This window comes from Macaca mulatta, chromosome 2 (genome assembly GCF_049350105.2).
Source record: "Macaca mulatta isolate MMU2019108-1 chromosome 2, T2T-MMU8v2.0, whole genome shotgun sequence".
NCBI classification, from domain to species: Eukaryota; Metazoa; Chordata; class Mammalia; order Primates; family Cercopithecidae; genus Macaca; species Macaca mulatta.
In genome coordinates this window covers 116,846,568-116,990,746 of record NC_133407.1, presented here as the reverse complement: position 1 = coordinate 116,990,746, position 144,179 = coordinate 116,846,568, and the positions used below count along the sequence as shown (strand labels likewise).

General features: G+C 42.8%; 1 protein-coding gene, 1 long non-coding RNA gene and 3 other non-coding genes across 13 annotated transcripts; all 5 read left to right on the top strand.

Moving 5' to 3' along the window:
* Nucleotides 1-24,374: 24,374 nt before the first annotated feature.
* Nucleotides 24,375-24,498, top strand: LOC114676598 (small nucleolar RNA SNORA26). The gene has a single exon (XR_003727650.2). It is a non-coding gene; the product is annotated as a small nucleolar RNA SNORA26 (small nucleolar RNA).
* A 34,872-nt stretch (nucleotides 24,499-59,370) lies between these two features.
* On the top strand, nucleotides 59,371-120,904 carry DCP1A (decapping mRNA 1A). 9 transcript variants are annotated; one of them, XM_077993158.1, is made up of 11 exons: nucleotides 59,371-59,531; nucleotides 62,005-62,045; nucleotides 64,665-64,792; nucleotides 68,795-68,849; nucleotides 88,222-88,288; nucleotides 95,171-95,309; nucleotides 97,228-97,341; nucleotides 111,089-111,847; nucleotides 113,051-113,116; nucleotides 116,085-116,303; nucleotides 116,702-120,904. In XM_077993158.1, the coding sequence occupies exons 3-11, from the start codon at nucleotides 64,760-64,762 to the stop codon at nucleotides 116,780-116,782; spliced, it is 1,533 nt and encodes a 510-aa protein (XP_077849284.1). In that variant the 5' UTR covers nucleotides 59,371-59,531; nucleotides 62,005-62,045; nucleotides 64,665-64,759; the 3' UTR covers nucleotides 116,783-120,904. The 9 variants fall into 9 exon arrangements, with proteins under 9 accessions (XP_077849284.1, XP_001083504.2, XP_077849288.1 ...); XM_001083504.5 differs by lacking the exon at nucleotides 68,795-68,849; XM_077993162.1 differs by lacking the exons at nucleotides 64,665-64,792; nucleotides 68,795-68,849.
* Nucleotides 74,428-74,496, top strand: LOC114676582 (small nucleolar RNA SNORD38). The gene has a single exon (XR_003727633.1). It is a non-coding gene; the product is annotated as a small nucleolar RNA SNORD38 (small nucleolar RNA).
* Nucleotides 76,722-83,408, top strand: LOC144339245 (uncharacterized). Its single transcript, XR_013414070.1, has 2 exons — nucleotides 76,722-76,989; nucleotides 82,503-83,408. It is a non-coding gene; the product is annotated as an uncharacterized LOC144339245 (long non-coding RNA).
* Nucleotides 120,905-121,025: 121 nt separating the features above from the next.
* LOC114676623 (small nucleolar RNA U13) lies at nucleotides 121,026-121,129 on the top strand. Its single transcript, XR_003727672.2, has one exon. It is a non-coding gene; the product is annotated as a small nucleolar RNA U13 (small nucleolar RNA).
* Nucleotides 121,130-144,179: the final 23,050 nt, after the last annotated feature.

The window sequence follows — 144,179 nt, the reverse complement described above, 5'->3', positions numbered from 1 at the left end:
AGATTGTCAGGGAACAAGAAGGAGAAAGAATCGTATATCAGGGACAAGAAATCTGAGTCTATAACTTATGGGAGTGGACACAAAGTATATAGACAGTTGTGTTGCATGTTCATGCCCACCACAGAGCATCCACCAGGAAAAGGAACTAAGTCTCAGGGTATAGTTCAGCTGACAGCCAGTTGACATCAGTCACCCCAGTGCTGGCACATGGGTACACATGAACGGAGTACTATAATGACAACAATGTTCGGTACACCTGGGTCCAACAACATAGGGTCCCATTTACTGAGGCTGATCTAGCTGCTGCCACTGCCAGTGACAAAGACCAACTTTGAGTGCAGAATATAGCTTTATCCCTTAAGTAGACCCACTGGCCACTTGGTGGCAAGTCACATTGGCTACCTTCCACCTAACATAGGTAACAATTCATTTAGACAAAAATGACCCCGCTTACCATCACTTCCACGGACCCACTAGGAGAATTTGTACTTCCCATCCCCACAATTCTGGGCTCTGTCAGTTAGAGGTACTGATTCCAAAAGCGGGATGCTCACTCTAGGGGATGCAGTGAGAGTCCCACTGAACTGTAAGCTACAGTGGCAGGGGAGGTGGTGGGGTGGGGAACTTTGGACACCCAGGAGATTCACTTGGGCACCTCTTGGTATTGCCTTGTTCTATTTTGGTGGTGAATGCAGAGGTGTGGCAGCCATAGCCTGAGAAGGGCATGGTTGACAGAAGCTCAGACTCCTCAAAGACTGTGGGCATGGCTAGGTCATCCCCCTGGCAAAGATGTTGGCTGAAGGTAAGGGGAGTCTGGATGGGGAAGAGTAGGGGAAGACAATGAGTGTCACTTAAAACCCCAGAACTAGCTGCAGCAGCAAAGGCTGTGGTTCATCCCACTAACCTTCATCTTTTTTGTTGTTGTTTGTTTGTTTGTTTGTTTGTTTTTTGAGATGCAGTCTCACTCCGTCGTCCAGGCTGGAGTGCAGTGGTGCAATCTCCACTCACTGTAACCTCTGCCTCCCGGGTTCAAGTGATTCTCCTGCCTCAGCCTCCTGAGTAGCTGGGACTACAGGTGCGCACCTCCACGCCCAGCTAATTTTTTTTATTTTTAATAGAGACAGGATTTCACCATATTGCCCAGGCTGGTCTTGAACTCCTGACCTCAGGTTTTCCACCCGCCTCTTCCTCCCAAAGTGCTGGGATTACAGGCATGAGCCACCGAGCCAGGGCTTTTGAATGAAGATACTCCTGAAAGATATCAGAATAACTTATCACACATCAGTTTCCCGTGGCATGATCATTTGACATTCAATCTTGGACGGCGCTGTTACTTAGAAATGAGGGAGAATCATCACTGGGGCACTGGACACTAGATGGAACTCAGCATTTAACAGATTGGGGATAGATGAATAAAAGTGAACTTGCTGGAAATGCATTTAAATGTTACCAACTTCCACTATTTTGCACTATTAGAAGACCAGCTCTATGCCCAAAACAATGTTGTGCCAAATAAAAGTTCCCAGCAAATGATAGTAACCCCAAATTTTTTGCCTGATAGAAATACATAATTTGTGATATTATTTTTAAGGAAAAACAACAAGCCCACTATAACAGAGCCACCATATTAACATAACTGATTCTATATTAAATTTAATTTCCTAAGAAGTGTGCAAGATCTTTTTGAGGCCATGTGATTGTTATCTGCCACTCTTATTTTATTTGTTCCCAATGATCTCCTCTTCAGGGCCCCTAGCTGAATGGGCCTGGATACTAAAAGCATTACTCAGTGTCTCTGGTCAGGGGGCCTCTCCTAATTCCTGGCATGCTCTGCCTAAGGAAGAAGGCACATGCATCACACACACCTCAGTTCCAGGACTCGTAGCTTCCTTCAGCACCTATTCCCATATATGGAGAGAAAAGGGGATGCAATGTAAAGAATTCTGAACCAGAAGTAGATCGGCTTTGAAGTCTCAGCCTAACATTTACAAACTGGATTCTCAGGCAAACCACTTTACCTACACTTCCCCTAAAGTGCAACTACTACCTGTCTTACCCAGTTATATTCTTTGAGGACCAAGTGAGATAATATATGTGAAAGTACTTTGTAAACTGGGATGCATTCATACTCAGGTAAGTTTTATTTTAATCACCTCTGAGCGTACCTCTCCTTCCCCTCTTCATCTCACCTTTCAAGGCTTACCACCCTCTTTGAGATTTCTCTAATCCCTTTATCCCTTAAAGTCCTCTTTCTCCAGCGTCCCTGTGGCTTTCTCCTACATGTCTAATATATTCCACGCATTTCTGCACTTTACAAAACATCTTATTCTATTCCCTGTTTCACATATATTAGTCTTCTCTGCAATTTGAATACAGGCGCATTATAAACAAAGACCACGTTATATTCTAAAACTTCTCTTCTTTCACTGGATACATGATAGGTTCCCAGTAAATAGGAACTTGACAAGCTGATTCTAAAATATATAAGAAAAGGGCCAGGCACAGCGGCTCACACCTGTAATCCCAGCGCTTTCGGGGGCCGAGGCGGGCAGATCACTTAAGGTCAGGAGTTCAAGGCCAGTCTGGCCAACATGGTGAGACCCGTCTCTACTAAAAATATAAAAATTAGCCGGTGTGGTGGCATGCGCCTGTAATCCCAGCTACTCAGAAGGTGGTGGCAGGAGAATCACTGGAACCCGGGAGGCGGACGTTGCAGTGAGCCAAGATTGCACCACTGCACTCCAGCCTGGGTGACTGAGCAAGATTCTGTCTCAAAAAATAAATTAATAAAATAAAATAAAATATATATGGAAGAGCAAAGGCCAAAGGCTAGCCAAGATACTCCTGAAAGATAATAATAATAAGGCGAGGAGACTTGCTCACCAGATACCAAGACTTAAAAAGTTGTAGTAATTAAGGTAATGTTTGTTGACACACAGATAGACAAAGTGACCAGTGGAAGAGAATAAAGACAATCTGAAGCAGTTGCATGCATATATAGAAATATAAGATATCTCTGCCTGGCGTGGTGGCTCATGCCTGTAATCCCAGCACTTTGGGAGGCCAAGACGGGCAGATCACTTGAGTCTAGGAGTTTGAGACCAGCCTGGGCAACATGGCGAAATCCTGTACCTAGAAAAAATATAAAAATTAGCCAGGTGTGGTGGTGGGTGCCTGTAATCCCAGATACTCGGGAGGCTGAGGTGGGAGGATTGCTTGAGCTCAGGAAGTCAAGGCTGAAGTGAGTGATGATCATGCCCCTGCACTTCAGCCTGGGTAACAGAGCCAGACCCTGCCAGAAAAGAAGAGAAGAGAAAGAGAGGGAAAAAAAAGAAAAGAAAAAGAAAAAGAAATGTAAGGTATCTCAAAAATAACATTATATAGGGGAAAGATGAACTAGAAATGGCACTGAGACAACTGGTTACCTATATGGAAAAAATTAAAATGGATTTCTACCCCAAACCATGTATAAAAATCAATTCCAGATGGACTAAAAATTTAACTGGGAAAGGCACACTTAAATATTTAGAAGAGATTATCTTTATGACTTTAGAGTACAGAAAAGTTTCCTAAAAAAGATGGAATAAACACTAACATTAAAAAAAGAAAGAAAGAAGGCTGAATGCAGTGGCACATGCCGGTAGTCCCAAAGCTTTGGGAGGCCAAGGCAGGAGAATTATTTGATCCCAGAAGTTCAAGATCAGCCTGGGCAACACAGTGAGGCCCCCAGCTCTACAAAAAAAAAAAAAAAAAATTTAAATTAGCTAGGCACAGTGGGGCATACCTGTAGACCCAATTACTTGGGAGGCTGAGGTGGGAGGATTGCTTGAGCCCAGAAGGTCAAGGCTGCAGTGAACCATGATCGCACCACTGCACTCCAGTCTGGGTTACAAAGCAAGATCCTGTCTCAAAAAAAAAAATTTAAAAGCCTGAAAATTTTTACTACGTTAAAATAAATAACCTCTGTTCATCAAGATATCATAAAGAAAGTGAAAAGGCAAGCCATAAACTGAAAGTATTTTCAACGCATCTAAGTAACAAAGAATTTGTATCCAGGACATATAAACAATAATAAGAAAAAGACTGCTCAACGGCCTTGACAAGATCTTCAGAGGAGAGAGAGTTTTGGAATTTTGAGTCCTGCCAATTTACAGGGGTTGTTGGGAGGGGCTTGCCACAAATATGGGCCTTCCCCAGATCTAGCCTAACAAAGCCTAAAAGTAATTCTACACAAATTAAAAGCGATCAGTCAGTAATTGAACTGCCTGCTAGAACAAAAATCATCACTCTTTGGAGGAAGAAAATAAAACTCAAGGTCTCTACAATGTATTAAATATCAACACCAATTTCCAGCATGCAATTTAAAACTATTATACATTAAAAAAAAAAAAAAGAAAAATGTGACCTTGAGATGGCACAGGTATATATGATTTAGCAAACAACTTTAAGCAGCTATAAGTATGGTCAGGACTTAAAGAAGCATATGGCATTAATAAGCAAAAAGATAGGGATGATCAGCAGTGAAAAGAACATTTATTTTATTTTATGTTTTATTTTTTGAGACAGGGTCTCACTCTGTCACCCAGGCTGGAGGTAGTGGTATGATCACAGCCCACTGCAACCTCAAACTCCTAGGCTCAAGCAATCCTCCCACATCAGTCTCCCTAATAGCTGGGACTACATGCTCATGTCATCATGCCTAGCTAGTTCTTTTTTTTTTTTTGAGACGGAGTCTCGCTCTGTCTCCCAGGCTGGAGTGCAGTGGCCGGATCTCAGCTCACTGCAAGCTCCGCCTCCTGGGTTTACACCATTCTCCTGCCTCAGCCTCCCAAGTAGCTGGGACTACAGGTGCCCAACACCTCGCCCGGCTAGTTTTTTTGTATTTTTTAGTAGAGATAGGGTTTCACCGGGTTAGCCAGGATGGTCTCGATCTCCTGACCTGGTGATCCACCCGTCTCAGCCTCCCAAAGTGCTGGGATTACAGGCTTGAGCCACCACGCCCGGCCTAGCTAGTTTTTTTTAATTTTTTGTAGACATGTGTCTTGCTATGTTTCCTAGGCTGCTCCCAAACTCCTAGCCTCTAGTGATCCTCCTGCCTCAGCCTCCCAAAGTGCTGGAATTACAAGCATAAGCCACCATGCTCAGCAACCCTCAAAAAAATTTTTAAACATTCAAGTGGAAATTGTAGAATTGAAAAGAACAATAACTGAAATGAAAACTTTACAGTATGGGCTTGACAGAAGAAAGGGTTAGCAAATTTGAGACAGGGCAATAAAAAGTATCCAATCTTAAAAAGAGAAAGAACAAAATTCAAGAAAAGTTTGAGACCTCCTGGGCAACAGAATGAGACTGCATCTCAAAAAAAGAAAGAGAGAGGGAAGGAAGGAAGGATGGAAGGAAAGAAGGAAGGAAGGAAGGAAGGAAGGAAGGAAGGAAGGAAGGAAGGAAGGAAGGAAGGAAGGAAGGAAGGAAGGAAAAAGAAAGTGAACTGGGCCTCAGGAATTTATAAAAATTACCAGTCTCACATACACTAAAAGGAGTCCCAGAAGGAGGATGAAAGTGCAACAGATAGTTATACGAGTAAGGAATGGCCAAAAGTTTTCCAAATTTAAATGTGAAACTTGACTTACAGATAAATAAAGATAGGCCAAATTAAAAAGAAAAAAAAAAAAAACTCACACACACTTGGGCACACCATTGGTACATCTTTACCTAAAGACAAAGAGAAAAATTTTGAAAGCCCACAGTTAAAAAAGAAAGAGAGAGAGAGAGAGATTACATACAGGAAACAATGAAATGAATAACAGCTGACTTCTCCTTACAAACAATGAGGGCTATAAGACATTGGAATGATATATTTAGAGTGCTGAAAGAAAAAAAACAAGCTGACATCCCATAATTCTGTATCTAACAAAAGTATCCTTCCAAAACAGGGATGAATGAAGACATTTCAGATAAACAAAAGCCAAGAGAATCTGGCACCAGCAGACCTGCTTTACAAGAAATGCGAAAGGATATTATATTCTTCAGGATAAAGAAAAATAATACCAGATGGAAATCTGGAACTACAGAAAAAAAAAAAAATGAAGAGTGCCAGAATTGGTAAATAAGAGGGTAAATTTTTAAAACTTTTTTATCTTCTAATTCCTTTCAATGACAACTGACTGCTTAAAGAAAAAAATAATATTGTAAGGTGGCATTTATCATGTATATAGAAATAAAAGATGTTACTGTAACAGCACAACGAATGGGGTGGCAGGTTAATGGAATTGTACCATTTTAAGGTTATTGGACGTGGAAAGTATCAGGTGGCACACCTGAAGTGTGAAGTGGTACAATATTCACTATAAATACTTTGATAGGCTAAGAATGTATAGTATTAGTACTGGAACAACCATTAAAATAAATAATAGAAAGAATTATAACTGAAAGGGGAGAAAGAAGACAACCAAATGAACAAAGAATGGAATAGATGGGGTTGAGACTCATCCAGTAGCACAACTTTGAAATACTGAGTGTGAAAAATCTGCCATATTGTTTAACATGTTTTAAAAATATTTTGAGTTTTATCCCTGGGAACAGAGATTTCACAGAAAAAGAAACATGAACAGTGAATAAATATAGCAAGTGAGTGAATGATTTTTTTTTGAGACAGGGTCTGACTCTGTTGCTCAGGATGTAGTGCAGTGATAAGAACACGGTTCAGTGCAGCCTTGATCTCCCCAGCTCAAGCAAGCCTCCCACCTCAGCCTCCTAGGAGTAGCTGAGACCACAGGCACATGCCACCATGCCCAGCTAATTTTTTAATTTTCTGTAGAGATGGGATCTCACTATGATGTTGCCTAGGCTGGTCTCAAGAAATCCTCTTGCCTCAGCCTCCCAAAGTGCTGACATTACAAAGCTGTTGGATATTATACTCACTACCTGGGTGACAGGCTTGAGCCACCACACCCGGCCAGTAAATGAAATTTAATACCATGATAATATGCCAATGGTTTGATATACCGTTTTAAACCCACCAAGTTAGCCAAAATTAAGAGGTCTGATAACACCAAGTGTTAGCAGAGATATGAATCAAAGAGAACTCTTTCATGTATCTGGAAGAACTGGAAATTGGTACAATGAATTTTAGAAAATAATTAGACATTATCTTGTTAGGGCTGAAAATGTACATAACTTACAATGCAGCCAGAGTCCTACCAGAAAATCTGCAAACACCTAAGTATTTGTGACATAGGGTAATGAGTGAAGGAAATTGTGATGTGATGAAACACCTGAAAAACCAAGCAGGTTAATGAAGCAATGGAAACATTAGCAGCAGCAGGCTGCTAACTACAGCCCTTAGGCTAGGCAAGAGGCAGCCAACACTAGCCTACTACCAAATCCAGCTCACTGCTAGTTTTTGGAAATAAAGTTTTATTGGAACACAGATACACCCACTCACAGAGCTGAGTGCGACAGAGGCTGTATGACCTGTAAAGACTAAATATTTTACTCTCTGCTCCTTTACAAGAAAAGCTTGATGACCCCTAGGCTAGCAAGACAAAGGAAGCAATGGTATAGAAATGCATGGACAATAATCACCTGGCAGAAGCTAGAACCACAGTGGACCTATCCAGAACCGAGAGCCAGGAAGACACTCAGCCACTGCTACTTCCAAAAAGACTGTTCAAGACACAGAGGGGAACAAATACCTGGATTCTTTCACTCCACTCTCCCTTTCTGGTGCCTCCCACACACCAACCCGGCGGACACAAAACCCTGAAACACGCAGCCTACGGGGATCCACCTCCTGTAATATAAAGCAGAGCAGCAGAAGGGCAAGAACTGGATCTGAGAGTAAATCAAACCAAGAACTGCCAAATACCTTAGAAAAACCCTCACATGTCTGGACTAGGAGACATAGAAAGAATCTTCTAGCAGCATTGTTACTAACAGAAAAAAAAAAACGGAAGCAACCGGCCAGGTGTGGTGGCTCACGCCTATAATCCCAGCACTGTGGGAGGCCAAGGGGGGAGGAATGCCCGAGTCCAGGAGTTCAAGACCAGCCTGGGCAACATAATGAGACCCTGTCTCTATAAAAAAATTTAAAAAGTAACCAGGCATGGTGGCATGTACCTGTAGTCCCAGCTACCAGGGAGGCTAAGATGAAAGGATCACCTGAGCCCAGGAGGTTGAGGCTGCAGTGAACAAAGATCGCACTACTGTACTCCAGCCTGAGTGACACAATGAGACCCTGTCGCAAAAAAAAACCACACACACACACACACACACACACACACACACACAGAAACAACCAAAGTTTCCAGTAACTGGAGAATGATTAAAAATACTGTGGAATGGCAGGGTATGGTGGTTCACACCTGTAATCTCAGCACTTTGGGAGGCCCAGGCAGGTGGATCACCTGAGGTCGGGAGTTCAAGACCAGCCTGACCGACATGGAGAAAAAAACCCCGTCTCTACTAAAAATACAAAATTAGCCAGACATGGTGGTGCATGCCTGTAATCCCAGCTACCCAGGAGGCTGAGGCAGGAGAATCACCTGAACCTGGGAGGTGAAGGTTACAGTGAGCCAAGATCACGCCATTGTACTCCAGCCAGGGCAACAAGAGCAAAACTCCCTCTCAAAAAAATAAATAAATAAATAAATAAATAAATAAATAAATAAATAAAATATATATATATATATAGTGGAATAGTCACATAATGGAGTACTGCATAACAGTGAGAATAGATGGACTATAACTCTACATAAAATAACATTTGACTCTAATATAATGCTAAGCTTAAAAAATCAAAATACCGGCCGGGCGCGGTGGCTCAAGCCTGTAATCCCAGCACTTTGGGAGGCCGAGACGGGTGGAGGTCAGGAGATCGAGACCATCCTGGTGAACACAGTGAAACCCCGTCTCTACTAAAACTACAAAAAACTAGCCGGGCGACGTGGCGGGCGCCTGTAGTCCCAGCTACTCGGGAGGCTGAGGCAGGAGAATGGCATGAACCCGGGAGGCGGAGCTTGCAGTGAGCTGAGATCAGGCCACTGCACTCCAGCCTGGGCGACAGAGCGAGACTCCGTCTCAAAAAAAAATAAAATAAAATAAAATAAAATAAAAAATAAAAAAATCAAAATACCAAAAATGTACTGTATTATATTTATCTGAAGTTCAAAAATGCAAAACTAAATAATACATTGTTTTGTGATCAATACTTATGTATTAAATCTATAAAGAAAATTTATCCCTGAGAGGTCTGAAAAAAAAGAAAAAAAGAAAAAAAAACAAATCTATTTAAAAAGTAAGGAAATGACAAATACAAAATTCACGACAGTGTCTCAATGGAGTGGGTAGAGAGAACGCAGAGAGATGAAATTAAGGAGAAATGTAAAGGTAGCTTTGACAGTATTGGTGATGTTTTATTTTTAAGTTGGATATTTGCTTCTCTGGTATTCATTTTATTATTAACCTTTATAACTTACATATGTTTATATATTTATACATAAATATATATGTGTTATAAGAGTTAATTATATATATGTATGTATCAAATATTTTATAATAATTATTTTATTTATTTTTCTCTTTTTAAAAAATTGAGACAGGGTCTTGCTCTGTCACTCAGGCTGGAGTGTGCAGTAGCTTGAACACGGCTCACTGCAGCCTCGAACTCCTGGACTCAAGCAATCCTCTCACCTCAGCTCCTGAGTAGCTGGGACTACAGGCACATGCCACCATGCCCAGCTAATTTTTTTTAATTTTTTTGGTAGAGCTGGGGTCTCACTATGTTGCCCAGGCTGGTCCCAAACTCCTGGGCTCAAGCCATCCTCCTGCCTTGGCCTCCCAAAGTGTTAGGATTACAGGTATGAGCCACCCCACCCGGCCAATAATTATTTTAAAAGAAAAGAAAACCATATTTCCTAACTAGACCTTTAGTTCTAGTTCTAGAACTACCTATCTTTCCCTTAGGTATATCAAGGTCCCTGAAAAGGAGAATTGCTCCTTTAGATTGGAAAACACAAAAAGAAAACTTTATCCCAAGAAGACCCTCATTACTACAACCACCTCAGGCTGGTCCCAATCATAATTATAATATAGACAAAATCTGTTTTGAGAAAATCACTCTCTCCCTTAGGAGATGATACATAGAAAGGCATAGATACACTATGGAAGCAGAAGAGAAGACAGAAAGACACAAAAGATAAAAAGATACAGAAGTATTGCCAGGGAAGGCCACCATGTACTATCCTCTGCTAGAGAGACTCAAAAGAGCCTGCAATCTAGCTGTGGAAATGACAAGGTACAAAACTATGTGCCATGAGAGCTTAGAGAGTGAGTTCTGTAAGACAGAGGTGATGGGAGAGATCAAGACTGACTGGGAAGGTGAAGGAAGGTGTCATAAAAGGAGAGGCAATTCCTTTCTTGACTGGCGCTTGACATCCCCGAATCCGTCAATAACTCACTAGATGATCCTGAGCAGACCAATATGTATCTATACTTCAGGTTCCACTCTGTAGAGAGAGATAAAGTCCATCCGCTTGCAAGTGATGTTTGGGAGGAAGTGATTGGTGACATGGAAAATTAAGAAAACCCTTTATTGATATGATTTTTTTAAAGAGATACACAAAACACCAACACCTTGTCACCTTGTTCTCTAAATTCCTGGGAATTAGCAAAGCAATCCTAGGCTTTGCTAGAGCACAGCAGCTTTTGTGCAGTGTGAGGCATCCTGCCAAGGCTCCCAGGTTGGTCCCTGCCCCTGGCATATTGATGGCAGTAGGGGTGACAGGGAGAGTGTGCTTTTAGATCGGGATTCAAGGTATAACAGAGTACCTTGCACATACCTACTGATTAAATGCTTAACGAATGAATGAATGATCTCCAGCCAGCAATACAGTGTTCGGTGCATCCTTTAATACAAATTGTATGGGAGTGCAACACACCCAGATATATTAAAACCATAAGTAATATCTAAGAACTTAATTGATATATTTAATAGCTCAACATAAACATATGCAAAATGTACAGCAAATGTTTATATGAAGTATCTTGGGCCAGGCACGGTGGCTCACACCTGTAATCCCAACACTTTGGGAGGCCGACGCGAGTGGATCACTTGAGGTCAAGAGTTTGAGACCAGCATGGCCAATACGGTGAAAACCCGTCTCTACTAAAAATACAAAAAATTAGCCGAGCATGGTGGCACGCACCTGTAATCCCAGCTACTTGGGAGGCTGAGGCAGGAGAATCGCTTGAGCTCAGGAAGCAGAGGTTGCAGTGAGCCGAGACTGCACCACTGCACTCCAGCCTGGGTGTCAGAGTGAGACTCGGTCTCAAAAATAGAAAAAAAAAAGTGTCTTCTTCTTGAAAACAGTGTATTTAATGTCTCATGAGTAATATTAATGTTCTCTTTCTGTTTTTTTTTTAATTAGGTGAAGGTCAAATTAATCTTTCAATGCCAAATTTCAGAGATAACTCAGCAAAAAGTTCATCAAAACAGCCTTCTTTGTGTGACTTAAGGGACCTCGGAAACCTGGGTCATAGTGAAGGAATGCACCTCATGCACTGGGCCTCTTCTCTGATGTTACCAGTTGCTTAGGATGTGACACTCTGACCCCATTGTGAAGTCAAACCTGAGCATTTCACTTTCCTGAGATGGCAGATAGCTCAAGGACTTAGATTTAACAAATGCAAGAGCACAAGGGATTGGAGTCTGATATAATGTCACATGAGGATTTCCAGTAGCCCTGGGGAAACATTGAGCTCTTTCTTCTCCAGATCAGCACATCTACTTTGTCACTCCACAGCTGACAATACAATTTGTATTTGAAAAACACGGGAGGGAAAATAAGTGACACAAATTTCTCCTCATTCACCTGTTACATAAAGTTCAGATTTCATGGCTGAGAATTGAAGTTCTACTTAAAGATCCTCAAATCTGACAGTTGAGAAAGTAGCTCTCCTTTACATGACTTGTCTTGATCACTAAGGTACCGCAAACACAGGCTGCTCAAGAGACCTGCCTGGTGCACACATCCTCTACTCCCAGTAGAGACCCGAAGAAGACTCTAGTCGATTATGTTTCTTCCCCCTTACCAGTCCCCGCCAGTGGGCTATAGGGGCTGCACATTTCAAATACATTGTTTTCATTGTGGTAAAATATATATAACACAAAATTTACCATTTTATCATATTAAATCACTTAGTGGCATCAATTGCAGTCACAATGTTATATAATCATCACCACCATTTCCAAAATTTTTCATCATCTCAAACTGAAACTCTGTAACCATTAAGCAGTAACAGCCCATACTCCCTTCTCTGTGTTCAAACCACTGCTCCACTGTCTGTGGATCTGACTACTTTAGGGACTCATATAAGTGGAATCAAGGCCGGGCACAGTGGCTCAAGCCTGTAATCCCAGCACTTTGGAAAGCCAAGGTGGGCAGATCACCTGAGCTCAGGAGTTCAAGATCAGCCTAGGCAACATGGTGAGACACCATCTCTATTTTTAGAGGTGTGTATGGTGGCGCACACCTGTAGTCCCAGCTACTCAGGAGGCTGAAGTGGGAGAATCACTTGAGCCCGGGAGGTCAAAGCTGCAGTGAGCCATGATTGCACCACTGCACTCCAACCTGGATGACAGAGTGACACCCTGCCTCAAAAAACAAACAAACAAACAAAAAAAGCAGAATCACAATATATGTCCTTTTGTGTATCGCTTATTTCACTTAGCATATCTTCAAGGTTCATCCACGTTGTAGCATATGTCAGCATTTCCCTCCTTTTTAAGGCTCAATGATATTCTATGGTATGTATGTAACAGATTTTATTTATCCATTCATCCATTACTAGTGACAGGTTTTCTACCTTTTGGCTATTATGAATAATGCTGTGAGCATTAGTGTAAAAATATCTATTCAAGTCCCTAGTCTTAATTCTTTTGGATATATACCCAGAAGTGGAATTGCTGGATCATTTGGTAATTCTATGTTTAATTTATTGAGAAATTGCCATACTATTTTCCCTCATTAGGTTTTGATTTGCATTTCCCAAATGACTATGATGTTGAGCATGTTTTCATGAGTTTATTGGGCATTTGTATAACTTCTTTGGAGAAATGTCTATTCAAGTACTTCGCCTATTTTTAACTGGGCTTTTCAATGTGTTGTAGGAGTTCCTTATATATTCTGGATATTAACCCCTTATCAATCAGAGATATGATTTGCAAACATTTTATTCCGTTTTGTAGGTCATGTCACTCTCTTGATGGTATCCTTCATCCTTTGTCATTTTTTAGTTTGTTTGTTTGTTTGTTTGTTTGTTTGTTTGTTTTAGATATGGGCACTATATTTCTCAGGTTGGATTTGAAGCCCTGGGTTCAAGCAATCCTCCTGCCTCAGCCTCCTGACTAGTTGGGACTACAAGTGCACACCACCATGCCCAGCTTGTCCTTGGTCCTTTGAAGGACAAAAGTTTTTAAATTTAATAAAGTCCAAGTTATCTTTTTTCTTTTGTCACCTGTGCTTTTAATATCATATTTAAGAAACTGTTGCCTAATCTAAGGTCATGAAGATTTATCCCTATGTTTTCTTCTAAGAGTTTTATAGTTTATTTCTGAAATTTAGGTCTTTGATCCATCTCGAGTTATTTTTGGTATATGGTGTTTAGTAAGGGTCCAACTTCACTTTCTTGCGTTTGGCCCATTTGGCCTAGTAAAGTAAAACTATCAAGTTTTACTTTATGTGTTTTGAAGCTAAGTTGTTTGTTTCATGCACATTTAGAATTGCTATGTATAGTTGGGGATAGAGGCTTTTATCATTATGTGATGTCCCTCTTTGTCCCTAGTAACTTTCTTTGCTCTGAAGGTTATGTTATCTAATACTGATATAGCCATTCTTGCTTTTTGTTGTAGTTGTTATTAATCCTTTTACTTTAAACCTACGTTGTTGTGTTTGAAGTTAGTTTCTTGTACACAGAATATGGTTAGATCATTTATAAACTACACTCTGTCAATCTCTGCCTTTTAATTGTTGTACTTGGACCACTTACATTTAAAATAATTATTGATATTTTGAGGCTTAAGTCTGTCATTTTATTACTTGTTTTCTGTTTGTTCCCTCTCTTTGTTTTCTTTCTTTCTTTCTTTCTTTCTTTCTTTCTTTCTTTCTTTCTTTCTTTCTTTCTTTCTTTCCTTTCTTTCCTTTCTTTCCTTCTTGTTTTTTGAGACAGTGTTTCATTCTGTCATCCAGGTTGGAGCACAATGGTGCAATCATAGCTCACCGCAGTCTTGACCTCCTGGGCTCAAGCAATCCTCCCTCCTCCCACCTCAGCCTTCTGAGTAGCTGGGATTACAGGTGTGTGCCACTGTGCCCAGCTAACTTTCAAATTATTTGTAGAGACAGGGTCTCACTATGTTGCCCAGGCTGGTCTCAAACTTCTGGACTCAAGTGGTCCTCCTGCCTCGGCCTCCCAAAGTACAGGCATGAGCCACTGTGCCTAGCTTCCTCTGTTTCCTGTTACTCTGTTTCTTTGCTCTTGCTTCTTATGGGTCACATGAACAATTTTTAGAGTTTCATTTTTATTTATTTATAATGTTTTTAGTACATTGCTTTGTAAACCTTCTTATTGGTGGGTGTGTCATTTATCACAGTCTTCTGGTGTTGACATTTTTGAATCAAGTGAAATATAGAAAACTTACTTTCATTTAGGTCTCCTTCCCCTCACTGTTTTAAAATATAAATATTTCCTCTAGATACACTGAGTGCCATATCATATGATGTTAAACTTGCTCTATTATGTTTACATCTATTTTCACTCATTTTGTTGTTCTTCTGTCCTTTCTGATGTCTGAGCCTTCTGTTATTATTTTTATTGTAGAGCTTCCTTTAGCCACTCTTTAAGGGTAGATCCGCTAGCAACAAATTATCTTAGTTTTCCCTTGTTTGAGAATGTCTTTATTCCTGAAGGATAATCTCTTCAAATATGGAATTTGGGGTTCATGATTCTTTTCTTTCAGCACTTGAAAACTGTTGTGCCACTTCCCCATAATCCCCATGGTTTCAGGTGAGAAAACTGCTGTCATTTAAATCAGTGTTCTCACACACACTGGGGCCTGTCGGGGGCTGGAGGGCAAGGAGAGGGAGAGCATTAGGACAAATACCCAATGCATGAGGGGCTTAAAACCTAGATTACAGGTTGATAGGTGCAGCAAACCACCATAGCACATGTACACCTATTAACAAACCTGCACGTTCTGCACGTGTATCCTGGAACTTAAAGTAAAATTTAAAAAATTAAATAAATAAATCCGTGTTCTCCGTTGGAAATGTGTCATTTCTTTTTGGCTGTTAATTTAACGTGTTTTTTATTTTTTAGTTTTTAGAAGTTTAATTATGTGTCTTGGTGTAGGTTTCTTTGTGCTTATCTTATTGGGGTTTATTCATCAAATTTTGGACATTTGCAGCCATTATTCCTCCCAAATACTCTTTCAGCACTATTCTCTTTCTCCTCTCCTTATGGAACTCTGGTGATACACATGTTTCTTCTTTTGTTATTGTCTCACAGATCTCTAAGGCTCTGTTTTTATTTGTTTGCTTGTTTGTTTTGGAGATGGAGTCTTGCTCTGTCGCCCAGTCTGGAGTGCAGTGGCGCCATCTCAACTCACTACAACCTCTACCTCCCGGGTTCAAGCAATTCTCCTGCCTCAGCCTCCCAAGTAGCTAGGATTACAGGCACCCGCCACCACGCCCAGCTAATTTTTGTACTTTAGTAGAGATGGGATTTCACCATGTTGGCCAGACTGGTCTCGAACTCCTGACTTCAGGTGATCTTCCCACTTCGGCCTCCCAAAGTGCTGGGATTACAGGTGTGAGTCATTGCACCTGGCCCATTTTTTTTTCAGCTATTTTCTTTCTGCTGCTCAGACACAGTAAATTCTATTGATCCATCTTCAAATTTACTGATTCTGTCCTCAGTTTTCTCCACTCCACTACTGAGGCTATCCAGTAAGTTTTTTGTTTCAATTATTGGATTTTCAATTTCATAATTTCCATTTGTCTCTTTTTATAACTTTTATTTCTTTACTGATATTTTCTATCTTGCACTTGTTTCAAGAGAATTTGTAATTGATTGTTGAAGCATTTTTTTTGATGGCTACTTTAAAATCCTTGTCAAATAATTCCAACATCTGATTCATCTTGTCATCGGCATCAGTTGTCTTTCCTCATTCAAACTGTGGTTTTCCTGGTTCCTGGTAGAATTAATGATTTGTTTTTATCACTGGACATTATGATTATTATGCTAGAAGACTCTAGATTATATTTAAATATTCTATTTTAGCAGACTGTCACTCTGCTTAGATTTAGCCTATAAGTTCCGGCCTACTTTGTGGGCTTGTTGTTCCAATGACAGTTGAGTTTTGAGAGCCCTTGCAATGTTATTCTGGTGTGTTTTGTTCTTCTGGTGCTGATAGGGTTCCTGCTCATTCCTGCTGATGCCATCTGCAGGGGCTGAAGGTGCTTCTTTTAGCCACCTGCTAGTGCTTGGTGGTTTTCTGGCAGTAGGGGTTGTAGCAAAAGCCACTAGGCTTGGGTCGCCTTATGCCAGTGGGTAGAGAGCAGGGTGACACGAAGATTCACCGTCTCTGCCACTGTGGACAGATCGGACTGCCTGCCAATGCCCTGGTTGTGGAGCAGTGTCTTGGATGGCTTGGAATTTTGCTGCCACCACTGTTGCCAACAGATTGTACTGTCTACTGGCCTGTGGTGTGAAACAGGGGTTTTAGTTCCCCACTAGGTCTCTGTTGGGCTTCCCCTCTCCTGGTTCTTTGGCCAGAGAGGGCAGGCTTTCCTTAGGTTCTTATGCCTATGCCTGTGGGTAGTTTCAGACTACAGGCCTCTCCGGCATCCAGGCCAGGGGCATATGCAAGACAAAAAGAAAACCCAGAAAACTCAGCATGTTGTCGTTCCTCATATCCTGGGGTTTCCTACTACTCTGTCATCTTTCTAGCTTTCAGAGACCTTTTATAATTGTCTGTTCCAATATTTTCAAGAGATTTCGTTGTATTTAGAGGGGAAAAGTAGTCAAAAGTAAGTCTATTCCACCTTGTTTCAGAACCAGCAGCACAAATCAATTTTAATAAATTAGTATTATCAAGATATCACCTCTCAATTATGTAAAGAACTTATAGGGCCAAGTGTGGTGACTCACACCTGTAATCCCAGCACTTGGGGAGACCCAAACAGGAAGATCACTTGAGCCCAGGAGTTCAAGACCAGCCTGGGCAACATGTCTGGCTTAAAATTTTAATGTAACCATATATAGAAGAGTCTAGTAAATCTTTGAAATTTTCACATGATTTTGACAGGGTTTTATCACATATGTAGACAATATATAAAATGTAAAATAAAACTTAAAATTCAGTCTTATTCATTAATAAGACAATAGATATTGACAGATTTTATGTGTTTTTTAACTTTAAAGGTAGGTTCTCTTGTCTGAGAGAAAGGAGACATTAGGAGAGCCTCAAAAGACAGAAAACAGAAACAAGTTAGTTTAACATATTAAAAAATTCATCTTTACGAAATAAAGTATCTGCTGTACCTTCTGCCAGTAAACCCCAGAGGTCTGACTACATAGGAGTAAAGATACACAAGGTAAAAATCAAACTGAATTCCAAATGACTGCCCTAAATTCCAAAGCTGCAAGGCTATTTCAAAGAAATGGTAGAAGTCTTCCTGCTTTCTCACAGAGAAAGTGTATATCCAACCCCTAAGAAGTCCTGGATGGCCTGGAGCTGTCATAATGACTGCTGACCATGTTATACAAAAGATATGGCTGGGAAATGGTGGTGGAGATTGGGGGGGATCCTTGGGGAAGATGACAAGGAAGAAGAAATAAGGAGACCAGTAATTGATCTTCTGCAGGCTGACCCCATCTACTAAAGTTAGTATGCCTGAGTGATGAAAAGGACTGACTCACCAGGAGAATGATAAATAGCAACAATCACAGGCATTTGCAGAGTATTGATTTCCTTGAGACTTCCACAGGTTCTTGTATGAATAATTTCATTTATAACCAAGTAGTTCCTATGATGAGTGTGAGGAATCTCCTGTATGAGTCTGTGGTATCCCTTATATTTCATAGAAGAAGAAACTGAAGAGAGAAGGGATATGGCTTCCTAATGACCACATGGGACTTACACCAAACAGGTGGGCTCTGGAGGATGCTAGAACCATGGTTCCAGACTACATGGATGATCCATAGTTAAGTCACTGGGTGCTTCCAATCGACATGCAAATCTAATTAAGTCTAAATAATTATGGTTAATATAATTTTTGCTAATACAATTTTATATCTGAAGGCAAATGTCAAAATAGTTTTGAAAGAAATAATATGTAATATAAAATGGTAATCTAATAATGATAAAAAATTGAGCATATCTATATTGTTCACTAAATGCCAGACACTATTCTAAGTGCTTTACATATATTTCCTCACTTAATCCTCACAACCACCCTTTGATGAAGGTATTAACTCCATCCTTCAAAGGACAAAACTGAGGCAGAGAAGTTAATTACCAAGGTCACACCATTGATAAGGGAAGGAGCTGAGATTCAAACCTGGGCAGTCTGCCACCAGAATCTTAACCACCATTCTACACTGCCTCTCAGTACTATTACTAATAATAATCCAAAGTGAGATTCCTGGAGTATATCTACAAAATTGAGAATGCCAGGGCTCAGGTGTGGTGGCTCACACCTGTAATCCTAGCACTTTGGGAGGCCGAAGCAGGAGGATCACTTGAGGCCAAGAGTGTGAGACCAGCCTGGGCAACATAGCAAGACCTCATCTCTACAAAAAATATAAAAAATTAGCTGGTGTTGTGGCACATGCCTGTAGTCCTAGTGTTTGGGAGGCTGAAGTAGAAGGATTGCTTGAGCCCAAGATTCGAGGTTGCAGTGAGCTGTGATCAGGCCATATTGCACTCCACCCTGCGCAACAGAGTTAGACTCTGTCAAGAAAGAAAGAGAGTAAGAGAGAGAGGGAGAGAGAGAAAGAAAGAGAGAGAGGGAGAGAGAGAAAGAAAGAAAGAGAGAGGAGCAAGAGAAGTAAAACATGTAATTTTTTTTATTTTACTTGAAAGAAAATTAATTTCATGTTTGAATTTGAAGAAAAATACATTCAGATTTTAGAGACTTAAAAAAATGAGTGAAGGCCAGGTGCGGTGGCCCACATCTGTAATCCCAGCACTTTGGGAGGCCAAGACAGGTAGATCACGAGGTCAAGAGATCAAGACCATCCTGGCCAACATGGTGAAACCCCGTCTCTACTAAAAATACAAAAATTAGCTGGGCGTGGTGGTGCATGCCTGTAGTCCCAGCTTACTCAGAAGGCTTAGGCAGGAGAATAGTTTGAACCCGGGAGGCGGAGGTTGACGTGAACTGAGATCCCGCCACTACACTCCAGCCTGGCAACACAGTAAGATTCCATCTCAAAAAAAAAAAAAAAAAGAGGAAATTTTGGGGGCGATCAATGGTGATGTATATCTTAATAGGAGTTTGAGTTATGTGGGTGTATGCATTGTCAAAACTCAGTGAGTATACATTTCAAATAAGTTTATTTCATTTTATGTAAGTTTTACATCAAAAGAAAACAACAGGCCAGACAGGGTGGCTCATACCTGTAATCCTAGCACTTTGGGAGGCCAAGGCAGGAGGATCGCTTGAGCTCAGGAGTTTGAGACTAGCCTGGGCAACATAGCAAAACTGCATCTCTACAAAATATACAAAAATTAGCCAGGTATGGTGGTGCACACCAGTGGTCCCAGCTACTTGGGAGGCTGAGGTGGGCAGATTACTTGAGCCCAGGAGGTAGATGCTGCAGTTAGCCATGATAGCTCCACTGCACTTCAGCCTGGGCGAAAGCAAAACCCTGTCTCAAAAAAAACAAAGAAAAGAAAAACTCAATATTGAACTCTAGTTAATGGTATTAGAGTACAGAAGTAATGAGGGGGAGGTATACAAATATCTGTCATTTACTTTTAAACGCATCCAGAAATAAGATGGATTAATAGGTGGATGGAGGGATTGATAGATGGCCACATATGGCATATGGAGAAAAGCAAATATAGTAATATATTAATGATAAAAGTATTGGTAAGCATTTTTGTAATCACTACCCAGGTCAAGAAATAGAGTTTAGCCAGCCACCCAAGAAACTCCACCATATACACCATACTAACCACAGCCTTTCCCAGCCCTCCAACAGCACATTAATCACTTTTCTTATGCTACTTTATTGTTTTATCACCTAAGTGTGCATTTCATTTGCTCCCTTTTTTTAACTTGGTATATCCCCCTCAGTCTCTTTCTTTCTCTCACAATGTATGTATTGAAGGACAGAGGCTGTATTATATGCAGAGTTTCCTGCAATCTGGGCTTCGATGACTGCATACGCATGGTGCAGTTCAGCATGTTCCTCTATCCTCTGTATTTCCTGAAAATTGGCAGCTAAATCCAAAGGATTGATGAGTCTTAGATTCCATTCCTCTGGCAAAATTAAGTGGTAGTGTTTCGATAGAGGGGGGAGGGGGGAGGGATTGCATTGGGAGTTATACCTGATGTAAATGACGAGTTGATGGATGCTGACGAGTTGATGGGTGCAGCACAGCAACATGGCACAAGTATACATATGTAACAAACCTGCACGTTATGCACATGTACCCCAGAACTTAAAGTATAATAATAATAATAAATTAATTTAAAAAAAACTAAATAATTCACAAATAAATGAAAAGATACCCTAAAAAAAAAAAAAAAAGAGGTACATCATGCCTGCTTTTCACTTTTTTTTTTTTTAATGTCAGCTCAATGCCTAGGTTCACTGATCCATTTGGGATAGTTAGGATGGTGTCATTCTAATTCTATCCTACTGTTTTTATTTTTTAGCTGGAATAATTTTACAAAGAGATGCTTCCCCTCATCTACTATTTGATTACCCAGTTGTACAGTTCATAAAGAAAAGGCAAGGTAAATCGTTGGTTCTCTGTTTTTATTTACACTATTTCCACAATGATGAATTGTTTATCTGTCATCTTCAGAATGCAATCAATTCATTTTCTTTTTAAAGATTATTATGGTCCAGACAAGGTGGCTCATGTCTGTAATCCCAGCACTTTGGGAGGACAAGACGGGCAGATCACTTGAGGCCAGGAGTTCAAGACCAGCCTGGCCAATATGGTGAAAATCAGTCTCTACTAATAATACAAAAATTAGCCGAGCATTGTGGTATACGCCTGTAATCCCAGCTACTTGGGTGGCTGAGGCAGGAGAATCGCTTGGACCCAGGAGGCGGAGGTTGCAGTGAGCCAAAATGGTGCCACTGCACTACAGCCTGGGCAATAGAAAAATAAAAAACAGGCCAGGTGCAGTGGTTCACACCTATAATCCCAGCACTTTGGGAGGCCAAGGTGGGTGGATCACCTGAGGTCAGGAGTTTGAGACCAGCCTGGCCAGCATAGCGAAACCCCATCTCTACTAAAAATACAAAATTAGCTGGGTGTGGTGGCTCATGCCTGTAATCCCAGCTACTCGGGAGGCTGAGGCAGGAGAAGCGCTTGAACCCAGGAGGCAGAAGTTGCAATGAGCCAAGGTCGTGCTATTGCACTCCAGTTGGGGAAACAAGAGCAAAACTCCATCTCAAAAATAAATAAATAAATAAATAAATAAATAAATAAATAAATAAATAAGAAAAATTTTAAAAATAAAATAAAGATTATTATGAACTCATGGATTTTAAAATATTTAAACACTATCCTTATTAAGGCAGAAATTGTTTCCTTTTTAACCTGTGAGAGGTTCTTCAAAATGGCCCCTGAAATGCCAGGTGCAGAGCTTACACCAGTAGGCCCAGCACTTTGGGAGGCCAAGGTGGGAACATCACTTGAGCCCAAGAGTTTGAGACCAGCCTGGGCAACATAGTGAGACCCTCTCTCTTCAAAAAAATTTTAAGAACCTTCTGCCCACAACTCTAGTAGTCTTTGGCAACTTCTCTACTGTGTGGTAGGTCAAGATATTCCCATTCATCTTGTACATTTCCTATTCCAGATTTGGAATCAGCCATTTCTCCAAGCAGCCCAGGTTTGCTTTAGCGGAACATGGTATTTCAAGACCATAATCTAGGCATTATGGCTGCTTACCCATTGTTACTAGGCACTTCCATACCAAGAATCCTGGTTCTCAAGGACCCAGAGGATGACAGGATTGGAATATCCCATCATTTGTGCTAACCTATAAGGATCATGCGGCAATTTCAGAATAACAATAACAATAATGCCACCACATATTTTGACTAAACGGTTTAAAATATTTTTCTCAGGCTAACTTCATTCTCTCCCCCTTTTTAATGGTCATGCTAGATCTATCTGGACAGTCTATAAAACCTTTATATACAATAATTTCCTCTTTAAACTCTCATTTAGTCTTAGTTCTATAAGCAACCATGTATTTCATGCTCATCACTTCTTGTGTCAATGTTTCTCCAATTGTTTTGGTGGACTTGATCTCGAGTAGATGCTTTAATAAAAGCCCGTGAGAACAAGAGGTCCGTAGTTCTTGCATGTTGATCACAGTTTGTGTCAATCTTACTGGATAGAAGGTCTTTCCCTCACACTTGATATCCTTGGGTATCTTAAGTATGTTATCCCATTTTATTTTGGCATAAATCTATTCTGTCAAAAAGTCTGATAATAATCTAATTTTCTTTTCTTCATAAGTCACATGCCATTTGTGTGTAAATGCTTACAGAAATTTTTTGAAAGCCAAATATATTGCTAAAAAAGAGAAATGTTTATTTTCCTTTCAAGTCCAATAATTTTTCTAGAATATGTCCTAAAATACTTTCTAGAATAGCGCTGGGTCAATATGTTTAGGTACATGGTGTGCTTTTTCAATCTGTATTTCAAAATACTTCAGGAAATATTTCAGGAAAGTATTTTTTATTTTTCTTTCTTTTTTTTTTTTTTTCTTTTTGAGACAGGGTCTGGCTCTGTTACTCAGGCTGGAATGCAGTGGTGCAATCTCAGCTCACTGCAGCCTCGACCTCCCAGGCTCAAGCCATCCTCCCACCTCAGCCTCCTGAGTAGCTGGGACTACAGGCACACACCACAACACCCAGGTAATTTTTTTTTAATGTTTAAATATTTTGTAGAGACAGGGTCTCACTATGTTGCCCAAGCTGGTCTCAAACTCCTGGGCTCAAGTGATGCACTCACCTCGTGCCTCAGCCTCCCACAGTGCTGGGATTACAGGTGTGAGCCATTGCCCTGGCCAGGCAAGTTTTCTTGACTTTCAGTTGTAGTACTCATTCTGTTCCCTTTCTTTGGTCTTTCGCTTCAGGGACTCTATCCATATTCCAGATCTTTCTGATCTGTATTTGTCACTCTTCTTCAATGTTTTTTGTCATTTCTTTGAACTTATACTTCTTTTTGCCTTCTCTTGTGTCTATTTGCTCTAGAGTTTCTTCTGGTTTGGTTCTACTTATTTCTTGAATTCTGTCGCCCTATTTGTAAGTTTTTCTAATTCTGATGAATAATGCTCTTTCATGTCTTTTACCAGTTTCTTAACGTCTTTTAGTTCTTTTCAGATAGTATGTCACTGTATTTAACTTTCTTTTTCAATGTGTCTTTCTGGGTTGCTTTCATTGTCTATACTCCCTTAATTTTTGCATAAAAATACTGAGACCCAGTGTTACTCCTCCAAGTTCACTTTTCAAAGTATGAAAAACAATGTAATTTTAAACATAAATTTTCATTTTAATGTTTCCTTTGTTGAAAGGTGGCAGAAGCAATTCCCAAAACCAACCAGCCAACATTAGACTAGGAACTTCCAAAGGTAGGCCACCTTGCTGCAGAGACTGGAAGTTTCTTTCAGGTAACTGCTTTCCCTTTTATATCTCAAAAGCAAATGAACTATCAATTTAGTCAGAAGACACTGCACCAAACACTCTCTCAAAAAGTCGTAATGAGTCTTATTTCGTTTCTTCTGTAGTGTCAGTTCGGCTTCTGCCTTTGAGATTCTCCCTACAGAAAAGAAACATCTCTGACTCCTTTGTGTAAATCAAAGACAGACATCAATGACATATTGAATTAATATGAAAGAGCATTTTAAATGCAGACACCATCCAACACTATCACTGAGCATAAAACTTTGTCTTCATTGAAATATGTGATCAATTGTTTGATGTCAAGCAGAATTTTTTTAATTAGATATTTGTCCCTCCTCACATAAAAGGACTGATTACTCTCTTTTACAGAAGAATGAATTTAACAGTTTCCTACCAATAAAACAGAACTTTGCCCTCAAAATGTTTTAACCATTTGAACTTTAAAATGCAAGTTCACAGTTCTTTAAGAGACTAACACAGAAAGCTAAAGTAATTATCCATAGAACCCAGAGATGAGATTGTAAAACTCCTCTGTAGATCCTATCTGGAGTCACAGCTTAACCAGAAAAAAAATTTATCACAGTTTAAGCACCTTTGTGATACTTGTATATAGTTCATAGAACAAGTGAGACATTTAAGTTTTCTCTGCTTAAAAGGTCATTTAAGCTGAGCATGATGGTGCACGCCTGTAGTCTGAGCTACTTGGGAGGCTAAGGTGGGAGAATCACTTGAGCCTTAGGAGTTCAAGACTTTAGTGAGCTATGATTGCACCACTGCACTCCAGACTGGGTGACAGAGCAAGACGCTGTCTCTAAAATAATTAATTAATTAAATCAAAGTCTTAGTGTACCATGAAGACCACTACCCTGCCTGAAACCCTTCCATGGCCCCCTTTGTCTTACAGGATGAAAGTCAAGTTGCTTGAATGTCCCATCCCTTGGTGACCTGGCACTTAGCCTCATCTCTGTCAAACATTCATTTAACAAAGATGACTTGCCCTCAGCCCAAAAAGATGAGATCAGAGGGCTGGAGATCCCTTACATGTGCCACAATCTCTCACACATCCATGCCTTTGTACACTGTTCCCTCCATGGACCTGCCCTTCCACCACTCCTCCTAATTGTAAATGCCCAGGCCAAAGGCAGTTCATCTGGTGGCCTCTGAGGAGGTGGCTGGGGGTGGGATACTGGCTGGAAAGAAGTACAAAGGAACTTTCTGTGTTGATGAAAATGACTATGATTTATATCTCTATTGAGGTGGTGTCAATACGGATGTATACAATTGTCAAAATTGATTGAGCTACATCACAATCTGTGCGTTTTATTTAAATTTTTTTAAATGTTAGGCAATAAAAGTCAATTCAAAAGCATCATTTTCGCTGGGTGCAGTGACTCACAACTGTAATCCCAGCAATTTGGGAGGCCAAGGCAGCGGATCAACTGAGGTCAGGAGTTCAAGACCAGCCTAGCCAACATGGCAAAACCCCATGTCTAGTAAAAATACAAAAATCAAATGGGCATAGTGGCAGGTGCCTATAATCCCAGTCACTCAGGAGGTTGAGGCAGGAGAAGTGCTTGAACCCAGGAAGCAGAGGTTGCAGTGAGCCAAAATCATACCACTGCCCTCCAGTCTGGGCAACAGAGCGAGGCTCCATCTCAAAAAAAAAAAAAATTATTTTTCATTAGAAACTCTCCCTACCTCTAACTCGGGCTGATTTGGATATCCCCTCTGTGCTCCCATAACACTTTATGAATACTTCTATATCAAGACTTAGAAATTTATCTTACTGTACATACATAACTATTAAATTTATTTGTCTACCTCATCAGACTATAAACTTTAGAGAGGAAATGGTTTGGATGAGTGTCCCTGCCCAAATCTCATGTCAATTTTAATTCCCAGTGTTGGAGGTGATTGGATCAGGTGGATTTTCCTCTTGGTGCTGTTCTCGTGGTAGTGAGTTCCCATGAGATCTGGTCATTTAAAAGTGTGCAGCGTCTCCCCTTCCTGCTTTCTCTTTCTCTGTTCTAGCCATGTTAAGTGTTGACTTCCCCTTTGCCTTCTACCATGATTGTAAGTTTCCTGAGAGCTCCCCAAAAGCCAAGCATCATGCTTCCTATACAGCCTGCAGAACCATGAGCCAAGTAAACCTCTTTTCTTTACAAATTACGCAGTCTCAGGTATTTCCTTATAGTAGTGCAAGAACGGACTGATACAAAGAGCAAAGACCAGGTCTTAGTTTCATTTCTCCAACACCTACCATTTTTGTAGCATCTTCAATGAAAATCATGCAGTAAACATCTATTAAACTAATCAAAATGAAATTTAATGATAGGAAAAAGATGATGGTGGTGACAAGGGGAAGGCAGGAAGGTTTCTGAGGTTGTCACAACCCATAAAAATGACAACATAGGCTGGGCGCGGTGGCTCATGCCCGTAATCCCAGCACTTTGGGAGGCTGAGGCAGGCAGATCACTTGAGGTTAGGATTTCAAGACCAGCATGGCCAACATGGTGAAACTCCATCCCCACTAAAAATACAAAAATTAGTCAGGTGTGGTGGCGAGTGCCTGTACTCCCAGCTACTCAGCAGGCTGAAGCAGGAGAATAGCTTGAACCCGGGAGGCAGACGTTGCAGTGAGCTGAGATCGTGCCACTGCACTCCAGCCTGGGCGACAGAGCGAGACTCTGTCTCAAAAACCAAAAAAAAAAAAAAAATGACAACACAGTAAAATGTAATTATCAGCTACAACTGGAATCAGCTTACAAACTACTCCCTCCCTTTGGCTACCATCTTTCATCCCTAGACACACATATATGAGCTCTTACCATCACCTTCTTTACTGCTCCTTTTAAAGAGTTTACACCAAGATTTACGTTTGGGACTGCAGGAGAACACTCTCCCAGTGTGAAGTGAGAACTGTCTCTTTATTCTCCTCTCACTCCAATAGAGGGTTCTGAACAGAGGCATTTAGAAGCCATTCCCACAGTGAACTTATGTCCCATAAATGATCAGCATGAAGGATGGCAAATCGATTTTCTAGGAAAGGTTTCCCTTGCTTCTTGTTTAGGAAATTCAACTCTAATCTCTTCAAAACACATGTCTAAGTGAGCTTTATCATCCCTATAATTAACTTAATTTAGATAAATATTAGTCTCCAGAAATTTTACATTATAAACTTGGCTATAGTTGAATACTCCAGGAAGGCCCTAATGTGCTACAGAAATCAATGAAATGTTAACAAGCATTGACAGCTTAGCAGGTGCTACAGAGGAGAGTAGAATCCAAAAAAGGATTGTGCTACCCAGGCATCTCTGTCCCTTCAAGGTTATCATCTTGCCACTCATCCACCTACATTAACCGACCTAGAGGCACAGCTGGAGCCTGAGTTAATTGTGAAATTCCTCCCCATAGTAAACCTTTCCCCAGAGGTGCCACTCAGCACCTCTGCCCATGAACCTCTGTCGAGAAAGAACTAAAACTCATTTATTTAGTGGTGAAACTGACTGAGACAGACTCATGTTCTACCTCATGAGCAATTCCAAAATCCCCAAACTGAATACCAAAAAAACGGTTTTTTTGTTTTTTTGGTTTTTTTTTAGCACGTTTTCGCCCTGTCACTCAGGCTGGGGTGCAGTGGTACAATCACAGCTCACTGCAGACTTGACCTCCTGGGCTCAGGTGATCCTCCCACCTCAGCCTACCGAGTAGCTAGGACTATGAGAACATGCCAACACATCTGGTTAATTTTTTTTTTTCTTTTTGTAGAGATGGGGTTTCACTATGTTGCCCAGGCTGGTCTTGAACTCCTGGACTCAAGTGATCCTCCCACCTCCACTTCCCAAAGTGCTGGGATTACAGGCATGACCCACTGCGCCCAGCCTAGAAAACTTTTTGAAGTTTGACACAGACTCATTTGGTAGCACACTTTGGACTGAATTGACATGAGACTATTTGTAGTCTTTATTCCATTTAGTGGAAAAATTCATCACTGTCTGATTACAGAAAGCTACCCCAGACCATGTTGCCAGTATGGTATAATATATACTAAATGCTATGTATCACCTTTCTAAAATTCAAAAATATCTTAATGCTGAAATACATTTAGCATGGAATATTTTAGATCTAGTATTGTGAGCCTGAGCCCACTAGAATGTCAGTTGGGTCAGTTTGTCATGGGTACCCACCATGGCATCTCTGGGTCCAGGTGGAAAGGGCAAGCACTGTGATAGTTTCTGGGGGTCTGGCACCAGTGGCAGAGCAGGGAGTGGAGTACGCCTGCCTGGTAGTGCTACTCCTGACTCAAAGCATCACCTCCTCCAGGGGTTTATATTCCAGCAGCCCCAATACATAGGAGGCACTGCTGAGACACGGCCTTGCTGTTGAAATCCATTGTTAGGAGATGGTGAGGATAACAGGGCCCTGATGCAGAGCTCTGACCTATGCAGCTGTCCATGGAAACAAAACCTTTTCGAATCCATGGCCATGGCCGGGTGTCATCTCAAAGGCAGCAGGCCAAGTCAGTGAACTCTGGTACCCAGTTAATTACACCAATTTGTTGATATCATACATCTATCTGGAGGTTGAACTGAATTATGAACTTGGTATTGAAGTATAACAAACATGCAGAACAGTGCACATTGTGTAAGTGTACCACAAGACGAATTTTCACAAATCAAACACACCCCTGTAACCAGCATCCAGATCCAAAAACAGAATATCCTTAGCACTGCAGAAACCTCCCTCATGTTTCCTTACAAATTATTGTCATCTGCATCCCCCAACCAAGGGCAACCACAATCTTGACTTCTAAGAGTCTAGTTTTTGCAGCTTGATTTTTTTAATGAAATTCACCAGCGTTTTGCCATTCGGTAGACATGATTTTAGTGAAGGCCAGATTTCCTTACTACCTTCTGAAAGTGAGACTATGAACTAGCTGGGCAGGAGGTGAGGTATAACAACCACATAAAATTCAACAAGCATATTCCCAAACCCCAACCTGGAGATGCCTCAAAATCAAACCCTGACAGAATATAAAAGAGAAACAAAGCTTGCTTGCAATAAAGAACTCGGAAGCCTGTGTGTGGTGGCTTGTGCCTATAATCCGAACACTTTGGGAGGCCAAGGCAGGAGGATGACTTGAGCCCAGGATTTCGAGACAAGCCTAGGGAACATAGTGAGACCCCACCACTAGAAACAGTTTTCAAAATTAGTCAGGTGTGGTGGCACATGCCTGTAGTCTCAGCTACTTGGGAGGCTGAGGCAGGAGGATCGCTTAAGTCCAGGCGTTTGAGGCTGAAGTAAGCTAAGATTGTGCCACTGCACTGCAGCCTGGGCAACAGAGCAAGACCCCATCTCTTTAAAAAAAAAAACAGAACACAGAAACTTAATTTAAATTAGATGATTCAAATATATGTATCACTTAAAGCTTGTAAAATACCATTTTTTATTGAGATAAAATTTTCACAATTCTAACCATTTTGAAATGTATAATTCAGTGGCAAATTCATGGAGTTATGCAACCATCACCACTGTCTAACTGCAGAACATTTCCATCACACCAAGAATGAACCCTATACCTGTTAGCACTTGCTCCCAATTCCTCCCTCCATCCATCTCCCGGCAATCACTAATCTACTTTGTGTCTCTGGATTTGCCTATTCTGGATATTTCCTATAAATGTAATCATATAGTATGTGGCCCTTTCTGTCTGGCTTCTCTAGCTTAGCATAATGTTTTCAAGGTTCATTCATGTTCTAGCATGCATCAGTACTTCGTTTCTTTTTATGGCTAAATAATATTCCACTGTGTGCCACATTTTGTTTATCCATTCATCGGCTGGTGGCCATTTGGGCTGTTTCCTTCTTTTGACTATTGTGAGTAATGCTGTTATGAGCATTCATGAGTAATGCTGTTATGAGCAATGCTGCTATGAGCATTCATGCACAAGTTCTTGTGTGAATGTATGTTTTCGGTTGTCTTGAGTATTTACTCAGGAATGGAATTTCTGGGTTATAAGGTAACTTTAACCTTTTAAGGAACTGCCAGACTGTTTCCTAAAGTGGCTGAGGATTTTGTCTTCCCACCAGCAATGTTATGAGTGTTCTAATTTCTCGACATCCTTGCTAACACTTATTTTCTGGTGTTTCTTTTTTTTTTTTTAATTATAGCCATCCCAGTGGGTGTGAAGTGGTATCTCACTGTGGTTTTGATTTATTTCCCTAATGACTAATGATGTTGAGCATCCTTTTATGTTCTTATTGGTCATTTGTATATCTGCTTTGGAGAAATGTCTGTTCAGATTCTTTGCCCATTTTTAAATGCAATTGTCTTTTTATTCTTTTATGAGTTGTTTAAATATATTTTTGATACCAGATCCTGATCAGAGATAAGATTTACAAATATTTTATTTACAAATGTTTTCTCCCATTCTGTGAGTTATCTTCTCTATTTTCTTTTTTTTTCTTTTTTTTCTTTTTTTTTGAGACAGGGTCCCCAGGCTGCAGTGCAGTGGTGGTACGATCATGACTCACTGCAGCCTCGACCTCCCAGGCTCAAGTGATCCTCCCACCTCAGCCTTCTGAGTAACTGGGACTACAGGCACACCACCATGCCCAGCTAATTTTTAAATTTAAAAAAAAATTTTTGCAGAGATGAGGTCTCACTAAGTTACCCCTATTGGTTTCAGACTCCTGGCCTCACGTGATCCTCCCACCTCAGGATCCCAAAGTGCTGGGATTACATGGATGAGCCACCATGCCCAGGTTTCCTGCTTTCTTGATAGTCCTTTTATGCACAGAAGTTTTTTATTTTGATAAAGTTTAATTGACCTATTTTTTCTTTTGTTGCTTATGCCTTTGGCGTCATATTTAAGGAACTGTTGCCTACTCCAATGTCATGAAGATTTACACCTATGTTTCCTGCTAAGAGTTTTACAGTTTTGTAAAATGGCATTTTTATTAAATCATGTTTTGATTTATTTAAGATGACTATCATGCCAAAGCTCCCTTGTTACAAAGGTCACAAAACTATAAAGAAAATACAAAAAATATATTTTAGTCTTATCTTCTATCACATGATGGTGTAGAATGTAGTCACTGGAGTTAAATCATGGATTTGACTTCCAGGACTTCCAGGCACCATGTCTAAGTAGCTTCTTTGGAGAATCTGTGTATCCTGAGAATGAGTATTCCAAATTTTATGTGCATTCTATATATGTATCTATTACAAAGATACATGTAAATATAGATATATTGTTACACCATTAAAAACTTTTTTTTTTTTTTTGAGACAGGGTCTGGCTCTGTTGCCCAGGCTGGAATGCAGTGGCGCGATCTCAGCTCCCTGTAACCTCCGCCTCCCAGGCTCAAGTCATCCTTCCAACTCAGCCTCCCAAGTAGCTGGGACTATAAGCATATGCCACCACACCCGGCTAATTTTTGTAATTTTTGTAGATAATTTTTGTATTTTTTGTAGAGACAGGATTTCACCATGTTGCCCAAGCTGGTCTTGAGCTCCTGAGCTCAAGTGATCCACCCACCTCAGCCTCCCAAAGTGCTGGGATTACAGGTATGAGCCACTGCGCCCAGCTGGAAATGTCCATTTTTCCGTCTCTTGGGTGACACTCTGGCTAGTTGTTCACCAGCACTGAGCTTTTTGAGAACTAAGCAATTAACTTCTCTAGTATATTTAATTGAAATTTTTTCTTACTATTCCCTTGCTTACTGGGAAGGCACCACAATAGTATATTGTAAAGAGTAAGAATTAGGAAACCTGAGTTTTGGCTCTGACTCTGCCACTAACTGTGTGACCCTGGAGATTTGTCTCATTTCACTGGCCCTTCGTGTCCTCTTTGAAGGAGGAAGAAAGGAAGGAAGGGAGGGGAAAAGGAGGGAAGGAAATGAATGCCCTTCCAATTCTGGCAGTATGGTTGTTTGGGACTACATTTAGAAATGTCTTTTCATCTCTATTTGTAGCAAGCAGAATTGTTCCAGCCAGTTTTCGGGCTATTTGTGTGTGCTAACCTTTGTGGTAGCACTTCTCTCACATTTGGCTTTTGGAAGTAATTCCTAGCCCCAATAACAATCTTCTTTTCCTTGTTTGGCATCTCTACCCAAAAGCCAAACATTGATACATCTGAAGGCAAAGCAGGCTGTGGGCCAGGCTCACAGATAGACATAAATGTTGGCTCCCCAAGTATGCTGTGGGAGATCAAAGGGGAAGATGTGCTGACTAAATGTCCCATGAGAATCCCTGTGAGCCCATAACTTGGAGGAACTATGTGGTCCCTGACCAGGCTCAGTTTTGGAAAGGAATAAGAAGGCTCCTCCCATTTCACAGGGTAACCAGCTGGCCAGCTCACATCAAGCAGAAGGCAACCAAAATAATGCTTTAAAATTTCTGCTCCTGCCACTTGCCTTGGGGGTGGGGAAAATTTAGACAGTTCATTCACTCATTCAGTGAATATATATTGACAGACTATAATGTGCCACTATTCTAGGCACCAGGAATACAGCAGGGAACAAAATAAAGCTCCCATATTAATGAAGCTGATACTCTCATGGGAAAGACAGACAACAGACAAGCAAGTAGCTATACATACATGTGTGTATACATGTGTGCATACATGTATGCATATGTGCATGTATATATCTATGTATGCATGTGTTAGATGGTAAGCACTTTAGGAAAAGGTAAAACAGAGAAAGTGGCATAGGGAATGTGGGTGGAAGAAGTCAGGTGTGCATTGCTATTGTAAATGGGGTTGTCAGAGTAGGCTTCATGGATTAGGTGGCATATAAACACAAAACTGGAAGACGAGAGGTGAGACCTGGAGGAAGAACATTCTAGGCAGAAAGAACAGTAAGTGCAATGGTCTTGGGCTGAGAACACGTGTGTCATCTATAAGGAATAGCAAGGAGTCCAGCGTGGCTGAATCCGTGACATCAAGGCAGAGAGCAGAGGAGGTAAGTGTGACAGAGTGAGAGGAGGGTACATCATGTAGGGCTTTAGGATTTGGGCTTTTATTCTCAGCAACAAGGGGATCCATTGAAGGATTTCAAGCAGAAGAGAGACATGATCTGACTTATGTTTCAAAATGATCTCTTTGAAGGGAGTGCTCACACACGGTTAGGGGGAATGTAAATTAATTCAGCCCCTGTGGAAAGCAGTTTGGAGATTTCTCAAAGAACTAACAACAGAACTACCATTTGACCTTGCAATCCCATTACTGGATATATATCCAAAGGAAAATAGATTGTTCTACCACAAAGACACATGTTCTGCTTAGTTCTGGGGAATATTTTTTAAAAGACATGCACTTGTATGTTCACTGCCGTGCTATTCACTTTAGCAAAAACATGGAATCAACCCAGGTGCCTATCAACAATGGATTGGATAAAGAAAATGTGGTGCATATACTCTATAGAATACTATGCAGCCATTAAAAAGAATAAAAGCATGTCCTTTCCATCAATGTGGATGCAGCTGGAGACCATTTTTCTATGCAAACCAACCCAGAAACACAAAACCAAATATTACATGTTCTCACATATAAGTGGGAGCTAAGCCCTGGGTACATGCAGACATAAAGACAAGAACCATAGACACTGGGGACTTCAAAAGGGGGGAGGGAGGGAGAGAGGGGGACAAGGGCTGAAAATATATGGGTGACAGGATCAGTAGAAGCCCAAACCTCAGCATCACACAATACACGCTTGTAAGAAACCTGCATATGGGCCGGGTGCGGTGGCTCAAGCCTATAATCTCAGCACTTTGGGAGGCCAAGGCAGGTGGATCACGACGTCCAGAGATTGACACCATCCTGGCTAAGCCAGTGAAACTCCGTCTCTACTAAAAATACAAAAAAATTAGCCGTGCATGGTGGCGGGTGCCTGTAGTCCCAGCTACTCGGGAGGCTAAGGCAGGAGGATGGTGTGAACCTGGGAGGCAGAGCTTGCGTTGAGCTGAGATCGCGTGACTGTACTCCAGCCTGGGCGACAGAGCAAGACTCTATCTCAAAAAAAAAAAAAGAAAAGAAAAGAAAAGAAACCTGCATATGTACCCTCAAATCTAAAATAAAAATTACACAGTGGCTCACGCCTGTAATCCCAGCACTTTGGGAGGCCAAGGCAGGAAGATCACTTGAGGCCAGCAGTTCCAGCCCCGCCTGGGCAACAAGTGAGACCTCATATCTAAAAAAAAATTAAAAATTAAAGTTAAATGGAATGACTACAAATCAAAAAACAAAAATAAACAAAGTGATCTCTTGAGCTGCTCAGAATACTCTGTTACGGGATGGTAACATGGATACCAATGAGCAGTTTATTGCAATTACCCAAACAAGAGCTAAAGGGGCTTAGACAAGTGGGTAGCTGTGACAACGGGAAGGGGTCAGATTCTGGATATATTTTGAAGGGAGAGCCAACAGGATTTGCTGATATATGCAACATAGGGGGTGGGAAAAACTGAGAAGTAAAGCATGACTACAAAACGTTTAGTCTGAGCAACAGAGGGAAGCCTATGGGATGAGCAAGTTGAAGGACAGGAAGGTGTGGTGACTCAGGAGTCCAGCTTTGGTCGTGTTGATTTTTTATTGCATATTAGACATCCAAGAGGAGATGAATAGATAGCTCTGGAATTCAGAAAAAAAGGTCCAAATTTAGGAGTTGAGGCCATATATGTGTATGGAGTTTAAGCCCCTGAGACTGGAAGAGGGCCCCTGGAGAGTGAGTGTGAAGAGGAGCAGAGATGCCCCAGCCCTGGGGCATTAGGATAGCAGGAAGGGCGAGGCGCAGTGTCCCTTGCCTGTAATCCCAGCACTTGGGAGGCTGAGGTGGGTGGATCACTTGAGGCCAGGAGTTCAAGACCAACCTGGCCAATGTGGCAATACCCCATCTCTACTAAAAATACAAAAAAATTAGCCAGGCGTGGTGGCACGCACCTGCGATCCCAGCTACTCGGGAGGCTGAGGCAGGAGAATCACTTGAACTCAGGAGCTGGAGGTTGCAGTGAGCTGAGATTGCACCAATCACTCCAGCCTGGGTGACAGAACGAGATTCTGTCTCAATAAAAAAACAAAGCTGACAGAGAGAATGGGAGGAGAGGACCTGGAGAGAGACAGTACAGTACAGAATCCTCTTTAGAGAACCCAGTGAATGAAAGAAAGCAAAGAGACAAAGAAGTTAGGGTCAAGAGAGGATTTTCTGAAAATGCAAATGAGAAAGGCAAGAGTTAGGGAAGGCCTTCATGTGAGGAGAGAATGGTCCAGTGGAAAGGGGAGAAAACTGGGAGGGGGGCAGTTGCTGGGGCAATGCTCTCCAGCGGTGCCAGCATGAAGCAGTTACCTGCAAATAAATCCAGCAGCACAGTTTCACAGGATGGCATGCCAGGGACACAGATTTCTTAGGAGAGGAAAACCGTCACTTGGTTTGCTCTATTTAAGGGACCAGAGAATGAATCCGGGATGCTTCCTCATCCTTGGGCAGCATCTTCCTGTAAACACTATCCTATGATCAGGCCTTAAATCAGCTACGATTATTCTTCATTAATAACAGTCCCCCCTAACAACTACACAGCACCCTCTTCCCAAGAGTCTTTCAATTTTTTAAATTATTTTTAGTTTTTCAAGAGGAAATAACAGAGAAAACAAAACAGCCCATAATCCCGCTATACAGATATATAAATATATAAACAATATATATTAATATATATTTCAATGTATATTATACGTTACATAAATATATGTTTTTATATTTATATTTTTATATAGTATATATTTATATACATTTCATTTTTTTTTTTATTTTTTGTGTGTGTTTGTGGTAGGGTCTCACTCTGTCGCCCAGGCTGGAGTGCAGTGACACACTCTTGGCTCACTGCAACCTCCACCTCCCAGGCTCAAGCAATTCTCGTGCCTCAGCCTCCTGAGTAGCTGGAATTACAGGTTCACACCACCATGCCCCGCTAATTTTTCTTTTTTCGTAGAGACAGGGTTTCACCATGTTGGCCAGGCTGGTCTCCAACTCCTGGACTCAGGAGATCTGCCTGTCTCAGCCTCTCAAAGTGCTGAGATTACAGGCGTGAGCCACCACACCCAGCTTAAATATTTTTTCAAGACATGATCTTACTGTGTTGCCCAGGTTGGAGTGCAGTGTCACCATCACAGCTCACTGCAGCCTCAAACTCCTGGGCTCCTCCCACCTCAGCCTCCCAAGTAGCTGGGACTACAGGCAGAAACCACAGCACTGGCCCCCTGTTAATATTTTTAATAGAAATAATAAAATGAAGAGTAAAGCCTCCCTCCCCCCTCCTAGTCTATTCCATAAAGATAACCACAGCTCTTATTTTTCTAGAAAAAAATGCATATATCACCTATATGTTTGAGTAAAAATTCATACACAAACTCCATCATGCTATAAATTACTACTCTGCACCTTAGTCTTAATATATCTTGGCAAACTTTATCTACATATTTATTTTAATGACCATGGTGCACGTTTTAAAAACTGCTTTGCCAGGCCATGCAGGTGGCTCACACCTGTAATCCTAGCAGTTTGGGAGGCTGAGGCAGGCAGATTACCTGAGGTCAGGAGTTTGAAACCAGCCTGACCAACACAGTGAAATCCCGTCTCTACTAAAAATACAAAAATTAGCCAGCATGGTGGTGCGCATGCCTGTAATCCCAGCTACTCGGGAGGCTGAGGCAGGAGAATCACTTGAACCCGGGAAGCAGAGGTTGCGGTGAGCCAAGACCACGCCACTGCACTCCAACCTGGGCGACAGAGCGAAATTCCGTCTCAAAAAAAAAAAAAGCGCTTTGCCATTTATCACATCTTAGTCTCATCGAAACACATTGAGAAAAGAATTCTTTATTTTGCAGATAACAAAATTGACCCAGAGTGACATTAAGTGACCTGTCCAAGGTCTCCCAGGAGTTGGAAGCTGAGGCAATGGTAGAGGCTGGGTTCCTGTCACTCCCTGTACCACAGCGCCTCCCAGTGGCGTCCAGGTGACATTTTTTGCCCACAGCACTACTGGGGCCATCCAACACACCCTCTTCCTCCACATAGTCCACCAGGTCTGAGGAAAATTTTCATCTGCATTATTAAGACCATCCCATAGTCAAAGACAATATGTCTCTCTTTTTTTTTTTTTTTTAAAGATGGAGTCTCACTCTGTCGCCTAGGCTGGAGTGCAGTGGCGTGATCCCAGCTCACTGCAACCTCTGCCTCCTGGGTTCAAGCAATTCTCCTGCCTCAGACTCCCGAGTAGCTGGGACTACAGGTGCGTGCCACCATTCCAGTTAATTTTTGCATTTTTAGTAGAGACAGGGTTTCACCATGTTGGTCAGGATGGTCTCAAACACCTGACCTCAAGTGGTCGACCTGCATCGGCCTCCCAAAGTGTTGGGATTACAGGCATGAGTCACTGCGCCAGGCCCCAGTGTGTCTCTTTTTTATAGACTTTCTTTATTCGTGAAATAATTTTTATAGCCATTGCATTGGAATTTAAAATTCTAAATAGAAAGTTGGCCGGGCGCGGTGGCTCACGCCTGTAATCCCAGCACTTTGGGAGGCCGAGGCGGGCGGATCACAAGGTCAGGAGATCGAGACCACAGTGAAACCCCGTCTCTACTAAAAATACAAAAAATTAGCCGGGCGCGGTTGTGGGCGCCTGTAGTCCCAGCTACTCGGGAGGCTGAGGCAGGAGAATGGCGTGAACCCGGGAGGCGGAGCTTGCAGTGAGCCGAGATCGCGCCACTGCACTCCAGCCTGGGCGACAGAGCAAGACTCCGTCTCAAAAAAAAAAAAAAAAAAAGAAAGTTAAGTTGTATATCTTATAATATCTAATATTCTAAGCCTTTCAGAGTGGAAAGAGAAGATATGGATGCCAGGGTAAGTTACTTTTGATCAATTTTTTTTTTTAGTCCAATGTACAGAGTATGTTCAAATGTCTGTGGTTCTTAACTTTTTGGTGAGACACGGATCCTTTTGTTGAGCATCTGATGAAAGCTACCAATCCTCTCCAGTGACAAAAGCATAGACACCCAAAATCTTACCTTCAATACCAAGGCGTTCATTAGAACTTCTAAGGACCATCCACAGGCCCCAGGTTAAAAAGCATTGCAATAATGATTTAGTCCCCTGATTTTGCTGTACCAAGTATATCTACATTACCAGCAGTGTCACAACATGCTTTTAATTCATTCTTACTTTTAACATATATGCCAAATTTCAGCTAAGTTGACTATTTGTGGATATATCATTATAAGTTCAATTAGCACAGACTATCTGAAAACCCTGAAATATTTTCTTTCAGTTATTTTTAAAGAATTAACTTTTCCATTGAAAAGGCTGATCAACAAAAAGACATTTAAATTAAGATTTGGCTTATATGGCCGGGCGCGGGGGCTCAAGCCTGTAATCCCAGCACTTTGGGAGGCCGAGACGGGCGGATCACGAGGTCAGGAGATCGAGACCATCCTGGCTAACACGGTGAAACCCCGTCTCTACTAAAAATTACAAAAAACTAGCCGGGTGAGGTGGTGGGTGCCTGTAGTCCCAGCTACTCGGGAGGCTGAGGCAGGAGAATGGCGTGAACCCGGGAGGCGGAGCTTGCAGTGAGCCGAGATCTGGCCACTGCACTCCAGCCTGGGTGACAGACAAGACTCCGTCTCAAAAAAAAAAAAAAAAAAAAAAAGATTTGGCTTATATTATACAATGACACTTGACACTCATCTTATTTACACTGAAAACAAAACCAAACAAAAGGGAAGTCCAGACTTGGATATGGTGGAGAGTGGTGGAGGGGATACAGGATTCATCTCATCAACTAATCACTTCTTTCAGAAATATAATCAATCTCAGGAGCAGATAAAATTTACCCTGTGGCTTTGGGGTGGGCAAAAAAACACTCCCTATAGAAAATCTTTTACTCTACCGTCTTTCAAATCCTCCATTCTAATTAGGGTATCCTTTTCCGAGGTGCCTTAAGATTCATCTTCTGGCCAGATACAGTGGCTCACGGCTATAATCCCAGCACTTTGGGAGGTCAACGCAGGCGGATCACTTGAGGCCAGGAGTTCAAGACCCACCTGGCCAACATGGCAAAATCCCATCTCTACTAAAAATACAAAAATTAGCCAGGCATGATGGTGGGTGTCTGTAATCCCAGCTACTTGGGAGGCTGAGCTGGGAGGATCACTTGAACTCAGGAGGTGGAGGTTGCAGTGAGCCAAGATGGCACCACTGCACTCCAGCCTGGACTTCAAGACTGAGACTCCGTCTCAAAAAAAAAGCCTCTTCCTTCCTAAGAAGGCTGATTTCTTCATCAAAAGGGAGTCTGCAAATAGCATCATCATTAAGTAACAGCAAAGTACTGTATCAATGTTTTTCTTCACATAATTAAAACAGCCTTTAATTTCCCTTTTCCCCAAGTGATGATTCCATTTTCTGGTCCAAAGTCCGCTCTGAACAAGAGTTTAGTCAGCTGCCTAAAACATTAAAAGGCTATTTTCAAACACTTCCAAAAGCTGACCCGTTTTCTGCACCATTTAATGACAAGGCGAAGAAAAGAGGGAAAGAAGATAGTAACCATAACATCATTTTCTCACCTCTAAGATCTTCTCTTCCCTGTCCCCAACACCAACGCTAACCTCATCCCTCAGAGAATAAACACCTTCTTCAGCACGAGCCCCCCTCTCTGCTGAGTCACTGAATGTTAGAGCAAGAAGCAGAGAACGGAAGCCCTTGCAGACTTGCAAGATGGCGGCCCTGCTGTGCATTAAGAGCCTAGTTATGTAGTTGAAGCAAATTCACAGAAGTTCCCACCTTCCAGTGTTACGAGTAGGTGTTTAAGGGAGGGGTTTTTTTCCTTGTTTTTTTGTTTTTTGAGATGGAGTCTTGCTCTGTCTCCAGGCTGGAGTGCAGTGGCGTGATCTCGGCTCACTGCAACCTCCGCCTCCCAGGTTCAAGCGATTCTCCCACCTCAGCCTCCCAAGTAGCTGGGACTACAGGCGTGCGCCACACGCCCAGCTAATTTTTGTATTTTTGGTAGAGACAAAGTTTCACCATGTTGACCGGGATGGTCTCGATCTCTTGACCTCATGATTCGTCCACCTGGACCTCTCAAAGTGCTGGGATTACAGGCGTGAGCCACTGCCTGGCCAAGGGGAGGGTTTCTTTGTTTGTTTGGGAGGTGTTTTTTTTTTTTTTTTTGGCATTTTTTTGTTTTTTGTTTTTTGGTGTGTTTTTTGGGGTTTTCTTTTCTTTTTTTTTTTTTTTTTTTGCCTTGGTTCTGTTTCTCTGACTAGAATTACTTGTCACTTCTTTTTGTTATTCTTTCAACAGAAACCCTGGAGCATAGGGACACAGGACTTACAGGTGTGTACCTGATGCACTCTGAAATTACATTTAGCTTTTAAAGAGATGTTATTTTGCTTGCTAGAGGGCCTTTCTTTGCTTTCTAGACTTAGAACAAGCTCCAAAATCAGATCCGGGTTCTCCCCCTTAGTGGCCTTAATTATAGAAAGCCATCTCTCCCTCTCTCCTGGTAGACAGTGGGCTTAACTAGCAAGTATCCCTCATCTGATTGCACTGCTGTGGGCTTTTTGAAAGTCATTCATTAAAATATACATAAGAAAAATTACTATAGCTCTGAGCTGGACCAGCTCAGTGGAAAACTTCTGATTACCTAGCAATATGCACTTGTCCTTGGCTAACAAATGTCCTCACTTGTTAACATATATGCCTGGACTCAGCACTTTTCAGTCCTAAATTCTGTTGTCCTTTACTTCTCTTGACAGCTAGCATGTCTAGAGGGTTGTGGATGGCAATGTACTGGGAAATGTGAACTGTGGTGCCACTATCCATTTCCCAGACAAGTATGAGGGGTCTCCAGGTGGCCACCAGCGAAAGGTCAGGCTTGAGTTTCCAGGAAGCCTGACCCAAATTCCAGAGCCAAGCATTTGAGCGGAGTTACCACATTCTTAATGCATGCTGCCAGGAGTCGTGCTGGCTGTCGCCTACTTATAAAATGAATCTATCATTTATGGCCTGTGAAGAGGGAAGAGAATATTGTTCTTGACTGAGCTCTTTACTAAGTGGAAGGCCCATGTTCTTCTCAACGTAGGCAAATTTCTCAATTTCTGTAAGCATTGAGAAGAAGGTAATATCAACCCTATTTTTTCAGATGAGAAAACAGATCCAGACAAGTTAAATGACTTCTTCCAAGGGGCCAGCCATCAGATGGGAAAGCCAAGATTATTTGACTTTCTGATTTAGAATGCTCAGATGCTAGGTGTCTTAAAGCTTTCAGTGAAACACTGCTTTAACATACCACAACAAATAGGAAAAAAGAAAAAGTTCTGCCCAAGACATAGTCCAAAGAGTGTAACCTCAAAGAGAATTCATATGATTTTCTCTGAAACAAAAACAACAAAAAGAATTGGCCAAGTGCAGTGGTTCACACCTGTAATCCCAGCTTCTCAGAAGGCTGAAGTGAGAGGATCACTTGAGCCCAGGAGTTCAAGACCAGCCTGGGCAACATGGCAAGATCCCATCTCTAGAAAAAAAAAAAAATTAAAAATCAGCCAGGTGTGGTGATGTGTGCCTGTAGTTCCAGCTACTTGGGGGGCTGAGACAGGATCACTTGAGCCCAGCAGTTGGAGGTTACAGTAAGCCATGACCACACCACTGAACACACAAGCTTGGGTGACAGCATGAGACCCTGTCTCTTAAAAAAAGAAAGAAGCCAGGCGCGGTGCTCACGCCTGTAATCCCAGCACTTTGGGAGGCTGAGGCGGGCAGATCACCTGAGTTCAGGAGTTCAAGACCAGCCTGGCCAATATGGTAAAACCTGTCTCTACTAAAACTGCAAAAATTAGCCAGGCGTGGTGGCACACGCCCATAATCCCACCTGCTCCAGAGGCTGAGGCAGAATTGCTTGAGCCCAGGAAACAGAGGTTGCAGTGAGCCGAGGTCGTGCCACTGCACTCCAGCCTGGCCAACAGAGTGAGACTCTCTCTCAAAAAGAAAAATAAAAATAAAAATGAAAGAAAAATAATTGGACGTGGCATCTTCTCCTCTCCTCTCAGGCTATCCTAACCCTATCCATTCACTAAGGCTCAGTTGCATTACTGCCTTTTCCATAAAAGCTTCTCTGAGCACTCTTCATCCGGACACCCAGCCCTAGATATCAGGACCATATACTGTTTTATATTGCTAGTTCCCCCATCTTCTAACTTCTCTTTCCAACTGCTAATTACCTGATGAAAATTTTTTGTTTGTTTGTTTGAGATAGGGTCTCTCTCTGTTGCCTGGGCTGGAGTGCAGTGGCACAATCATGGCTCACTGTATCCTCGAACTCATAGTCCCAAGCAATCCTCCCACATTAGCATCCCCAACTGCTAGGATTACAAGCATATGCCACCACAGAAATTTTAATAAGAAGATAATGGTAAAAGGAAGAAAAAAAAAGAAAAATCATGGACATTCCACAGATTGGAATCCAGATATGTTCCTAAGATATCCAGAATTAACTCTATTCCAGAGGAAGCATCTTGACTTGGTTGCACCCCACCTGCAGAGGAGGCAAAGCCAAAAACAGACCTTCCAAAGTCCAGTTCTGTGGGAGTGAATGCACTGAGTTACTCAGCACTGAGGAGGCAGGAGATAAGGAAACCTGTGGCTAGCTCCAAAGCAAGGCCAGCTCCAGTCACAAAATTAAGAGTTAGGTCAATCACAAGGATCTTTCAAAAATAATTCCCAGAGTTCTTATGCTATCTAATAAAATTTTATGGACACTAGAATTTTTATGGATTTCTCCTTTCTTGCTTCACAGCTCAGTTTTATTATCTTGCTAGCACAAAACTATCTTTCATGCTTTGGTGAAACATCCACTATAAAAGCCACTAGTAGGGTAGATCAGGTAAAATACATAACACCTGGGAATGGCCCTCTAGACCACCATGAGTCCATTAGCATTTGTTTATGGGTCCTGCTAAATGATTTCTTGGAAGCCAAAGGGTTAAGATCCCAGATGAGTCCATGGACAGTGAGGAAGAACAAGCTTGCGGGATGAATGCTGTGGCGGTAAGTGCTGGCTCCACCTCTGTGCACACAGGCTCTGTCATTTTGTATATCGAAGTGCCCATTTTTCCCTCAATAAAACAAGGGTAATGATCTTTGCCCTGTCCCGGATTGAGTTAAAGGAGATAATATATACGGACATTCTACTTAATGGGTTAATATGGCAGGGAATATATTGAAGATCAAAGTACCAAAAGCACGGTGCTTTGTTCATCGTGGCAGAGCTCTGATATAGTTTATCAGTGTTCTTATCCTGGAACTGTAGGCCCAAGATTGTTTTGTCTATTCAAAATTGAACTACCTAATATGTTAATCATGTAAACTTTGGCCTCTTTATTATTTTCCACACTTCTATAAATACTTTTCCAAAGAATCACAATAATTTCTAATAAATCTACCATGGATGTGATAAAAAAATTGAAATGAATAAATGTTTATTGGAAGGAACACTACTGAGTCCTCAAAAGTGTATTGACTATGTTTTTGGTTTAAAGTTAAAAACATTGGCCAGGCACGGTGGCTCACACCTGTAATCCCAGCACTTTGGGAGGCCAAGGCAGATGGATCACCTGAGGCCAGGAGTTCGAGACCAGCCTGGCCAACATGGTGAAACCCTGTCTCTACTAAAAATGTAGCTGGGCATGGTGGTGTGCCCCTATAATCCCAGCCGAGGTGGGAGAATTGCTTGAACCCGGAAGGCAGAGGCTGCAGTGAGCCAAGATCACACCACTGCACTCCAGCCTGGGCAACAGAGCGAGACCCTGTTTCAAAAAAATAAAGTATTTTAGTGCACCATACACACATCTGATGGTGACGGCTTTAAATAAAACTGATTCAGGCAGGGCAGTGGTGTCTCATACCTGTAATCACTTTGGGAGGCCAAGGCGGGAGGATCACTTGAGGCCAGGAGTTCGAGACCAGCCTGGGCAACAGAGTGACACCCCGATTCTACAAAAAAATTAAAAAATAAGCCAGGCATAGTGTTGCATGCCTGTGGTCCCAGCTACTTGGGAGGCTTGGGTGAGAGGATCACTGGAGCCCAGGAGGTTGAGGCTGCAGTGAACCATGATCACACCACTGCACTCCAGCTTAAGTGACAGAGCGAGACCCTATCTCTAAAATAAATAAATAAATAAATAAAACCAGATTTTAAAATGGAGTAGAAATTGATAGGAAAGCCAGGTCTGTGTTTTCCCCCTTAGCTTTTAACATTTCATTTTCACCTCATCTGCATCTTAGAGGACAGGTGACTGCAAAGGAGAAGTGATGAAGAGGCAGTCACCACGGCCACATCTTGAGATCATGCAGTCGGCAGTTTGCTTTGCTCACTCAGTTCTAGAAAGTGAGTAAGTCTAACCGATGTGGGCCTACTATGGCCTGAAGATTTGTGACCCCACCAAATTCATATGTTGAAACTTAATCCCCAGTGCCATGGCGTTAGGATGGTGGACATCTGGGAGGTGATTAGGTCATGAGGGTTCCACCTTGATGAATGGGATTAATGCCTTTCTGAAAGAGACGGGCCAGGCGTGGTGGCTCACGCCTGTAATCCCAACACTTTGGAAGGCTGAGGCTGGTGGATTACCTGAGGTCAGGAGTTTGAGACCAGCCTGGCCAACACAGTGAAACCCCATCTCTACTAAAAATACAAAAATTAGCTGGGTGTTGTGGTGGGTGCCTGTAATCCCATCTACACAAGAGGCTGAGGCAGGAGAATTGCTTGAACCCGGGAGGCAGAGGTTGCAGTGAGCTGAGATAGTGCCATTGTATTCCAGCCTGGGCGACAAGAGAGAAACTCCATTTCAGAAAAAAATAAATAAGTAAAATAAAAGAGACTTGGGGGAGCCTGTTTGCCTTTCTGTTACGTGAAGATGCGACAAGAAGGTGCTATCTGTGAAGCAGAGAGCCCTCACCAGACACTGACTCTACTGGCACCATGATCTTGGTGCCAGCCTTCAGAACTGTGAACTATTCATTTATGTTGTTTATAATAGTCTAAGGTATTTTGTTATAGCAACTCAGATGGACTAAGACAGGGCCTAACTCATATTTTTAGAAAAGGTCAGTCCTCTTTTGTTTCACAGTGTTAACATGTTGACCCTCCACCAGACTTAAGAATAATGTAAACTCATTGGCTTTGCCTCTGAAACCTATTTTGCATGACCAGTCTCTGGTTCAAAAGGACAAAATGAAAAGACTGCTCTTTTTTTAGGGTCAGTGATACCCTTTATGGATACCTTTTAAAAAGATCATTTGACCCACATCAGAAAAGATCTATGCTATTCTAACTTTCAAAATCAGTTGCTCACCCGGAAGAGGATTGCATAAAAATTAATTAATTAATTAAAAATCAGTTGACTTATTTGAGGGGAAGAAAAGACTCCTTGCTCATTCTGAGAAGGCACAGCAAAATATGACATTAAGATTACCTGTCCTCGGCCGGGCACAATGGCTCACGCCTGTAATCCCAGCACTTTGGGAGGCCGAGGCGAGTGGATCACGAGGTCAGGAGATCGAGACCATCCTGGCTAACACAGTGAAACCCCGTCTCTACTGAAAATACAAAAAAATTAGCCGGGCGTGGTGGCGTGCGCCTGTTGTCCCAGCTACTCAGGAGGCTGAGGCAGGAGAATGGCATGAACCTGGGAGATGGAGCTTGCAGTGAGCCAAGATTGCACCACTGTACTCTAGCCTGGGCAACAGAGCGAGACTCCATCTCAAAAACAAAAAACAAACAAACAAAAAGATTACCTGTCAGTTTGGCCTGGCACAATGGCTCACCCCTGTAATCCCAGCACTTTGGGAGGCCAAGGAGGGTGGATCACAAGGTCAAGAGATCAAGACCATCCTGGCCACCATGGTGAAACCCCATCTCTACTAAAAATACAAAAATTAGCTGGGCTTGGTAGTGCACGCCTGTAGTCCCAGTTACTCTGGAGGCTAAGGCAAGAGAATCACTTGAACCCGGGAGGTGGAGGTGCAGTGAGCTGAGATCATACCACTGCACTCCAGCCTGGGAGACAGAGCAAGACTCCGTCTCAAAAAAAAACAACAAAAAAAATAAAGATTACCTGTCAGTTTGATGCAGCTGACATATTTCTAACAATTACAAGCTACAAGGCACTGTTTCCTTTGTGTGCCTTTCAACAGATCTGTTGGCTGTTTTCTATAGATGATGTATGTCAATACTCAGGGATTCACTAACTAAAGAGTTTAGAAATTCTATTCACATATATTCCATTAGTATAAACTGTGGTTGGACATTTTTTCCTCCCAAGCTTAGTTTTCAGTAAATTACTTAAATGCAGGAATTTGTAGAAAGCAGAAAGTGCCGATATGGTAATGTTTCACTGGAGCAATCATACTTCCATTACCTTTACTAAACTAGAAGTCAGTCTAGCTCAAAAACAGATAAATGGAAAGTTTGAAATTGTGTATATTCTCCTGTGTTTCATTATTGAAGAATGAAAGGCCATCGGTGGAAAACAATAATAGGAAAGGGGTCACTAGATAAGAAAACGAAAACCTTTCTATATGAAAACATCCATTTAAGTCACCAATACTTAAGAAACACACAATTTGTAGCCATTTACAATTTAAAAGCCCCAATTTCCTCCCAACATCCCTTAAAACTAAGTTACATCTATCACCAAACAGTCTCACTTGGACTATTTTCCAGCATTAAATATTACACAAATACATGTGCTTTAACATACTCTTAAAAGAACAAAAACAAAGAAGTATCTGAGAGGTCAAAGGAACAATAAAAAATGACTTTTCAAAACCAGAGGTAACTCTTTTAAGAAGTAATGTTGGCAGCTTATGCTACTAGAAGATTTCATACAAAAATAACTATATCATATTTCTCATGCAATTTTACCCAGGAAGACATTTGATTGTATGAGATTTTGATGCCATATCTTCTTATTTCACTTTTTTTTTTTTTTTTTTGCTTCTACTTATCAGTGATCTAAAGAAAATAAAATTACAAATATACAGAACATACATAATGAGATTCTATTTGGTTCACATTTTAACATTACCTTCCTACATCATCTGCCTCTGGATTTTCAATAAGACATCTTTTGGTTTGTAAATCTTCATCTTTGCCAAAAGACAGTTTCTAGAGCTTCCGAAAGTTGTCACACTAATACAGTCACAACATGAAGCAGCATGGAGCAGCTCAGGAGGACACAGGAGAGTGGGTGTTTTATTACATTTCTGTCCCAGATCATTGTTTCTAGGAGGTAATTCATAAATTTTTAATTCTTCTAGTGTTCTTGAGCAAAGTAAAAAGGACCACTCCTGAACCAGTTCAGCCTCTTTTATCACAGTAGTGGCAACAATTTTATTATGCAAGAAAAATTGGTTATTCTATTATCTTGATGCTTATTTAATAGCTAAGCATAATTTATGCCCTTCTCTTTAGATAATAAACATTAAGATCTCCTTCAAGGCCCACTACAGGTAATATTCCTTAAATTCAAGACTGCAGGCAACATACAAATGAGTGAATGGTTTTTCATATTGCGCCAGTTACTCTTCACTAAATTATGGCATTTCCATAATTCACAGTGATTTTCAATATATCTTGTTTAACATTAATTTCTATAAGTGCAATTGAGTGAGAAAAGACACAATGTTTTCAACACTTGAGCCCTCAAGATAAATGAATTTAAGTTTACCAAAAATAACATAAATGTAGTCCAATATCTGGACTGTGTTCATTATACCACAAATCTTATAATGAGTGGTTCACACAAGTAAGACTCCTAGTGAATCCTGTATCGGTTTTGCCCCAAGTAGAGCACATGTTGGAGACCTAAATTAAGACAGCATGCAATTGAAAAAATAGGAAGCAACTGAAACCTTTAACTATGTAACACTGCGGTTTTACCTCAAAGTGGGAGGATACAATGAAGATCAATAATTCATTCCTATGGGTGTTTCTGTGCAAATTTGATCCGTAGGAGTTCAACAGCTTATCAGCATGTCCTGGTCGTCGAACAATCAAATTTCAGATCCAAGGGAACTAAAACTTATTAAATGAGGCCGGGCACGGTGGCTCACGCCTGTAGTCCCAGCACTTTGGGAGGCCGAGGTGGGTAGATTACCTGAGGTCAGGAGTTCAAGACCAGCCTGGCAAACATGGTGAAACCCTGTCTCTACTAAAAATATAAAAACTAGCCAGACATGGTGGTGGGTGCCTGTAATCCCACCTACTCGGGAGACTGAGGCAGGAGAATTGCTTGAACCCAGGAGATGGAGGTTTCAGTGAGCCAACACGGTGCCACTGCACTCCAGCCTCAGCAACAGAGTGAGACTCTGTCTCAAAAAAAAAAAAAAAATCAAATGAATTAAATGCATATGTAAAAATCATTATGAACCAGGCATGTTGGCACACACCTGTATTTCTAGCTACTGGGGAGTCTGAGGCAGGAGGATCACTTGAGCCCAGGAGTTGGAGGCTGCAATGCACTATGATCACACCTGTGAATCACCACTGCATTCCAGCCTGGGCAACATAGCAAGACCCCCATCTCTAAAAAGAATTATTATTATTATTATTATTATTATTATTATTACTGTGTTAACTGCCAGATAAATAAATATTTGTGAATAAATAATGGTAATATAAGATTAGAAGCACCCTGGAACTGAAACTGGGAAGATACAGAAAGCATCCAGGAACAGAAAGAGTCTATAGGTTCTGTTGGTACTTCAGAAACAACAAAGAAGCTTGCAGTGTTCAGAATTGAAAAAGTGGACAGATGCCTTTAATCAAATTCTTCTTATTTTGTTGGTTTAAGAAATACTTGTATTTTAGTATGCCTGAGGGGAAAAGAAAGGCAGGATTAAAGGAACTCTGAGCATTTTTGTGGAAGTGTCATGGAAAAGTGCATTTTAAATGACAACCTCCCATTTGGGCTAGGCAGATTACTTCATGATGCAATTGCAAAATCAATTGCCTAATGGTATAGACAAAAACATTTTTGGTCTTTAGCCACTTTGTGACTCTGCAAATTTGTGCCTCTAACTGATTGTAAATGCAGAGCTATGCCTGGAGTTCTTTTAAAATCTTGACTTATTGTCAAAGCACTAAGCAGTGTGTTCTGGTAAATCATGTGCTTAATTTTAATTCTATTTCTGAAGGCTGAAGTTTTATTGCTGACTTCCTAAACAATCCGGAGCCATGTAATTAACTGAGATAGGTTTCACCGAGGTAACAGAGACCCCAAAGTTCATCATCTCTTAAATTCAACAGGCTCTGCTTCTCATTCACATAACAGTCTGAGAAGGATAGTCTGGTCATCAGGCAACACTCCTTAGTGTGGTGCTTCAAGGTCCAAGCTCTTTCCAGTCCTGGCTCTGCCATTCCTTATGGTCTCACCATTACTGCACCCAGTCAACAGAAAGGGGATAAGAAAGTGTGGAGGGGCACCATGCTCCTTCAAGCCTGGGCCTGCAGATGGCACACAGCTTTTCCACTAATATTCTGCTGACCAGAATTGGGTCATAGAGCCATGCCTAATGCAAAGGCGCTTGGGAAATGAAGCCTAGCTGTGTGCCCAATACAATGGGAAAGGATCGAAGGATTGTTGGTGAACCCAAAAGAGCTCTGCCACCGTCAAATCAGCTAATCTCCTCCTACCTCTGAACTCCTTCATCTGCAAATGGGCAACAATTTATGTACATCCAATATCTGTTTTGAGAGCTTGTGACTATGTATACCTAGGAAGTACTTTGAGCTTCATGGATAAGTAGTGTATCCGTTGACTATATTGCTATTGTTTATTCCACTGCTGTGCTATTGCTATTTGAAACATTACATTGGATTAAGTAACAGTAAAAAAACATAATACTTTCTACCTACCAACATCATAAAAACACTGTGTTACATACAGTCTTGTCTGGTAATAAAGGGATGAACTAAAGGCTGTCTAGTCCCACCTTCTTATATTCTAGGTGCATTACTCTAAATGGAACAGCTATTTCTTCCTTTCTAGTTGAAAGCATTTCTGCTCCAGAACTGACAGACTAGCCTAGTTCACATTTCAGAAGTGTAATTCTAGAGAACATCAAGCACCTTTAAAAATACTTTCATAAAGTATCATTTTAAAATACAAAGTTCTGAGACCTTTCTGAGAAACCAAAAGAAAGCATTACTCTCCCAAATATCTGGTAAGGATCTGGAAATGAATTTTACAGTAAGTCCACAATTTTTTGGATCAATCATGAAAAATAAATATAGGTGGTGAAACAGCAGCACAAGGATAACAAGTTTCACTCACGTGTAGCCAGTGTAATTTAAGAGCCTGCCAGGCAGCATAGTAGCCAGATACGTGATCCACCTCGAAGCCAAGGCTAGAAGGTGCTAATCCTAACTCAGCAGATGAGTCATTACATGACCTTGAGAAAATTAGTTAGCTTTAGTTTCCTGGCCCAAAACAGCGAACAGGAATAAGCAGATACTTCCAGAATTAATTTTAAAAATCAGAGAGAGAGAGAGGAAAGGGAAAGAGTGGGGAGAGGGAGAGGTAAAGGAGGGCAGAGAAGAGGGAAAATGTGGGGAGAGAAGAAGAGAATTGAAATGGAGAAACTTGTAAGATTGAAAAGGTGCTGAAGATTGTTCTAGGCTACACTGAAAACATTATGTTTGCTTCCGGAAGCATTAAGCCTCAGAATGAGAATATATTAATACAAGTAAATCAGGCATTATTATTTAATTAGCACTCATGAGAAACAAATGCTTTGTTAGAGGTGGAGTTCAAACCACCATCCCTTCTGTAAGATTTATGCGATAGATGAAGAGAGAGCATCCTAACATTCCAATTAATTCAAGAGATATGTATGTTAGGCCTTGCCTCTGCCAGGCGCTGGGAATATGATGGTCAAAGAGACAGACATGATTCCTAGCTTCATCAAATGAATGAGACAGACCACACATAAATAACTACAACTTGCAGATAAGTGCTATGAAGAAAGTGAAGGAAATGAGTCATGAGGATATCTAAGAAATAACAGAAAGAAGAATGTTTCAGAAAAGGGGAACAGCAAGGACAAAGGACCTGAGACAAGACTGATTTGACATCGTTAAACGAAGTGTATGGGAGGCCATTATTTTGGACTAGCCTCCTGCACTAGGCCTCAGCAGACCAGATGAAACCATATTGGAGTCACTTGTGCTAAGTGACATAACCCAACTGAACTCTGAAAAGGGCCCATTTTCCAAAAACAGGAGAGTCACAGCAACCAATCAGAAGGGCCCTAGTTTACCTGAGCTGGCATAAGGAAATTTCTCTGTTCTAACCCTGTAAGGAAAGTAACTTTGAAGTGACCAATCTGCTTTTTGTTTCCTGTTTCTGCTTTCTTCAGCCCTTCTCTGCCTGTAAAGCCAAGCTCCTCTGATCAGCTCATTGGAATAATGATTATATTTTATATACCCAATGCAAGAATGACAAATGAAAGCCAATTAGATCTTTAAACTAAATTTGTTGTAATTTTTTTCTTTTGTAATATATAGAACCGCAAGGTGGCCAGTGGGCTAGTGTGAAATAATTAAGAGGACAATTCTCAGAAAATGGAAATAGAAAGACAGCAGGAGGGCAGATCAAACAGTGTCTCCTGGACCCGCTACAGGCTTTGGATTTTACAATGGAGAAATGGAAAGCCTGCGACTAATTGAAAAAGTTACACAGCTGGTAGGTTAGGAACTAAAGGACTGATTTCCCAACTTGAATTCCAGTGCCTTTCCCTTAGGTCCCATGATGTAAAGCAGCAAGTTTGATTTTTTTTATCACAAAGCCACTCCAAGTGGGGGAGAGGAGGGATTGGATTGATTGGGTTTTAGGTTTTCTTTTTTTTTTTTTTTTTTGAGACGGAGTCTCTGTCGCCCAGGCTGGAGTGCAGTGGCGCGATTTCAGCTCACTGCAAGTTCCACCTCCCGGGTTCACGCCATTCTCCTGCCTCAGCCTCCCGAGTAGCTGGGACTACAGGCGCCTGCCACCATGCCGGGCTAATTTTTTGAGTTTTTAGAAGAGACGGGGTTTCACTGTGTTAGCCAGGATAGTCTCGATCTCCTGACCTCATGATTCGCCCACCTCGGCCTCCCAAAGTGTTGGGATTACAGGCGTGAGCCACCGCGCCCAGCCCATTTTTTAAAATTATTTTTAATTTTTTTAAAAATAGGCCAAGTTGGGCACGGTGGCTCACACCTGTAATCCCAGCACTTTGCGAGGCCAAGGCAGATGGATCATTTGAGGTCGGGCGTTCAAGACCAGCCTGACCAACATAGAGAAACCCTGTCTCCACTAAAAATACAAAAGTAGTCAGGCATGGTGGCACATGCCTGTAATCCCAGCTACTTGGGAGGCTGAGGCAGGAGAATCGCTTGAACCCGGAGGCAGAGGTTGCTGTGAGCCGAGATCATGCCATTGCACTCCAGCCTGGGCACAAGAGTGAAACTCCATCTCAAAAAAAAAAATAGGTCAAGCATGGTGGTATGCACCTGTACGCCCAGCTACTTGGGAGGCTGAGGCGGGAGGAATGCTTGAGCCCAGGAGTTTGAGGCCAGCCTCAACTCCTGGGAAATTAGCAAGCAAATATAGCTATATTGGGAAATATAGCAAGACCCAATTTCTCTCTCACACACACACAAGTTGACATACATGGAACACACCTCAAAAGTTGAAACCACCATTGCAAAGTTTCTGACACTGACAAAAGTCTAGCATGGCTGACCCTATCTTCCTTCTAGCCTCACAGGCTGGCTGTTCTTGCTCATTTCTGGGCACAGACCAAGCTAATGATGACAGGAATTTAGTTTATAGTTTAACTTGGAAGCAGGCATGATAATAATCTCTCCCTAAAACCAACCCCCTCCTTGCTCAGGGACTGAAGCCACCTTTGTAAAACTAACGAAAGGCCATGAGACTAGGATTAGGGGAGGGACCTGAATTCTACTAAAATGCAGGCATAGTTTCTATAATCCCTTACTGCTCAGGAGTCAGGTGGCCAAAGGTCACAAGATTTGTAACTTCCTCCATTGCTCCTATAGATAACATCACTGTCATAGACCCTAAGATTTGTCTTTTGAAATATTTTTTCAGACTTTGCATTCTGGCAACTGAGTGGTGACCCCATCTGGACCCGTGATTCATGACTCAACTGGTCCTGTGGCCCCCACTCAGAGGCAGACTCAGTGCATGAGGACAGTTTTCCACACCCCTATGATTCCATCACCAACCAATCAGTAGCATGCATTCCCTAGCCCACTACCCACCAAATTATCCGTAAAAACCCCAACCTCTGAGTTCTCCGGAAGACTAATTTGAATAATAACTCTAAGCCTTCCATTTGGCTAGCTCTGCATTTATAAAATTCTTTCTCGGCCAGGCGTGGTGGCTCACACCTGTAATCCCAGCACTTTAGGAAGCCCAGGAGGGCAGATCAAGAGGTCAGGAGTTTGAGAAAAGCCTGGCCAATGTAGTGAAACCGTGTCTCTACTAAAAATACAAAAATTAGTTGGGTGTGGTGGCACGCGCCTGTAGTCCCAGCTACCCAGGAGGCTGAGGCAAAAGAATCGCCTGAACCCAGGAGGTGGAGGTTGCAGTGAGCCCAGATCACGCCACTGCACTCCAGCCTGGGCAACAGAGCGAGACTTCATCTCAAAAAAAAAAAAAAAAAAAAAAAACCTCTTTCTTTACTGTAATACCATGGTCTCAGTAAATTGGTTTTGTCTGTGCAGCAGGCAGGAAGAACACATTGGGCGACTACAAAGTGACTGTAGGTTACTGTGTGTAGAATAGAGCCTCTTTCCCCCCTCTGTCACTCAGCTTCCTCCCCTCCTTCCTAGTAGTCTTGTGTGTGGCCTTGAAGTAGTTGGGTTTCAAGAGGACATTCAATCACGAATATTTATTGAGAGTCTACTCTATGCCAGGAGCTGAGCTAGGTACTGGGGGCCTAATAAGACTAAGATGCCATCTCGCCCTCTCAGAGTCTATTGTGTAAAGACACAAGAAAGGTCTTAAGGTTTGATTCACAAATACAAGGCAAAATTAGGCCTCATGACAAATGAAGATGAATTTCAAGTCCAAAATATTCCCATTATCTTTAATATGTCCTAAGAGCTATATGGGGCATCAGAGCATGTTTAGGGGCATGCAAATATGTGTTTTGGAATGATTTTCCTTTTTTGGTTTTTTTGTTTGTTTGTTTTTGTTTGTTTGTTTTGAGATGGAGTCAAATATGTGTTTTGGAGTGATTTTCTTTTTTTGATTTTGTTTGTTTGTTTGTTTTGAGATGGAGTCTCACTCTGTCGCCCAGGCTGGAGTGCGGTGGTGCAACCTCGGCTCACTGCAAACTCCACCTCCTGGGTTCATGCCATTCTCCTGCCTCAGCCTCCCGAGTAGCTGGGACTACAGGCGCCCGCCACCATGCCCGGCTAATTTTTTGTATTTTTAGCAGAGACGGGGGTTTCACCGTGTTAGCCAGGATGGTCTCGATCTCCTGACCTTGTGATCCGCCCGCCTTGGCCTCCCAAAGTGCTGGGATTACAGGCGTAAGCCATAGCACCTGGCCCGGAGTGATTTTCTATTCCAAATATGAAAACTCCCTAAAATAACTTGGTGTTCTTTACTAGCCTAGCCCTGCTCAATCAAAAATAGTAAATTAAAATGAAATGTCTTAGATTATTTTAGGAAATCTATGTAAGAAAAAATCTAAATTCAGTTTCAAGAGTGCCTTTTGAATTTTGTACCAGATGAATGTATGTTTTTTAAACATTAAAGTGCAGATTTTTAAAAATTAGGGTGCAGATTTTTAAAACAGATTGAAGGTAGGTAGAGAGGAACAGGGCTCTTACCTGCAGCCACTGGAAGGAAGAAAGGCATTTGGGGTGTGTAGGAAAGGATCCCAGGGTAGAAGATAGGAGTCCCTAGATTCTAATACTGGATCCTCTGTGACTAGTGTGGAATTTTGAGCCAGTGATTTCTCCCCACAGGTTTCAATTAAATCATCTGTCAAATGAGGATGACCACATCTTCTTTACCTCACCACTGAGCTGTGAAATGAACCAGAGGCCTTACCTTTTCCCCCTAAACTCCCAGTCATCCCTGGAACACCAATTTGAACATCATCTCCTTCAGGAAGCCCTCCTAGAATTTCCCAGCCAGTTAGCAGCTCTGTCCTCTGGATTTCAAAGAGAAATGTCTCTAGCATCATCCCTGTTTCCTTGCACTGTCCTACTTTCTTTTTCCCCCCAGAGCCAGGAATGTCTTAAACAGAATGAGATGCTCCCAAGGGGCCACCAGCTCACAATTAGGAGTTAAATAAATACTGAGTTAAGAGTGAATGAACGATCCCTGTGTCTTTGTCCACATTTGTACATGCTTACATGATTCTGCAAAGAATCTAAATTTCTCTTTACATTAACAAACAAGGGGGCTGGGCATGGTGGCTCATGACTGTAATCTCAGCATTTTTGTTAACCAGGACAGCCCTGATGAAATAACTGGGAAAGTTCCTTTTTGGGGGGTGGGGTGGGAGTGGGGTGATGGAGTCTCACTGTCGCCCAGGCTGGAGTGCAGTGGTGTGATCTCGGCTAACTGCAAGCTCTGCCTCCTGGGTTCACGCCATTCTCCTGCCTCAGCGTCCTGAGTAGCTGGGACTACAGGCGCCCGCGACCACGCCTGGCTAATTTTTTATATGTTTAGTAGAGACGGGGTTTCACCATGTTAGCCAGGATGGTCACGATCTCCTGACCCCATGATCCACTCACCTCAGCCTCCCAAAGTGCTGGGATTACAGGTGTGAGCCACCACGCCCAGCCTCCTTTTTCTTATTGTTTTTCTTTGGCCCCTTTATCTATAGGCACTGCTGCTTAAAGAAACCAGATGGCGCCAGAGCTTCTTGACCCCTGACCAGATGCCAGAGGAAGACAAGACACCACAAAACCAGCGCAAACGGGGACAGGCAAACCCTAGGTGCCTTTAGATCATGAACATCTCATTATAATGCTAAAATTCCCTTCCCTAACAGAAAATCTCTGCCATTTTGTGTACATATAATGTATGAAGATGCACGTTTATGAATTGAGCCTGCGTGTCTAGAGTCCCACCCTGCACATACTAACAATCCTTTCCTGCCCCATAGGAATAAAGGCAATAAACCTCTTGCCTTTTATTCTTCAAGAAAAGACGCTTTCAGTGGAACAGCTCACCTGCTCCATTCCCTGGCAAATGAATAAAACCTGACTGCCTTTTTCAATGGGATGTTCTTTGTTTGTGACTGATACACAGTGGGGAAAAAACTCATTTTATCAGTGACACTTTGGGAGACCCAGGCCAGAGGATTGGTTGAGGCCAGGAGTTTGAGACCAGCCTGGGCAACAGAGCCAGACCCCATCTCTACATTAAAAAACAAAAAAAAATTTACATTAGCCAGGTGTGCTGGCACACAATTCAGGTTGTTCCACCTTTCTGGACAGAACCAATATACATCTTAAATGTATTTGATGCCTCATGTCTCCCAAAAATGTATAAAACCAGGCTGTGCCCCAACCACTTTGGGCACATGTTCTCAGGATCTCCTGAGAGCTGTGTCAAGGGCTATGGTCACTCATAGTTGGATCAGAATAAATTTCTTCAACTATTTTACAGAGATTGACTCTTCTCAGTGACACAATCACAAAAAACAGTGGTCTTGGGATGTAAAATAATAGGCAATACAAATATTCAGTGTTATTTTCTTGAAAATATGGTTTTATCTTGCAAAAATTTTCAATTCTGTTGGGGACGTCAATTTTTTTTTCTTTCCAGACGTGGTCTTGCTATGTTGCTCAGGCTGGTCTTGAACTCCTGACCTCAAGTGATCCCCACCTCAGCCTACCAAATAGCTGGGACTTATAGGTACACACCACCATGCCCCACTTTTTTTTTTTTAGATGGAATTTCGCCCTCTGTTGCCCAAGCTCTGGAGTGTAGTGGTGCAATCTTGCCTTACTGCAACCTCTGTCTCCTGGGTTCAAGCTATTCTCATGTCTCAGCTTGCTGAGTAGCTGGGATTACAGGCATGTGCCACCATGCCCGGCTAATTTTTGTATTTTTAGTATAGATGGGGTTTCACCATGTTGGCCAGGCTGGTCTCCAACTTCTGACCTCAAGGGATCTACCTTCCTCAGCCTCCCAGAGTGTTGGGATTACAGGCGTGAGCCAACACACCCGGCTATCATGCCCTTTTTGTTGTTGTTGTTGTTGTTGTTGTTGTTGTTGTTGTTGAGTCTTGCTCTGTCACCCAGGCTGGAGTGCAATGGCGCCATCTTGGCTCACTGCAACCTCCGCCTCCTGGGTTCAAGCAATTCTCCTGTCTCAGCCTCCCAAGTAGCTGGGATTATATAGGTGTGCACCACCACACCCGGCTAATTTTTGTATTTTCAGTAGAGACGGGGTTTCATCATATTGGCCAGGCAGGTCTTGAACTCCTGACCTCAGGCGATCTGCCCACCTCAGCCTCCCAATGTGCTGGGATTACAGGCATAAGTCACCACACCCGGCATCCATGCCCTTTTTAATGAAAGAAATGTTGCTTTTTAAGAAGTCTGGCGGGGATGGAACTCCCTATAGTCTCCATGATTTGTTTTACTTGTTAGCTAGTACCTGACTCTTTAAAATGCTCTAAAATGCTCAACAGATATTTACCAAAGGAATGAGTGATCTGCTTAATGCTTTAAATGAAGCAAGATAAATTAAACCCTTCATGGACTCTTCCCAGGACTGGACAAAAATATTTATGTGAGTCAGTCGCGGTGGCTCACGCCTGTAATCCCAGCATTTTGGGAGGCCGAGGAGGGCAGATCACCTGAGGTCAGGAGTTCAAAATCAGCCTGGCCAATGTGGTGAAACCTCATCTCTACTAAAAAAAATACAAAAATTAGCTGGGCGTGGTGGCGGGCGCCTGTAATCCCAGCTACTCAGGAGGCTGAGGCAAGAGAATCGCTTAAACCCGGGAGGCAGAGATTGCAGTGAGCTGAGATCGCGCCACTGCACTCCAGTCTGGGTGACAGAGCAAAACTCCATTTCAAAAAAAGAAAAGAGCACTTTGGGAGGCTGAAGCGGGCGGATCACCTGAGGTCAGGAGTTCAAGACCTGCCTGGCCAACGTCATGAAACCCCATTTCTACTAAAAAAAAAAAAAAAGGAAAGAAAAAATTAGCCAGGTGTGGTGGCGGGCGCCTGTAATCCCAGCTAAATGGGAGGCTGAGGCAGGAGAATCGCTTGAAACCTGGAGGCAGAAGTTGTAGTGAGCTTGAGATTGCGCCACCGCACTCCTGCCTGCGCGACAGAGCGAGACTCCGTTTCAAAAAGTAAAAAAGAAAAGGGCCAGGCGCGGTGGCTCAAGCCCGTAATCTCAGCACTTTGGAAGGCCAAGGCGGGTGGATCACCTGAGGTCAGGAATTCGAGACTAGCCTGGCCAACATGGCGAAATCCCGTCTCTACTAAAAACAAAAATTATCAGGGCATGGTGGCGTGCCCCTGTAATCCCAGCTACTCGGGACGCTGAGACAGGAGAATCGCTTGAATCTTGGAGGCGGAGGTTGCAGTGAGTCGAGATCGCGCCACTGCACTCCAGCCTGGGCGATAAGAGCGAAACTCCCTCTCAAAAAAAAAAAAAAAAAAAAAAAATACAGAAAAAGAAAAAAAAATCCACTTGTACCTTCTGCTAATCAGTGTATATTCAGGGCAACTTGAATCTATGCTCCTGGGTTGCAATCCTCAAGCTTGGCCCAAATAAACTCTCTGCTTGCATTAACTTTGCCCCATCTTCTTTCTTTTAGGTCGATATATCCATACCTAAGATCTAGGGTAATTTTCTAGGCTTCTCGCCTCTCCCTTTCTTCCATGCTTTTCTGTGCTTTCTAAACGGGCCCAGTAGAGTTCTGCATTTCCACATTCCACAGAGGTGTTTTCCTTCTGTGGCCCCGGGCCCTGCCAGACAGCGAACCGCGAAGCCGGAACTTCGGCGGTCTCCAGCCTTTGCCTGGAAAGAGCTCGGCAAGCTAGCTAGAGATTAGATCCCAGGACCTAGTCGTTTTAGCTCAGGGAAGGGAAGCGCCGGACGCCAGCCTGCAAGCTCCACTGCGCAGCCGTGGACACCGCCCCACGTCGTAGGGCAGTGGACCCTGACAACGCCGGAACCCGGCGCCCGGTGCGTGCGCTTGGCGGACCAGAATGGCTAACGTACCGCCATGCCGCGAGGCCCACGTAGAGGCGGAAGTTGATGGGACTGACGCAGATGGGGGAACCTTGCCTCGATGGCACTTTCCTGTCCGCGACTCCGCCCCCGCCAGAGGGGCTAGGTTCCGGGATTCAAGATGGAGGCGCTGAGTCGAGCTGGGCAGGAGATGAGCCTGGCGGCCCTGAAGCAACACGACCCTTACATCACCAGCATCGCAGACCTCACGGGCCAGGTTGCTCTGTACACCTTCTGCCCCAAGGCCAACCAGTGGGTGAGTGCCGCCTGGCTCTGAGGACGGCCGCCCGGCCGCTGCGGTCTCTTAAAGGGGCCGCGCGGGTTGCTGTGGGGTGGGGGACACAGCAAGAGGCCAGGGAGGTGAAGACGGGGCCAGGGACTGGCGAAGAACCGAGCCAGAGCCTGAGGGGTGTCGGGTCCACCTGGGATTGGGGGATAGGAGTGAGAGAAGTGGCTCGAGACATCCCAAGAAAAAGCCAGTGGAGGGGAGGATTGGAGCAGGATCAGTCCCTTGGCGTCGGGTCTGGGGACGTGGGCGACCTGCCTTCTTTGCAGATACATTGGGAGTTATGAGACCGGTGGGGTCAAAAGAGTGCCTGAAAGCTTGTGTTTGAGGCTTTGCGGATTATTAGATAAATTACATGTACATTGTCTATAAAATAAACACTCCTTCTCTCCCCCGGCAGACGTAAATGAGAGCCCCTTTCGCAGAGGTCATTTGGATTTAAAGCTTAAAATCCAATTAGTTTCGATTCTTGGAAGGGGGAGTGCGGTGGGTCTGGCTTTAATCAAACTACACAGTTTCGGAAAAGATTTCAAGGCACTTAGGAAAAGGGCTTCCATGTTCACTGGATCCCCGAAGACCTTTGTACAAACAAGAGAGACCCTGTAAATGTGTTTTGTTCCACCTATGATGCTGGTGATGTCATCTCTGAATGTTCCCCTCAGACTCAGTACTTTCTGGCTTTCGTGCACTGGAGAGGGTCCGAAAAGTTACATTCAGTCTGTTCACTGATTCTTGTTAGCCCCTGCTTGAAGCTTTGTTAGTTGTTTAAAAACAACTAGCATCATTTCCCACTTTCTTGTAATTGACCCTTCCTAATTAACTCATTCGGTTACAGGCTTTACACTTAGAAAATAGTATGTAAATGTTTGTTGGATTGAATTCACCAATGATTGGAGTTCTCATTTCAATAAGATGTGAAATCCTTAAACTAACAACTCTGGAAGATGACTGTAGTATGTCGTTTACCCTATAATACAGATGCGTAGATTATTTTTATTAGTAATTTATCGAAAATCATTTGGCATTTATGAACAGTTAATTCAGATGAAGAGAGTTTTTATAATCACGTTGTTTATCTTTGCCTCCTGGAAGAGAAGGAGGTATGGGAAGCCACAAGGAATAAAATTGTAGATTGTTTTTTAAATGTAGCTATTTTAGACATTGCCTTAGTTTGAAATTTTATGAATCTTTTTTCTTTTTTTGGCATATATGTAAATTTGTGAAATATGGATTGCAGACCAAGGGTGAAGACTTGGGGCTAGGACTTTTTACTAAAGAGTTTTTCTAGTTTTTCACAAAGGCTTTCAATATTTTAAAATTTTACATTGGGGAGTTCTGTTTTAAATAAGAAATACAAGCTATAATAACCTGAATTGAAAAATAAGCTGCTACCATTTATTTGGATCCTGGCACGTAGAGCATAACAAAAATCTTTTCTCTCTTTGTTGTTATTTTACAGTGAGTTGTAACTTTACATGATGTTTTCTGGTGGGCAAGTTTTCTTTTACTGTAAGACAGTTGATTACCAATTTCTTATAGTAATAACCTAACGTTTTAAAGGTAAGAAAAAGCCTCTGAATCCTTAGGAAGGAAAATAATGATATTTAAGCTAGGGTAGTACTTCTGGAAGAAATCAAGATGATCGATTTTCTAAATTTTTTAATCCCAGCACATTCAATATATGACCAACATTTAAAATGTTAATAATGTGTTGATTACAGTAAAATATTTAGGTCCATTGTAGGCTGTAAATTGCAAACTAATAAGCTTATTTATTTTTTAAAAAACACTGAACTGTGTTTAAAACCTAAATACTCTTGTCACAGAAAATGACCTATGGTAAAGGCCTGTAATAATTACTGTGAGGCAGGGTATACTTTCAGTATTCATGATTCTTCAAGTTCTAAAAATAACAAGCTGGTTTTGTTTGGTAGGAATTCTTAACCACAAAATTTACTAGTTGTGAAAATGTACGAAAACTCCCCAGTGATGAAACAAAGTATCCTATAAAAAAATTTCATTCCTTTCCTTTTTTAAAATTAACTTGGATAAACTTTAAAAGAGAAAAAATTGCAGTATACAGGACCTTAGCCTTGAAGTTAAGAAATCTGGCTAAAACATTTTAGCTATAAAAAGTGAAGGTTTATTCTATGATTTTCTCCTTTACTAATTAAAAAAGAAAAATGCTGCAGATACAGATATGTTGCTGGATTAAACATTGCGTATGCTTATGTATGCATCAGTAGCACTGAAAGCATACATTAGAAATGGTAACCACAATTTGTGGAATGAGAGGGAGACTTTATCTGTTCCAAAGTGGTTAATTTTATAATAAATGAAATGAAACAATTTGATCTTAAACGTGAAGCATTACTTCTCCATTGGGACTGTTTGGGGTCTGATTATGGGGAAAAAAAACTAATGGACTCATTGTCTTTCATAGGAGAAAACTGATATAGAAGGGACCTTATTTGTATATCGAAGGTAAGTTTTTAAAATATGTGTATTTGTTTTTAACAGTTTAATGGTGAACAATGTCAAACGGTTCAATTCTGTTGTACATTTGTCTTTGGAACCTTCCTGCTAGTCCCCTTCAAGTTTTCATCTTTCCCTAGCTGTGAAATCTTAACCAGGTTCTTTCTTTTCTCTGAGCCTTTCTGTGATTCAGAATAAACTGAACTAGAATTTATATTAAAAGTCTAGCAAAGCAATTTCAAAATAATAATGATTGAGTCTAAAACAGATACCTGCCTCTCTCTCCCTACCCCCATATTAGAAAGAAAAAAAAAAAGATATATATTTGGGGAAAAGATAATACATAGACTAGCTCTGTAAAATAATGTTTTTCATTACCTCTGTTGTTTTATTACTGCATGGGTGGTTGTCTTTTATGACTGGTTCTGTCCTCTTTCCCAACCCCCAGAAGTTCTAGATTTTGTACAGTGTCTTGTTTGAGAGTTCTTTAGAAAGCTTGGATTATGCATAATGGCATATTTTTTATTTTTAACTTATTCAAAAATTCATTATGTTTAAGATTGGTTTGCAAATTGCAACTGTTTTGTTAGGCAGCTTCTGGGGCCTAAAGACAACTGACAGTATATGATAGTCATGGGGTGCTTGTTTTCCTGGATTCCTCTAAGGTCTTACTCTGACAAGGACAGGTTCCTTCCCTTGTTTTCTAAAGCTTGAGTCAGCAGGAGTTATTACTGATATCTGGTCTTCTCCCTTTTTTTTTGCATTGAGTTGCTTTTTAAGGATTGCCTTTCTCCATTGATGCCAATTTAAAATAATTTGTCAAATACTCTTCCAAATTTTGATACAAAGCCTTGAGATCTTATCTAAATGCACTCCATTTTTTTTCTTCTTTTAAGTGTAATTCTTTGATATTTGTACACCAAGCTCTTCTTTCTTAGACACTTTGTTTGTTCGCTGCTATTCATCTTTCTTCTTTTAAAAAGAAAGGGATCGGCCAGACGCAGTGGCTCACGCCTGTAATCCCAGCACTTTGGGAGGCCAAGGCAGGTGGTTCACGAGGTCAGGAGATAGAGACCATCCTAGCTAACACGGTGAAACCCCATCTCTACTAAAAATACAAAAAAATTAGCTGGGCGTGATGGTGGGTGCCTATAGTCCCAGCTACTCGGGAGGCTGAGGCAGGAGAATAGCGTGAACCCAGGAGGTAGAGCTTACAGTGAGCCGAGGTCAAACCATTGCACTCCAGCCTGGGCGACAGAGCGAGACTCTCATAAAATAAATAAACAGATAAATAAATAGGAAGGGATCTTTACCCTCACTCCCTTCATTACTCTTCATTAGCAGTATAAATCTCTAGAAACTCTGTTATTAGAACCTTAGTTTCTATGATATTTGGAAAAGGTACTTTACTGGGTTTATTGTTATCATACAGAGGCACTGATTATAGAAAGTAGGAGATTTAGTGTAGTGGTGGCTGGATTTAATACAATTCACGGAGTCTAATATGGTACTGATTCTAATTAAATGAGACGCAAGAAACTGTGTTTGGAAAATGTGAGACTATTTTGTGTACCTTGGATAAAGGTATACCAGGATGTCAGACTATCACTTTGCAGAGATTACTTCGTATAGTAGAAGCTTGGATTTGGAGTCAAAAAACCTGAAACTGAATCCGAATTACATTATTTGTAACTCATTATTTGTGTGACCTCAGGCACAGTCCTTAATCATTCAAAGCTTGTCTTCTAGTCTGTAGAATAGTGTTAACACCCCATATATATCGTAGAGAAACAAACGAAAAACTATGAAATGTTAGGTACATGTGAAGAGTAAGGGATCATATACCGAATCCCTCTGATACGGGAACCAAGGATGTTTCCTATTGTAGGATTCAAGGCATTTTCTGTCTAACTCAGGAGCACTATGTAAAGATCTGTTTGGTGCAAGAAAAACCATTATTGTAATGATGGGCAGCCATTATAGCCAATCCAATGGAATGATATTTCATTCAGCAACTGTGTGTCTATATTGGGATGTATGTGTGAAAAAAGTAAGACAAAAGCTCCATTTGCATGGGGCTTACATCCTAGTGGGGGCAGGACAATTAATATTAAAAATAAGTAGTATGGATAAAAGAGAAAGGTTAGAGGTATTGAGCTTGGGAACATTAAAAAGGGTAGTTCAAGTAGGCCTCATGAAAAAGGTGACATCTGAACAAAGGCTTGCAGGAGATGAGATAGCTGTGCAGCTTCTGGGGCAGTAATCCAGGAAGAGGTCTTTAGGTAGAAGCACACATGCAGAGAGAGTGGCAAGGAGCCCAGTGTGGCTGGAGAGGAGGAGGTGGGGAAGAGCCATAGGAAATGAAGTCAGAGGGGGAATACATCAGGTGGGGCCTTGGTGGCCTCAGTAAGGACTTTGACCTTTACTCTGAGAGACTGTCTTTGGAGACTTCTCATCAGAGGAAGAATATAATCCGACTTAAATGTTTTGTTTACAGGTGTAAGTGCTTGATAATATTGTATGTTCTAACGTATTCTTTTCTGAAATGAAAATAAAGCACATAGTAGATAACATTTCTACAGATTAAATGGTAACTGCATATTTTTTTTTCCTTCTATTAAATCTAAGGTCAGCTTCCCCTTACCATGGTTTTACCATTGTGAATCGACTAAATATGCACAATCTAGTTGAACCAGTGAATAAAGATTTGGAATTTCAGCTCCATGAACCATTTCTTCTGTATAGAAATGCAAGCTGTGAGTATATCTGTTTTATTATAGTTATTACATTTAAAATCGAGTGACTTTAGTTTCTATCAATCCATTATTTAGTAAGTTTCAAATTACAAAACAAAATATGGCCTATACTTTATGATTATAAATGAGTCTGTTAGAAAGATCAGACGTTTTAAACTGGGCTCTGAGACCAGACGTGGTGGCTCACGCCTGTAATCCCAATACTTTGGGAGACCGAGGAGGGCGGATTACCTGAGGTCAGGAGTTCGAGACCGCCCAGGCCAACATGATGAAACCCCATCTCTACTAAAAATACAGAAAAAAATTAGCCGGACTTGGTGGTGGGCACCTGTAATCACTTGAACCTGGCAGGTAGAGGTTGCAGCGAGCCGAGATCGCGCCATTGCACTCCAGCCTGGGCAACAGAGTGAGACTCTGTCTCAAAAAAATAAATAAATATACTGGGGTCTGAAACTAGAAACATTCTTTTGTATATAATTTTGTTTACTATTTCGTTTACTAGCACTACATTTATGTTGTTGGTTTATTAAAATAAGGTTTATGCCTTTGTTTTTTTGCAGCTGTGGACTATCAGCTGCCCACATCCCTGAGCAACAGAACTTAGTTTGGGACACACAGGATGGGAGCAGATACAGATAATTCTTTCCACAAAGAAAGTATTATTTTTGCCCAGAATAGTGGTGGTGGGGTTTTTTTAAAAGATATTTATTACTTTTTCTACTTTATTTTGTCTGAATATGTTTCTAAGTAGGGTTTTTCTATCTGTTTATTTAATTGAGTGTCTGCTGGTTACCAGCACTGAGCCAAGAGCTATGGTGCTTTAATGTTTGTAACCTATGTGCTATAGGGAGGCAGTTAAGGCAACTAAGACTCAGAGATGCAAAACTATTACTCTGTTGGAGAGTTAGGATTATAACTCTTCTGCTTTTTAGTCCAGGGTTCTTTCAGGCATTTTTACAGCCTCTAATGATAATTGGATGCAGTCAGCAAAGCTAGATTGGCCCTTCCAAGAAACTACAGTACTAAAAAGTGTACTTGATTCCAGTGTGTTGGTATGGATATTGAAGGTATGGGTGTTTGAGGACAGTTTGTTCTACATTGACTATAGGGGGTATCAAAACTGGTTATGGTAATAATTGTGCTCTAATTATCATTTAAGGATATAGTTGGAGAAATGTTGCTTCTAACTTAAAAAGTAAAAGTTAATGTGTTTGAATTTCACTTGGCTGAGAAGTAATTGGTCTTGGGGGATGTCTTCAGTATAAAATAGAAAAAGGTTACTAGAAATTATACACCTCTTAATTCCCTGAATGAGAAGTAACAAGGCCTATTTTAAAGCTAGAAACCCCCAAGTTCTTTTCCGTAGCACACTTTTAAGTATAAGTGAAACAGTTTCTGTCTTTTGACTTCTCAGTAAACTATTTTTCCAGGTAATTACCTCTCAGATTTTAAATTCTGTGGCCATATTAGACATGCTTCGTAATACCTGTAAGTTCAGATGGATTTATTTAAACTAATGTTAACAGCATAATTATTTCAGATTGCTCTTTTCTTTGGACTGAATATTCCATTAAAGGGAAAATTCAGCTGGGTACAGTGGCTCACACCTGTAATCCCAGGACTTTGGGAGACCGAGGCAAGCAGATTGCTTGAGCCCAGAAGTTCGAGACCGGCCTGGGCAACATGTCAAAACCCCATCTCCACAAAAAAACAGAAAAATTAGCCAGGTGTGGTGGCACACACTTGTAGTCCCAGCTACCCAGGAGGTTGAGGTGGGAGAGTCGCTTGAACACAGGAGGTCATTGAGGCTGCAGTGAGCTGTGATCGCGCCACTGCACTCCAGCCTGGGCAACAGAGCAAGACCCTGTCTCAAAAAAAGGAAAAGAGGGTAGGAGAAATTCTGCAAAGGAATACAGACCCAATTTTCTTTTTAAGTGAAATAGGCTTAATTCTGTTCTTTACTACCTGGAAACTTAATTTAGCCATCACTCCTAAGTGGTGTGATTATTAAAGTAGTCAGTAGGGAAAGTTATCTGGACCCAGTTACCATTTAGCATAAACCTGAGATGAATTGTATTGTATTTTTTTCACAAGTCCTGTGAAATTGAAAGTGTGACATAACACAAATATAATTGAACCATGAGTAACCAGAAGCTAACTAATCAGAGCTTCAGTCGTCTGGAATTATTTTTACAGTTCGTGTGTGGAAGAAATGAAGGCAAATTATAAGAAAACAAGCTAATACTAGGTTTTATTTTCTAAAAATCAAGCAGATATCCAGAGAATAACCTGGGGTCAGCATTAAAATGTCAGTATTTTGTAACTTTAACTCCACTGTAGTATCATAGGTTGAATTGTTTTAATGAGACCTAAAATCATCAGGAGTATTTATTACGTTAACTAGAACATTCTTAGGAAGAAAGTGAACTCATGCATTTTACTTTAGAAAATTCTCAACTGGGCCGGGCGCGGTGGCTCAAGCCTGTAATCCCAGCACTTTGGGAGGCCGAGACGGGCGGATCACGAGGTCAGGAGATCGAGACCATCCTGGCTAACCCGGTGAAACCCCGTCTCTACTAAAAAGTACAAAAAACCAGCCGGGCGAGGTGGCGGGCGCCTGTAGTCCCAGCTACTCCGGAGGCTGAGGCAGGAGAATGGCGTAAACCCGGGAGGCGGAGCTTGTAGTGAGCTGAGATCTGGCCACTGCACTCCAGCCTGGGCGACAGAGCGAGACTCCGTCTCAAAAAAAAAAAAAAAAAAAAAAAGAAAATTCTCAACTGATTGAAACAAAAGTTTTGTTAGTTGAACAGAAAACTCACTTAACCAGGTCATTTCATTAGGGAATTTTTTTTTTTTTTTTTTTTTTTGAGACGGAGTCTAGCTGTGTCACCCAGGCTGGAGTGCAATGGCCAGATCTCGGCTCACTGCAAGCTCCGCCTCCCAGGTTCACGCCATTCTCCTGCCTCAGCCTCCCAAGTAGCTGGGACTACAGGCACCCGCCACCTCGCCCGGCTAGTTTTTTTTTGTATTTTTTATTAGAGACGGGGTTTCACCGTGTTAGCCAGGATGGTCTCGATCTCCTGACCTCGTGATCCGCCCGTCTCGGCCTCCCAAAGTGCTGGGATTACAGGCTTGAGCCACCGCGCCTGGCCTCATTAGGGAAATTATTTAAAGGAATAGCTTTATTGGAGAGAAGTGATAAGATAACAGAAAATGATTTTGTGCGTGTTAAGGCCTCTCTTAAGTGTGTGTTTTGCCTACCTAGTCTTAAAAGTAGAAAATAGTCTTGTCAGGTCAGCAAGCTATTCAGTTGTTTAGGGATTTGTTCTTTAAATAAAAAGTTAGTATCTGATTATGCATACAGGTAATTATACCTGATCCTGTAACTGCTCTTCTGCCATTCTCTTGGGAAATACCACCAAGACACCTGACCCATTTAACTCAAGTTACACCTTCATATCCAACTTCCTTCATTCAAATTAATTTTTGAAGTTAATGTACTAGAACAGTGAACCATAACTTTTTTTTAGTTCTAAGTTGTTTTATTTATTTTTATGAGTTTTTCTTTATAAAACGTGCCAGACTACACCCACCCCACCCCTCAAGAAAAAGATAAAATCTTACAGAGAAAATTCTTACATTCACTAAGGGCTTAGGCTTGGTGATTCTCTTAAATCTTTGTGGGGAAGTGGTGGTGGTGGCGGTGGCGGTGGCGGTGGCGGTGGTTTTCAAAAGACAAGGTCTCACTGTGTTGCCCAGGCTGGTCTTGAATTCCTGGGCTCAAGCAGTCCTCCCACCTCGGCCTCCCAAAGTGCTGGCATGAGCCACCCTGTCCAACCTCCTGAATCTTTTGGGAACAGTGTATTTTTATTCTGTGCAAGGGCCTTTGGCAGCCACAAGACCGCAGTGGGACTACAATGAAGAATGGGGAGGTTATAAGTTCTGGAGTTATTGAGTAGCAGTGATATTTCTATCACCTTATTTCTGATCCTCAGCTTACAGGTTGAGAAAACAAGAGACTCAGAGTTGTTTAGGAACCTGCTCAAGATTTGCAAAGGTAATAAGTGACAGATGCAGAATTCAAGAGTAGGTCTTTCGGGCTTCAAGGCCAATGTTCTTTCCAGTCTACTGTAACAATAAAATTACTTCATCAGTCCATATTCTAGAGCAGTGCTATCCACTGAAACTTTGCAATCAGGGAAAATGACAGTTCTGTGTCAGCACTGTCTAATATAGTAGCCTGAAATGTGGCTAGTGCAAATGAAGAACACTTCTTTTTAGTTTATTTAATTTAATTTATTTGAATTTACATGGCTGTATGTGCTGGCACCTGCTATACTGGACAGTGGAAGTCTAAAGCATGAGTTAATGTGCTGACATACTCTTTGTTGTGCCATACCTGAATCAAACAACTACTTGGGAAGCTTTGGATTAGATTTTTATGCCTCCTATTTAGTCATTCCTTTTCGAAACTTACAAATGATTTCTAGATACAAAAGCTGCAGAATATTTCCCTGAGGGTGGCTTTGCCATGGCAACACTCTTTTGGCATGGAATTTAGTTTGCAGATAAGAATTCTATTCCGGGCTTTGCCATTTTACTGACTACAACCTTGGCTTAATCATTTAAACCACTGATTTGACCTATTTATCTTAAAAGGCCATCATGAAAGTAAGGCATTTTGTTAGGTATTTACAAATACAAAATATCATAGACTATGTCTCCATCCTAGACTCAACAAATGATCTTATTAGTGAAAGAATCCTAGGGACATCAGTGTTATCCAGGTTCTCTTTTCTTTTTTTTTTTTTTTTTGAGATGGAGTCTCGCTCTGTCACCCAGACTGGAGTGCAGTGGCGTGATCTCAGCTCACTGCAACCTCTGCCTCCTGAGTTCAAGCAATTTTTCTGCCTCAGCCTCCCAAGTAGCTGGGACTACAGGCATGCACCACCACCCCCAGCTAATTTTTGTATTTTTAGTGGAGACAGAGTTTCACCATATTGGCCAGGCTGGTCTCAAACACCTGACCTCATGATCCGCCTGCCTCGGCCTCCCAAAGTGCTGGGATTACAGGTGTGAGCCACCAGGCCCAGCCTATCTCTTTTTTTTTTTTTTTTTTTTTTTTTTTTTTTTGAGACGGAGTCTCGCTCTGTCACCCAGGCTGGAGTGCTTGTAATGCAGACCTGTGATATGCTTCTTCTATCCCTTCTGATAGTACCATGCACGAGCTGCAGGCTCTTTGTGTCTCTTTACAAGTATTGTTTTCAAATGTTGTAGGAGTCATTACTAGAAAGCCTGAGGTATACATTGGAAAAATATATATATTAAAAATGAGAAGTCTTGGCCAGGTGTGGTGGCTCATGCCTGTAATCCCAGCACTTTGGGAGGCTGAGGCGGGTGGATCACCTGAGGTCAGGAGTTCAAGACCAGCCTGGCCAAGATGGCAAAACCCCCATCTCTACTAAAAATACAAAAAAATTAGCCGAATGTGGTGGTGTGCACCTGTAGTCCCAGCTACTCAGGAGACTAGGCAGGAGAATCGCTTGAACCCGGGCAACAAAGGTTGCAATGAGCCTAGATGGCCCCACTGCACTCCAGCCTGGGAGACAGAGCAAGACTCCGTCTCAATTAAAAAAATAAAAAATAAATAAATCTGGGCTTTGGGTTAGAAGCTGAAAAATAACCATGAGTTATTTTTCAGTCTACCTGAAAAATAACCATGGGTCTTCCTTCATACAAATTTAAAGTTCAAGTTGTACCATTCATTTGGTGTCATTTCTTACCCGGGTCAAGAAATTAACATAAAATTAATCATCAGCTGGTGATTACTCTAGGGCATCTGGCAGAAGCAAATGTAGATCCCTTCTGGCAAGATACATTCTTAGCCCAGGTTGCCCAGGAATATCAGACATGTCTCATGGTCTAGAATTACTAAATATACAAGGAAATACTTTGCAGTGAATGAAAGGTGGCATACAACAAACAGCAGGATTATACAACCCTTCCCAAAGACTTTAGTTCATGGAAGCTAGAGACTCTAATAGATGTAAATACCAAATACAGATTATAAAATAAAGTAAAAAGGAAGAACAGCAATGTGAAAAAAGAATAAAGGCCTGCGCGGTGGCTCACGCCTGAAATCCCAGCATTTTGGGAGGCCGAGGTGGGTGGATCACCTGAGGTGAAGAGTTCGAGACCAGCCTGCCCAACATGGTGAAACCCTGTCTCTACTAAAAATACAAAAAATTATCCTGGCATAGTGGCAGATGCCTGTAATCCCAGCTACTTGGGAGAAACTGAGTCAGGAGAATCGTTTGAACCCGGGAGGCGGAGGCTTCAGTGAGCCAAGATCACGCCACTGCAACAAGAGTGAAACTCCGTCTCAAAAAGAAAAGAATAAAATGCTGCCAGGCACGGTGGCTCACACTTCTAATCCCACTACTTTGGGAGGCCAAGCCGGGCAGATTACTTGAGCCCAGGAGTTCCAGATCAGCATGAGCAACATGGCGAGACCCCGTCTCTATAAAAAATACAAAAAATTAGCCAGGCAGACCTGGGAGGCTGAGGTGGGAGAATCACCTGAGCCCGGGAGGTTGAGGCTGCAGTGAGCCATGATCACGCCACTGCACTCCAGCCTGGGTGATAGAGTGAGACCCTGTCTCAAAAAGTAAAAGAGTAAAAAAGAATAAATGCTGTATTTAAAAAAAAAAAAAAAAAAAAAAAAGGAAGATTTGAAAAATAGCTGAGTAGAACTAATAGAAATTAAAATTTTAATTAAAAGACACTCTCTACTTGGATTTAACAGTTAATTGGTAATAGCTAAAAAGAGAATTGGTGAGCTAGAAGAGATATCTGAGGAAATCCAGAATGTATCCAAAACAAAGGACGAAATGGAAATATGACAGAGTGATTAGAATTATAAATCTAACATTTGATGGATAAGAATTTCAGAATGATAAAGCAGATTTGTAGAGAGGCAATATTTGAAGAGTTGGTATCAGACTGGGAATTTTCCAGAATCCATAAAAGACATAGATCCCAGATTTAAACAATAGAATGGGCTCCAAGCATAAAACATAGAAATATAGCCGGACGCTGCGGCTCACACCTGTAATCCCAGCACTTTGGGAGGCTTAGGCAGGCAGATCACTTGAGGTCACGAGTTCGAGACCAGTCTGGCCAACATGGTGAAACCCCATCTCTACTAAAAATACAAAAATTAGATGAGCTTGATGGCAGGCATCTGTAATTCCTGCTACTCGGGAGCCTGTGGCAGGAGAATCACTTGAACCCAGGAGGTGGAGGTTGCAGTGAGCCGAGATCATGCCACTGCACTGCAGCCTAGGTAACAGAGTGAGACTCTGTCTCAAAAAAATATGTATGTATGTGTATATATATGTATACACACACACACCCAGACACATTCTGATATCAAAGACAGAGAAGCAACCAAAGGTTGCTCAAGATTAAGTGTTGGCCGGGCGCGGTGGCTCAAGCCTGTAATCCCAGTACTTTGGGAGGCCGAGACGGGCGGATCACGAGGTCAGGAGATCGAGACCATCCTGGCTAACACAGTGAAACCCCGTCTCTACTAAAAAAAAAAAATACAAAAAAACTAGCCGAGCGAGGTGGCGGGCGCCTGTAGTCCCAGCTACTTGGGAGGCTGAGGCAGGAGAATGGCGTAAACCCGGGATGCGGAGCTTGCAGTGAGCTGAGATCCGGCCACTGCACTCCAGCCCGGGCGACAGAGCAAGACTCTGTCTCAAAAAAAAAAAAAAAAGATTAAGTGTTTACAAAGGAACACCAGTTAGACTGACAGCGTATTCCTTAGTTGCAGCTACTGAGTTTAGAAGACAAAAGAATAATATATTCAGAGGACTGAAGAAAAAAACAACCAATAATTCAGTAATCCAAGAGAACAAAATATACTTTTCAACAAAAACAACAGCAGTTGTCTCCCCAGATTCTTGCTGTAGCCACATGTCTATTGAGCATTTGCAGCGCGTAACTGGTAAAAGCAGACAGAACTGGTTTTTCTTTTTCTTACAGCTAGATGCTCTACAGTATAACCTGATTAATTGAAAATATTAAGATACAGGTTTGTGGTACCATCAAGCTCTATGAAATAGGTTCTGGCTTTTAATGATTTTATTTTGCAAAAAGCAGTAACAAACTAAAAGCTGTTCAAACCTAAGCATTCCAAGATTGTGATGATGGCAGATAAATTGATTAATAAGGTTTTGTATATTCAAAAGATTCCGCTGCATAACATAAATAGGATATCTTAACTTTCAAACCAATAAAAACCAGGAAGTGGGAAAAAAGTAAATAGAAACCATGGGAAAATGAAAGCCCAGAATAAAATGGCAGAAATCAATCAATTTAGAACAAATGTTAAGTGAACTAAACTTGCCAGTTAAAAGACTCAGATTGGATAAACATGTAGAATTTGCCTACATACTGTTTTAATGTTTTTAATTATTTTTCTTTCTTTATTTTTTAGAGACAGGTCTCGCTGCGACACCCAACCTGGAGTGCAGTAACACACCATTATGGCTCTGCAGCCTCAGCCTCTGAGGCTTGAGTGATCCTTCCATTTCAGCCTCCCAAGTGGCTGGGACCACAGGTGCACGCCACCACTCCCAGCTAATACGTTTTTATTTTTTGTAGAGACAAGGTCTCTATATTGTCCAGGCTGGTCTCAAACTCCTGGGCTCAAGCAGTCCTCCTGTCTTGGCCTTCCAAAGTGCTGGATTACAGATGTGAGCCACCACACTTGGCCCTGTATGCTGTTTTCAAGAAACTTTAAAAACCCTTAAGATCCTGGAAAGGTTGAAAGTAAGCAACAGAATGAGATTTATCAGGCAGCTATCAAGCAAAAAAGGCGGGTGTCTGTGTGAGTCATACATGGTAAACTGTAAAGCAAAAAGCATCATTGGGGTAAAAGTTACCACATAATGATGAAAGGAATAAGTGACCTAGAAGATAAAATAATTTTGAATGATATATACTTAGTGTATGTCAGAATTGCAAATTGAATGTTAAAAATCCATAATTATAGTGACAGATTTTAATAAGCCACTTTAGTAATTGACAGATAAAGCAGACAATTTTTTTTTAAGAGATGAGGTCTTGCTTTATTGCCCAGGCTGGTCTCAACCTCCTGGCCACAAATGATCCTCCCACCTTGACCTCCCAAAGTGCTAGGATTACAGGTGTGAGCCACCACATCTGGCCACAGACAATAAAGTTACTGGATAGTTGAACAATACAGTTAACAAACCTGATACGATGGACATATAAAAAACCCTGCTGGCCAGACGCAGTGGCTCACGCCTATAATCCCAGTACTTTGGGAGTCCGAGGAGGGTGGATCACGAGGTCAGGAGTTCAAGACCAGCCTGGCCAAGATGGTGAAAACCTGTCTCTACTAAAAATACAAAAAAAAAAAAAATTAGCCAGACGTGGTTGCGGGCACCTATAATCCCAGCTACTCAGGAGGCTGAGGCAGAGAATTGCTTAAACCCAGGAGGCAGAGGTTGCAGTGAGCCAAGATCACACTACTGCACTCCAGCCTGGGCAACAGAGCGAGACTCCGTCTCAAAAAAAAAAAAAAAAAAAAAAAACCCTGCTACTCTCAGTGATGAAAATTTTGTCCAGTTCTGCTACTGACATTAACTGATGATAAAGTATGTCTGAGAAGAAAAAAGAAAAAAAAAATCCTACTTCTAGCAATTAGAGAATTTGCGTTTTTTTCAAGTATATATTAGAGGTTTATAAAAATTGCCAAATATAGGCCATTCATCCAAAGAATTTAGGGAGGAAAATAGGGAAATCTGAGTAAAGCTGAAGGAAAATAAGGAGTAGAAATTAATTGCAAAAAGTAGAAATTTCAATAGAATAGAGCAGATCAACAAAACAAAAAATTCCACTATAACATGATTGAACAACAATCATTAAAGAAAGAAGGGGAGGTACAATATGCAGTATTAGAAATAAAAATATAAATATGTTCCAACTAAAGGCAGAGAACACGCATTTTTAAAAACAAGCCACTGTGAAGAACTTTTGCCTATAAATTTAAAACTTAGATGGAAGACAGTTTCCTACGAAAACATAGTTTAACAAAGATTACTTAGGAATAAATAGATTTGAAAGGGCTCATAAATAAAATAATTGGGCCAATAGACTAAAAATCTCTCTCATCACTTCTAAAGAAAATGCTGAGAGGAATGTTCTATTCAGTAAATGGTACTAGGACTGTTAGTTCTCCATGTGGAGACCAGCCTCTGAAAAGGCAGCTACAGGGTTCGTACACATCTGGTCTAATCTTCAAGGGAAACTTGTCTCCAAAGTCCGCTCTTCTGTGATGAGGAAATCATGCTTCTGTGATTCACTATTCCCTCAGCAAGGTGGTGAGCAACATACCTCCCTATTATACATACTTGCTATAAGCAACATACCTCACTATTAGGTTGGTCCAAAAGTAATTGTGGTTTTTGCAATTATAGTAATGTCAAGAACCACAAATATTTTACATCAACCCAATACATACCTGCTACAAGCAGCACACCTCACTGAGTAATACTTCTCTTAGAAGATGTTTTTCCTCAAGACCAGTAGCAGAGGTGTTTTGATTTTCACTGTGGACACCTCTTAGGAATAAAGTAGTAATGGGGAATCTTTTTTAAATATGTATATGCTTACCTATCACTTAATTACAAAATGCCCCAAGAATATTCTGTAAAGTGTGTTCTGAGGAATTTTTTAAGAATCTAAACCTAGCATGTGAATCAATAACAAAGTACAGTCGTGAGTCACTAAACAACAGGAATATGTCCTAAGAGATGTCATTAGGCAGTTTTGTTGTATGAGCATCATAGACTGTACTTACACAAACATAAATGACATAGCCTACATACCTAGAATATATGGTATTGCTTTAAGGCTACAAACCTGTACGGCATGTTATTGTACTGAATGTGAGAGGCAGTTGTAGCACATTGGTAAGAATTCGTACATCTAAAAACATCTTAAGAGAAAACGTACAGTGAAAATGTGGTATTATAATCTTAAGAAACCACTGTTATGTATGCAGTCTGTCACTGACCAAAGCAGCATTTGTGGCGCATGACTTGTAAAAGCAAACAGAACTGATTTTTCTCTTTGTTACAGCTAGACAGTCTACAGTATAACCTGGCTAATTGAAAGTATTAATAATATAGGTTTACAGTACCATCAAGCTCTATAAAATTGGTTCTGGCATTTAATGATTTTCTTTGGCAAAAACTATTTCAATATTGCATTTTAGGCCAGGCACAGTGGCTCATACCTATAATCCCAGCACTTTGGGAGGCTGAGCCGGGCGGATCACAAGGTCAGGAGTTTGAGACCAGCCTAACCAACAAGGTAAAACCCCATTGCTACTAAAAACACAAAAATTAGCCGGGCATGGTGGCACACGCCTCCAATTCCAGCTACTCAGGAGGCTGAGGCAGGAGAATCACTTGAACCTGGGAGGCGGAGGTTGCAGTTAGCCAAGATCGCACCATTGTACTCCAGCCTGGGCAACAGAGCGAGACTCCATCTCAAAAAAAAAAAATTGTATATATATACTCCATCTCAAAAAAAAAAAAAAAAATATATATATATATATATATATATATATAGCGTTTTACCTTGTTTTTAACCAAGGTGATTAACTCAGATACATACCTTAATTCAGTGACATTTATTGAATATGTCATTTGCCAAGCACTTTACCAGCTGCTATATCATATAGATTAAAACTACTGTGCACTTTTAAAGAATTTTATTAACTTTTTTAGTCCTTAGGCTCTATTGTATTTTCTTAGAAAATTATAAGCTGAAGTTACTAAAGGACGTTAGAACTTTCTGTGTCAAAACTCTGCCTTCTTGGTAAGGGTCAAGATTCTTTTTTTTTTTTTTTTTTTTTTTTCCTGAGACAGGGTCTCACTCTGTTGCCCAGGCTGTAGTGTTCAAACGATCCTCCTTCCTCAGCCCCTGCCCTGAGTAGCTAGGACTATAGGTGTGAGCTACCACACCAGCTAAATATTTTTCTTTTAAATAGAGATAGGGTCTCTACAAATTTTTTGTGGTGATAGGGTCTTGCTGTGTTGACCAACCTGGTCTCCAACTCCTGGCCTCAAGCGATCATCCCACCTCAGCCTCCCAAAGTGCTCGGATTACACTAGCCACTGCACCCAGCTGGCTCAGGATTCTTAATGAAATGTGCTGCTACATTAAGCCCAAAGCTATGCACGTTTATTCTTAAAACAACCCCCTGTAGATTAATGATAAAAATTAATGATTTAAAGTCCATGATTTGAGAGTTATTGGTTGTAAATTTGAATGATTGGGCTAGTAATAGTGACAATCTGATCTACCAGAGAGACAGTAAGGGTATGTACGTATTTTTTCTTGGTCATTTTCAGCGGCAGTACTCATCCATTGTTTGGAAAGAGTATATAGTCTTGATTTTCTCTTCTCAGACCTTATTCTCGCCATAGACTAGTGTGTAATGGTAGTTTTAACCAAAAACAATGATAATTTTACTTCATGTGCATGTTAGATATGGCATCTCTTTACTGGAAGCTAATCATTTATAAGGACAAGTTTTTCATGTTTCCTCCACGTAACACCCTAAGGCATGTATCTCCCACTTAATGCCACTTTTTGTATTTTTTAATGTTTTCTGTAAAACCAAAAGCACTTTTGGGAAAATGGACAAAGTCCTTTTCAGTTTTTCAAAAGAACACAGATATTTCCCGAATTTTATTTTACCTTGACAGGTTTAAACAATTACAAGTTTGTGGTTTGTATGAAACACTTTCAGAGTGATCCTATGTGAGTAAAATCTAATCTGAAATTTTCTTTAAAAGGTGTTAATGTCATATAGCTAGTAGTCTAGTATGTTGCTCTTTAGCCTGCTTAACCAAAAAAGACAATTATCTCGTAAGTATAATTTAAAATGTCAACAATTACTGCTATTTAATATTTTTAAGAACTTACCTCCAAAAGCCAGAGAGAAGTACCCCTTCGTTTCTGCTTCACTTATCACTTTTCCTTTATATCGGGCATCAATCTCTTGATATATAGTGTTTTTAATTAAAATCAGATCACTAGAAAAAGTAGGAAGGTTCATTTCCATCGTGTTGAAAATACCGCTGCCAAATGGAAAGTTTTAGTAAAAGAAATGCTGTAGTGTGTGCTTTTTTTGTCTCTCTGCTTGTCCTTTCTCAGTTCAAGGGCAAGACTTAAAACAGTAGAGATGGTAGGTGGCTGTTGGCATTTGGAGCAAATCTTCAGACTTTTAAAGCACAGTGCAAGAAATTTCCTTACAAGATAAGTTTATAATTTGTCCAGTCCAAAAATGTGAGTTCTGCCTCCAGACTGAAAGAGGAATTCATAAACAACCAGAAAATGTCCGTGGTTCATTCTTTGATATCTTTGAATTCAGTGCAGTTCTTCTCTCTTAGCTTGAAGAAAGGCAGTCTTCCACCATCAGCTGCGGCACTGCTGTGGTTGGTATGATTCTGTAATCAGTGAAGGAGAAAGGGTCTGTGGCAACTGCATTAGTCTGGCCTTCTGGACCAAGATAAGGAAAGAGCCTTGCTGTTGCCACATTTGCAGACTGAAGAGGTAAAAACACCACAAAAACACAGAGGGACTTAAGACTCAGTGGCTGAGTCTGACTCAGTGACACTGTTAGTTCACATGCTTTAAAAATACATATATTACTTTCTGGCTCATTGTAGGTGCTGCTTAGTATTCTGCTAGAGCATTTACCGGGTGCCTTCTTGGTAACTTCGTAAATCCATTGACCATTTCAGAATTTCCAAAGAAGATTCTTTTCATTATGATTCATTAATTACTGACTTTTTCCCCCTCAGGTAGTGTTGTTAGATAAAAGCACTTTTCATCTTTTTTTTTTTATTGTGGTGTTATCTTAATTGTAAAGATTGGTAAAGTTAACCATGCCTGTATCATTTATCTCTTTTAGATAATTATATTAAGTATTCAATACTTTGAATGTTATTTATTTTGAGAACTCACAAAGGAAATCATTTTTTGTACCTAAGTGACAAATATGTTAACTGTAATATGTAGGTTTTCACCTTCTGTTTACACACTGAAGTTATCTGTGTATGTAAAAATTGAAACAGAGTAACCACTAGTCTAAGGAAGAGGGAAGCTCCTCGGGAGTGTGCAGAATAAACCTTGAGACTGGGCCCTTCGGGTTCAGTGCCCTGGAGGATCCAGGCAGGTCTGAGTCACTTACAAAGTCACTGCTTCCAGGCATGCTCAGCTTTTGCTTTTCTTTTCTTTCTTTCTTTTTTTTTTTTTTTCTGAGACGGAGTTTTGCTCTCGTCGCCCGGGCTGGAGTACAGTGGCGCAATCTCAGCTCACTGCAACCTCTGCCACCCAGGTTCAAGTGATTCTCCTTCCTCAGCCTCCTGAGCTGGGATTATAGGCACATGCCATCACGCCCGGCTAATTTTTGTATTTTCAGTAGAAACGGGGTTTCACTATGTTGGCCAGGCTCGTCTTGAACTCCTGACCTCAGGTGATCCACCCGCCTCGGCTTCTCAAAGTGCTGGGATTACAGGCATGAGCCACCATGCCCGGCCTTTGTTTGTTTGGTGTTTTTTTTTGTTTGTTTGTTTTTTGTTGTTGTTTTTGAGGTGGAATTTTGCTCTGTTGCCCAGGCTGGAGTGTGCTGGTGCAGTCTCAGCTCACTGCGACCTCTGCCTTCCAGGCTCAAGTGATTCTTCTGCCTCAGCCTCCATGGTAGCTGGGATTACAGGCACATGCCACCATGCCTAACTACTTTTATTGTATTTTTAGTAGAGATGGGGTTTTACTATGTTGGCCAGGCTGGTCTTAAACTCCTGACCTCAAGTGATCCACCCGCCTCGGCCTCCCAAAGTGCTGAAATTACAAGCGTGAGCCACCACACCCGGCCAGCTTTTTCTTTTTAATAAAAGGAAAGCACAGGCTAAGCATTTGCTACCAACATTTAAAAATTACCATATTTTATACATCCATACCTGGATTGCTGATTTTTCTTGTAACAAAATGACATGTGTGGCCACACAGCACTTGGGTTCCTGCAAGTACTACAGTCGGCCGGAGTTGGAGGTAAGACAGGTTCATCACCGATCCCACCACACTCTGAGGTCTCTCACAGTCCGTGAGTATTTGTGCTTACAACCCTGCTGTGGATATCGATTAGTAAATTGGTAGAAAAATGTGTAGGAGTGTAGAAGTAAGGGAAAGGAGAGAAAAGAAGTTTCCCCCCTATTTTACATCCCGTCTGACCCATTTCCCAGATCCCCAACTGTAGATTTTTGGAAGCCTAGGAAATGGGAATTCAACTCCATGGAGGTCAAGGGCCATGCTTCCCCCTGCCTTTGTCTTTCCCTTATCATACATAAAAATGATATTTGTGTGGGATACTAGAGCGACTAGACTGCCAGTGCAGGGGTTGGACATGTCCAACATTTGGCAGAACCATAATCATTTACACCAGCATTCCCCCACCTTTTTGGCACCAGGGACCAGTTTTGTGGAAGACTGTTTTTCAATGGATGGGGATTGGGGAATCGTTTCAGGATGATTCAGACACGTTACATTTATTGTGCACTTTATTTCTGTTAGTATTGCAATATATAATGAGATAATTATGCAACTCACCATCATGTAGAATCAGTGGGAGCCCTGAGCTTGTTTTCCTGCATCTAAACAGCGGTCCGATCCGGGGGTGATGGAAGACAATGACAGATCATCAGGCGTTAGATTCTTGTAAGGAGCCACAATCTAGATCCCTCACATACGCAGTTCACAGTAGGGCTGGAGCTCCTATGAGAATCTAATGCCGCAGCTGATCTGACAGGAGGCAGAGCTCGGGCAGTAATGCTCTGTTGTCTGCCACTTACCTCCTGCTGTGCAGCCTGGTTCCTAACAGACCACGGACCAGTACCAATCCGTGACCCTGAGGTTGGGGACCCCTGATTTACACCACACACTTTGGAAGCTGTACTTTAAGGAGTTGTGGGTACTGTGTGGCAATAGCGATATAAATCCTAAAAGCAAAGGCAAAACCCTAGTGCAATTCACTGTTTTACTTAGGGTTGCCCATTGTTGAAGAATAAAGCTTTTGCAAGTGGGAGTAATTAGTTGTGATATTGTTGGGTTTATTTTCCTAATTCCTAAAGAAGTTCAATGGTCATTTCATGTGTCTGAATTCTATACTGAGATTATAATGTTAATGGGATAGTGGAAGAAGTATTTCGGGTTAATATATTCAGGTTTGATTTAACTTAGACAGAGGCACCAAATTTTTAAATGATGAAGACCTTGAAGAGTAGCATTTTTAAATTACCTGTCCTGAGTCTTTTAATCATTGTTGAATATTCAATAAGTACATATTACAATTTAAATTTTAGAAGTTGGACTCTTTCTCTACCATATTAGTGTTCGGTGGTGGTCTGCAATGAGTGGGTTTTTTGGCCAAAAGGGTTAAGCTGCAAAGATAATTGAATCACATTTTCCAGCGTTACTTGCAGATATACAGCATCTCATCTACCTAAGTGTTTGTAACATGCCAAAATCTGTTATGATCTCACGTCACTCAGTCTTAGGCTCCATATCCTTTTTCGTGTGTGTTTTCTGCTCCTCTATCTTGGAGCCTTTCTCCCCTTCTCTCTCTTTCCTAACCCTTTGATGTTCCTGGAGAGCCTCCATGCTTATTCTTGTCTTAAAGGAAATGATCTGCCAAGGGAGAGGTATTTGCTTTTTTACTTGCCAGGGCTGACTTTTGTTTATATACCTATTCCATTTTTATATATAAAAAGTGTATTTGTCTATACCCAAAGCCCGTTTTCTTGTTTTTGTTTCCTGGTGTAAGAGATCTTTGTCATTATCATCTTTAGAAATTGTATAACTTTTCTTCTCCTTATTTATTTTCTCAAGCACAGAGTTTCAGGAAAAAGAAATTTTATAACTCTTAACATCACCACCAAAAAGCTTTTTATCAAACCCCCTTTTTGCTTCGCACCATACTGAGAAAATCTCCAGCCTCCTCAGATCCTTTTGGAAAGTAGGTTAGATCTAAATAATGAATCACAAAGACAACATATGTATGAGAGTGATTCCCAGCTCTGTTTTTGTGACATTTCACAGCATCTCTAGAAGTCTCAAGGGATTTTACAAAGATACCAAATTAATTTGACTTTTCTTGATCTGTGTGAGCCATGTACCTCTCTCAAGATGAGAAACAGTGAAATATTATATGAAATCATAATAGGTTGCTATATCTTTAAACGGGTCTAAGGAAATAGAAAACTTACTCAAAACTCCATTTGTTAAAATTTCTCAATACAAAATAGTTCAATTACCTTTAATTTTTGTAATAAGTTTTTTTGTTTGTTTGTTTTTTACATTTTCGTAAGAATGGGGCCTTCATTTGAAAAGCAAAGGAAACGTTTAATGTTCAATATTCTTAGATGGATCTTGATATTTTTTGTGGAAGGCAATGAAATGTTCTATCACACCTCCTAAATTTTTCTTCTTTTTTCTTTTTTTTTAATTAAAAAAAATGTTTTAAATAAACAAGGCCCCACTGTGTTACCCAGGCTGGTCTTGAACTGCTAGGCTCAAGTGAACCTCCCGCCTCAGCCTCCCAAAGTGTTGGGATTAGAGATGTGAGCCACCGCACCCAGCCAACTTTTCAATGTCTTGTCTATCTTATGCAACATGACTGACTTAGGATAGCTGTTAGCAGTCACAGTGTGTGGTAGGTATCCATTAACTAAGTAGTTTCTTTCATCTTGAGAAAGGCCATTTATAAAACAGTGTGCCATCATTTGCCATAGCAAAAGGCAATACTGTGTTGCCAAAAGCCTAAATTCTCTGTGGCATAGTTAATCAGAGAAATGTATTTCAGCAAGTGAATTGTTGGCAGAATGTGTTGGGCCTTAGAGTGTAAGTTCTCTTGAGGGAAGAATGTTTAACTTTGGTTTGAAGAGGAGGTCCTCTGCAGTTTTAGCTATCTGGTGAACTTGTCTGTCTTTCCTCATGAGTGATAGTGACAGGCTCCGTGGCAGCTCCCTGGGCTTTCTTGCCAGTTGCATGCACTGACGGTTTGATATGTTGGCAGACAGAGCTGATTCTTGGATGCGTGTCTGAACCTCTACAGGTCTGCTTTTGGCAGAATCGAGTGTGACTCTTATCCCTTACCCATTAAGCTATCATTATGGCTTTCTTATCTTTATTTCTTCTGCAAACATGCCTTTGAAAGTGTTTGGCTCTTTTTAGGCAGTTTGATAATATACAAAAGCAGAAGGCACGTGCTTATTTCTAAATTATATTGTATTTCTTCAAAGGAAAAGGGGGGGCATCTTAAATGAAGGATTTTCAAAATAAGTTGACAGCTTTGATGGACTTATTGTGATTATTGATAAGTAATTCTTTCCTAAGAGTTAAATTTAGAAGCCCATGTGAAAACACACTTAATTGCTTCTGTTTAACACAGAAAAAATTGTGTGTTCCTCTCTAAGCCTGATGTGTTGCATATCATAAACTTTTTTTTTTTTTTTTTTTTTGAGATGGAGTCTTGTTCTGTCTCCCATACTGGAGTGCAGTGGCGCGATCTCGGCTCACTGCAGCCTCCACCTCCTGGGTTTAAGCAATTCTCCTTCCTTAGCCTCCTGAGTAGCTGGGATTATAGACGTGCATCACCACGCCCAGCTACTTTTTGTATTTTTAGTAGAGACAGAGTTTCACCATGTTGGCCAGGCTGGTCTCGAACTCCTCACCTCAGATGATCCACCCACCCCAGCCTCCCAAAGTTCTGGGATTACAGGCGTGAGCCACTGCACATGGCCACATGTCATAAATTTTTCTTATCACTGTGTATTGTTTTAGTATGTCCAGATTAATATAGCTTATTGGAGGAAAACAAATTTTTGTATTTGGACTTCGGTGTTTGGGTTGTTCATTAGCCAAGCTTGGAAGAGGCATATTTCAAGAAAGGTGGTCATGTGTAATTGCCATATATGGAGTCTTTTTAAAGCCCTGATCTGATTTACTGTAGTTGGAGCAAGCCTTAGCAGCTAAGATCATAACCAAGACCCTGCAGTAGATCATGCTTATTAATTATCTCTGTAACAAGGCTGCTTCTGTGCTCCTTCCATTGAGATGTTAAAGCTGAGTGAATTTATTGACTTACCGTCATGTAAAACATTCCAAAATTACTTGTTATTCGTTGGAGTTTGATTCTGTTTGGAGCACTCACAGTGCTTTGACATTCTGTGAACAAAAGAGGCACTGTGAAAATGGATTCCAAACATGGGAAACTCTTCCTAGCTGGTTGAAGGCTCAGAGACGAGCAAGCCTGGACTTCCTTCAGGTAGTGCGGCCACCTGTGGGACACATGGCCATACACAGGCTCCATAGATTAGAGCAGTTTTGGTGTAATTAGAGGTTTTTCCCTGCCTGAGAAGCCCTTTGTAAACAGGGTAGGATTTTTTCTTGTTCATGATCTTCAATCATTAAAATGAAGCCGTTCACTCGCTCTGTGTATCAATCATGTTTTAATTAACTCTGCAATAACAGTAGACTCAAAATTATATTTCTATTGAGAAGGGAACTTTTATATATATAATTATTTACATAATTACATTATATACTTAATGATATATAACATATATATATAAATTTTTTTTTTTTTTTTTTGGAGACAAAGTTTCACTCTTGTTGCCCAGGCTGGAGTACAATGGCACGATCTCGGCTCACTGCAGCCTCCACCTCCCGGTTCAAGAGAGTCTCCCTGCCTCAACCTCCCGAGTAGCTGGAATTACAGGCATCCACCACAATGCCTGGCTAATTCTTCGTATTTTTAGTAGAGACAGGTTTCACCATGTTGGCCAGGGTGGTCTCGAACTCCTGACTTCAGGTGATCCACCCGCCTTGGCCTTCCAGGGTGCTGGGATTGCAGGCATGAGCCACTGCGCCCAGCCGAGAAGGAAACTTTTAAAGTTGTCATGAAGTCTTTTGTGGAATAATGGCCTTAATTTAGGGTGAAACAAATAATTGACCATTAAAATAGCTTTTAATAGCAGTGGTTTGCTAAATCGATATATACTGATAATATAAAATTCAAATAATTTTTTTTTTTTTTTTTTTGAGACGGAGTCTCTCTGTCGCCCAGGCTGGAGTGCAGTGGTGCGATCTCAGCTCACTGCAAGCTCCGCCTCCCGGGTTTACGCCATTCTCCTGCCTCAGCCTCCCGAGTAGCTGGGACTACAGGCGCCCGCCACCTCGCCCAGCTAGTTTTTTGTATTTTTTAGTAGAGACGGGGTTTCACCGTGTTAGCCAGGATGGTCTCGATCTTCTGACCTCGTGATCCGCCCGTCTCGGCCTCCCAAAGTGCTGGGATTACAGGCTTGAGCCACTGTGCCGGGCCAAATAATAGTTATAAAAATGATTTTTTGATTTATTTAAAATCTCTTGTGCTAGCACTTCTATTTCCTATATTCTTTTTTTTTTTTTTTTTTTTTGAGACGGAGTCTCGCTCTGTCGCCCAGGCTGGAGTGCAGTGGCCAGATCTCAGCTCACTGCAAGCTCCGCCTCCCGGGTTCGGTCCATTCTCCTGTCTCAGCCTCCTGAGTAGCTGGGACTACAGGCGCCCGCCACCTCGCCCAGCTAGTTTTTTTTTTGTATTTTTTAGTAGAGACGGGGTTTCACCGTGTTAGCCAGGATGGTCTCGATCTCCTGACCTAGTGATCCGCCCGTCTCGGCCTCCCAAAGTGCTGGGATTACAGGCTTGAGCCACCGCGCCCAGCCCTATTTCCTATATTCTATAGCACCCTCTTAATGTGCCTTTTAATTTAATTGTGTATTCTTTTATGTGTCACTTTAATCATCAAGCATAACTAAGCTCACTAACTTTGTTTCTATAAAAAAATGTAATGTTATTTCAATGCAATGAGATGTAAGCAATGAAAATGTAGTAACAAGATAACTGGTCTAGGAGTGAGAAGACACAAGTTTGTTTTTTGGGTTTGTTTGTTTTGAGACAGAGTTTCGCTCTTGTTGCCCAGGCTGGAGTGCAGTGGAGCAATCTCGATTCACTGCAGCCTCTGCCTCCCGGGTTCAAGCAATTCTCCTGTCTCCGCTTCCCGAGTAGCTGGGATTACAGGCACGTGCCACCATGCCCGGCTAATTTTGTATTTTTAGTAGAGACGGAGTTTCACCGTGTTGGCCAGCTGGTCTCGAACTCCTGACCTCAGGTGATTTGCCCATCTTGGCCTCCCAAAGTGCTGGGATTATAGGCGTGAGCCACCACGCCTGGCCTGACCCAAGTTTTACTTATAGCTCTGAGACTGACTTTTTTCTCTCATTTGTTAATAAGTTACTTAGTCTCTCCGTTAACCCGTATTCCCATCCATAAAAATGCAAAATGAAACTTCCAATTAAACTGAGTAGCATAGACTTCTCTCTGCCTGCCACTTACAACTATAAAACCTGGAAATGACACAACAGACAATCTGGAGAACCGTGAAAGGTAGAAGGAGGACGATCTGGTCAGGAACCCAGAACTGGCGGAACAGCAGCAGCAAAGTGTCTTACAAACCCCTACCCAACATAAGAAGGGGGCCTGGGGCCTGGTGTTTCTTAACCTTCAACCTAGCGACAGAAGGTGGCCCAGGTAGGCTCATTCCTCTCCTAGACTGAACGAGAGTCCTGCTGGCAATACTAGGCCAGCCCAGCAAAACTGGCAAGGATTGGAAGCCCCACTAATGATAATTGGCCACCAGGGGACTTCTGCGTCTCCCTTCCATGAAGGCAGTGGAGCAGGAAGAGCAAAGAGGATCTCATTACAACCAGCTTGGAATGGACAGCAGCAGTCTTCTATGACTTCTGTGGTTTCATTTATATAATGTAATACTCTTGAAATTACAACATTGTAGAAATAGAGAACAGGTTCCTATTTGCCAAGAGTCAGGGACAGGAGAGGGGCCAGAGCAAGGTGGATGTGGGCTCTAAAAGGGCACCAGGGATCCTGGTGGCCATGGAAATTTCTGTATCTGGACTGATGTCAGTATCCTGGCTGTGACAGTATACCATAGTTTTGTAAAATGTTACCATTGGAGGAAACAATTGAGATCTGTCTGTTCTTTACAATTGCATGTGAAGGTACAATTATTTCAAAATAAAAAGTTGTAATGTTTCTTTAAAAAAGGCATGATGATACCTGCCATTTCTGTGCTAGGGAATCATTGTAAGTATTTAAGGAGATGCAAAGTGTGCTGAGCTGTGAGTGTCATCATATGGGCACACATGGTAGCAATGGGTCTTATCCATCCATGTGTCTGTTTCAACATGTATGTTCAGTATTTCTACTCTACCTTTTTTTTTTTTTTTTTTTTTTTTGAGATGGAGTCTCGCTCTGTCGCCCAGGCTGGAGTGCAGTGGCGCGATTTCTACTCTACCTTATCCAAAGAGCATTTATAGTAGCTTTTATATATTATAATCTTTAATAAAGTTCATTTATCTTGCAGTAAATTTTTTTAGGGCTTTCTTTGAACTGAGCACCATATTGGAAATAAAAAGAATGGGATAAGAAGTGCCATAGACTGAGCTCAGTCCATTTCACATGTAAACAGTCAGTCATAGGATGGATATAGAGCTGGCATTTGTTTTGAAAGCTTTTTATTGTAACAATTTTAATTTTTTTTTTTTTTTTTTTTTTTTTTATGGAGTCTCACTCTTGCCCAGGCTGGAGTACAGTGGCATGATCTCGGCTCACTGCAACCTCTGCCTCCCAGGCCCAAGCGATTCTCCTGCCTCAGTCTCCCGAGTAGCTGGGATTACAGGCACGCCACCACAGCCGGCTAATTTTTGTATTTTTAGTAGAAATGGGTTTCATCATGTTGGCCAGGCTGGTCTTGAACTCCTGATCTCAAGTGATCCGCCCGCCTCGGCCTCCCAAAGTATTGGGATTACAGGTGTGAACCACTGCGCCTGGCAACAATTTTAATATCAATTTAGAATGCATCTTAGAATCAATATGATTCTTAGTTTAATTGGAAGCCTTTTTCTTCAAAGCTTGATAGTACATAACTAATGGTTGCATCTTACATTTTGTAATGTCTTAGGTTCACTGAGATCTGGTGATAATGTCTAAAACTATTTTGTGTAATTTTTATCTGAATGTTTTACTGTCCTGATTTTATTAAACAGCATTTAGGGAGGAAATACTTGTTTTCTTTAGATTGACTATTAACAATTTGAGGGTCTGACGGTACATTTAGTGACATTCCATGTTGATAATATATTATTTACATATACCCAAATATTGAAACCTCATTTCCTCTTATCTTTTTTTCCCTTTGTTTTTCAAGTGTCGATATATAGTATCTGGTTTTATGACAAGAATGACTGTCACCGCATAGCAAAACTCATGGCTGAGTAAGTATATTACTCCATAAATTTAACTGATGGTATGTGAGAAATGAAGAATAATCCCCTTCCACTTCTCTTTGTAAGTCTACCAACTCATGTATTTCCCCAATTTCTTTTTACTGCCAAAAACTTGGAAAAGGCCAAAAAGCTTTAAAATATATATAATTATTATCTTACTCCTCCCAGTGTGCATTTCAGTTTCCTTCCAGTCTTCTTTATGTATATTTTAAGTAGATATGTGTGATTGTTTTTTACAAAAATAGGATCATACTGTATATACTGCTTTTCATATGAACAGCATTTTTCCGAGGCATTAGATCTTTCTCTGTAGTATTTGTGACAGCTGCATTGTATCCAGCTGTATAGACAGATCATGATTTAACCAGAACCTTACTGTTGGACCTGTAGGTTAGGGCTGCCAAACTGCCTGGCTCCAGAGGATATCTGTATCAGGTGTACAGCCTAACCATATACAGTGGCTCTGATTTAGGTTCTGTCCGGATTTCCACTGTAACAAGTGATACCATATGTGATAGCCTGATAGAGAGCTCTCACACACGTCTGTGTTTAGTTCTTTTAAGTGAACTTGTGTTTGACACAGACTCTAGGCTTAGCAGGCCCCAATCCACTCATGGGTTGTGTTCCAGAAGGTATTTTGTAACTCAGAACCTTGAAATTTAGAAAATTATTTTCCGGGCCGGGCGCGGTGGCTCAAGCCTGTAATCCCAGCACTTTGGGAGGCCGAGACGGGCGGATCACGAGGTCAGGAGATCGAGACCATCCTGGGTAACACAGTGAAACCCCGTCTCTACTAAAAATACAAAAACTTAGCCGGGCGAGGTGGCAGGCGCCTGTAGTCCCAGCTACTCGGGAGGCTGAGGCAGGAGAATGGCGTGAACCCGGGAGGCGGAGCTTGCAGTGAGCTGAGATCCGGCCACTGCACTCCAGCCTGGGTGACAGAGCGAGACTCCGTCTCAAAAAAAAAAAAAAAAAAAAAAAAGAAATTTATTTTCCTTGAGTTAATGTTCTAAAGGACAGTTCATTGTCCTCTCTCAGGCTAGCCTGTAGAAGCCAGCCCTTGTGTGACCTGTCCATATTGCTGGACTGCCATTCTGGATTCTGAAAGCCCACGACATGGGGCTGCAGGGGGCCGAGGGACTACAGAGCTCTGGGCAAAATACTATAATAGGTAGACAGTGTGTTCTGGTGCACTTCTGCTTTTTTTCAGTTTTTGCCTGAATCTTCTCAGAAATGTGGATCTCTCTCCCTGCTCCGCCATCCCCATCTGTCAAATTAAAATTCCCTTTGCTCTCTTGCAGTTTTCAATCTACATGTTTTAAAGAAAATAATCTTAAATTTTTAGCAGTCTAATCTTATTTTATTTTTGTTTTATTTTACTTTGTTTTTTTTTTAGACAGAGTCTCGCTTTGTCACGCAGGCTGGAGTGCAGTGGCACAGTCACAGCTCAGTGCAGCCTCAAACTCCTGGTCTCAAGTGATCATTCCATCTCAGCCTCCCAAGTAGCTGGGACTACAGGCATGCACCACCACTATCAGCTAATTTTTTGGGATGTGGGTAGAGACAGGATCTCACTATGTTGCCCAAACTGGTCTTAAAGTCCTAGGCTCAAGCAATCCTCCAAAGTACTGGGATTATAGGCATGAGCCACCGTGCCAAGCTAACAGCCTAGTTTTAAACTCATGAAAGTATATATAAGTAATTAACCCAGAATCTCAGTTCAGGGTATATTTACATTGTAAAGAAGGCAGACATAGCTAAGGCCAGGTTATGATCTAAGACTACCAACATGTCCTGATCGGAAGTTATCAGCCCCATGCTTTGTTGCCTGTTCTGGCTGTGAGCTTGCAGGGCAGGCCCATGTTTATTACTTTTGTACACCCCGAGGGCATCGTTCTGTATGAACTTGTAGTCACTTATACTTGAAAAAATGTTGGCTCCCTAGAACGACACTTTGTTTTTAGAACACTTTTAAAAAAGATAAAACTGTTTTTCATTTTTTAATTTAATTTTTTTGTCTTTCGAGATGGGATGTTGCCATATTGCCCAGGCTAGTCTCAAACTCCTGGGCTTAAGGGATCCTCCTGCCTCAGCCTCCCAAGTAATTGAGACTGTAGGCACAAGCCACCATACCCGGCTAAAACCATTTTTCAACAAAGCCATTATTTGATGATCACTCGTTTTAGCTTTGAAAGTGACAGCAAAGGCAGCTTACTTGTGGTTACTTAGAAGACACAGGGTTGGCCGGGTGCGGTGGCTCACGCCTAGCACTTTGGTAGGCTGAGGCGGGCGGATCACCTGAGGTCGGGAGTTCGAAACCAGCCTGACCAACATGGAGAAACCCCATCTCTACTAAAAACACAAAATTAGCCGGGTGTGGTGGTGCGTGCCTGTAATCCCAGCTACTCGGGAGGCTGAGGCAGGAGAATCACTTGAACCCAGGAGGTGGAGGTTGCGGTGAGCCAAGATCACACCATTGCACTCCAGCCTGGGCAACAAGAGTGAAACTTTGTCTCAAAAAAACAAAAACAGCAACAACAGCAGCAAAAGAAGACACAGCGTTGTTGATTCATGGTTATCCAGAAATCCAGAATTTTTTCTAAACTTTGGAATATATTAACATATAAACACTTTCTCCTACAGAATGAGCATTTGGGCCCTGAGTGAAACGATCTGGTTCTTTTAGCTCTAACAACTATTGAAAGAAAACCATTTATCTATCAGGGCAAGTGTTACCCCTAATGCAAGATTTCAAATGGTAAATGAAGCTGAAGACTGAAGGCCTTTCTAAAAATATTTTATTGAACCCAGAAATAGGATGAGGAGTAGAAATGGGAAGCTGGAAGGGAAAAGAAGAGCATTGAGGCTTCTTTCACCAGAAATGTCCGAAAAGGGACAATTGCTTAAATTTTCAGCTTGTTTGACTAGAATCAGGTGTGTTACTAAAAGTGCTTTGAGCCTGGGCACAGTGGCTCGTGCCTGTAGTCCCAGCACTTTGGGAGGTCAAGGCAGGGAGGATTGCTTGAGGCCAGGAGTTTAAGACCATCCTGGCCTGAGAATAGCAAGACTCATCTCTGTTTAATAATTAAAAAAAAAAAAGGAAGAAGAAAAGAAAGTGATTAGAGAGGCCAGGCGCAGTGGTATTTACTTGTCATTTCAGCTATGATACTTATGAGGCTCAGGTGGGCAGATCACTTGGGCCCCAGGAGTTCAAGATCAACCTGGGCAACATAGTGAGATCCCATCTCAAAAAAAAAAAAATAGTGATTTGAGAATACCATGGTGAAACTGTTGATAATGAGTTTTAAGTGTCTGGCCTATTTATGGCTGAAGAGAATACTGTATGTTACCCTTAACTTTGTGATAAATGCCTTTCTGGTCACTAAAACTAAAGAAGACTATCTGTCTTTGTTCTAAATCTGCCTGCATAAGCCTGTTTGTTACAATGTTTTATTGTCATTTGCTACATATTTGACAACAAAATACTAGTACAGTTCTTGTTAGTATATTGTACATATAAATAAATGTGTCCATCAGTGCCCATTCTTTTAAATACTGTTTGACAGCCACAATATAATAAAGATCCTCCAAGTAAAAAACTGATTTACTCCAAACAATGTTTATAAAAATGAGAAACTATGTAGGAAAATGAGTGAACTTCTAGACCTATATCATCTAAATTTGGATATTCTCTGGTCAGTGGTGGCAGAGTTGAAAACCCACTAAACTTAGAAGATGTTGACTCTCCTAAAGAGGAAATCCAGTCTGCCAGAAACTCTTTTTTTTTTTTAAGACAGAGACTTGCTCTGTCACCCAGGAGTGCAGTGGCGTGATCTCGGTTCACTGCAGCCTCCGCCCCACTGGGTTCAAGCAGTTCTCCTGCCTCAGCCTCCGGAGTAGCTGGGATTATGAGCGCCTGCCACCACGCCCAGCTAAGTTTTGTGTTTTTAGTAGAGATGGGGTTTCAACATCTTGGCCAGGCTGACCTTGAACTCCTGACCTCATGATCTACCCACCTCAGCCTCCCAAAGTGCTGGGATTACAGGCATGAGCCACCACACCCGGCCTCAGAAACTCTTTTTAACAATAAAATGTTGTTTGAATGTTTGGCCACATAGACTATGTAAACTTTGGAGAACTCATGGAAGTAAGCTTTATTCCTGATCTTACAGACATCTTAGGGATAGGTTTTGGTGTTTGAAAGGAAAGGAGAACGGCATGGGTGCTATTCATAAAGTTTGGTTAGAAGAGGCCTTAGAGTCCAAGCCTCATTTATGTGAGAGTCCCTTCCATACCACCCCTGACGGCTTCTGCTTTCAGCAGTGGTGAGCTTTATAAAATTACCTGTTCTGGCTGGGCACAGTGGCTCATGCCTGTAATCCCAGCACTTTGGGAGGCTGAGGTGGTCAGATCACTTGAGATCAGGAGTTGAAGACCAGCCTGGTCAACATGGCGAAACCCTACCTTTACTAAAAACACAAAAATTAGCCGGGCATGGTAGTGCACACCTGTAATCCCAGCTACTAGGGAGGCTTTGGCATGAGAAAAGAAAAGAAATACTCTTCTTTTAAACCAAAATAATCACAGAATCACAGATCCTAGTCTGGGTCAGGGAAAAGTTAAATACTAGCATGGCCAAGTCAGGCAACATGTCAGGAGGTAGGTGGAAAACAGGCTGTGTGACAGATCCTTTATGAAGGTGGATTCGGGCTAATGTGACCTATATCTGAGCATTAAATAAACAGTTCATGTTTGGTCTTATTCTCATATCCCATACCAGTCTTTCAGTCTACCATGAAATTCATGATTCTACATTTGTTTTAGAAGTAATAGTCTTATGAAGAGCTATAAAAATCTAGATGGAGAAACTATCTAGATAAGGTAACTAACCTTAAAGCCACATTTTCCAAACAGGAATTCTGCCTCAGAGGAAAATTCTATAATCAAATAAAATTTGAGAGTATCTATAGGCCTGCCCTTCTTGGAGAATCACAATAAATTTTTGCATGCTTAAAAATCAACTGGCCAGGTGTGGTGGCTCATGTCTGTAATCCCAGCACTTTGGGAGGCTGAGGTGGGAGGATTGCTTGAGGCCAGGAGTTTGAGACCAGCCTGGGCAACATGATGAGACCTTGTCTGTACAATAAAAAAATAAGTAAAACAAACAAATTCAGTGGGTGGGTTGTGGTAGTTCATGCCTTTAATCTCAGTATTTTGGGAGGCTGAGGCAGGAAGATCACTTGAGACTAGGAGTTTTGAGACCAGCCTGGGCAACATATCAAACCCCATCTCTACAAAAATAATAAAACTCAAAGATTCTGTTTTTTCTTTTTTTTAAAGTCGATTTAATATTGTTTAACCCAGTATTTTTAAATAAAAAAGCCATCTCTGTCCACCTTTTCCCCACACTGTAATGAGAGCTCCTGTGCAGGCTGGGTTTTTTGGTTTTTAAAACAGGGTTTCGCTGTGTTGCCCAGGCTGGTCTCAAACTCCTGGGCTCAAGTGATCTTCCTGCCTCGGCCTCGCAAAGTGCTAGGATAATAGGCATGAGTACTGTGCCTGGCCTGAATTAATCTTAGAAAAAAAAAGAAAGTTGCTTTTTTAAAATTTATTATTCAAGCTTGAAAGCTTGAAGAAAAATATAGGAAATAATAAAATATGTATGTGCTTACCACCCAGCTTTCAATTCCTAACATTTTGCTGTAATTGTTTCAGATCTTTCTATACAAGGGAGAAGAGGGTGTTCTTAAAAACTGAAAACCCACTTAGTGTGTGGTTTTTTTTTGTTTGTTTGTTTGTTTTGGAGTCAGGGTCTCCCTCTGTCACCCAGGCTGGAGTGCAGTGGCGTGATCTCAGCTCATCGCAACCTCTACCTCCCAGACTCAAGCAGTCCTCCCACTTTAGCCTCCCAAATAGCTGGGGCTACAGGCGTGTACCACTATGCCCAGCTAATTTTTGTATTTTTTTTGTAGAGACGGGGTTTTGCCAAGTTGCCCAGGCTAAGTTGGTGGTTTTTTAAAGGGAGAATAAGGGAAACCTTTTATTTGCTTATAGTGTTATCATTAACTTTTAAGGATTCACCAGGACCTCTATTTTCAAGAAATGACTTTGTCCTTACTAGCCCAGTGTCAATCCAAACTTTCCACAGAGGATTTGTTCAACTATGCGGCCTTCCTGTGTCTTGGTGGCATTGTCCATTTTCAGATTTACTTTAGCAATTAGTTTTGCTAAATAGCAATTAATTGCTATTTACTTTAGCAATTAGATTTTGAAATACTTCAAGGGAAAAAGGGAGATACCTTAGTGGAGTTTTTAATGCATCTCTGCCAACTCTAGGAGGGAATTCTGATTTTTATCCTTCTGAAGGGTAAATATTGGCACTGTTAATGAGACGGTGAAATGGTAAGTCATATATTCCTGAAATGAGGTAACTGAGGTTCTGTGTTATATATTGCAAGAATAATGTCATTGGCTGGGCGCAGTGGCTCATGACTATAATCCCAGCACTTGGGGAGGCCGAGGGCAGATCATGAGGTCAGGAGATCGAGACCATCCTGGCTAACACAGTGAAACCCTGTCTCTACTAAAAACAAAAAATTAGCCGGGCGTGGTGGCGGGTACCTATAGTCCCAGCTACTTGGGAGGCTGAAGCAGGGGAATGGCGTGAAGCCAGGAGGCAGAGTTTGCAGTGAGCCAAGATTGCGCCACTGCGCTCCAGCCTGGGCAACAGTGCGAGACTCCATCTCAAAAAAATAAAAAGAATAATGTCATCATGTGACACTCTTAGTGTGTCCTTGGAAGATGAACACCAAAAGAAACCTTGGGTCAGATTTTAAGAGGCCTTTCTAAAACCTTGTTCTTCTCCTCTAGTGTGGTAGAAGAGGAGACACGGCGATCCCAGCAAGCTGTGCGGGATAAACAGAGTCCCAGCCAAGCCAATGGCTGCAGTGACCACAGGCCCATCGACATCCTGGAGATGCTGAGCAGAGCCAAGGATGAGTATGAGAGGGTAAGGCTCTCTGGGTACTTGGGTGCTGACCAAGAAAGACCAAAAGGAGAGGAGGAGGTCTGCAGGAGACTATTTTACTAGGGAAGCTGGCCTCCAGGACCAGCAGAAATATAAGTTCAAAAAGAAAGCATGTTAGCATGCTCCTGTAACCAGTCCCAGCTACTTGGCAGGCTGAGGAAGGAAGATCACTTGACCCCAGGAGTCAGAGGCTGCAGTGAGCTGTGGTTGTGCCACTGCACTCCAGTCTGGGCAACAGTGAGACCCTGTGTCTCTTTTTAAAGGTGTGTCTTACAATTTTAAATCTAAAACATAAGGAAAGAACTCGCTTACCCCAGAGTACTTGTTTTTGGCAGGAAAATTTACCATGCTTTTTTCTACTCCTATAAGATTACTATGGGAGAAGATGGTCTTGGAGTGCAGAAGTTAGCTCGCAGCAGCTAGTTCTGGTAAAGCTTCGTGCCTCTTCTTTACCACTGCAGTTTCTGTTAGGATCCTCAGTGGTCCTAGGAATTTGTGTAGGCTTTGAAAAGTATTCTGATAGTTTGTACCACATAATACTAAAAAGTATGCTCATGGTCTGTAATTGGTGGTAGATGCACAACCTTCATTAAGCTTCATTCGGGTAAAATTTTACCCAAATGAGAGGCTTTTCTGAAATTCACTGTTTTCTTTCTCTTCTGTTTTGCATTTTAGTTTATAAATTAGCTGATAAAATTTTCTCCCAAAAGTTGAATAAAATGGCAGTTGTGGTACATTAGTTAATTTATTCAATACCTGCTTATGAACCATCTACTATGTGCAAGCAGTGGGCATTTCATGCTTATAAAACTCTCCTGGAATTTTACTTGGCACCTCAAAGCCCCCACGCTTCACTGGAGTGAGACAAGCTCTCTACTGCTGAACTTTCTTTTAGCGGAATTATACTGTCACCTTACTCTTCACTAAATATTGAATTAAGTGCTTTCCTTTCATGCCTGTTTCATCCTCACCAGAACTTCAAGGAACAAAATGTGAAAAAGCACTGTTTCCCATACAGTTCTGCTATAATACTAGCTACTAAATTATTAATCGATGATCTTGAAAAAAGCTTCAAATTGGCAAAACGAGTTAAGGTACTGTTGAAAAGACAAAACTAGAGTGAGAGAGAATAGACCTAGTTGCCAGGAGTGGAAGGAGGGCATGACTGCAATAGGACAGCACAAGGGAATTTTTTTTGGATGATTAGAACTGTTTTGTATCCTCATTATGCCCATAGGAACAGAAATAGAACGGTACACACCTTAAAAATTAATTTCACCATATGTTAGCTTTTATTTAAAATTAAAATCAGGCCGGGCACAGTGAGTCACGCCCCCCATAATCCCAGCACTTTGGGAGGCCGAGGTGGATAGATCACAAGGTCAGGAGTTTGAGACTAGCCTGGCCAACATGGTGAAACCCTGTCTCTACTAAAAATACAAAAAAAAAAAAAAAAAAAACAGCTGGGCGTGGTGGCTCACACCTGTAATCCCAGCTACTTGGGAGGCTGAGGCAGGAGAATTGCTTGAACCCAGGAGGCAGAGGTTGTAGCGAGCCAGGATCACGCCTTTGCAGTCCAGCCTGGGCAACAGAGCAAGACTCCGTCTCGGAGAAACAAATAAAGATTAAAAGAATATATGATAAAGTAATACCATTATCTTTTTCTTTAAAAGGTGATAAAAATAATAGTTGTGGCCAACACTGTTGTCTCAAATTAGGTGCTCATTGTTCTAGAAATTGTATTGCATGTTATTTACATTGGAGTACAGAGCAAACATTTTGAGGTTGGTTTTTCTTCTTTTTAAAAAGTATCATTTCTGATAACGTCAAATACTGTTTTGTGAGCCAAATAATAGCAATTTTTTTTCACATGATGTATTTTTTTTTTAACTTTTTAAAGAATCAGATGGGCGACTCAAATATCTCCAGCCCTGGGTTACAGCCAAGCACTCAGCTCTCCAATCTGGGAAGCACTGAGACTCTAGAAGAAACGCCCTCTGGGTCACAAGATAAGGTTTGTACAGCTAAAGCTCTAGCTTTGTCCTAAGTAACAAAGAGTAGCGTTTAGTAAGGGTTCTAATGAGTGCAAGTTTGATTTTTCACTTGTGTGAAGGTTCATACGTGCAGCAACATAATGACATCCTCCTGGGTCATCATGATCCGAGTTACTGTGTTTCATCTGGATTTTGTAGTAGCCTGCTACCTGGTTTCCCATCTTTTGCCCCCTGGTTGCTTCTTACCTATTCTTAACCCAACAGCCAGAGTAATCCTTGTAAAACATAACTCAGATCGTGGCATTCCTCTGCTTAAAACACTCCAGCAGTGTCCCAGCTCACTCAAATAATAGCCAGGATCATGACAGTGGCCCATGAGGCCCTGCCTTATCTGGCCCCTCTACCCCAGGCCTCATCTGTCACTGTGCATTGCTCACCTGGCTCCAGTCCCATTGGCTCTCTTGCCTTTCCCCAAATGTGCCAGATATGTTCCTGCCTCGGGACAGGCCTTTGCACTTGTTGTTCCCTTGGTCTGTAATACTTTCCTCCCAGATAGGGCTTGCTCCCTTTCCTCCTTCAAGCATCATGTGTCCTCCATAAGTCAGGCCTTCTCTGACTACCCTATTTAAAATAACCCTTGGCCAGGCGCAGTGACTCACACCTGTAACACCAGCACTTTTGGAAGGTTGAGGCAGGCAGATCACTTGAGCCCAGGAGTTTGAAACTAGCCTGGCCAATTGACAAAACTCTGTCTCTACTAAAAATACAAAAATTAGCTGGGTGTGGTGGCACATGCCTGTAAACCCAGCTACTCAGGAGGCTGTAGCACCAGAATGGCTTGAACCCAGGAGGCAGAAGTTGTGGTGAGCTTAGATTGTACCAGTGCCCTCCAGTCTGGGCAACAGAGTAAGACTCTGTCTGTCTCAAGGAAGAAAAAATAGTAATACCCCTTGGACAGGCACAGTGGCTCTCGTCTATAATCTCAGCACTTTGGGAGGTCAAGGCAGGAGGATCGCTTGAGGCCAGGAGTTAGAGACCAGTCTGGGCAGCATAGTGAGACCCCTTCTCTAGAAACAGATTTTAAAATTAGCCAGATGTGATGTCATGCATCTGTGGTCCCAGCTAATTGGGAGGCTGAGGTAAGAGCCTCGCTTGAGCCCAGGAGGTTTGAGATTGCTGTGAGCCTTGATCACACCACTGCACTCCAGCCTGGGTAGCAGAGCAAGGCCCTGTCTCAAAAATTTAATTTAACTTAATTTAATTTGATTTAAAAATAAAATAAAACCGCCGGGCACAGTGGCTCACGCCTGTAATTCCAGCACTTCAGGAGGCCAAGGCAGGCGGATCACCTGAGGTCAGGACTTCGAGACCAGCCTGGCCAACATGGCGAAACCCCATCTCTACTAAAAATACAAAATTAGCCCATGGTAACAGACACCAGTAATCACAGCTATTCAGGAGGCTGAGGTAGGAGAATCGCTTGAACCTGGGAGCTGGAGGTTGCAGTGAGCTGTGATTGTGCTACTGCACTCCAGCCTAGGCGACAGAGCGAGACTCCAGCTCAAAATAAATAAGTAAATAAATAAAATAAAACAACCCTCCCTCACCTCTATCCTCTTGCTGTACTTTATTTTCTCACTAAGGTTTCTAACCAGCTAACGTGGTTTCTGTTTTTGTTTTTTGTCTGTCTCCTGCCCACCAAAATATAAGCGCCATGTAAAGCAGTTTTGGTTTTTTATTTTGTTTTTAAGCTGTCTCTTAATAGGAAAGAAGGGCAGTTTTACGAGCCTTGTTCATTGCTGTGTCCTTTGCATATAGCACTGTAAATATTTGTTGAATTAATTCTCTTTATAACTGATAGTCTGATAAAAGAACAGATACCAAATAAAATCCATAGTTTTTTAAGTAGACTTTTTGTTTTGAGATAATTACAGATTTATATGCAGTTGTCAGAAATAATGCAGAAAGATCCTGTGTACCCATTACCCATTTTCCCACTGATAACATTTTGCAAAATATAGTGTGATATCATAACCAGGTTATTGACACAATCCACACATCTTCTTCAGATTTCCCTTGTTATTTGTGTGTATATTCAGTTCTGTGTAATTTTATCTCATGTATAGCTTTGTATATCCACTACCACAGTCAAGATGCTAAATATTTTCATCACCACAAGGATGTTTTATGTTGCCCTTTCATAAACACACTGACTTCCCTTTCATACCCTCTTCTGCCTCTGCCTCTGCCTCTACCTCTGCCTCCCCGATCCCACCATCATTTAGCCCTAGCAACTATTAATCTATTTTCCAGTTCTATAAAGTCATTTCAAGAATATTATATAGGCCGGGCTCAGTGGCTCACGCCTGTAATCCCAGCACTTTGGGAGGCCGAGGCGGGCGGATCACGAGGTCAGGAGATCAAGACCATCCTGGCTAACACGGTGAAACCCCGTCTCTACTAAAAATACAAAAAATTAGCCAGGCCTAGTGGCAGGTGCCTGTAGTCCCAGCTACTCAGGAGGCTGAGGCAGGAGAATGGCGTGCACCCGGGAGGCAGAGCTTGCAGTGAGCTGAGATCACGCCACTGCACTCCAGCCTAGGCGACAAAGCGAGACTCCGTCTCAAAAAAAAAAAAAGAATGTTATATAAATGGAATCATATATGTGACCTCTTGAGATTGTCTTTCTTCACTCAGCGTAATTCCTGAACATTTCACTGAAGTTGTTACATGTATCAAGTTTGTTACCTTTTATTACTGAGAGTATTACAGATTTGTTTGTTTTTGGCAACTCGCTTAACTGAAGAACATCTAGATTGTTTTCAATTTTGGGTTATTACAAATAAAGCTCCTATGAACATTTATGTACAGGTTTTTGTGTGAACATAAATTTTCATTTCTCTGGGATAAATGCCCAGGAGTACAAGTGTCAGGTCATTTGGTATTGCATGTTTTAGTTTAATAGGAAACTGCCTTGGGAGGCCAAGGCGGGTGGATCACCTGAGGTCAGGAGTTCGAGACCAGCCTGACCAACATGCTGAAACCCCATCTCTACTAAAAATACAAAAATTAGACGGGCATGGTGGTGGTGGTGTCTGTAATCCCAGCTACTCAGGAGGCTGAGGCATGAGAATCGCTTAAACCTGGGAGGCAAAGGTTGCAGTGAGCCGAGGTCATGCCACTGCACTCCAGCCTAGGCAACAAGGGCAAAACCCTGTCTCAAAAAAAAAAAAAAAAAGAAAGGCTGGGCGCGGTGGCTCACGCCTGTAATCCCAGCACTTTGGGAGGCCGAGGCGGGCGGATCACGAGGTCAGGAGATCGAGACTATCCTGGCTAACATGGTGAAACTCCGTCTCTACTAAAAATACAAAAAATTTAGCCGGATGTGGTGGTGGGTGCCTGTAGTCCCAGCTACTCAGGAGGCTGAGGCAGGAGAATGGTGTGAACCCAGAAGGTGGAGCTTGCAGTGAGCTGAGACCACACCATTGTACTCCAGCCTGGGCGAAAGAGCGAGACTCCGTCTCAAAAAAAAAGAGAAAGAAAGAAAGAAACCACCAAACTGTTTTCTAGGAAGTCTGTACAGTTTTACATTCACATCAGCAATGTATCCAAAATGTTTTTAGATATTTAGATGATAATTAATTTAAACCAAATTTTGTATTCTACCTTCCCATGCCCCATTTTTACTGTATCTGGATTTAGGATCATCATCCAGGAGTGTGCAGTGGGCTTACTACTTCCCCTTTCTAAATCATGAATCACTTCATCTTCCTTTTGTGAATCATGAGGTTAAGGATTCTTGTACTGCCTAAAGCAGATTTGTTGTGAGACCCTAAGGAAGAAATGGACCAGAAAAAAATGCCTTAAGAATTGTAAGGCCAGGCATGGTGAATCACACCTGTAATCCCAGGGCTTTGGGAAGCGGAAGCAGGCAGATCCCTTGAGTCCAGGAGTTTGAGACCAGCCTGGCAAACATGGTGAAACCCTGTCTCTACTAAAAATACAAAAATTAGCTGGGTGTGGTGGCGCACGCCTGTAATCACAGCTACTCAGGAGGCTAAAGTGGGAGGATCATTTGAAACCAGGAGGTAGAGGTTACAATGAGCCAAGATTGCACCACTGCACTCCAGCCTGGGCAACTGAGGGAGACCCACTTTCAAAAACCCTACAACAAAAAGAAGAATCAGCCAGGCGCGGTGACTCACGCCTGTAATCCCAGCACTTTGGGAGGGCAAGACAAGTGGATCACCCGAGGTCAGGAGTTCAAGACCAGCCTGACCAACATGGTGAAACCCCATCTCTACTAAATAGAAAAGAGATTAACCAGGCGTGGTGGCACATGCCTGTAATCCTAGCTACTTGGGAGGCTGAGGCAGGAGAATCGCTTGAGCCCAGGAGGCGGAGGTTGCAGTAAGCCAAGATTGTGCCATTGCACTCCAGCCTGGGCAACGAGTGAAACTCCATCTCAAAAAAAAAAAAAAAAAAAAAAAAAAAATCATAAAGCACTGCCCATTGAAAGTTGAAAAATGAGTGTGACAAGCCATAGATGCTCAGCTGTTCAACAACAGCACTGAGTCTGTAGGCATACAGAACTCAAGAGGGACAGATAGTGCTGATGTGTTATTCTGTGATTTTTCATATACTTTTTTTTTTTTCTTTTTTTTTTTTTTTTTTTTTTTTTTGAGACGGAGTCTTGCTCTGTCACCCAGGCTGGAGTGCAGTGGCCGGATCTCAGCTCACTGCAAGCTCCGCCTCCCGGGTTTACGCCGTTCTCCTGCCTCAGCCTCCCGAGTAGCTGGGACTACAGGCGCCTGCCACCTCGCCCGGCTAGTTTTTTTGTATTTTTTAGTAGAGACGGGGTTTCACCGTGTTAGCCGGGATCGTCTTCTCGATCTCCTGGCCTCGTGATCCGCCCGTCTTGGCCTCCCAAAGTGCTGGGATTACAGGCTTGAGCCACCGCGCCCGGCCATTTTTTCATATACTTTTAAAATTTCACTTTTGGTCAGGTGTGGAGGCTCACGCCTGTAATCCCATCTATTTGCACTTTGCACTTTGGGAAGTCAAGACAGGCAGATCATGAGGTCAGGAGTTTGAGACCAGCCTGGCCAACATGGTGAAACTCCGTCTCTACTAAAAATACAAAAATTAGCCAGGTGTGGTGGCATACACAGTTTACTCCCAGATTATGCCTCCCAGGTTCAAGCGATTCTCATGCCTCAGCCTCCTGAGTAGCTGGGATTACAGGCACGCACTACCACACCCAGCTAATTTTTGTATTTTTAGTAGAGACGAGTTTAACCATGTTGCCCAGGCTGGTCTCGAACTTCTTCTGACCTCAGGTGATCTGCGTGCTGTAATCCCAGCTACTCAGGAGGCTGAGGTAGGAGAATTGCTTGAACCCAGGAGGGGGAGCTTGCAGTGAGCCAAGATCGTGCCACCGCACTCCGGCCTGGGCGACAAAGCAAGACTGTGTCTCGGGGTTGGGGAGAATACTCCACTTTTTAGGTTATAGTGACAAAATTTTATGAAATACTGAGATCTGGATATTGTCAGAAGCCATGTGATTGACTAAAATTAGCTTAAATTTATCATCAGCCGCCACATGCAGATACTACGTTTGTTTAGTAACACTGCCATCTAGTGCTGAGGAGCAAGTACTGCTATCAAGCCTTGATAGTATTACATTCCATTTCAGTTGCGTAATTCACTTACTAAATTTTTCTTGGGATTGTTTCTGTAGTGTATTTTGTTTTTGTTTGCTTCCTATGTTCAAGAATAATGCCTGTCTTATAGTGTGCCCACTACAGTGACCAGTAGCTCCAAACAGAAGTGTAAAATTCTCTAAACATCAATTCTCTGGGATGAGGAATGAACCATATTAAACCTGATGCTGAATATGATAATTTTGTCCTGCGCCGTACATGCTGTTGCTTGCTGAATGCCATTTCCCGAACTAAACGGTCAGACTAACACTTGATCTACATGAAGTATTAAAAAACTCAGAATCCTAACTTTAAGCATATTCAAGCATGAGGAAAGAATAACATTTTACCTTTTCTGTGGATGATGGAAGGTTAATTCATGAATAAATAAGCCCAGCTACCAGAGGAGGGCAACCAGTTTTTCTTATCAGAAACGGAAAAGAATGCAGAGACTGTGAAGCTTTTGGGGATTTGTGTGAAGAGGAATGTTCTGCTCACCTAGGCTCCTATGACAAATTCAACCAGTTAGGTACAATCATGTGTCATTTAACAATGAGAGGCCGAGCGCGGTGGCTCAAGCCTGTAATCCCAGCACTTTGGGAGGCCGAGACGGGCGGATCATGAGGTCAGGAGATCGAGACCATCCTGGCTAACACGGTGAAACCCCGTCTCTACTAAAAAATACAAAAAAACTAGCCGAGCGAGGTGGCGGGTGCCTGTAGTCCCAGCTACTCGGGAGGCTGAGGCAGGAGAATGGCATGAACCCAGGAGGTGGAACTTGCAGTGAGCTGAGATCCGGCCACTGCACTCCAGCCTGGGTGGCAGAGCGAGACTCCGTCTCAAAAAAAAAAAAAAAAAAACAATGAGAATACTGTCTTGAGAAATGTGTCATTAGGCGATTTCATTTCCGAACATCATAGAGTGTATTTGTACTTTCACAAACCAAGAAACCAAGATGGCATTGCCTATTAACACCTAGGCTCGATGAGATAGCCTATGGCTCCTGGACTACAGACCTGTACAACACATTACTGCACTGCATATTATAGGCACTTATAACACACTGGTATTTGTATATTTAGCCTTAGAAAAGATTTAGTAAAAACACAATATTCTTCTGGGATCACTGTTGTATATGCAGTCCATCGCTGACCAAAACATGGTTTGTGCCAAATGATAGTATTTCCAAACGTTGATGCATTTTGATCTGTAGCCACCTCAGTTATTCAAACCTTAGCAGCACCTGTTTTCCAGAGGTAAGTATCACCATCCAGGTGATTAGGTAACCTATAATCTGCTGGATTGACATCTCTGTGTGGTGGCACGCTGGTTAAGAATGTAGACTGTATTGTTAGAACTAAGTTGGAGTCTGGTTCTGTTGTTGTATTTGGGCATCATCTGTAAAGTGGCAATAATAGTAGACCTACTCCAGCAGATGAATAGAGTAATACATGTAAAGTGCTTAGCATAGTGAGCATTCTGTGTATGATGATTCATTATTGCCATCACAGATTCGTTTATTCCTTCTTATATGAGAAAACCTCCAAAACTGTAATGCTTTACCATACACCCCATTCTAGAGAAATTCAGAGAATCTGTCTGGCCTGGCAGTAGTTATAGGGAGGCAGCATAGAGAATCTGGAAACTTTCTGCTCCTTTTAAAGTCAGGGTTCAGGGTTCTGCCATATAGTGGTTTCATATTTTAATATAAAGTAGATGTGTTTGTGTTTGTTTGTTTGTTTGTTTGTTTGTATAGACGATGTCTCACTCTGTTGCCCAGGCTCAAATGCAGTGGCGTGAACATAGCTCACTGTAACCTCAAAACTCCTGGGCTTAAATGGTCCTCCTGCCTCAGCCTTCCAAGCAGCCAGGACCACAGGTGCACACCACCTTGTGCAGCTACTTTTTAAATTTTTTTGTAGAGGCAGGGGCCTCAGTATGTTGACCAGGCTGATCTTAAACTCCTAGCTTCAAACAGTGCTTCCGCCTAGGCCTGCCAAAGTGCTGAGATTATAGGCATGAGGCACTCTGCCTGACTTAAAGTAGATTTTTGGCTGTTCAAAGTTAATTTATGTTTCACTGGACAAGTAAAAGTTGCTGTCTGGATTATGCCTCAGGTGTATTTTGTGATGAAGTTTCTCCATGATTGTTCCTTTTCTTAAATTTCTGCAACATAGACCCAATCTGATCTCTGTTTTCCAAAGTAGTTTATATCTAAATATTGGTTTGTGTGTCTGCATACATATTCTATAATAGATGATTCATTTACTTTGCATTAATAAGAATTAGTGGTGTTGGCCAGGCACGTTGGCTGTAAGCCCAGCACTTTGGGGGCCGAGAAAGACCGATCACCTGAGGTTAGGAGTTCAGGAACAGCCCAGCTAACATGGTAATACGCCATCTCTACTAAAAATACAAAAATTAACCGAGTGTGGTGGTGCGTGACTGCAATCCCAGCTACTCGGGAGGCTGAGGCAGGAGGATCACTTGAACCCAGGAGGTGGAGGTTGCAGTGAGCCAGGATCACACCACTGCACTCCAGCCTGGGTGACAGTGAGACTCCATCTCAAAAATTTAAAAAAAAAAAAAAAAATTAGTGTTATTTTCCAGTACTTTTTTGCTAAGAAACTTGACCCATTTGTTTTCTAAACATATAATGTATATAAAAAGGAATTAGCCCAATTCAAAACTGGGTAAAAGATTTTAATAGGACTGGGCCGGGCGCGGTGGCTCAAGCCTGTAATCCCAGCACTTTGGGAGGCCGAGATGGGCGGATCACGAGGTCAGGAGATCGAGACCATCCTGGCGAACACGGTGAAACCCCGTCTCTACTAAAAAATACAAAAAACTAGCCGGGCGAGATGGCGGGCACCTGTAATCCCAGATACTTGGGAGGCTGAGGCAGGAGAATGGCATACACCCCAGAGGCGGAGCTTGCAGTGAGCTGAGATCCGGCCACTGCACTCCAGCCCGGGCGACAGAGCAAGACTCCGTCTCAAAAAAAAAAAAAAAAAAAAAAAAGATTTTAATAGGAATCTCCATATAAGATATACAGATGGCCAATAAGCACATGAAAAGATGCTCCTCATCGTTAGTCAATAGGGACATGCAAATTCAAACCACATGGAGGTATCACTTCATACCCATTAGGATGGCTAGTATCATTAAAACAGAACATCACAAGTGTTGGAGAGTATGTGGAAAATACTCTATATACTCTGTTACCTCATACACTGCTGTATACTGGCCACCCTGTTGGATTGCCGGTGATAATGTGAAATGGTTCAGGCACTAGGGGAAAAAACAGTTTGGTGGTTCCTCAAAAAGTTAAACTTAGAATTACTATATGACCCAGCACTTCTGCTCCTGGGTATATACCCAGAAGAATTGGAAACAGGCATTCAAACAGATACTTCCACACCAGTGTTTATAGCAGCAGTATTTGCACTAGCTAGAAGGTGGAAACATCTCAAGAACTCCAGGCCGGGCGCGGTGGCTCAAGCCTGTAATCCCAGCACTTTGGGAGGTCGAGGCGGGTGGATCACGAGGTCAGGAGATCGAGACCATCCTGGAGAACACGGTGAAACCCCGTCTCTACTAAAAAAATACAAAAAACTAGCCGGGTGAGTTGGCGGGCGCCTGTAATCCCAGTTACTCGGGAGGCTGAGGCAGAAGAATGGCGTAAACTCGGGAGGCGGAGCTTGCAGTGAGCTGAGATCCGGCCGCTGCACTCCAGCCCAGGCAACAGCGCGAGACTCCGTCTCAAAAAAAAAAAAGAACTCCAGTGTCCGTTAATGGAAGCATAGATAAATAAGTGTCATATATACATGCAATGGAACATTATTTGGCCATAAAAAGAAATGAAATTCTGATACACGTTAGAACATGGATGAACCTTAAAATCAACAATGTGAATGTACTAAATGCCACTGAATTTTACACTTAAATATGGTTAAAATGGTAAATTTTATGTATATTTTACTACAGTTTTTTAAAATAGGGAGATAAACGTCTATTGTGCTGTCGGTAGACATTTATGATGCCAGGAATTCACAAGTGACTAAGTCAGAATGTTCAGTGTAGTAAATGGAACTGGTGCACATGTCTGCAGCTATGTGGCCTGGACAGAGAAGTCTGTCCCAGGGGAGAATTTGTTGTCTATTTTGACCTAGATAGAATGGGTTTGAAATATTACCAGGGGCCGGGCACGGTGGCTCAAGCCTGTAATCCCAGCACTTTGGGAGGCCGAGACGGGCGGATCACAAGGTCAGGAGATCGAGACCATCCTGGCTAACACGGTGAAACCCCGTCTCTACTAAAAAATACAAAAAACTAGCCGGGCGAGGTGGCAGGCACCTGTAGTCCCAGCTACTTCAGAGGCTGAGGCAGGAGAATGGCCTAAACCTGGGAGGCAGAGCTTGCAGTGAGCTGAGATCCAGCCACTGCACTCCAGCCTGGGCGACAGAGCGAGACTCCGTCTCAAAAAATAGATAGATAGATAGATAGATAGATAGATAGATAGATAGATAGATAGATAGATAGATAGATAGATAGATAGATAGATAGAAATATTACCAGGGAGTTTTAAACATACAGCTGTGTCCTTGATGATTCTTTGCATTGGGAGTGACCAGGAGGATTATAATGGCCTAGCCTTGGTCATCTTACCAGGTGTTTTGTTGTTGTTGTCTTGCATTGTGGGGTATAATATTCTAGGAGCATTTAATGAATTTTTGTTTGTTACTCCATGCTTGCTATTAAGACCACATGGTGGGCTGGGCGTGGTGGCTCACGCCTGTAATCCCAGCACTTTGGGAGGCCAAGGCATGCAGATCACCTGAGGTCAGAAGAAGTTCGAGACCAGCCTGGGCAACATGGTTAAACCCGTCTCTACTAAAAATACAAAAATTCGCTGGATGTGGTGGTGCGTGCCTGTAATCCCAGCTACTCAGGAGGCTGAGGCATGAGAATTGCTTGAACCTGGGAGGCGGAGGTTACAGTGAGCTGAGGTCACGCCTCTACACTCCAGCCTGGGCGATAGGGCAAGACTACGTCTCAAAAAAAAAGACCACATGGTGTTTATGTGATTACAGTTTAAGCCAACTTCAATTTAATGCTTTTTGGGCACCAGACATTATATTGAGAATTTAATTTTCACAACAGTGCTCTGAGATCATTGTCCGAATGTCCTCGCTTTTCAGATAAGGAACTAAATTAGAAAGATTGTGCTGGGCTCAATGGCTCACTACAAAAAATGTAAAAATAAACTGAGCATGGTGGCATGCACCTGTGGTCCCAGCTACATGAAAGGATTGTTTGAGTCTGGGAGGTTGAGGCTGCATAAGCTGTGATCACACCACTGCATTCCAGTCGGACTGAATGAGACCCTGTCTCAAAAAAAGAAAGAAAAAGAAAGATTATGTAATTTTCCCAGTTAACAGCTGAGGTGTCTTTTTTTTCAGACCCTAAACTCTACAGTTTTTTTTCAGAAGAAAAAAATATGAAGAAATTGAACCATATAAGATCTTTAGTGTTTTTTTTGTATCCACAGTTTAAAATTAGATATTGATGCTGTCTTATATTTGAAGTGAGATTAGTGGAATTTCTTTATTGAATATTTTCTAAGGTGAAATGGTTTGGTATGAACCTACAAGTTTTTTTCAACTGTGGGAGGTTCTTGCCTCTTCCTCCACAACAGTTACTTTTTACTGACTACATTTTTTCAGACCTGCCCTGTCCCTCTCACCTAGTAGATGATGCTGTCCTCATACCAGGGAGAGAAGACAGAATGGCACTCCCTTAACTTTGTGTCCTTCACATGCAAACTTGTGTGCATGCTCATCGCTGCTGGCCCTCTTTCCCTATTGTCCGACATGAGCCCCTCCTGACACGGGATCTCTTGCCTTAAGCTCCCTCTCTCCTCAAACTGACTTCCCCCTACTCCCTGAAAGAACTTTGGGAGAGAGCACTGTTGAGTGTCTGCTATGTACTGATGGGATCTGTGGTCCTGGGTAGCGGTGCCATTACTTGGGTAGGCAAGTCCAAGAGCAAGAAAGGCAAGGATTAGGAATACGTGAGAAAGAGAACCCCTGCCTTGGCAAACTTGCTCTCCATGTTGTTTGGAGTGCTGACATTAAACACGCACTGGGTTCCATACATGTCAGCCTCTACCAGCCCTCCCTACTTTATAGAGGCCTGAGACTCAGAGAAGTGGACAGCACTCCTCAGGCCACACAGCTGGAAAGGAGCAGAGCCAGGCAGCAGTGGTTGGCTCCAGGCCCTGCCTCTGGGTGGTTGATAGGACATCACAGCTATGTCGCCACAACCTCCTGAGGGGATGCTTTTGCTCCCTTGACTTGTATTACCATTTCTGTGTTTTAAGAACACAAAATAACATTACCATTTTGTGTTCTAAGTACCTCCAGGTTCTAGAGGTCCCACAGAGACCTCCAGACATGTTCACAACTAACTTCAGCTTCCCCCTCTCCCTAACCCTAGGGACTCTTCCTGGGCTGGCCTGCCCAGGCAGTGATACCACCACCCAATACCCAGATACCAGGGTGTCCTCTCGGCTCCTTGCTCCTACCTGGCCAGCCACCAGCTCCTTCCATTCCAACTCCAGTTCTCATCCTCTTCTCTGCCAGTATCTTAGTCCAGACTCTCCTCAGTCTCACCCCTACAATTTGTCCTTTATGTGGCCAACCAAGTGCACCTCCTAAAATATAAAGCCTGATGGCTCATCCCCTGAACATGTCGCCATTGTCCTGTGGATAAAGTCCAGATCCTCTAACATGTCTCAGATACTCTGCAGTCTGCCCACTGCTTCTCTCTTTCCCTGTCACCCTCCTACCCAGCCTCTGACCCAGCTGTGCTGAAGCAAGTGTGGCTGTCTCAGTGGCCGTGCTCCCCAGCCAGCTCACCACATCCCTCCCCAGTTTCACTTTTTCTAGCACCTTCCCTCCCACTCGACTCTGCAGTTCTGCCTAGTGTGGGGCGCAGAGGGGGCTGGGGGGCAGGCCTTACCAGTTGTCCTGGCCTCTTTTTTCACATCACAGTGACAGCACAATGCCTGGCACCTGATAAATTCAAGAATTTTTATCAAATGGATGAAACAAACATTTGCCTGGACAAAATTGGGTTTGTTTTCCTGTAGTAATGTGATCATACCATAGTTTTATCAATATTATACTAATTTGCAGTGTACTTTGGGGCCTTACAGACTTTCTGAAGCCTTGAGAATCGTGTTTCAATGAACTAATTTTTTCAGTATAAACAGATCTAAACAACTAATTCAGTCATTTTAGGAATAAAAAGTTGAGGCTGCCTGTGTTTTCAAAGTACTTAGGTGTGTCTGCCACTAAAATGTAAGCTCTGTGGGAGCTGTTGTTACTCCCTTACTGCATCCCGTGAGCCCAGGTTAGAGCAAGACCTGGCACCCTGTGAGTACTCAGGAAATAAAGGTTATTGACTATGGAAATGTTGCTTACAAGTACAGGAAAGCACAAAAGTTTTTCCTTTGAGTGTCAATAAGCCAACTTACTAAAATATATATAAATTTTAAATTGTCAGGCTTAAATGCTTTGCTTTTTCTTAAGAATTCTGTGGCTAGAGAATAAGGAGAGGTAATGGCCCACTGTTAAATAGCTGGATTTATTTTCTGATTTATCAGAGATCCAATGCCTAGCGTTTCATTGAGAACAGTGAAAGGTGGAATCACCTGATCAGCATTCGGTCCCTGTGTCTCCTCTAGTGTCATTTCCTTATGTGTTGCTGACATGAGACAATTGGGCACAGTCAGCTTTGCCAAGAAAAAGAATGGTGAATTCTGATCCTGCCTCCCAGAGACCCTAAAAATTTGAATTATATTACCAATGCAAACCACCAACCTGGGGACACTGGATGAACTTGGGCCTTAATCCTTAGTACATCTTCAGTTTTGTCCATTCCTTATTTTTATACTCCATCCATCCTTGATTCTGTACAATCTTTGACTTCTGGAAAAGAAGTTTGGTTATGCTGTTTTATAAGAGACCTCTTTCACTGGGTGGTTTCATTTGTTTTTCAGTCTGCTCCATCTGGACACAAGCATCTGACGGTAGAAGAGTTATTTGGAACCTCTTTGCCAAAGGAACAGCCAGCAGTTGTGAGTCTGGATTCAGAAGAAGTGGAGAGATTGCCAGGAGATGCCTCCCAGAAAGAGCCCAATTCATTCCTACCATTTCCCTTTGAGCAGTCAGGAGGAGCCCCTCAATCAGAAACCCTGGGTGTCCCTTCTGCTGCCCACCACTCAGTCCAGCCTGAAATCACCACCCCGGTGCTAATCACTCCAGCCTCCATCACACAGTCCAATGAAAAGCATGCCCCAACCTACACAATCCCGTTGAGTCCCGTTCTCAGTCCCACTCTGCCATCTGAAGCTCCTACTACACAGGTTCCCCCCAGCTTACCTCGAAACAGCACCATGATGCAGGCAGTGAAGACCACGCCTAGACAGAGGTCTCCACTCCTGAATCAGCCAGTCCCTGAGCTAAGCCATGCCGGTCTGATTGCCAGCCAGAGCCCCTTCCGGGCCCCATTGAACGTGGCAAACACAGCTGGCACATCCCTCCCAAGCGTTGATCTTCTCCAGAAACTCAGGTTGACCCCACAGCATGACCAAATACAGACACAACCACTTGGGAAAGGTGCAATGGTAGCCAGCTTTTCTCCGGCAGCTGGTCAGCTGGCCACACCTGAGAGCTTCATAGAGCCTTCCTCTAAGACAGCAGCAGCGAGAGCGGCAGCCTCAGCCTCCCTGAGCAACATGGTGCTTGCTCCCCTTCAGGTAATGGCAGGAGGGTGGGGGTGGGCATGGTGGGTAACTATAACTGGATGGGATGAAACTACAGACCTTGGTTTTAACTGTCATGACACTGACAGTTTTGAAGAGTTGTCCCTTTAAAGTATGTCGGGCTAGGAGACAGCTGAGGTAAGAAGCCCTATCATGAACAACCAAGTAATTTATTTTCCTATCTGGATATGCACTTTAGCAGAGGTTGTATGTTTGTTTTGCTTTTGCCCAGCATTTCCAGGAGTCCTCATTTGACTCAGGACCAAATTATTCCAAAGCTTAACTCCCTTCCTATCTCCCACAGCACTCTCCTAGAGTGCCTGCCTTGTGCCAAGTACCCTAGAGGTGCCATAAGAGCATCCTAGACTTGAAGGTATGAGGTCAAATAAAGCTGATTTTTTTCAACTGTCCACATTTACATCACCTTATCAAGAGGTGCCATGCTGCCTAGATCTCTCATCTCTATCTCTACAGACTCAACAGCAAAAATATGCCCAGGCTGCAGGACAGACATCACATGTTCTCACTTTATTTGAACTCATGGAGATAGAGAATAGAAGGATGGTTACCAGAGGCTAGGAAGGTAGGGGGAGGTGGGGATGGTGAATGCATAAAAAAAAAAAAATAGAATGAATAAGACCTAGTATTTAATAACACAACAAGGTGATTATAGTCAATAATTTAAGTATATATTTTAAAATAATGAAAAGAGTATAATTAGATTGTAACACAAAGGAAAAATTTGTGAGGGGATGGATACCCCATTTTCCATGATGTGATTATTATGTATTGCATGCCTATATTAAAACATTTCATATACCTCATAAATATGTACACCTATGTACCCACAAAAATTAAAAATTATGTATATTCCTGGGCTGTCTCTGGCTCTTAGAAGGGATACAGGTCTCAGGCTTTTCTTTAAAGATACCTGAAAGGCTCTGCACACACCCCTTCTCTCCGGAACTAAAGAGGAGAGGCTGTCGCAGAGCTCTCATGCAGTTGAATTGTTGGCTGCATAGTTGAAAGTTTCTGTCACACTCTTCCCTTGGGAATCTAGGAACTAGTTAATATCTGAACCATTTTCTATTACTAACCTAGATTTTCCACTGGGAAAGTCTTCTTCAATTAAGACTAGGAAGTCTTCTTAATTGAAACTTCTTATATCCATATATCTTTTCTTCATAAACGTTTCAGTCTATGCAGCAGAACCAGGATCCTGAAGTATTTGTCCAGCCTAAGGTGTTATCCAGTGCCATCCCGGTAAGGACTTGCTTTTTCTTTCTTTCTTTTTTTTTTTTTTAAGACTAGTCTGGTGCTATAGTGAGAAGGTAGAAAGAGTAGAACAAGGAATTTGATCTGTAACTGACTGTGAACAATCAGTTGAGCTAACTCACTACCTTTGGACCAGCCAGGACTCCCTCTTTCTAAAGGATACATTATGTATTTTTAAGTTCTTCTGCTGGATGTGAAGTAAAAGGTTGTCAGCTTAGTGAAAAGAGTTAGCTATGGAGCCCAGCCCATCTTAGATGCCTTTCCTAGGCCAGGCACCTCCCACCCCCGTCCTGGCAGAGTCCATTACTGTGGCCTCTGTGGATCTTGAGGCATCTGCATGGATATCTTCCCTGACTGTGTGTGTAGAGGGCATGGTGGGCCCTTACTCAGTATTTGTGAACGGGTGACTGCTAAGAGTGTGGTAACCTGGCTTATAGGTAGGAAATATTGCCCTGGAGGAGCTGTGATGTCCCAGGTGGCAGAGCCACTATCCTGCTACAGTCCTCTCATTTCCTCTCATTTCCCTTTGTTCTCATTTCTCTGAGAACAAAGCCTCCCAGGCCTGTGTGTTCTGTCCCGTTTGTCCTCCCTTGCTTCATTTTTTGTTGTCCCTACTCTACATCACCCACTAACCTTGCAATGCACACAGGTTTTTTTAGCTCCCTAAAGTCATTTCTGTTTTCCTTTGAGCCTTTGTGCCCTCCTTGAGTCTTGGAGTTTAAATGGGAACCAGCTTCTGACTGGTCTTATATCTTGGAGTTTAAATGGGAGCCAGCTCCTGACTGTTCTTGGAAACGAGCCTCTTTTCTGTGTGTCTTGTCCTTCTGCATGGTAATCTATCTGCAGGAGCTCTCGGCCTGCTTTTGCACCAAAAATAAAGAAAGGGTAAATAGTTCAGATGCCAAAAACCATACCCTTGAAACTGGCCAGCTCTGTGCTCTTTGTAAATGAGAAAGTGACATGTAAGAGAAAGAAATGTAGATGTCTGTTGATTGTATCAGATCTGAGGATACTGAAAATACTGATGATTACTGGTTTTTTTGGTTTTTTTTTTTTTTTGTGAGACGGAGTCTCGCTCTGTCTCCCAGGCTGGAGTGCAGTGGCCGGATCTCAGCTCACTGCAAGCTCCGCCTCCCGGGTTTACGCCATTCTCCTGCCTCAGCTCACTGCAAGCTCCGCCTCCCGGGTTTACGCCATTCTCCTGCCTCAGCCTCCCGAGTAGCTGGGACTACAGGTGCCCGCCACCACGCCCAGCTATTTTTTTTTTGTATTTTAGTAGAGACGGGGTTTCACCGTGTTAGCCAGGATGGTCTCGATCTCTTGACCTCGTGATCCGCCTGTCTCGGCCTCCCAAAGTGCTGGGATTACAGGCTTGAGCCACCGCGCCCGGCGATTACTGGTTTAATATATTCAGATAATTAGCTGGAATTAGCCTAGAAGCACATCTAAATGGAGGAGAGAGGTAGATGTTAGCTTTATTTTTAAGAAATTTTCTCATTGCTTTCTATAATGGTATAAAAAAATAGATTGAACATAACTGGATTTGGAGTTTTTGTTTTTGTTTTTGGTTGTTTTTTTTTTTTTTTTTTTTTTTTTTGAAATGGAGTCTTGCTTTGCCGCCCAGAGTGCAGCTCACTGCAACCTCCACCTTCTGGGTTCAAACCATTCTTCTGCTTCAGCGTCCCAAGTAGCTGGGATTACAGGCGCCCATCACCACACTCTACTATGTTTTTGTCTTTTTAGTAGAGACGGGGTTTCACCATGTTGGCCAGGCTGGTCTTGAACTCCTGACCTCAAGTGATCCTCCCAGATAGGCCTCCCAAAGTGCTAGGATTACAGGCATGAGCCACCGCTCCCAGTCATAACTGGATTTTTAAATTCTTTTTTATTGCAGTATGATTTACATACACTGAAATGCAGATTTTTAGAGTCCAGGCATGGTGGTTCACACCTGTAATCCCAGCACTTTGGGAGGCCTAGGTGGAAGGATCACTTAAGCCCAGGAGTTCAAGACCAGCCTGGACAACATAGTGAGACCTCATCTCTTACAAAAAAATCAAAAATGAGGGGAGGATTGCTTGAGCCCAGGAAATTGAAGCTGCAGTGAGTGGTGACTGCACCACTGCACTCCCACCTGGGTGACAGAGTGAGACCCTGCCTTAAAAAAAAAAAAAAAAAAATGCAGATTTTTTTTTTTCTTTTTTTTCTTTTTCTTTTTTTGGAGACAGAGTCTTGCTCTGTCACCCAGGCTGGAGTGCAATGGGTACAGTCTTGGCTCACTGCAACCTCCACCTCCTGGGTTCAAGCGATTCTCATGCCTCAGCCTCCCGAGTAGCTGGGATTACAGGCGTGCACCACCACGCCCGGCTAATTTTTGTATTTTTAGTACAGATGGGGTTTCACCATGTTGCCCAGGCTGGTCTCGAACCCCACCTCGGCCTCCCAAAGTGCTGGGATTACAGGCATGAGCCACTGCGCCCAGCCAAACAACACAGATTTTTAAATGAGTTTTTGACACATGTATGTATTATCCCTTAGGCAACCCAATCAATATGTAACATTCTGTCACTCCAGAAAGTTCCCTCATGTCCTCTTCCAGTCATTTCCCCAACTCCCCTCCCAAAAAGCCTTTACATTTTGAATTTATCATAGGATTTTTCTTACTGTGCATTCTATACCGTTATTTCTCTTACCTTCTGTGGCAGTTGGACTTGGCTTCCCGTAACGATTCTAGGACGTTCTTATATAAATGGGCTCGTCATCCCTTAGCTCACGGAAGTTTATAACCATATGCTAGATGTTCAAATGCTCCTACTGAATGTTTACCTGAACCCGAAACAGTCTGTCTCTGGGCTTCACTCTTCTGCTGCTTGTGCCTGTTTCCACATGCTCCTTATTCTGGGCCTGGCTACTGGCTTCTGCACTTTGGTACAAAATGACCATTGTTCCTCTCCAGGTTGCAGGCGCCCCACTGGTTACTGCAACGACTACTGCAGTGTCTTCAGTCCTGCTGGCCCCAAGTGTTTTCCAGCAGACAGTTACAAGGTCTTCAGATCTTGAGAGGAAAGCCAGCTCTCCTTCTCCTCTAACTATTGGAACGCCAGAAAGTCAGAGAAAGCCTTCCATTATTCTCAGCAAGTCTCAGCTCCAGGATACGTTAATACATCTCATAAAGGTATGTAGGATACCAATTTTATCTTTGATTTTTCATTACTTAATAAAAGAAATTGTATACATTCCTCCTACAGAATCAGTTCATAAAGTAAATTCAAAAGACTAGCTGGAGGCCGGGCAAAGTGGCTCACACCTGTAATCCCAGCACTTTGGGAGACTGGGGTGGGCAAAAAAAAAAAAACAGACTGGGAGTACTGTTTCTCTTTTTTCAAGCATACCGTCCTGGTGGAGAAATATCTGCGCGAACTCAATATATTAATCATGATTGTCTCTGGATGGTGGGATTATCAGTTATACAAATCATTTATACAATTTTTTTTCCTAAGCTGTTACCAAGGAAGTAAAATCTGTTGAGGTAAATGTGGCATTCGTATCCTTAACCTTTCCCATCTCTTCTAGAATGATTCCAGCTTCCTCAGTACACTTCATGAAGTCTACTTGCAGGTGCTGACCAAGAACAAAGACAACCACAACCTATGACTGGAGCAGAGTAAGTCTAAAGGCCGAGTGCTAACCTCAGAGACAAATAGGCTTCATCATGGAAACTTCTGAGCAGAACATCGAGTTTGAGAATCCTGAAATTGAGCCTATGAGAAAGAGACTCATTTCTTAAGAATGTTTTCCAAGTGACATTCTCAGTGATAATGGAGGTTTCACTGTGAAGCATCACCAGCAGACCTTTGTTTTGACAAAAAACAAAATCATTGTGTTAAGTTATGTGGGTGTTTTCATCAGCTAGGAGCAAGGCTGTGGAATAAGGAATCTGATTCTCAGCTCGCTTTCACTTTCAAGGACTTACAGAGGAGTAGTCACCAGCCTCACAGCAGAAGTTCAGCCTGGCCCCCACCGCTTGCCCCAGCCTACCCCATAGAAACAGGCTTTGGGCTGACAGTCAAGTTCTAAACAGAGTAGAAGGCAACTCTGCAAAGTAGCTTCGAGCTTTTAGGACCAGAATTTAAGCCGGCAAATTGGGAATGATTTCCTCAAGTGAAATGTATTTTATATGAATGCCCCATTTGGGCCTTAAAAGTTGTGAAATTTCTTAATAGTGTTTTGTTTTTAAGTGCCCCAGTCCTGCCCCGCAGCAGGCCCCCAGTGCAGCATTACCGTTTGAATAGGGCACTGTCAGGCTCTGGTGGTGTGGACACAGGCACGTCACACCTTTGAAGGAAGGCTGAAACTGGGAATGCCCACATCCTATCAGATCTTCATTTTAGGTTGAACTCTCCAATGGTTCTGAAAATGCTAAGTTTGTGTGTGAAGCACAGCCTTATTTTCCTTTTCTGTCATTGTTGATTGTTTTCCTTAACACTTTGACAAAAGGACCTGTGGACCAATCTGACAAAGCCATCCTGGTTCCTTTCCTTGAGTGTACTGAGAATAGTTTTAAAGCTATGCAGAAAAGGGAGCTGTTATTCACACTGCCCTTATTTTGTTGTAGAATTATGGAGTTAAAAGAAAATGTGATTCCAAACTCTACCAATGTATTCCTAGGCTGTGAGTACTTTCCCAGCCCAAAGTGTGAAAATATGTAAAGAAGCTTTGTTATGCTGCTATTGATCTGCCATGATTTCTATTTATTCTTTTATAGCATGTAATGGTGTTTAGTAATATTTTAATGTAGATTTTGATTTATTTCAGCAATAGTAATTTTAAGATATTCTTTGAATGAAAGTGTCTTTGTTTCTATGATACAGGTCATTTTGTAGTATTTAACCAATTAAGATGCACTGCTTACTTTTTATGAGCACTATTTAATGATGGGGTAAAAACCCAATTGGCTCAACCAGCTAGCATAAGGATTAGCTGTGAATAATGCTGACAGATATGATGGTTCCTTGGGAACAATCATTTAAGCTTTAATGGTAACTCAATCATAAGTCCATAGATTATTTTTTTCTAGCTGAAATTCTAGAAAATTACTTGTGAATTACATACTTGTTTTAGTTTGGTCTTAGTTTTTAGCATAAAGAATGATTGGCTTTTGTTGATCTAAACATGCTTCCTGGACAGGGTTTCTGCTTCTCATTTTAGTGTCTTCTATTGCTGTCTACCTAATTATGTGTGAATTGTGCAGAATTCAGGGAAGCTTATAAGTTTTCATGCTCAATTATGAATAGTTTGTTTTCACAGATAGTGTGTAAATTAAGCAACCAAAAATGAATTGCTTATGCATCATCTGGGAACGAGAAAGCTATAGTAGGATACAGAGTGTTGCTGACACCGAGAGATGGTATCCAGGGAGCCACGTGACTTCCATAAAGTGGACGCACCAGTAGGTGTGATTGCACCCCAAATGTGGTCTCAGTGGGCTTTGGTGAACAGACGAATCAAGGGATTCTTGAATTGAAATTATGCTTTTGAGTATGTAATATTATGAGAGAGTTAAGAGAGGATATCCTAAAGAGAGTCTGTGATCATATTAATTTTCACCTTTAATGCTAGGAATGGATATGATAGACAGTAAAGAGAATCTATGATAAGGCTTCCTTAGTGTGAAAGTAAACTTAAGTGCCCAAGTCATGAAGATTTGAAAAGGGTAAACCTGTTTCACCTCCCAAATTTATATATTCAAAGCATTTACTTAAAATTCAGAAGCCAGAAGTTCATGTCATGATTACCAGGAAGTTCAGGCCAGAATGAATCTCCAGAGAAGCCAGGCCAAGCCTGGATAATTGCAGTTGGATGACCCTGGCCCGAAAGTCACAGTTCAGTTGCCTTATTCCTAGTTCAGGCTTACTATCTAGAACCTCATGCTAGCTTAGGTTGCATGTTTACATTGCTGCAGTGTCTTTACTGGAAGCTTAGTTGAATCGAAATGGACACCGAGATGGAGATGCTTCTGGCTAAATTTCGCAGAACCCCAGGAGACCTGCATTTAGACCACTCTGTCCATTTTTGTGCCCACCCCCAACCCCAGGGTCTGAGTGTGGGCTCCAAGATGAGCAGCCTGGAGCTTGGAGGAGAGGTGTGTCTGGGGCACCACTGGTGGGTGGTACTGCTCTTCTTTTTGTTGTAGTTAATGTGTTGTCTTTTAATGGACTCTCACACCTCCCAGACAGCCTTGTTCCCTTAAGGCAGAAGCTCTTCTTCATTGTGTCCCTCCTGGGATTCAAAAGGTGTGAGATTTGGCCTGCTTGACTTTGAATTCAAGTTTTGCAAGTGACTCTCAGTGTCAGAAGCATTTCATGCTGTCCACATGTGATATGTCCACAGCTCACCTTCAGAGGCTTAGATGTAGCCATCACAGAGAGTGGTATTTTATTAAGAACCCAAGTCCCAGCCTGACCAACGTGGTGAAACCTTGTCTCTACTAAAAATACAAAAATTAGCCGGGCGTGGTGGCGCACGCCTGTAATCCCAGCTACTCAGGAGGCTGAGGCAGGAAAATCACTTGAACCCGGGAGGCAGAGGTTGCAGTGAGCCGAGTCCGAGCGACTGCACTCCAGCCTGGGCGACAGAGCGAGACTCCATTTCAAAAACAAAGAAAAAGAAAAAAAAAAAGTCAAGCTGGGCCCCTATCTACAGGGGGACACACAAGCTTAGTTTAGTATATGTCTAACCAGATTTTGCATGTCAAGCATTTGTTCTTTTCCTGGCTTATGTTTTCCTGTAGAAATTATATAAACCCTATCATCCACTACTAGGTAAATTTTTAAACCATGCAGCTTTATTACTCTCCTCCCCCAAAGAATGTAGTTTGAAATTTTCTCATTTCTGTAGTAGAGGCCCCTAACTGCCATTGTATTACTAATAATGCAACATGAAATTGAAGGTGCCTAACTGCTCAAAAAACAAAATCAGCCATCATACTGTAACTCTGAGAGGAGTGAGAGGTGGCACAGGCACGAGTGGGCTCAGCCCGTGTGAGTGAGGAGAACTGAGGAATCACGGGGTGCGCATCCTGCATCCTGGCTGCACATTTGCTGCAGAGCACGTGTTTCTTTCTTGCCTCCCTTCGGTTTTCTTCAGTTGCGTTCAGTGTACCTTCTGGAACCAATAGTGCTCTCTGTTTTCAAGTCTCTCAAATGCTAAGATCTGAGCACAGTCAAGCAGCTTACACTAGGCTTTTTTACAGCTGTGCTTGAGAACATTTCCGAGTGGACCAGGGCCTCGAGGAGCCAGTTTTTCAGCAAATTTAGCAGATGTGTGCAGTGATTCCCTCTGTTTTGTATTTGACACCTTCATTTAAAATGCTAAGATGCAATATCATTCAAAGTGGGGAAAATGCAGAATTGTGTTTCCTTTTTATCCGTGTGATTCCTTAAGAAACATGTTTTTAAAATATGTGTTCTAAATGGTTTTTTATTCTGTATTACTGCTTTGGCCATGTGGCTCTCATGACTTTCATTGTACCAGATTCTCAGCTCCCTGAAATGTGGGGACGAGAAGCTCTGGAATTACAGCAAGGTTTTTGTTCCATGAGCGCAATACTGTATCATTAACATTTTTAATGGTATGGATTTTATACCATCTCTGTATGTTTGCAAATATTAAGTTATTACATGTTTTAAAATGAGCGTTTTTCATCCTAAATTTTATATGTTTGCAAATATATTTTTTTAATAAAATTTCAAAACCAAGTTTTAGCACCTACTAAAATTTAATTGTGTTTTTATTTAATTTGTAGAAATAGGAACTTTTGAGTTGCTGCACTTTGCAGAGTGCCATACTGGTGAAATGGGATGAGGCAAAAAAACAGAACTGACAAAACTGTTATCAGCTCCTTTTGTAGTTCATAAGCATGACGATTAGGTGTTCACACACAGGTGTGAGATGTGCCATCCTGAAACATTGTTACAATGTCGGCATATTACCTGTCTGACACAGAAAAAAGAAAGAAAACTGTTATCTACCTGTTTCCAGCCTGTATTGTCAGGGTTCTCCAGAGAAACAGACCTGATAGAAGATAGAGGTACATACCATGTGGTATTTCAGTCAACAACGGACCACATCTATGACAGTGGCCCCATGGAGTTATAACCCTATTTTTATCCAATCTTCTCTATTTTTAAATACACATATACTTATCCTTGTGTTATAGTTGCCTACAGTATTCAGTTCAGTCACATGCTGTACAGGTTTGCAGCCTAGGAGCCATAGGCTGTACCATGCATGTAGCCTAGGTGTGTAGTAGGCTATACCATCTAGGTTTCAGTTACCCACAGTCAACCCAGGTCTGAAAATATTAAATACAAAATTCCCGAAGTAAACCATTTTAAGTTTGATGCTGTTCTGAGAAGCATGATGAGATCATTTGCCATCTCACCCGGGCTGCGAATCATCCTTTGCCCAGCAAATCCACGCTATATATGCTGCCCACCAGTTAACCACTTAGTAGCCATCTCAGTTATCAGACCAACTGTCGGGGTATTGCAATGCTTGTGTTCAAGAAACCCTTATTTAATAATGGCCCCAAAGTGCAAGAGTAGTGATGTGGCAAGTCGGGTATGCCTAAGAGAAGCCATAAAGTGCTTCCTTTAAGTGAAAAGTTAAAGTTCTCAACCTTTTAAGGAAACAAAAGTCACATCTGGCCGGGCACGGTGGCTCACACCTGCAATCCCAGCACTTTGGGAGGCCGAGGCAGGTGGATCACCTGAGGTCGGGAGTTCGAGACCAGCCTGACCAACATGGAGAAACCTCGTCTCTATTAAAAATACAAAATTAGCCAGGTGTAGTGGCACATGCCTGTAATCCCAGCTACTGGGGAGACTGAGGTAGGAGAATTGCTTGAACCCGGGAGGCACAGGTTGCAGTGAGCCAAGATCATACCATTGCACTCCAGCCTGGGCAATAAGAGCAAAACTCCATCTCAAAAAAAACAAAGAAAAGTCACATCTGGGCCGGGCGCGGTGGCTCAAGCCTGTAATCCCAGCACTTTGGGAGGCCGAGATGGGCGGATCACAAGGTCAGGAGATCGAGACCATCCTGGCTAACATGGTGAAACCCCGTCTCTACTAAAAATACAAAAAACTAGCCGGGCGAGGTGGCGGGTGCCTGTAGTCCCAGCTACTCGGGAGGCTGAGGCAGGAGAATGGCGTAAACCCGGGAAGCGGAGCTTGCAGTGAGCTGAGATCCAGCCACTGCACTCCAGCCTGGGCGACAGAGCGAGACTCCGTCTCAAAAAAAAAAAAAAAAAAAAAAAAGAAAAGTCACATCTGAGGTTGCTGAGATCAACATAAAAATGAACTTTGCATCCATAAAATCATGAAGAAAAACTTTGCTCCAGTTTTGCCGTTGCTTTTTTTTTTTTTTTTTTTTTTTTTTGGACACATTATCTGTCGCCCAGGCTGGAGTGCAGTGGCCTAATCTCAGCTCACTGCAACCTCTGCCTCCTGGGTTCAAGCAATTATCATGCCTCAGCCTCTCGAGTAGCTGGGACTGCAGGCATGCGCTGCCCACCGGGCTAATTTTTGCATTTTTTGTAGAGATGGGGTTTTGCCATGTTGGCCACGCTGGTCTCAAACTCCTGACCTCAAGTGATTTGCCTACCTCAGCCTCCCGAAGTGCTGAGATTTCAGGTGTGAACCACCATGCCTGGCCTGCTGCTGTACTTTAAACTGCAAGTTATAGCCATGGTGTGTGATAAGATGGAAGAGGTGGCTGAGTGCAGTGGCTCACACGTGTACCCCCAGCAGTTTGGGAGGCCGAGGAGGGAGGATCACTTAAGCCCAGGAGTTCAAGACTAGCCTGGGCAACAGAGTAAGACCCTATCTCTACAAAAAAATTAAAAATTAGTTGGGCATGATGGCTTGTGCCTATAGTCCCAGCTATTCAGGAGGCTGAAGTGGGAGGATCGCTTTAGCCCAGGAGGTGGAGGCTGCAGTGAGCCATGATTGTGCCACTGCACTCCAGCCTGGGTGCTGAACACCCTGTCTCAAAACAAAAGATGGAAAAAGCATTAAATTTGGTGGAAGACATGAACAGAAAATGTGTTCTGATTGACAGCAATATGTTGCACCAGAAAGCATTGAGCCTATCCAGAGACTTAAAAGATACCTTTAAATGGGGACACCAAGCTATTTACTACAAGAAAGGGATGGTTACACAGATTTCAGGAATACAGAAGGTCAACAGGAGCCTAATGCTATATCACAATGCCTACGTCATCACCTCACTTATCATCACATAGGCATCATACCATCTCATATCATCACGAAAGAAGGGTGAGTACAATACAATGATAGATGATAGATGATATAGATAGATTAGACAGATAGATAGCTTTCTGTTTTGGTTTTGAGACAGAGTCTCTCTCTGTTGCCCAGGCTGGAGCGCAGTAGTGTGATCTCGGCTCACTACAACTCCACCCCTCTCCCAGGTTCCAGTGATTCTCGTGCCTCAGCCTCCCAAGTAGCTGGGACTACAGGTCTGCACCACCACGCCCAGCTAATTTTTGTATTTTTTAGTAGAGACAGGGTTTTGCCATGTTAGCCTGGCTGATCTCAAACTCCTGACCTCAGGTGATCTGCCCGCCTCAGCTCCCAAAGTGCTGGGATTATAGGTGTGAGCCACCATGCCCAGCCTACAATAAGATATTTTAAGAGCTAGGCGCGGTGGTTCATGCTTGTAATCCTAGCACTTTGGGAAGCCAAGGCAGATGGATCACCTGAGGTCAGGAGTTCAAGACCAGCCTGACCAACATGATGAAACCCTGTCTCTACTAAAAATACAAAAATTAGCCGGGCGTGGTGGTGCACGCTGTAATCCCAGCTACTCAGGACCCTGAGGCAGAAGAATCGCTTGAACCTGGGAGGTGGAGGTTGCAGTGAGCTGAGATTGCGCCATTGCCCTCCAGCCTGGGCAACAACAGTGAAACTCCATCTCAAAAAAAATAAAAATAAAAAGACATTGACTCACATGGTTATACAGGCTGAGAATTCCCACTGTCTGCTGTCTGCAAGCTGGAGACCAGGAAATCCAGTGGTCTAGATTCCAGACTGGGTCTGAAGGCCTGAGAACCAGGAGCACTGAAGGCAAAAGATGGATATCTCAGCTCAGGCAGTCAGGCAGAGTTAATTCATTCTTATTTATTTATTAGAGATGGGGTCTCTATGTTGCCCAGGCTGGAGGAACTGGGGATCCTCCTGGTAACTGCTCAGGACAAATCTGCCTCCCGTTCTATTCAAAGTCATCCTTTTGCTCACTGAGAAGCATATTCTGATTGCCTCCTTTGGAAAGGCTTATCAGAAGCTCAAAGAATGCAACCATTTTTCTCTCACCTACCTATGACCTAGAAACCCACTCCTTGCTTCAAGCTTTCTGGATGGAACCAGTGTACTTTTTTTTTTTTTTTTTTTTTGAGACAGAGTCTGCCTCTGTCGCCCAGGCTGGAGTGCAGTGGCCGGATCTCAGCTCACTGCAAGCTCTGCCTCCCGGGTTAACGCCATTCTCCTGCCTCAGCCTCCTGAGTAGCTGGGACTATAGGCGCCCGCCACCTTGCCTGGCTAGTTTTTTGTATTTTTCGGTAGAGATGGGGTTTCACTGGGTTAGCCAGGATGGTCTCGATCTCCTGACCTAGCGATCCGCCCGTCTCTGCCTTTTTTTTTTTTTTTTTTTTTTTGAGATGGAGTCTCACTCTGTCACCCAGGCTAGAGTGCAGTGGTGCAATCTCGCCTCACTGCAACCTCTGCCTGCCAAGTTCAAGCAATTCTTCTGCCTTAGCCTCCTGAGTAGCTGGGACTACAGGCACACGCCACCATGCCAATTTTTGTACATTTAGTAGAGATGGGGTTTCACCATATTGACCAGGCTGGTCTCGAACTCCTGACCTCGTGATCCGCCCGCCTCGGCCTCCCAAAGTGCTGGGTTTACAGGCATGAGCCACCGCGCCCAGCCAAACATACTGTACTTCTTACATACATTCATTGATGTCTCATGTCTCCCTAAAATGTATAAAACCAAGCTGTGCACTGACCACCTTGGACACGTGTCCAGGACTTCCTGAGGCTGTGTCACAGGCACGTGTTCCTCAATCTTGGCAAAATAAACTTTCTAAATTAACTGAGACCTGACTCAAATTTCCAGGGTTCACACTAACATTCAGGCCTTCAACAGATTGCAAGGTGCTCAACCGCACTGCTGAGGGCAGGTCTGTTTTGCTCAGTCCACCCATTCAAAGGCTAACGTCTCCCAGAAACACCCTTGAAGGCATGCATACCCAGAAATCATGTTGAACCACCTGTGTAGGCACCCTGTGGCTCAGTCAGATTGACACATATAATTAACCATCACAGCCTATTCCCAGGCAGCTGGGTCACAGGCCAAATGGATTATTAGATCTGAAGCTTCTGAGTCCTGGTACCTATTAAATATTTCCTTCCTAGTAGCCACACATTGTGACTTACATGGGTAGACTTCTGGTTTTGTTTTTTTTTTTTTCACAGACAGAGTCTCACTCTGTCACCCAGGTTGGAGTGCAGTGGCGCGACCTCTGCTCGCTGCAACCTCCGCCTCCTGGGTTCAAGCAATTTTCATGGCTCAGCCTCCCGACTAGCTGGAACTACAGGCGTTCGCCACCACACCCAGCTGATTTTTTTTGTATTTTTAGTAGCGACGGGGTTTCACCATGTTGGCTAGGCTGGTCTCAAACTCCTGAAGTCAAGTGATCCACCTGCCTCGGCCTCCCAAAGTGCTGGGATTACAGGCATGATCCATCACGCCCAGCCTCATATGGGTTGACTTCTAAAGAACTCTCAGGTGACCAGGTACAGTGGCTCATGCCTGTAATCCCAGCACTTTGGGAGGCTGAGGTGGGCAGATCACTTGAGGTCAGTCGTTCGAGACCAGCCTGGCCAACATGGTGAAACCCCGTCCCTACTAAAAATACAAAAATTAGCTGGGTGTGGTGGTGCACTCCTGTAATCCCAGCTACTCTACTCAGGAGGCTGAGGCAGGAGAATCACTTGAACCCGGGAGGCAGAGATTGCCATGAGCCGAGATCGCACCACTGCACTCCAGCCTGGGCGACAGAGCAAGACTTTGTCTCAAAAAGAAAAAGAAAAAAAAAGAACACTAAGGTTTCCCAGATAAAGGGCATAATGCTAATCATGGCCAAAAATACTTACAGCCTGAATCATTTCCCAGATTCAATCAATTAATGTGTCTTAAGCTCTTATGATGTGCTGGGCATCTAGGATGATAATGAAGAAAAGAAGCGGGGAGGGACGGAGGGAAGTAAAACATAATTATTATAGAAAATAGAGAAAAGTTTAAATGAAAAAAGGTGGGTTTTTTGTTTTTCTTGTTTGGTTTTTGTGTTTGTTGGTTTGTTTGTCGAGTCTCGCTCTGTCACCAAGGCTGGAGTGCAAAGATGCAGTCCTGGCTCACTGCAGCCTTATTTTTAGTAGAGACAAGGTCTGGTTCTGTTGCCCAAGCTGATCTTGAACTTCTGGGCTTAAGCAATCTGCCCACCTTGGCCTCCTAAAGTGCTGAGACTACAGGCATGAGCCATGGTGCCCAGCAAAAAAAAAAAAAAGGTTTAATCAGACATCTCTCTAATAATAGTTATCATATAATAATGTAATCGTTGGTAACAATTTAGTATAAATTCTCCCTAAAATGTTTGCTATATTTGCCTGTCTTTGAGTTCACTCTTGCTGTATGAGTGTTACACACACACCCCCCTCAGTCATCATTAATGCTGCATACTCATTCATTTAACACTTTAAGAATTGCTGTCCAGGTGGGCGCGGTGGCTCACACCTGTAATCCCAGCAGTTTGGGAGGCTGAGGTGGGTGGATCACCTAAGGTCAGGAGTTCGAGACCAGCCTGGCCAACATGGTGAAACCCCATCTCTACTAAAAATACAAAAAGTAAGCCAGGCGTGGTGGTACATGCCTGTAATCCCAGCTACTTGGGAGGCTGAGGCAGGAGAATCACTTGAACCTGGGAGGTGGAGGTTGTAGTGACCTGAGATTGTGCCATTCCACTCCACTGGCTCACACCTATAATCCCAGCACTTTGGGAGGTTGAGGCAGGTAGATCGCTTGGGCCCAGAAGTTCAAGACCAGCCTGGACAACATAGCGAAATGCTGTCTCTACAAAAAATACAAAAAAATTAGCTGGGTGTGGTGATGGGCGCAATCTTGACTCACTGCAACCTCCATCTCTCAGGTTCAAGCAATTCTGCCTCAGTCGCCCAAGTAGCTGGGATTACAAGTGCATGCCGCCATGCCTGGCTAATTTTTTTCTTTTCTTTTTTTTTTTTTTAATTTTTAGTAGAGACAGGATTTCACCATGTTGGCCAGACTGGTCTCAAACTCCTGTCCCCAGGTAATCCACCCGCTTCGGCCTCCGAAAGTGCTGGGATTACAGGTGTGAGCCACCGTGTCCGACCAGAATTCCTTTCTTGGCTCTGTTGCCTAAGTGATAAATTATCCTTGAGGCTTTTCATAGTGTCTGACGTCATTCATGTTACTGTTGTTTATTAAAAGCTTCTCACCTGCTGCTTTTCACCTGTCAAGCCCTAGGAAGCCAGGTAACCAAGTTCATTGGAATTCTGTGAAAAGCTAAAGTCAACAGGTCCTGAATAAGAGCTGTAGAGTTTCCTCTGCAAATGAAACAGATGGGTTTGGGATTTCTTGGTTGTCTCTAAAGACATTTTCCCTCACTGTTTATGGGTCCTGGTTCATAGATTAGGTGTTGCTATAAAAAACCTGATCTTTGAATAAGAAGAGTATGAATAACAGCTTGTTAAGTCTTTTGAAAAGTAATGTTTGTCTCAGAGCTGTCAGGAACCAGACAGTCTCTCCCACGAGAGGACAGGTGGGAAGTGGTGCAGCCAGGCTGTCCATCTGCAGGAAGCCCATCAGATGAAGGCAGAAGGGAGCAACAGCAAGAAATAGCCAGTCACAGAATCAAACTAAGCTTGAAGCTCACCCTCCACTTCCATGTTTGACACAGTATGAACTGGCTGCCTGTTACACGTAATCTGAAGAGCCCTAAGAGCTTTCTAAACGGCTTAGATCAATTCAAGATTCTAAACCTCTTCGAGTTTGCTGAACAGAGTTTTAGGTAAGAAGACAGCTGCCACACTCACGCAGAGGTATAAGGAACCCATGCTGAGCCTATGCCACAGGGCTCCCAGCCCACGAGAGCCTTATGCACCTTACATGTCTCTTAAGGTTCACCAGGCTACATTAGCCAAAAGTAAAGACAGCTAGGCTGGACACGGGTGGCTCACACCTGTAATCCCTGCACTTTGGGAGGCCAAGGTGAGAGGACCATTTGAGCCCAGGGGTTCAAGATTGACCTGGGTAATATTACGACATCCCCACCCCTTACAAAAAATAAATTTAAAAATTAGCCGGGTGTGGGTGGTATGTGCCTGTGGTCTCACCTACTCTAGACACTGAGGTGGGAGGATCACTTGCGCCTAGGAGTTCAAGGCTGCAGTGAGCTGTGATTGTGCCACTGCACTCCAGCCTGGGCAACACAGCAAGACTCTATCTCTAAAAACTAAAATAAGATAGGCCGGGCGTGGTGGCTCAAGCCTGTAATCCCAGCACTTTGGGAGGCCGAGATGGGCGGATCACGAGGTCAGGAGATCGAGACCATCCTGGCTAACACAGTGAAACCCCGTCTCTACTAAAAAAATACAAGAAAACTAGCTGGGCGAGGTGGCGGGCACCTGTAGTCCCAGCTACTCGGGAGGCTGAGGCAGGAGAATGGCGTGAACCTGGGAGGCAGAGCTTGCAGTGAGCTGAGATTCGGCCACTGCACCCCAGCCTGGGCAACAGAGCGAGACTCCGTCTCAAAATAAATAAATAAATAAATAAAATAAGATAAAGTAAATCAATTAAACGACTGCTAGTAAGAGATTTCCTATAACCAGCAGAGATGGAATGGCTTGGGGAGAGGTGATGCAAAGTCAATGTGACAGTCGCATCATGTTCAACCAACATTTATTTCAGATGAGTTTGAATAAATTTGAAGTGCAATTCCCCAAGAAATCATAAGCTGATGTTTGTCATATTTGTCCTCTCCAAATCTCCTGTTGAAATGTGATCCTAATGTTGGACGTGGGTCCTGGTGGGAGGTGTTTGGATCCTGGGAGTGGATCCCTCAAGAATAGCTTCCTGCCTTCCTCGTGGCAGTGAGTGAGTTTTCACTGTTAGTTCCTAGGAGAATTGATAAGGGTTTTTTTGGTTTGGTTTTTTTGTTTCATTTTTTGGGGTTTTTAGCTTTTTGTTTGTTTTTGTTTTGTTTTGTTTAATTGAGACAGAGCCTCACTCTGTTGCCCAGACTGGAGTACAGTGGCGCGATCTCGGCTCACTGCCACCTGTACCTCCCAGGTTCAAGCAATTCTCCTGCCTCAGCCTCCCAAATAGCTGGGATTACAGGTGCATACCACCACGCCAGGCTGATTTTTGTATTTTTAGTAGAGACAGGTTTACATCATGTTGTCCACACTGGTTTCAAACTTCTGGCCTCAAGCGATCCACCCGCCTTGGCCTCCCAAAGTGCTGGGACTGCAGGTGTGAGCCACTGCACCTGACCGAGAATTGATTGTTAAAAGGAACCTGGCGCCTCCCCTCCTCTCTCTTGCCTCCCGCTAACGCTGGGATCTGCATGGGCCGCTAGCTTCCCTTCTCCTTCTGCCATGAGTGGAAGCTTCCTGAGGTCCTCGCCAGAAGCAGATGCTGGCTCCATGCCTCTGGCACAGCCTGCAGAACTGTGAGTCCAACAAACCTCTCTTGTTTATAAATTCCCCCAGCCTCAGGTGTTCATTTATAGCAACACAGACTAAGTCAGTACATTCTCATTGATGGCTCCCCACCCCCCTGAGAGGCAGAGCTTATTCCGAGTGTAGCCTCCTGGAAGGGCCACAATGTACACCTGTGCACACGCATGCGCGCGCACACACACACACACACGACACCAACTTCCTGTCACCCCAGGAAGGGACACGAGCATTGGTTGTGGCAGGACTGATGTCAGTCCTTTAGTCTGAAGGAGCCCCAGATGGCCCCAGGCCCAGAATGTGGAGCCAGGAAGGTCGCCATGATCCACAGGGCAGCTGTTTTCCTACCAGGTCCCAGTCACCCCAGAACGGTGGCTCTGGCCCTGCCTGAGCCTCAGGGAAGCTCTAGGAGGCATCCTCTGCAGGCCGCTTCCCATCTTCTGCGATGTCTCTGAGTCAGCAGCGGAGCTCTGGCTTCTGAAGCAGGTGCAAAGTCTGGGCCCCTACACAGTTTTGCTACAGAAGCCCCATTTTACTGTTTCTCTGATGTGTCCCTGCCCCTCAGAGTCTGCCCCTTCCAGGCTAGGTGTCCTTCCCTGAATAGAGCTTTCTAGCATGCTGTCCCCATCTCGCTGGCACTGAGAGGCTTCCCTAACTTCTGTCTGACGCCCTCCAGCCCGGCCCTCAGGCGGGAAGGGGACCCTAGCTGTGGTGTGCGGACCGTCGCTCCCATTTAATGTGGGTCCTGCACAAGAGGCCTCAGCTCCACTGGACACCTCCACTCTTTTTAAAAATATTTTATAAATCCTTCTTTGCTATCTTAACCTGGAATTCATAGATAATATAACTTATGGCTACACACGCAATTTCTTTTTTTGTAAGAAAGATCTTTCGTAAGAAGGAGCTTCTATTTTTTTTTTCCTTTCATTTTTTTTTCTTTAAAAAAAAAAACAAAACAGTCAGCCACAGTGGCTCATGCCTACAATCCCAGTACTTCAGGAGGCCGAGGGGGATAACTTGAGCCCACTGCACTCCAGCCTGGGCAACAGAGCAAAGTAAAAATAAAAAGGTTTGGCCAGGTGCGGTGGCTCACGTCTATAATCCCAGCACTTTGGGAGGCTGAGGCTGGCGGCTCACCTGAGGTCAGGAGTTTGAGACCAGCCTGGCCAACATGATGAAACCCCATTTCCACTAAAAATACAAAAATTAGCCTGGCTTGGTGGTGGGCGCCTGTAATCCCAGCTACTAGGGAGGCTGAGGCACAAGCATCACTTGAACCCAGAAGGCAGAGGTGGCAGTGAGCCAAGATCATACCACTGCATTCCAGCCTAGGTGACAGAACAAGACTCTGTCTCCAAAAAAAAGAAAAAGAAAAGAAAAGAATTTTTGAAAGGATTTTTTTGTACACACAATTTTAAAATAATACTCTCTAATTGTAATATAAAGCAGAAACGTTCATAATGAAATGTTTCATATTACATATGTATGGAGCACACCTGTAGTCCCAGCTACTCAGGAGGCTGAGGCAAGAGGACTGCTTGAGCCCAAAAGTTCAAGTCCAGCATGGGCAGCATAACAAGACTCTGTAAAAAAATTTTTTCTTTAATATGGAAATGCTTGGACACAGGTACACAAATTCCCAAAATGCCCCATAGAGGACCTCTGGTCTTCCCTCTGAAACCTCTCCATACATCACTGAGAAGCATGCTACTCTCCCACATAACGTCTGTGCAGGAGCCAGCCGCGGTGGCTCACGCCTATAATCCCAGCCCTTGGACAGGCAGAGGTGGGCGAATCACTTGAGCTCAGGAGTTTAAGACCAGCCTGGGCAACATGACAAAACCCATCTCTACCAAAAACACATACACACACACAAAGCCAGATGTGACGGCGCGACCTATAGTCCCAGCTACTCGGGAGGCTGAGGTGGGAAGATCAGTTAAGCCCAGGAGGTCGAGGCTGCAATGATCTGTGTTCATACCACTGCACTCCAGCTTGGGTTTAAAAAAAAAAAAGAGTTGGCCGGGCACGGTGGCCAAAGTTCTGGGAGGCCAAGGCAGGTGGATCACTTGAGGTCAGGAGTTTGAGACCAGCCTGGTCAACATGGTGAAAGCTTGTCTCTGCAAAAATAAAATTAAATGAAATTAACATAAAAAGAATACATATGGAAATGAATATATTTCCTCAATCCCCTCTTCACCCATGCCAGCTAGACACAGGCACAGTTTTGTTGCAGAAAATTCTGTTATTTCAAAACTGGTTGTCACCCCCTCCTTGGCGCCTTCCCTGATCAACAATCTCGGCAGGCAATTGTTTATACAAATCACAGGACAGTGCGGCATAAACACGTGCTGCTGGGGCATCTAGCACTTGTGCCCAACGCATAGACCCTGGTAAATGAATTGATGAGTGAAATCGGAGGATCGGTGATGGCAAAACCACGACCAGGTGGCCAGCAGCAGCACTTTTCTGTTTTGCACAGTAGCATGGAACAAATGGTTTCTTTTTTTTTTTTTTTTTTTTGTGGAGACAGAGTCTTGCTCTGTCACCCAGGCTGGAGTACAGTGGTGCCATCTCAGCTCACTGCAATCTCCGCCTCCCGGGTTCAAGCGATTCTCCTACCTCAGCCTCCCGAGTAACTGGAACTACAGGCGCCCGCCACCACACCCAGCTAATTTTTGTATTTTTATTAGAGACGGGGTTTCACCATATTGGCCAGACTGGTCTCGAACTCCTGACCTTGTGATCCGCACACCTCGGCCTCCCAAAGTGCTGGAATTACAGGTGTGAGCCACCGTGCCTGGACTGACAAATGCTTTTTAAATGTCTTGTCCAAGTCACTAGAACAGGATGGCTGACTGGGTGCCCTTGCTAATTCTGGAGGCAGGGATGGGAAGAAAGAGAGTAAAAGTCACGTGTCTGGGGGCCAAGGAACCCTGGTTTGGGAAGTGATATATCTCCTCACTCACTTTCTCTGGGGACCATACGAGGGAGGTGCTCGTGGTGGTTTCAGGTTTTCCAGGAGGAGCTGTGGCTCGCAGTGGTTGAGCAATCCCTCTGTGAGCCCCTCTCTGGAGCTTTTTAGTCCTACTCTAGGAAGCCAGTTTCACTCTCAGCTATTCAACAACCAGCCCAGGAGAAAATCCACTTAATCTCCCCATGACACAAAACAAAAGCTTTAATGTTTAACACCCACTGGAACAAAATAGCTCCCTCCACCACCCCAGCCTTGCTCAGGGAAACCCAAGAGGTACCAGAAAAGGGGGCAAGGATGAAGATCTCTCCCTACAGTGTCCTGCAGACTGTGCAGGAGGAGCCCCTAGGAGTGTCCTGTCTGTCACCGGCACCGCCCCTGCCCAGCCCAGCCTGTCCAGTGCCCCTGGGCAGGAGTTGACAGGGACTGTAGGGCGTTGCTGGAAAGCAGCTCCTGCTCCTCGCACTAGGAGGTACCTAGGCCTACGGCAGTGCCACACAGGGCCTGACCGCACTACTCAAAAAAATGCAAGTTACAATGACTCGGCATGTTTTCTTTATGCACAAGGAAAGGAAAGCAGGTCTGCAAGGGCTTGGCTGGCCTCATACTGGCACTTACCTCCGAGTAGTTCCAGGCCTCTCCAGCCCCAGGCCTTCTAGGGTGAGTTAGAGGGCCAACGATCCAGTCTGGCACTGGGATTGGACCGGGACAAGCACAGTCATGTCTTCAAGGGCAACCAGAAGAAAACCGCTCTCTCCTAGAGGCACAGTGCTAGATGGAGGGAAAGTACAAGTATTGTTTGTTGCAGAAGCATATAAAAGCAGAAGCATTGCAAACATCCAACCAAAGGGGGACAGTAGTTAACCTTCCTCTGTGCCGTTAGTAATCCTAGGGTAGAAAAGAATGTGGACTCACGTGGGGAAAGATGCACAACCTGTGGAGCGTTAACATCTTTTCTTTAAATGTTGATGGAGACAGGCGGATGGCCTGAGGCCAGGAGTTCAAGACCAGCCTGGCCAACATGAGAAAAACCCATATCTACTAGAAATACAAAAATTAGCTGAGCATGGTGGCACACGCCTGTGTCACAGCTACTCGAAAGGCTGAGACAGGAGAATCACTTGAACCCAGGAGGCAGAGGTTATGCAGTGAGCGAGATTGCACCGCTACACTCCAGCCTGGGTGATAGAGACCCCATCTCCAAAAAAAATGAATAAAATAAAATATTGGGCCAGGCACAATGGCTCATGCCTATAATCCAAGCACTTTGGGAGGCAAAGGTGGGTGGATCATGAGGTCAGAAGTTCGAGAGCAGCCTGGCCTACATGGTGAAACCCCATCTCTACTAAAAATTAAAAAAAATTAGCCAGGCATGGTGGTAAGCGCCTGTAATCCCAGCTACTGGGAGGCTGAGGCAGGAGAATCACTTGAACCCAGGAGGTGGAGGTTGCAGTGAGCTGAGATTGCACCACTGCACTCTAGCCTGGGTGACTGAGTGAGACTCTGCCTCTAAACAAATAAATAAAAGAAACACCTAGGTTAGTGTGTGATTGAATAACTGGGTATTATAGTCCAGCCAAATTGACACATAAAACTGACCATCACAGTATTTTTGTTAAACTTCCAAATTTTCTACACGGAATATGTGTTACTTGTATATTTTTTAAAAAGCAGTAAGTGACAAAACCACCATGATGAGATAACACTTTGCACCCACTAGGATGCTTCAGGTGAAAAAGATACAACAACAGGCCAGGCGTGGTGGCTCACGCCTATAATCCCAGCACTTTGGAAGGCCGAGGCAGGCGGATCACAAGGTCAGGAGTTCAAGACAAGTCTGGCCAATATGGTGAAACCCCATCTCCACTGAAAATACAAAAAAAAAATTAGCCGGGTGTGGTGGCGGGCACCTGTAGTCCCAGCTACTCTCAGGAGGCTGAGGCGGGAGAATTGCCTGAACCCAGGAGGTGGAGGTTGCAGTGAGCCAAGATTGTACCACTGCACTCCAACCTGGGTGACAAAGCAAGCCTCCATCTCAAAAAAAAAAAAAAAATACAAAAACTGTAGACAAAGTCATGGAGAAACTGGAACCCTCATTCATCACTGGTGAAATTGTAAAATGGTGGAGTCACTTTGGAAAATAGTTTGGCAGTTCCTCAAATGGTTAGATGTTGCCATATGACCCAACAATTCCATTCCTGTGCATATACCCAAGATAACTGAAAACATATACCCACAAAAAATGTTTACATGATCATTCATTATTAAATAAAGCAGTATTATTCATAATAGCAAAGAAGTGGAAGCAAACCAAATGTCCGTGAACTGATGAATGGGTAGGAATATTGTGGCATATCCATAGGATGGAAGATTATTTATCAACAAAAGGAATAAAGTACTAATACAAGCGACAAGGCAGATGAACCTTGAAAACATCGTACTGAGTGAAAGAAGTCAGACAGAAAGCCCACAAATTGCAATGGTGCCATTTATATGAAATAGCCAGAATAGGTGAATCCATAGAGACCACAAGTAGATTCCTGGTTGCCTGGAATGAGGAAGAGGGAAAAATAGGGAACTACCAATGAGTACAGGTCTCTTTTTCTGGGTGGTAAAAATGTTCTAAAACTAGGCCAGGTATGGTGGCTTACACCTGTAATCCCAGCATTTTGAGAGGCTGAGGCCGAAGAATCACTTGAGTGCAGGAGTTCAAGACAAGTCTGGGCAACATAGGGACACGCCGTCTCTACAAATACTAAAAAAAATTGGCTGGGCATGGTGGCTCACACCTTTGGTGTCAGCAATTCCAGAGGCTGAGGTGGGAGGATGGTTTAAGCCTGGGAGGTCAAGGCTAAAGTGAGCCACTGTACTCCAGCCTGGGCGACAGAGAGACCCTGTCTCAAAAAAAAAAAGAAAGTTCTAAAATTAGGTAGTGCTTCGAAGTGCACAAGCTGCACAATCTGTGAATATACCTATAGTATAATATAAAATATATTTGGTCTTTTTAGATTTGTTTAATTTTTAAAGATTTTTTGTAATTTTTTTTTTTTTTTTTTTTTTTTTTGAGACGGAATCTTGCTCTGTCACTCAGGCTGGAGTGCAGTGGCGTGATTTCGGCTCACTGCAAGCTCCGCCTCCCGGGTTGAAGTGATTCTCCTGCCTCAGCCTCCCGAGTAGCTAGGACTACAGGAGCACGTGCCGCCATGCCTGGCCAGTTTTTTTGCATTTTTAGTAGAGATGGGGTTTCACTGTGTTGCCCAGGCTGGTCTCGAACTCCTGAGCTCAGGCTGGGATTAGAGACGTGAACCACCACGCCCAGCCCAATTATTATTTTTTAAGAGACAGAATCCTGATCTGTCACCCAAGCTAGAGTGCAGTGGCACTATCATAGCTCATTGCAGCCTCGAACTACTGGGCTCAAGCAGTTCTCCCACCTCAGCCCCTGGAGTAGACTCTTGGCTATTTTTTTTTTTTAATTTTATAGCTTCATAATAGTTGTATATATTTATTGGATACATGTGATATTTTGATACACATATACAATGTGCATATGATGATCAAATCAGGGCAATTGGGATATTCATCACCTTAAACATCTATCATTTCTTTGTGTTAGAAACATTCCGAATCCACTCTTCTAGCCAGGCACAGTGGCTCACACCTGTAATCCCAGCACTTTGGGAGGCTGAAGCAGGCAGAGTGTTTGAGCAATCTCAGTCAGGAGTTTGAGACCAGCCTGGGCAACATAGCCAAACCTTGTCTCTACAAAAAGTATTAAAATTAGCCGGATGTGGTGGCACACACCTGTGGTCCCAGTTACTCAGGAGGCTGAAGTAGGAGGATCACTTGAGCCCAGGAGGTCGTGGCTACGGTGAGCTATGATCTTGCCACTGGGCTCCAGCCTAGGTGACAGAGTAGGACTCTGTCTCAAAAAAATAAAATAAAGTAAATTCCACTCTTCTAATTATTTTGAAATATACACTAAATTATTGCTAACTGTATTTGCCCTATTGTGTTACTAAACACTAGTCCTTATTCTAGCTGTATTTTTGTACCCATTAACCAATCCCTCTTTTTCTCCCACATCTCCACTACCCTTCCCAGCTTCTGGTAATTACCATTCTACTCTCTACCTCCATGAGAGCCACTGTTTTAGCTCTCCCATATGAGTGAGAACATGCGGTATTTCTCTTTCTGTGCCTGGCTTATTTTACTTAGCATAATTACTTCCAGTTCCATCCGTGTTACTGCAAATATTGCTGCAAATAACAGGCTCTCGTTCTTTTTTATGGCTGAATAGTACTCCATTTGTGTATGTGTATCAATGCTTTTTTTTTTTTTTTGAGATGGAGTCTCGCTGTCACCTAGGCTGAAGTGCAATGCATGGTTTTGGCTCACTGCAACCTCTGCCTCCCCTCCAGGGTTCAAGTAGTTCTCCTACCTCAGCCTCCTGAGTAGCTGGGACTACAGGTGTGTGCCACCATGCCCGGCTAATTTTTGTGTTTTTAGTAGAGACAGGGTTTCACTATGTTGGCCAGGCTAGTCTCGAACTCCTGACCTCATGATCCGCCTGCCTTGGCCTCCCAAATTTCTGGGATTACAGGCATGAGCCATCGCGCCCAGCCCAAATTTTCTTTATCCTTTCCTCCACTGATGGATGCTTAGACACTGATGGATGCTTAGATTACTCCCATATCTTTTTTTTTTTTTTTTTCCTTTTTTTGAGAGAGAGTCTTGCTCTGTCACCCAGGCTGGAGTGCAGTGGCACAATCTTGGCTCACTGCAACCTCTGCTTCCCAGGCTCAAGCAATTCTTGTGCCTCAGTCTCCCGAGTAGCTGGAATTACAGGTGCACACCACCAAACCCAGCTGATTTTTCTATTTTTAGTAGAGATGGGTTTTTGCCATGTTGGCCAGGCTGACCTTGAACTCCTGGCCTCAAGTGATCTTCCTGCCTCTGCATCCCAAAGTGCTGGGATTACAGGCATTAGCCACTACACCCAACCTGCTTCCATATCTTGATGAAATATATTTAGTATTTGTCCCTAGTTCCTGTCACAGAGCTAAAAACCCTTGGAATTTCCTTAGCAGAAGGCATGTCTTTTGTTACTCATAAGCCACTCTTTGATCACACCTGAGTTTATGTTAACACAGTGACTTGGGGTGAGGCCTCTAGATAGGCTCAGGATGGGGCAGTTACCGGAAAGACCAAGTAATTAGAGGATTAGAGGTCTGGAACTTTCAGCTCCCTCTCCCCGCATACCTTATCCTATCTGTCTCTTCATCTGGCTATTTTTCTGATTCCTTTGTAATATCCTTTATAATAAACGGGTCAATATAAGTAAAATGTTTCCCTGAGTTCTGTGAGCCACTCTAGCAAGTTAATTGAACTGGGGAAGGGATCTTGGGAACCTCAATTTATAGTAAGTTCCTCGGAAGTTGTGGAGGCCAAGACTGATTGGCATCTGAAGTAGGGGACAGTCTTACGGGCCTGAGCCCTCAGTCTGTGGGATCTGACACTATCTCCAGATAGACAGTGTCAGAACTGAGTTGAATTAGAGGACACATAGCTGGTGTTCACTGCAGGATTGCTTAGTGGGGAGAAATCCTCACACATTTTGGTGACCAGGGGCCACAGAAGCGTTCTGTTTTGTAGTGACTATATGAGAATTAAAAAAAAAAAAAAAAAAAAAAAAAAACTTTAATTTTTTTCTCTATCCCTCAACACCAAAAATCATTGAATTATACACTTTTAAGGGAGGGTAGATTTCAGGGTGTGTTCATTTTATCTCAAAATGAGATAAACAGTGTGATTAAAAAAAAAAAAAAAAAGCTAGGTACAGTGGCTCATACCTATAATCCCAGCACTTTGGGAGTCCGAGGTGGGTGGATTGCTTGAGCCCAGGAGTTTGGGACCAGCCTGGGCAACACAGCAAAACCCCATTTCTACAAAACAATTAGTAGGACATGATGGCACACACCTGTGGTCCCAGCTACTCGGGAGGCTGAGGTAGGAGGATCACTTGAACCCGGGAGATGCAGGTTGCAGTGAGCTGAGATCATGCCACTGCACTCCAGCCTAGGCAACGGAGTGAGACCCTGTCTCAAAAAGAGAGAGATAGAGGCAATAAATGTGAAAGGAAAAAGAGGGAAAAGTCTTGTGTACTTGGGTAGGCTGGCTCCCAGCAGAGTCGAGGAGCTGGTGCGTTTTTCTCCTGTCTCCAGGCTCCCTTTCCTCCCCTTTGTTTCCCTCTCATGGTGTTCTTGCCCAGTCCCATGAACCTGGAGTTTGTAGACATCCTGGTGAAAGTGATTTGCAAAACTCATCTCAGAATTCTCTCCTCTCATTGCACTTCCCTTTGCTACTGGCCAGAGGGGTCCAATATACTCCCACCCCCTACACAAAATTACCCAAAAAAGTTTATGGATCTATGACCTGAAAACTATTGGAAGTCTTCCAGCCCTGCTAAACCTAGTTGGATTTGCTTTTCCCAGACAGAGAATGGCCCCAGGGGGCTCTGACTCAGCACACAGGGCCTGGCACAGGGGAGAATTCAACCTCTGCATGTAGCAAGAATAAGCCTCTTTTACAGATATGATGAAACAGGACCAGAGAAAGGGCTCCACTGAAGGCCATGCAGGTTTCAGGCTCCCTCTCTCCTCTCACTCTGTCAGTCCCACAATGGGACCTTGCCAGTTGGAAGCAAAGGTGATGAGTGGCAGAACCAGACTTTCTGGTTAGCCCTCTGCCAAATATGTATCCAGATCTCTGGCAAAGCTGCCACCCTCCTCTCAACACCTGCTGAGGGCTCTGGTTCAGGAGATAACTCACCAGGAGGACAAGATTTAGGCACGAAAATGTTAACTGCGGGCAATATCCAATGATTAACAGCCGGAAGGGGTCTGAGCACTCAGTCCTAAGGAATGGTTAATAGATGAGGACACGGCCCTATGATGGGACAATGCACAGCTAGTAAAGACGGTTTATTTGAAGAATTTTGAAATGCTAATGAGAAAGTATAGGGGGAAAATGGTTTTACGTGATCCTGACAATGGAACTTTTTTTTGTGTGTGTGTGAAAGAGTTTCGCTCTTTCACCCAGGCTGGAGTGAAGTGGCACGATGTTGGCTTACTGCAACCTCCACCCCCTAGGTTCAAGCAATTCTCCTGCCTCACCCTCCTGAGTAGCTGGGACTACAGGCGCACATACAACCTCCTGAGTAGCTGGGATTACAGGTGCCACCACCACACCCAACTAATTTTTGTATTTTTTAGTAGAGGTGGGGTTTCGCCATGTTGGCCAGGCTGGTCTCAAACTCCTGACCTCAGGTGATCTGCCCACCTCAGCCTCCCAAAGTGCTGGGATTATAGGCATGAGCCACTGCGTCCGGCCGACAATGTATTTTTTAAAACAAGGAATTCACAATAGCAAACATACTGAGCAATGACTGTCTTCAGCCTTGTCTGACAACCTGAAGTACACAACCCCCTACTTTGCAGCCCCTCTCCAGTCCCTGACCCCTGACCCTGACCCTGTTTTATTTATTTATTTATTTTTGAGACAAGATCTGGCTCTGCCACCAAGGCTAGAATGCATTGGCTCAATCATGGCTCACTGCAGCCTCAAACTTCTGGGCTCAAGCAAGCCTCCCACCTCAGCCTCCCAAGTAGCTGGGACTACAGGTACATGCCACCATGCCCAGCTAATTTTTAATTTTTTTTTTAAATGGAGTCTCGCTCTGTTGCCCAGACTGGAGTGCAGGGGCACGATCTAGGCTCACTGCAACCTCTGCCTCCTGGGCTGAAGCAGTTCTCCTGCCTCAGTCTCCTGAGTAGCTGGGACTACAGGCGTGCGCCACCACACCCAGCTAATTTTCGCATTTTTAGTAGAAATGGGGTTTCACCACGTTAGCCAGGCTGGTCTGGAACTCCTGACCTGAGGTAATCCACCCACCTTGGCCTCCCAAAGTGCTGGGATTATGAGCCACCACGCTCGGCCTAATTTTTTAATTTTTAATTTGTAGAGACAGGGTCTCACCATGTTGTCCAGGCTGATCTCATGCTCCTGGCCTCAAGCGATCTTCCTGCCTTAGCCTCCCAAAGTGCTGAGATTACAGGTGTGTGTGAGTCACTGTGCCTGGCCTATTTTCTTCATAACAATTATATGTAATAAATCAGTATTTGTCAAATGAGCAAGCAACTTTAACAGTAGTCCCTTTTGTGTGGAATAGTGTATGATTTTAGTTCACCTTGAAATTTTCTGGGCCAAGCATGGTGGCTCACGCCTGTAATCCCAGCACTTTGGGAAACTGAGGCAGGTGGATCTCTTGAGCCCAGGAGTTCGAGACCAGCCTGGGCAACATGGCAAAACCCCATCTCTACGCCAAAAATACTAAAAAATTAGCCGGGCATGATGGTGCGTGCCTATAGTCTCACCTACTCATGAAGCTGAGGTGGGAGAATCCCTTTGAGCCCAGGAGACAGAGGTTGCAGTGAGCCGAGACTGTGCCACTGCACTCCAGCCTAGGCAAAAGAGCAAGATCCAGTCTGAAAAAAAAAAAAAAAAATTCTGTACTTTCAGATTTTTCCAATGACTATGTTTTAGTTCGATAATCAGAAATTAAGTGTTTTTAGTCCGGGCGCAGTGGCTCACACCTGTAATCCCAGCACTTTGGAAGGCCAAGGCTGGTGGATCACCTGAGGTCAGGAGTTTGAGATCAGCCTGGCCAACAAGGCAAAACCCCATCTCTACTAAAAATACAAAAATTGGCTGGCCAAGGTGGCGTGTGCCTGTAATCCCAGTACTTTGGGAGGCCCAGGTGGGCAGATCACTAGGTCAGGAGTTCCAGACCAGCCTGGCTAACATAGTGAAACCCTGTCTCTCCTAAAAATACAAAAGTTAGCTGGGCACAGTAGTGTGTGGCTGTAATCCCAGCTACTTGGGAGGCTGAGGCAGGAGAACTGCTTGAACTCGGGAGGCTGAGGTTGCAGTGAGTTGAGATCGTGCCACTGCACTCCAGCCTAGGCGACAGAGCAAGACTGTCTCAAAAAAAAAAAAAAAAAAAAAAAAAATTAGCTGGGCCCGGTGGCGCACGCCTGTATGCCCAGCTACTCAGGAGATTGAAGCACAAAAATTGCTTGAACCCAGGAAGCGGAAGTTACAGTGAGCTGAGATTGCGCCACTGCACTCTAGCCCACAGGACAGAGCTAGGCTCTGTCTCACAAAAAAAAAGAAGAAGAAAAAGAAGAGGAGGAGGAGGAGGAGGAGGAAGAAGAAATTGAATGTTTTTAAAAAACAAAAATAAATTGAGTACAAGAGAAATCAGACATTCTGTGAACGAGTTGAACAATTTGTGTTCTCAAATGGCAACTACATTATCAAAAGAGGCATTTCCCTAAAAATGCCTCCAGAAGGAAATTTCAGGTATTGGGAGGAGAGATAGATGTATTAAAACTCAGTCAACCTACATGCCTCTTTTGGGTACTCAAGAGCAAGGCTGTCTACTCGGCACAGGAGGGCAGGAGCTGGACACTCACTCCACGAGGACTCCTCCCAGGCCCCTGCAGGCAGCCAGCCTTGGATACGAGTCAAAAACAGTGTCCTGAGGACCCAGAGCTGATGTTGGCTCCATTGCAAGCCCTGTGCTGACTTGGGGCTCCCAGACGCTGGCCCAAGCATGTTCCAGGAGCACACACGTGGGCCCAGCCCTGCCAAAGCGATGTCCAGTGCTGTCACTCAGGAATGCAGCTGCCCAGGGCCCATTCATGCCTCGTCAGTGCCCGCTTGGTGAACGTGCAGTAGCACATCAGGATGGCATTGCTCTAAGTTTTATGTGGATAGCAAAGCAAGGACAGGAGAGGCACCATCAAGCTCCCACTGCCTGGGGGTTTGTTCCCAACCCAAAAACATCCAGGGCAGCAGCCTGACTTATGAAACATGGGAGCAGCTTTACATAATCACAGGAAACCAAGAGAAAATGTGTGCTCACAAAAATGCAACCTGCCCCTAACTTCACTAGCTATTTTTTCAAGATAGAATTTTATTTTGCTTTTTTTCTTTTTCTTTTGTGTGTGTGTGTGTGTGTGTGTGTGTGTGTGTGTGTGTGTGTTTTGTTGTTGTTGTTTTGATATGGAGTTTAGCTTTGTCTCCCAGGCTGGAGCACCGTGGAGTGATTTAGGCTTACTGTAACCTTCACCTCCCAGGTTCAAGTGATTCTCCTGCCTCAGCCTCCCGAGTAGCTGGGACTACAGGCTCCCGTCAACATGCCCAGCTAATTTTTGTATTTTTAGTAGAGACAGGGTTTCACCATGTTGGTCAGGCTGGTCTGTAACTTCTGACCTTAAGCGATCCACCTGCCTTGGCCTCCCAAAGTGCTGGGAGTACAGGTGTGCGTGCCCGGCCTATTTTGCTTTTTTTCTGATTAAAAAGTCAACCATTGGCCAGGTGTAGTGGCTCACAACTGTAGTAGCAGCACTTTGGGAGGCTAAGATGGGCAGATCACCTGCAGCCATGAGTTCGAGACCAGCCTGGCCAACATGGAGAAACCCTGTCTCTACTAAAAATACAAAAAGTAGCTGGATGTGGTGGCAGGCACCTGTTATCCCAGCTATTCGGGAAGCTGAGACAGGAGAATTGCTTGAACCCAGAGAGCTGGGGTTGCAGTGAGCCGAGATCGTGCCACTGCACTCTAGCCTGGGTGACAGAGAAAGACTTTGTCTCAAAAAAAAAAAAAAAAAAAAAAAAAAAGTCAACCATGTACATTGCCAATAAATTCCAACAAAAGAGAAAAGGGTAAATAAAAAACTGAAAGTCCCCCCAATTCCCACTCTCCAAGCCTCCCACGGTTTGTGAACCTGTCCCTGCAGACTCTCTGCGTGCCCATGTAAACTTACACACACCTACAAGCGTGCACACAAGTGCACAAAGGCACACGTGTGCTTTTATTTATTTTTGACAGAAATAGGATCACCCTCTATCTGCTGTTCTCTACCTTACTTTTACCCCATTAACAATGTATCATGGGCCTGGTGCAGTGGCTCATGCCTGTAATCCCAGCACTTTGGGTGGCTGAGGCAAGAGGATCACTTGAGCCCAGAAGTTCCAGCCTGGGCAACATAGTGAGACCTTATCTCTTAACAACAACAAACATGTGAGAGGGTGTGTGAGCATCATCTGTGAGTGTGAGTGTGTGTGTGTCAAACAGTTCCTGCAATCTGGG

What these genes read in the sequence shown, in the direction of transcription:
- DCP1A (XM_001083504.5), top strand. Translation starts at nt 59,397, where the DNA reads ATGGAGGCGCTGAGTCGAGCTGGGCAGGAGATGAGCCTGGCGGCCCTG. An exon ending in ATAGCAAAACTCATGGCTGA is followed by an intron (nt 88,289 to 95,170) that starts GTAAGTATATTA and finishes CTTCTCCTCTAG; the next exon opens with TGTGGTAGAAGAGGAGACAC. An exon ending in CCAAGGATGAGTATGAGAGG is followed by an intron (nt 95,310 to 97,227) that starts GTAAGGCTCTCT and finishes AACTTTTTAAAG; the next exon opens with AATCAGATGGGCGACTCAAA.